Source organism: Gastrolobium bilobum, unplaced genomic scaffold, assembly GCF_033153095.1.
Source record: "Gastrolobium bilobum isolate Gb01-03AN ecotype WA unplaced genomic scaffold, APGP_CSIRO_Gbil_v1 utg2810, whole genome shotgun sequence".
In the NCBI taxonomy this organism is placed as follows: domain Eukaryota; kingdom Viridiplantae; phylum Streptophyta; class Magnoliopsida; order Fabales; family Fabaceae; genus Gastrolobium; species Gastrolobium bilobum.
In genome coordinates, this window is record NW_026895666.1 from 1,583,171 (window position 1) to 1,725,981 (window position 142,811).

A 142,811-nucleotide genomic window follows, 5' to 3' on the forward strand; every position below is an offset into this window, starting at 1 on the left:
TATGTAGTCATTTATTAGTAATTATGTAGTCATTTATTTGTATTTATTTAGTCCGTTACTTGTATATTGGGCCAAGCCCATTAGGTCAAAATTAGGTCAAGAAGTCTTTATAAATAGAGACCCCTATGTACAGATTCAAATACAAATCAATAATATTTCATAACCCTTTTTCAAGTAAGGGTGAAAGTAGATTGTGCTAATTCAAACTTTGCTTCAAAAAAAATTCACTTTGGTCTTACTCAAGCCTAGTACAAATTTAACTATTAGCCTAGCTTGACCCGTTTATAAAAAAAATAAATGATCTGGCCTAGCCCGTTACCCTGTTAATTTTTAATTTTCAAGTAGAATCATGAATCAACTTCACAAAATACTCAAATTTTGTTGCTAAACCAAAAATCACAATTTTAACGTCCAAATAGAATCATGAATCACAACAAAACTCACCATAATCTACATTTAAGTCACTTTCAAAAGCAAAATGCTCAAACTAAATAACATATATTCCATGAGTTCTAACAAACAAATCCATACTATGTAAATTAAAATAACTACATGTATCCAACAAACACATCATGATGCTTGTAGTAAATATAATCTTTGCTAAAAACTTTTTAATATATTTTTATATACAATCCAACATGTTAAGATGTTGGTTCCTCCTAAAGAAGAAATAAAGTTAGATTTATATTAAAATATAATTAAATATAATTAAGTTATAAATAATTACAATTGATTAAATTTATATCTTTTATTTTTTCTTGAAGACATACTTATTTTATTTTATTTTATTTAAAATAAATAGTAGAGTTTCATCTTTATCCATAGGCATTGTCAGAAGACTAATCTCACAGATATTGTAAATAATAATTATTAATAAGAGACTATTCTAATAATTATTTATATAATGTCCAAACTTTTCTGTTACCTTGGTCTTATGAATAAAATTTTCATTTATCTGAGATTTAGGCATGGATAACAATCGATTCTATAATTTTTTAATTATTTCTCGCTTGAGAAAATAATCTCATGAATGTGACTCGCTTACTGCTTTACTTTATCTATGAATATGTTAAGATAATTTTTTTTAGATTTATTTCATAATTTTTCTCATAAACTACTCGTTTTGTTTTTTTAAAAATATTTTTTTATGCTTAAAAATATTTTTTTATGCTTTTTTTTCCGAAAACTTATCTCACTCCTAATTGTTATAAAGATTTTAAACAAAAATTTAATTAAAAAACATAAACAAAAGGACCCATTTGTAATTTAAACTAGTCATGAAAATGATTTACTTTAAATTTTAATTAAATAATTACAACACGATAGTTCATTTTTTAACGATAGCCAACCGCTCATTTCCAAAAAATAATTTTAAGGTCATTAATGGTATTATGCTATGATTTGTTTCTAAGCTAAAACGTGTTCCACACAAAATAGAAGTAATAGGATAAAAAAAATTAGTAAACTCTCAAGGGTAGCTCAGTTGATAATTGAGCTTCTAAGATTTGTTTGAGTCATGTGTTCAAATCATGCTTCAAATGAGGGGTTAGTCTACATGGTCATATCTCGAAGACAAGGTAATCGGAGGAGGTTGAATAGAGATATTTTCAAGTTATACGAAAAAAAAATAGTAATAAGATAAAGCCCGTATTCAGAATTAACAAAGCTGAAGCCTATAGAAATATCCGAAGAATTCATTCATCTCAAAAAAGTAATTATAATTGATATAAAAAAAATTAATAATCAAAATAATTAAGAGAGAAATAGAAGAATATATGATAAGGGCCCGTAGTGGCGGCTTTACCGGTTTTTATTAGAGAGAAGCTGTCAATGTGCCTGATGGATCCGTTTAATCGTAATATACTTTTTTTTGTTGTTGAGACCTTACTTTCGATATTTTCTTTGGCCATAAAGGCACATCATAAAGATTAAAAAACAAGGGAGCAATACACAAGCACCCTCCCCCTCCAATTATACGATATTGATATCTTTGTATAATTTTATTTTAATGGGACCATGACATTCTTTGCTTTTTTCTCTTTTGAGAAAATGGCATTCTTTGCTTTCGGTACAAGCGAATTCTGACATCGGATTATATGTATAAAATAAGAGGAAACAATATGTTATGTTATGTAAAACATTAACCGTTTCCTCAACAAACAAATATAGGGAGGAGAGAGAAAAGATTACTGAAAAAAATTTAAAATGTAGGATCCATATATATTTTTGTGAATGCAGGAAACAGTTATTATTTTTCAAAAAGATAAGAATTTGTTTTCTCATAAAATAATGAGGTAGGTTATATTTATAAATTTTTACAAATTATATTATATATTATGGATAATACGTGTTCAAGTAGTATATACTATGAGATAAGTTATTCTATTTATCATTTTTTCTGTCTATCTCTGCCTACCAACGGTGTTAGAGTATGGTAGGCAGAAAAAATAGTAAGTATAATAACTTATTCCATATACTATTCATAATACGTAATATAATTTGTAAGAATTTATAAACAAAAAATTTATAAATATAATTATGTTCTAAAATAATATATACGATATAAAAACTTCAATTTTTCACTTTGGGAACGAGAAGGTCACTTTCAATCATATTTGCTTTTCCCTTAGCTTAGTTTGTGCGCAGAAAAAGGTGGTGAACTATACTCTCTTATTTTAGTACAAGGTGAACTATACTATAAATGGTAATGTACTATATGCTGCAAGGTTTTGCTAAGAAATTTTTACACAAGTCAAAAGTTGAGCTTAAAGCTCTCTTCAATAAGAGAGGTTAGCCAATACGCAATAGAAATATAAAATTATGAGAGAGAGAAATGAACACAGATAAATTTTAATGTGAATTTTTTTTTTTAATATGAGAAAATAAAAAATTCATGGAACTAGTCAAACTTCCATTATGAAAACAATGGATTACAAGAATCAAGCTTCACCAATACTTCACCTATAATGGTGGGATTCACTCAAACTTTCTTAAGAAGGTGTAACACTCAAGCATTTTTCTTAAGGTGCTCTTAAATTCAAGCTTACCTCATTTCACAACTAACTAATGTTTATATTGGGAGGAAGAAGATTTATGGTTATTTGAACCCCAAATTCCTTGACAAACTTAAGCCTCAAGTTTCAACATTGGGCCTTGTGCAGGAGAAAAAGCTCAATACCATAAGATGCTCTATGGTATAGAAACATAAAACGACATGAACATTACAGGCTTCAAGCCTGTGTATCTTTGATCATTGGAAGTTGGTTCCGTCTAGTTGTCTAATATATTCATAAATAATGAATGGGCTTTCCTCTTTGACCTAATAGACTGGACTTATTTAAAATAAAATAATGGGCTTCACATGCTCGGTGTGAACAATGAGTTAAGGCCGAACTTTCAACGCTCTGTACCGTACCAAATAAAAAAAAATCTTAGGGCAATATTCACTTGAAGGCCCTTTTAACTTTTGAAATATTAAGCTATACCTTATACTCTGTCAGTCTAATCTGCGTACTGTATCGTTTGGAGTTGGGCTTTCTTCAATAGTCCTGCTCCTTATATGCTTTCAGGCTTTTGAAATGTGATCCAACACCAAGCAGCATTTGTTTAAGCTTATATAAATCGATTTGAACGGCTATGATTGATGCCTTTTCTAACAAGTATCAAATACCCTTTGCCCTTACAAGCGTATGGTCGAAAATCCTACAAAATTACTTTCCTTTGCATGCCACCTAATCCTTCAGGAAACTTTTGAATTATGTTAAATCTAAAAATAGGGTTTTCGTGAATCACGCGGAGCTGGCAGCGTTGTAGATCACGTGCCCACAAAATCAATATTGTGCACGCGTAGCAATAAACTCAACTTGGGCATCCTCCTTCTTCATCAGTACCTATGTTTACAGCAACATATGCCAATTTAGTTTTAACAAACTCGTGTCATGGTACATTTTCAACTCTCCCGTAACCACATGGTTAAAAAGACGTTGCAAATGGATTTTGTTTAAATTAAGGCAGAGTTCCATTTAAACCCATGTAACTTAATTAAAATTTTTAAAGTACTAGCATATTAGCATACGCATTTCACATAGATTATGTCTTCGGCAGCCGCATTTTCTTGAGACCACCCCACTTGTACTTGCATATGTATTATTTATCCGAATTAGTCACTTTTTGAATTGGAAGCTGGATGACTCCATCATACATTCAGCAGAGGAGTTTGAATACAAGGACATTGATTGGCTTGTTATGGAGGGGACCAGACTGAACTCTTATGCTTAATTCCCAAGAGATCTTAGTCATAACTAGCTTGGTTGTCTTTCATCTCTTCCTCCTCCTTTTTTCCCTTTTTCAAATCAACGTTTTTGCTTTACTTAATTATAACTTTTTTGTTAACTCGTTTCAATGTGTCTGCAAATGTCTATTGCATGTTAGGAGTAGATTTGTGGTCCAATCCTCATTTGAAGTCAACAGGTAAAGAAGGTTTAGCTGATCTGTTTTAATTTTATTTGTTCCCTAGCCATCTATTAGTTCAGCTATTCTATTCAATTTTATTTACATACCAACACCATTTTTATTACATTATTATTACCTATTTCCTTTTTAGATAATAAAATAAGAGATTCACACCCTTTTGTTAACTTACGGAGCTGAGTAAGTAAGGATGAAAGTATTTGTTCGATCATTTCTAGTATTATTTTTGAAAAGAATTTAAAGTCTTAATTCTGTATCGGCTCCGAACAAAATTGACTCCGTATAAGAATAAGAGTGATTTATTCAAAAAAAAAAAAAAAAGAAAGAAAAGGAATGTGCTGTAAAAAAAAATGTTGTGTAAGAAACATTTTTCTCTTCTGTTATAGCATGTATGGATCAATTTTCAGGACCCAAAATAATAAACATGGTTGCACTTGATCTTGTTCGAGAAGCACTTACCCTTTCATATATCAAATATTCTCTGTCAAATTTGATTTTAAAACTTAGCTTTCTCTTCTCTTCCCAGGAAAAAAAAAAAAAAAAGTTGAAGAAGAATTTTCTTCAACTTCTCATCCTCTCTTTGAAGCAATCATGCTTCCCATGTATTGAAACAAAGGTGATTAAGGAGAGGGTGACGCTTATGATACTCACTGTCTGTACTGTGTTACATGTGCTATACTCAATTTATTATCGTGTCACGAGCAGCAAGGTGCGCCACAACTAACTCCAACCAATATTTAATTAATCTTTCATATGCGTGTCTCATTCATCCCAAGCACTACCCTAAAACTTCCAATTTCTTTCAATCAACCATGGAGTGCCAACTCCCAGAAAATTCAACCACCAAGACTAGTCATAATCTGATACCTGCTACCCCAACATGCACCAACTGTTCTTGTTTCTTCTGCATCATGTCTGAAACAGTTCCTTCCCTCAGGGGAGCGAAAATAGCCCACTACTTCAAACAAATGTCTCTCAGAGACGACCAAGAACATATCTTGGTGTTAAGTAGTCTCTGGAAAATCGCTATAACTAAACCAAACGATACAGAATTTCCTTCCCTTGGCATCTTTAGATGTATGGCCAAATTAATTCAGAAAGGCGTCACGCACAAAGATTGGCTTCTTAGATTTCAGAACATATATATCCCTTATTATGCAGCACACATCATTGGTTCCTATACCATGAACAAAGCTAAGATTGCGGAAAAAGCAGTTAAGTCCAACGTGGTTCAGCCACTAATGGAACTGCTTCGAGGTAAGATGAGTTGGATTGAAAAGAGAGTTGCACTTCGGGCACTTGGTCATCTTGCCAGCCATGAAGAAACTTTTGAAGCCGTTGCTGAACACGAAGGTGAAGTCATAGAAGCAGCCATTCATATAGCTTCCATGTGCCTAGACGAGGTATATGAAAAGTTTGTTGGCTTGAATGAATCAGAGAGGTTGGAGTACCATAGGAATTTGTTAACAAGAGGGCATGGAGGCTTGGAACTAGAGAATAGAAAGGCAGAGGAATGGGCTAGTCAGCTTCAGTGTTGGTCTCTCTATCTTCTAGATTGCTTTGCATGTAAAGAAAGATCTCTCAGATTAATCTGCAAGAAGCAATTCTTAAAGGATTTATGTGGAATGTGGGGTGGACTAACAAACCCAACTTCACCTGCTGGAATAGGGCTTCTCAGAACTCTCTGTCACACCCAAATAGGGAGGGAAAGTATAGCACATTTGCATGAAGTGATAGTGAATCTTTGTAATGTCTCAAGATCCTCAGATGATCGGAAACACATGGCTATTGATAGTCTTCTGCAACTACTCAGAGATCCAGTTACAAGATATAAAGTAATAGATACTGCTGCTCCAGTTCTTGTTGATTTGGTTGAGCTCAGAAGCATAGGTGGGAAACAGAAAATAGGACAAACAATCATGCAGGTTCTGTTACAGGATTACCACAAAATCAAGTTTTGTAAGTTGAATTTGAAGAGTGAAAGAACCAAGAGAACATTAGAAGAGTTATGGGATTTGAAGGTAGACAGAGTCAAGAGAGAAAGCTTAATGACTGAACAAGAAATCATAGAAAAAGAAATCTTAGCTGGTGTTTTGAAACAAGAAGGAAATCAGGAATTTCGGTCAGGGAACGTTGAAAAGGCTGTGATGAAGTACACAGAGGCTTTGGAATTTTGCCCATTAAAAATTATGAAAGAGAGAATTGTGCTTCATAGCAACAGAGCTCAGTGTCACTTGCTTCTTAGAAATCCCGAAGCTGCTCTCAGCGATACCACTCGAGCTTTGTGCCTATCGAATGTGGCGTGTCTTCACAGTAAGAGTTTGTGGAGAAGATCACAAGCTTATGACATGAAAGGGCTCGCTAAGGAGAGCTTGATGGATTGTTTAATGTTCATTAGCAACCGCTTTGGGTCTCGGAAGACAAAGGGATTTAAGATCCCATACTACGCGGCACGTATGCTTAACAAGCAGATGAACGCCACGTGGCTCTTTGCTTCAGCCAAGTCAAGTTGTTATAGCATACACGATGAACCGAAAAATTACATGGTCGAAAATAAAATTGATGCCATCAACTTGAGGAAGAAGACGAGGAGAACAATGAAAGGTGAGTTCTATACTGTTTGATGTATGGAAAGTTTTTATTCTTTCCTGTGTTCAGGGGTAGTCATGTTATGTCAAAAGTGAGACGGGAGTGAGTTAATGCTATTGAGCATGTGTTATGGGTAGGATTATACAAGTAATCCACATAAGAGCGAGAAACCACACATTTCTATGGTAAATGGAGAGTGTCTTCACCTTTTTTTTGTTTGTTTCACAGGTACAGCTAACTTTGTGGAAGGACCTTTCAATGCGAGAAGAGTATGGAACAGAAGAAAGTTGGGAAAGGCAAGTCACGGCAGAAAAGTAATAAGTAATACAGTTTATAGAAACCAGGATAGCGTCCAGAAGGGTGAGACTTAAGCAAAGTGATTTATCTGCAGCGCAGTGAGAAGCAGGAACATACAAACTGGGATCTTTTGCATTGGCATGTAAGGCAAGTATAAGAGTTTTGGTTACTAAGTACGGTTTACCTTCATTTGAAGAAGAGTTATACATATTAAAAAATCTTCCTACATATTCAAAGTAAAAAAATATTTGACGAAAAATATAATTATTTTGATTAACTAATTAAAATAATTATTAGGGGAAGTCTATATTATATACATTTATTTTTTGGGCTTATATAGTCTCAATGTTGCATGAGAGAAGAAATATTATGTTATAGTGGTGGAACCCACTACCTAAAAAAGAAAAAAGAAAGAAAAAAAAATATGACACGGTTATCGAAGAATGTGTAAGAAGAAAACTTACTTCACGTAACATAAGAATAGTTTTTTTTTTTTTTTTTTTTTAGTACTTTCTATGAATAAATAGCATTATAAGGTGAAAGTATTCTTCTACGAAATGCTGCTTTGGACATAAATTAATAGGCATAATAGAGGTTAAAGAAATGAACTAAATGAAAATCATTGAGGTTTATTGCATCAGTATTTTCACAATGATATCTGGAATTGACATGTAAGAATTCGGAAGGTGTATGGTACTTTAGAATTTAAGATCTCAACATACTTCGATATCCTATGCACGTTATAGATATTGTTATCGTACCAGAGTATTTAATTCCAGAATATCTCACGCATCAGTGAGAATGACGGTGCAAAGATGCAGCTTAATATATATATATATATTTTTTTGGGTACATAAACAGCTTAATATTCTTGAAACCTCACAGGCATCATCTTCTTGTTTCTTTCAACTGTACTCTCGCTTTCGGCAATCTTTTCTTTTGACAATTCATACAAAGATTGCATTCAAAATGCACTTGCCTCATTTCTCAAATACTAAGTGGCAATGCCACTAGAGGTCAATCTTGTAATATCAAATTTTAATCTCATTGTTTGAGTTCGAAGACACTAGACGATGCGGTAAAAATTATCAATACCACAGGTACATCTGGCCAATAAGAATGCGTTACGTCAGCTTGTGTTGTACCAGAGTGAGGAAAAAGAAGAAGTTATTTTGTAATTTATATTATGTTACCGGTAAGACACAGTGTAAAATACATCATCGCACCCAATTTTTAATACCACCATAATACTAAAAAAGCATTCGACAAGGAGATATCATTTGGCGTGTTTTATGCGTTCATCAACTTTATTAGGTACTGGCAGAGCACCTAATCTGACGTTAGGCAGCTAAATGTTTACATCACATTGAAGTTCAATGCCCCGTGAATAAGATAAACTAGTAATTGATAAATAATACACAAAAAACTTTCAAGGCAGTCAGTGATTTTACCTGGACCGCATTCATGGCTTGAACATCCACATCAACAGCAATAAAGATGCAAAACATTATGCAGTAATATTGAAGAACATAACTTCTCTTAAACAAGCTATGTGATATACAACTATAATTAAAAAATAAGTTGTAAGTTTTTTTTTTTTGAAAATATTCCAATTGGTTCATTGCTTCGCAACTAATCCGATTCGGGACGGGTCCAGAAAAATAAGTTGTAAGTTAATTACATTACTTAATTTCATATAAAATCATATCTAGCCTAGTTAAATTTTAAATTTTTGCTTAAGGTTCACGTCAATCCTTGAGTATTAGTTTATTTTGATCAATGCAGTCTATTTTTAATTGTGATTTACATTATTGTTAAGTGTTTATGTGACTAATGTCCATATAATTTTCTACCAGAAATTTGGGCTAGAACTTTTCAATAAATATACCTTCAATTTTGGTTGGGCTAAACAGATAATTCCAAAGTAAAAAAGCCCAGTTAAAATTGCGCTTATGATTTACAGGCGAGTTATTCTGTAACCCAGAAAAAAAATTAAAAAATGGAGATAAAATAGTGGATGAGGGTACGATTATAGGGTGTAAATGGGCCGGGCTTTGGCCTTCCTGGCCCAAGCCTACGTAAAAAAAATTCAACCTATTTGGCCTACTGGCTTATTAAAGACTTTATTTGAAGTCAAGCCCAGCCTATTTTTACAAATAAGAAAGCCTGACATAGCCTACAGGCCTTGTAGGCCTCCCACTGTAGATACTAAGCAAAGAAAATAATTATATAGAGCAAAGAAAGTTACATTCATGCATGCACTAGTACTTCTCATAAGAAAAAAATGACAAATAAGAAAGAGTCAACATAATACCCCAGCTCTAGAATGTATATCATAGAAGAATAGAGTCGAAGAAATGGAAAAAATAAGAAAAATACAATTATTGGGTACTGAAATAAAGTCTACAAAAGAATGTCATTCATCTAAAAATCTTTAAACCACCATCAAGACAAGGGAAAGAAAAGACGAAGCCGAGAGTGAGAAGCGGTGGTGCACATAAAAATTAGAGTTGGTATTGGTAATTTGCCACATAAAATAAATATTATTTTATTATTTTATTTTAATAAATTAAATAGGCAAGCCTACAAGGCTTTAGGCCAAGTTTAATAAAATTAACCTATAACTTATTTGTTAAAAATGCTTCTTTATAAGCCTAAGCCTACTCTATTTTTTCTAAAAGGCCGAGCTAGACCGGGTTGGGCTAACCTGGCCCATTTACCCCCTTAGGTACAAATGTATGATTGGGCGTATTAAATAAAAGGATGTCAAGAATAATGGAATACCCCATTCTCACTCCAAAGAATTTAACAAAGAAAATACAACAAAACGGTACACGTCTCTGTACTCTTTTTTGAGGTGGGGCAGGGACCAAGTAGTGATTATTGAAATAAAGACAGACAAGATAAACGGTAATTTAATCATCCAATGCCTTAAGTTACATTACTGTACAGTCGCGAACGTACGATTACAATTTAAACAGCTTGCGTACAGATAAAACCTCAATAGGAAGATCAATAAAAAAAGTTGATGTCAATGCTTTTTTAACAGTTCTGTTGCATTTTCCAGCAGGTTATGAAAAGACCAGCAATGTAATTATTAAGCAACCATACAGAGACCTACAAAAATCAGATCAATACATTGACTTTGCTTTAGCAGACACATCTGTTGCGTAATACACGTGACAATGTGTACATTAGGTAATTTACTATATAAACCACTATAATTGCAGCACAAGACCAGAAATTAAACAATAAACAGAAAAGGAAAATCCACCGCAAAAAGGAAAAAAAAAGGAAAATAACTTAATAGCCATTGACTCACCTGGCCATTATTTCAAGGTGTTTAATCATCAGAAGAGCTCAAGGCAGCAACAACCGACCCTGTTGTTGTAAATGTTGATTCGACATCATGATAGTCTTTCCATGAGGTTGTCACCCTCAGAGATGGGTATAGCCAACTTTTGACCGACTCCACAAAGGAGTTTGGATCCAAGTTCAAAATGGCTTCCCAATCTACCTGTAAACCCTGTGAGATGCTTCCTGTGAACTCCATATTAGCAGCAAGTAACAAACCCAGCATAACTACAAATCCAACTGCAGCAGATCCTCTAGACAGAGGCATAAAGTTATACCTGAAAAAAAGTGCAGATAGTATTACAGAAATGACTTCAAATGCTCCAAGAGTCAAAGATAATTTAGACATTTTGATAACGTCGTACCAGTAATATGTCATCCTTAAAATTGCCTCTCTCACGTTTTCAAGCACGTTGAAATCAGTAGACCCATAATTTTCCCCACAGTAAGCATTGCAGAGAGCCTAACAGACAACAATAGGGATACAAGGTAAATGTCACAGTTCACCAAGTAACTTGAATAGTAAATAAATACACACATATTCAACTAAGCAAGTTTTTAAACAATTCCATGGAAGTATCAGTCATTGTTTAATGATAAAAGCAGCATGGGATCATTGGCAAAATAAACATTTTTTTTCAGACACAAGCCACATCCGCCACTGAAAAATATAATAGTTGTTGTTGGGTATAACATACTTCCCAGGCCAATGTCATTTCTGCATCATAATCTTCCCATCTAGTAGGCGTACAGGGTGTCCTAATTGCAAAGTCGAAACCATGTTTCCCCCTGAAAAAATATTCATCAATTCCCACAGTAAAACATGTAAGAAAGCTAAAGTTAAGTAAAAAAGAAGGGGAAATGGGGAACAAAATAACTTAAATTTTCACAAGACGACTTGCATCTAGCTTACTTTTTTAAAAGTGTTATCCGTGTACCTTCAAGCTGTTTCCTGAACAAGCATTAACATCAAGATGTAAGCATTTGAAAACATTACATGTTCCCCAGGCACTATTTGCACTAAGCACGCTTACCCTTCAAATGCAGTACTGTTGCACCAGGTAGCCGACCAGAAATCCTCACCAACAATATTATAAAGATCAGAGCATGATTTTGCATGCATGATCTGCACATGGAATAATGAAGTTTCCATTTTCATAGAAGCATAGACTACTGAAATATTATTATTGAAACTATATTATAAAACACACTAACATTTATTAAGAATTGGTAGCAATCAAAAGCAATAGTGACTCTTGAAGTATTTATTCAAAGAAAAACTATAAAAACTCTTGAGCTTCAACTATATTTAGAAGGGAAGTCCTATTTCCATCAGTTAATTAAGAAAATTAAGACAACTAACCAAAAGTTGCAAATTACATGTTTCACAGTGGTTAGAGATATAAAACCATCTTTCTGTCTTCACCTAACAACTTAAAATTTTAGGATAATTAGTTCTTAATATAGTATCAAAGGCTCCATGACTAAATGGTCAAGAGTTCTACCTTTGCCTCCACCATTATTAGAGTAATACTCTTTGTATTCTATGGTAGAGCTAACTGGAGCATCAACTGTACCATTGTTCGATTGGAACTGAACTGAATGAATCAGTTACTTAGTGTGAGTCGGCACTAACTGTTATAACAGCCGATGCTGTTATAACAGTTATCATTGTTAGTAGAGGCAGTTACTTTCAGTTATTTTCTGTAAAGAAGGTTTAACCCTCTCTATATAGTGACCTTTCAGAATTATCATCCAGAATCCTGTTCAAGAAGTTTTCTCCCAAATCCATGAATTATCTCTCACCGTTCTCTCTTCTTCAACTCAGTTTCTCACAGTTTATCACTTTTCCTCAGACGAGTTTTACTTTCTATTAGCCATTCTTCTAAATAAAAAGATGGATTTCAGTACATGGTAAAAATGATCTAATGCATTGTTATTTGTGTCCATCACCTAACAGCCAAAGTTTCTAGGAGAGTTGATCATTGACAATAGTTTATATGACTTGAGGCATATGAATTAAGAAATGTTACCAATTATGCGACTTGAAAATTTCAACTTTCTGTCGTAGTTGCACATTAACCCATTTAAGTAAATATTTAAAGCAGAGAAAATTGTATCTCCCAGAAAAATAATAGCACAAAAGGTACATTACTAATGTGAGCAAAGAAAAGTAAAGTTTTTCCAAAGATACAACAGTTGGGTTTACAAGTCATAGTAGAGGCCTGTTGCATCGTATTGTATATAGTAAATCAAGCAATGCGAAAAAAAGGGCACAAAATCTAAGTCAATAATACACCAATCACCTCTTTTAATTTCCCGTCTTTGGAAAGTTGAATGATCTGATCTGTTTTGCTGTAGACGTATGATCTCTCTTTCATGACAGTCTTTGCAATATCTAACGTTCTGTGGCATTTAATAAGAATGAGCTTTCATAATCCAGTCTGTCAATATAGAATTAAAACAGGATCTTTACCTTTCATAGTTAGGAAAGTAACGGACAACTTTAGCTTGTCCCAGAATCATAGGTGTGTGAGAACCAAATCCAGAATTAAACTCTTCACTGCAGTGTGAAGAAACAAATTCAAAATCCAAAACAAAATCTGAATTTGATTAAATTCTTAAAGTAATAATCTGAAGAGAAACTGGGAAAGTTAACCAAATATTGCTAAGAGGCTAGCAAGCAAGAAAAGCAAAAACTTATCTATCATAGACCAATATAATTATGAGCCTATTTTCATAAAACAGTATATATTTTAGCATAAAAGAAATTAAATAGCCCTTCCATAGCAAAACAATCAACAAGGGAGTAAAAGGCCAAAAAGTGGAAAATAATGAGGTTAAAATATACTTTAAGTCACTCTAGTTCCAATGAATATTCATTTTCATTCGTTTTCTTTCTATTATTATACTTGAGTCCTCCAAATTCTCTTGGTAAGTGCAGTTATGCCTCTTTTATATTCCTTAATTTTCTGTAAATTTTTCTGTAGTCCTTAACAACATACATCAACTTAGAGAGCTACATAAAACTGCCATGCTGTATTTTTATCAGCACATTTAAAATCTTACACAAACGAAATATTAAAAGCATCCAGAAAAAAAGGACAGAAATTAAGCCAGCTATACACAAAATAATTGCTCGAGGACTAAACTACAACAATCAGAAGAAAAGGGACAACCCATATATACAATATTAGTTGAATAAATCATAAAAATTACAAATAAAATATCAACATGAGGTTTTATAAACTATGCACTAAAAGTATTTCTATTAAAAATTACATATAACTAATTTTTTTTATCAAAACAAATCTATGTTTTGAAAGAGTTTGGGCGAGGGAGAGAAGACTGAAAGACAAAAGGAAATGTTAATTGATCATCAATTTGTAACAAACAGACCATGGTTAACCTATGCAGAAAATAGGAAAAGCTGCACATTAGTAAAACAATTTAGACTCAAAAGACCTAAATGAGATAGTGCAAGGTAAAGTATCAAGAAATCAGGTATTTTTATTTTTAAAAATAACTGAATTCAAATCAGCACATTAGCATTGGTTGTGAACTAAAAGAGATTGACAAGGAATTATTCCCTTGAAGTGTACATTTACTGTTGTAATATTTTTAGTGCTTTTCTACCATAATTGTCATTATATGAACAGGAGACCTTGTCTACAACAACTTTTCCAACTTACAGATAATACCTCCAATCTATGAAGAGTTGAGTTTCAAGTTCCTAAATGAACTCACAAAAAAATTCATTTTGCCCAACCCAACTGAAAATAAGAGAGGTGAGAATTCGAATATATTTTGAAGTTTTGCAAGCTTAGCTGGTCCATGCCTCTAGGATTATGAGACTTTATAATTTCTATCACAATCAACAATTATATTAATTCGAGAGATCAGAGACCATGCACACAACAACGTAGAGTTGATGATTGAGAATCTATGGATGTTCCAAATATAAAGAAAAACATGTAAAATAATCAAATGCCTGAACAACAAAACATCGGAAGCACCAATATACATAAATATGGTCTGCTAGAATACTTAGCCCAAAGATGAAATACCTTAGCTTGTTCACCCACACAACAGGGTCAGAAGGCTCAGAAATCTGTCTCCATCTAACAGCTAATGAATAAACATCTTGCCATGACATGGAACGGCTGGATGATCTATCATCTACATTGCCATATGAAGATGCTTCCAAGGCACTACTTGTGCTACAACCTGCACCTCCCCTATTCTGACTCTGAATATTAATTCTTTCCCTTCTCCTGGCCCTTTTGCCAAACTTCGAGTTTGAGTTGCTTTTATTAGAATATTTCCATTCCGCTTGCAGCAAACGCCAAGCCTTGGAGACCTTTTGGGCAATTTCAATAGCAGCAAATCCTGCCATACGATGCTGATAAATAAGGAAATATTAACATAGAGAATTAGGGCTATAGACACATTAAGATAAAAATGTGAATAATAATATGAGAATAATAATAACTACAAACATTGGTTGGATGCAAGTTGCTTTAAAGTGCAAACATGAAAATTAATAAAGGGGGAAAAAACATATTATAACTTACAGATATGTAGAATCAAATATGGAGAATAAGACAATAAATAAGATACATGTCTCAAATGGAAATTTAATAAGAATGCAAAAATTTTGCGGTATTACACATTAATATAACTGTATAGAGTACAACCAATCTTAATAAAGAGACTAAACACATTAAATGCTTCAAAAAAAAAAAAAACCATGATATGTGATGTTGTTTTACCCAGTAGCAAATGATTACAGACAACGAGGGCTGCACAAAATTATTCGCAAAATGACTTCATGATTATTAAACAACAGATATGAAAAGGGGCAAAATGGAGAATATTTGTACAGTGTACAGACACAAAATTAGCCCTCCTTAATGCAAAGTCTACCTATTTTTATTGTTCTAAAATTCTTGTCTAGTGTGGTATAACCATGGTTGTCAAACTCGAGTTTCTATGCAAACTCAGAAGGGTGAACCAAAATCGTAAATCGCAGAATCGTAACGATCGTAGACTCGTAACATAAGATACAAATTATATTTATATATATTTATATGCATACTCGTACAATGAAGAAGAGGGCTCAGAATCCAAGGATAAGGTGGTGGAAGCTTAAGGAGGGAAAAGAGAGAGAGTTCAATGATAGAATGTTGCACGAAGGACCTTGGGAGTTTGATAGAGGAGTAAATGCAATATGGAATGAGATGGCTAAGTGTATTCAAAATTTGGGACGGAGGGTGTTGGGAGAAAGCAAAGGAAATGGATTTCATACAAAGGAAACATGGTGGTGGAATGGAGAGGTGCAAGAGGCAATTAAACATAAGAAGGAGTGCTTTAGATCTTTGCATAAAAGTTCCAGTGAAGAGAACCTGCAAAAGTTTAGAATGGCGAGAAAAAATGCAAAGAAAGCAGTGCGAGAAGCGAGAGGCAAGGTTTTCGACGAGTTGTATAAAAATCTTGGGAGCAAGGATGGTGAAAGAGGTATTTATAAACTTGCAAGGATAAGGGATAAGAAAAGTAAAGACCTCACTCAAGTTAGACGCATCAAGGATGAAAATCAAAAACTTCTGGTGAGAGATGAAGATGTAAATGAAAGATGGTTGAATTACTTCAACAAGCTGTTTAATGGGGATGGAGATACAAGCGAGGTGGACTTAGAGGACGCATATGATGATATGAATAGAAGATTTGTACGCAGAATTAATACACATGAAGTTAAGGAGGCTTTAAAGAGGATGAAGACTAATAAAGCCTTGGGGCCTGATGGTGTCCCTATTGAAGTGTGGAGAGGCCTGGGGGATGTGGCAATAAAATGGTTGACCAATCTTTTTAATAAGATTCTCCAGACGAATAAGATGCCTGATGTATGGAGGAAAAGTATGATTGTGCCTATCTACAAAAACAAGGGAGATATACAGAATTGTTCAAACTATAGAGGCATTAAGCTAATGAGTCATACTATGAAGTTGTGGGAGAGGGTTATTGAACATCGCTTGAGGAGAGATACCAAGGTTTCTGTAAATCAATTTGGATTTATGCCAGGAAGATGTACCATGGAAGCCATTTTCTTGATGCGACAACTAATGGAAAGATACCGAGAAAAGAAGAAGGACTTGCATATGGTGTTCATAGACCTTGAGAAAGCATACGATAGGGTTCCAAGGAAAGTTTTATGGTGGGTCCTGGAGAAGAAAAAGGTTCCATTAAAGTATGTAAAGGCAATCAAGGATATGTATGATGGGGCTACTACATGTGTAAAAGCTTGTAACGGATCATCAAGTTATTTTCCTATCACGGTAGGTGTACACCAAGGGTCGGCTCTAAGTCCTTACCTCTTTGCCTTAGTTATGGATGAACTAACAAAAGATATTCAAGAGGAAGTGCCATGGTGTATGCTTTTTGCAGAAGATATTGTGCTTATTGATGAGAGCAAGGAGGGTGTTAATAGAAAACTTGAATTGTGGAGAAGCACATTGGAATCCAGAGGATTCACATTAAGTCGAAGCAAGACTGAGTATCTGAAGTGTGAGTTTTCTCTGGTACAAGATGAGGACCAAGAACCTGTGCATCTAAATGGTCAAGAGGTACCCAAAAAAAATGCTTTTAAATACTTGGGCTCCATTTTACAAAACGGGTGGAGAGATTGATGAGGATGTAAATCACAGAATCAGAGCAGGGTGGATGAAATGGCGTAGTGCATCTGCATTTTTGTGTGACCGCAAAATTCCCCTGAAGTTAAAAGGAAAATTCTATAAAACGGCAGTACGACCGGCAATGCTATATGGAGCGGAATGTTGGCCAGCACATAGGCAACATGAGCATAAGATAGGAGTAGCAGAGATGAGGATGTTAAGGTGGATGTGTGGTTACACAAGGATGGATAAGATAAGAAATGAAGATATTCGACGAAAGGTCGGAGTAGTACCGGTAGCCGAGAAGATGAGAGAACATAGATTGAGGTGGTTTGGGCATGTGATGAGAAGACCCATGGATGTTCCTGTAAGAACAGAAGTTTGTTACCAAAAGCTAAACACAAAAAGAGGCAGAGGTAGGCCGAAGCTTACTTGGGGGAAAGTAGTAAAACAAGATTTAATGGAGTGGGATATAGATTGGCGGACAGTATGTCTTAGAAAGGAATGGAGAAAAGCTATAAGTATGGTGGAGGGTTAGACCCGCTGTTATTCCTATGTTCCAGATGGTCCCTTTTTAGTCCTTTTCCCCTTCATTTCCCCCACTTCTTCTTGTCCCTTTCTTTTTTACTTTTATTTATTTATATATACATATATTTTTATTTTATTTTATTTTATTATTTTATTTGTGTATTTTTATTTATTTATTTATTTATTTTTTATTTTTTATTTTTTTATTTATTTTTTTTACTTTTTTTCAACCGTTTTGTATCTTTCATGTGGGTTCATCTACCACTGACCCCAATTAATTTGGGATAAAGGTGTTGTTGATGTTGATGTTGATATTTATATGCATATAAAGTAATATAATAAACAAATTTAATTCAACCAACTAGCAAAATAATGTCATACAATAGTCATAATCACATAATGTCTCAAACACATAAAGTCATAGTCATAATCACATAATGTCTCAAAAAAAGAACAAAAAAAAGTCATTTGATTTATCAAATAAATTTTTATTTGGATTAATTTAATTTTTTTCTGATGAATATAAAATCAAACAGAGGCAACATGAGGGGAAAAAAGTAATTTAATTTATCAAATAAATCTGATTTAGTTTATCATTCGATGAAGTATTAATTTGGTTTAGCAAACAGAGACAAAAAGTATTAATTTGATTTATAAATGATTTTTTAATTTTCTTTGTAAAATCAAATAGAGGCAAAATTATTAATTTGCTTTATTAATTTGGTTTCATTTATAAAATGATTTTTTTATCCCAAATTTATAAATAAAACGGAACAGAGGCCAAAAGAAAAACCAAACGAAACAGCAAGCGGCCAAGAAAAAAAAAAACGAAACAGAGGCAACAAAAAAAAAAGATGAAACGAAACGGAGAAGAGATTGAGACAGAGCAGAGCGACGGCGAAGCACGACGGAGATGGTACATGGAGAAGCTACGAACGGAAGAGGGCAAGACGACCAAGCAGTAGAGAAGACGATGGCTTGAGGCGTCTTCGCGAGTCACCTAGTCGTCTCCCATGATATGTAATGGTGGTGGCTGAAACTAACCAGGTGATTTAGGGTTTTTTTGCTAAAAAAAACCCATTTATGTAATGGTTTTTCGGGTCAAGATTCGGGTCAACGGATTTTTTTTCTGGTTTAATTGTTAAACTCGTACGATTGTACGAGTTTGCCAAAAAACTCGTCGCTTCTACCATCTGAGGGCCAAAAGCGAGTTATAGCAGAAACGGGATCGTTGAGGGGTTCCTGAAGTGTAAACTTGCGAGTTTGACAACCATGGGTATAATAACTCTAGCAAACTTCCACCAGGATATAATATAGTTCATGGTTTTGGGACAATTTGACACTAACAGCCAACACAGAATATAATTCTATGCATATGACAAGCTTTTTATTTGGGAAATGCAGAATGAAATAAAATTTTGCTTTGATAGAAATTTATTCGGGGAGGAAAGTGTTTTTGATCTGTTTTGAAATTAGTTCTTTTCTTTTAACCAGAAAAGTCGCACCCTTTAACCGTACTAATTTCTATAAGGGACTAGGTGAACTTTAGATAAGTGATGACTGCAGGAAAAAAATCAAGAGAATGGTTTTCATGTGTCCATGATTTTTTATCTAGATGCTTGAATTTTATGAAAATTTGAACCATTGATTTTTCCTATGTTTCAGACACCCTTTTCAGTCCTTGCTCCCAATATTTATTTATTTAATTATTTATTTATCTTTCTCTCTAATTTACTTTTTTCTTCTAAGTTATTTTTCTCTTATTTTTCATTTTTATTTTATTTTATTTTTTTCATTTTATTTTTTCATTTTCCTCAATCTTATATTGCTTTCTATTTGGGTTTATCAACCGCCAACCACAAATGGTTTCAGATAAAGTTGTTGATGTTAATGTTGAGTTATATTTGTCCAAATCTTAAATTTAATAATGTTATTCAACCATATGATATATTATTTGTATTGTTTTGTCACTCAATTTCCTTAACCTGCCTTTATTTGGGGGCAATAATGAAGGAAAATACAACCGAAAAAATAGGTCACACGCAGCAGCACATTATCTAACTTGAAGTAAATGAAAAATAATATGTACCAATGCATTTTACATATTTTGTTCTTATGTAATTTGCACTTGAACACTTTAGAATACTTGTAATTGCCTGAGAGAATTCCTCTCAGCCCCTATGAATTTATATTTAAATCTGATTACAATTCAAATCCCTAATAAAAAATAACTCCTAAATTGTAGGGACAAGAGATAACGATATTATCTATAATAACTATCAATTTCACAGCATGATATACTCTAGAATCATTGGATTTGTTAGATGCAACATCCAGCGGCAATTATTAAATCAAGGACAAGGTACCTACTAAAAGCCAAAAGCCTTTTGCTAAGTCTAGTAGGACAAAGAAAAAAGGTAGAAAACAATTTTTCACCACGAAGACTCTGCAAAAATAAAAGCATCCCTCAAGAGAAAAAAGGATTTCATGGAAACATTTGAATATAAAATAATATGTTGTATATTGATCTAATTCAGAGAGTTACAATATATAGAGACTCTAATGGGCTTAGGTGAAAAGCCCAGACCTAATACAATCAGCATAATTACAGACTAATCAGCATAATTACAGACTAATCATATCTAATCATATCTAATCATATTTAATATATTCTAACACTCCCCCTCAAGTTGGTGCGTATATATTGTGAGCACCAAGCTTGTTACAAATGTATTGAACCCGAGGACCTCTAAGAGCTTTAGTGAAGACATCTGTTTCTTGATCAGAGGAGTTGACGAAAGCAGTCTTGATTTCTCCTGACTAAATCTTTTCTCGAATGAAGTGACAATCAATCTCTATATGTTTGGTCCTCTCATGAAAGACAGGATTAGAGGATATATGTAACGCAGCTTGATTATCACAAATGAGTGTCATGGGTTTTTTTGTTCACAAAGATGAAGCTCCTGAATCAACTGCTTTAACCAGATTAACTCACAGGTAGTATTTGCCATTGCACGATACTCAGCTTATGCACTAGATCGAGCAATTACAGGTTGTTTCTTGCTCTTCCACGAAATTAAGTTTCCTCCAAAGAAGACACAATAGCCGGAAGTAGAGCGCCTATCCGAGGGTGATCCTGCCCAATCAGCATCTGAATAACCACAAATTTCTGTATTTCCCTGATCTGTATGCAACAAACCTTTTCCTGGTGCTCCTTTGATGTATCGGAGGATCCTCACAGCAGCATCTCAATGTGAATCACAAGGGGAATCAAGGAACTGACTAGCCGTACTAACAGCGAAAGAAATATCTGGCCTAGTCACAGTAAGATAATTGAGCTTCCCAATTAGTCTCCGATAACGTCCAGGATCAGATAACGGCTCCCCCTGTCCGGGCAATAACTTGACATTAGGATCCATGGGTGTGTCAACTGGTTTACTCCCCAACATACCAGTTTCTTCTAGGATATCCAAGGCATACTTCCTTTGACAAATAGAAATGCCCTGTCTAGATTGCGCCACCTCAATTCCCAAGAAGTAACGCAGCTTCCCAAGGTCCTTTGTTTGAAATGTACTGAATAAATGCTGTTTTAACTGACGAATTCCGTCTTGATCACTTCCGGTGAGAATGATGTCATCAACATAGACTAACAAATAGATGCACTTGTCAGGAGATGTAATCCTATAAAATACAGAATGATCAACTTTACTGCGGATTAAGCCAAACGCCTGAACAGCAGAACTGAAGCGACTGAACCATGCTCGAGGAGACTGCTTGAGACCATATAAGGATTTTCGAAGATGACACACTTTTCCAAACTCCCCCTGAGCAACAAAACCAGGTGGTTGCTCCATGTAAACTTCTTCTTGTAAATCACCATGAAGAAAAGCATTTTTGATGTCAAGTTGAAGGAGTGGCCAGTGACGAACAGCAGCAAGAGCAAGAAATAGGCGGACTGATGCCATTTTAGCAACCGGAGAGAATGTATCGCCATAATCAAGGCCAAAGATTTGAGTAAAACCCTTGGCAACTAGGCGTGCCTTGAGTCGATCAACATGACCATCAGGTCCAACTTTTACAGTAAACACCCAGCGACAACCAACTATAGACTTCTCTGGAGGAGCAGAAACAAGGTCCCAAGTGTCATTGGAATGAAGTGCAGTCATTTCATCAAGCATCGCTTGGCGCCACCCTGGATGGGAAAGTGCTTCACCTGTGATCTTAGGAATAGAAATAGAAGAAAGACTAGAAACAAAGGTGAAATGAGGTGAAGAAAGACGGTCATAGCTCAAAAAGGTATAAAGAGGATAAGGGTTACGAGTAGTACGTGTACCTTTTCTTTGAGCAATAGGAAGAGCCTCTGGTGAAGGATCCGGAAGGGAAGAATCAACTGCGGGGGGCAATGAGTCAGCAAGGGTCGAGTCGACAGGAGGCACAGTTTTACGACGCTGATAAGTGAGAAGTGGACGGTCCGCAGGTATTGAAGCAATAGGTTGCTTATCTGGAATAGAAGTACCTGCAGCTGGTAAAGACAAGTCAAGAAAAAGGACAGGAAGAACATGATCAACCTGTGACAACTGAGATGAGATAGAATTAAAGGGTTGTTGATCAAGAAAAGTGACATCAGCGGAAACTAAGTAACGCTTAAGATCGGGAGAATAACAACGATAACCTTTTTGAAGACGAGAATAACCAAGAAAGATACACTGAAAGGCTTTGGATGTTAACTTATCCTTACCAGGAGTGAGATCATGAACAAAACAAGTACAACCAAAGATGTAACATCCCGGGCGCTGACGAGGGCGGGGAGTGATCGCCGGTGCGCAAAGGCACGGACAAGGAGCGGCTCCTGGCAGGCTTCTAGGGACGGGGGTACATGAATGAATCGAATCAACACCCGAAAGAGAGGGATTCCAGAGACTGTGCTGGTATGGGACGGTACAGCTGGGAATGGCTTATAAGAATTAATTGGTACTACCTATACTAACAAGATGCATCTACTTTTCGGTAGCCCTGATCGGAAGAACTCCACAGTTAAGCGTGCTTGACTTGGAGCAATTCAGGGATGGGTGACCTCCTGGGAAGTTTTCCCGGGAAGTGTGCGAGTGAGGACAAAGCACGCTGAAAAGTCTCGTGTTAGTGTGTGGAGATAGTCGTTGATTCTTGCAGGTTGCCAGGCGTTACAAAAGACATGTGGAGTTAGAGGATAAAGAGGAACATCTGGAAGCAACAGATTATGAGGAATGTCATTGTTGAGCACAGAAGAAGGCATGCGATTGATGAGAAAACAAGAGATGAGTACAGCATCTGCCCAGAAGTGAAGGGGAACCTGCATATGAATAAGAAGGGTACGGGCAGTTTCAATGAGATGTCTGTTTTTACGTTCAGCCACCCCATTTTGTTGTGGAGTGTGAGGACAAGTAGTTTGATGTAAAGTACCTTGTGTGGCCAAGAAATTAGGAAAATCAATAGAAACATATTCCTTAGCATTATCACTACGTAGAATACGAATAGAAACACCAAATTGAGTATGAATCTCAGTAGAAAACTTCTTATAAATGGAAAATAACTCGGAACGATTTTTCATTAAATAGATCCAAGTGCAACGGGAAAAATCATCAATAAAGGTAACGAAATACCGAAAACCTAAAACAGACAAGGTACGACTTGGACCCCAGATATCTGAATGAACAAGAGAGAAAAGGGCATCAACTCGTTTATTGACTCGACTGGCAAAAGAGGAGCGTGTATGCTTCCCTTGTTGACATGACACACAATCTAAAGACTGAAGACCGGATAAAAGAGGAACCATTTTCTGCAACTTTCAAAGACTTGGATGGCCAAGGCGACTGTGAATAAGTTGTGGAGATTCTGTGAGAGAGCAGGCCACTGAAGGACGAGGCACATCCAGATAGTAAAGCCCCCGTGACTCACGACCCACCCCAATAATTTTCCCTGTATCCGGATCCTGCACAGAAACAGAATGGTTAGAGAAAGTAATGGTGCAAGTGAGGGAGTGAATCAACTTACTAATAGAAATTAAGTTATAAGGAATGCCAGGAATGTAATAAACAGATGTCAAGGCCAAGGTAGAGGTCGGACGAGCTTGTCCAATGCCACGAACTGGGGCTTTGGTTCCATCCGCAAGGGTAAAAGAAGGTAAATGATCAGAAAAAGTAAGAGATGTAAAGAGTTCCTTATTACCACAAAGATGATCGGTAGCACCTGAGTCAAATATCCAAGTGCCAAGTGATGTAGAATGAGAAACACAAGCAACGGGATTACCAGTATATGGCTGAGACTGAGGAGAAGCCTTCCTGAGAAGAGTTTGGAGTGCAGCATAGTCCGCAGGTAAGAGAGACCCTGAATCAAATGATGCATTGTCTGACTGAGCTATATTAGCAACAAGAGAAGTGTCCCAAGGAGAACCAATAGATACTGCTGAATCCTCTGAGGGATCAAAAGAAGCTGCTGCCATTTAAAGAAAATATAAAAGCCGTAAACGAAGGCAAACGATATCCAATCAAGGAGAACCACTCGCCTAAAGTGAGACCCACAACAAATCAAGCACAGATCTGGAAAGAGAAGGAGAAGGCAAGCTTCTCTGTCCAAGACCGGTCGGAAAAAGCCGCCGGAAAAGGGCTCACGCGCCGGCAGAAGGTGGCGCGTGAAGCCCACGCGCAGAGGACAGGAACGGCGCGTGAAGGCGCGTTGCAACTCCGATGGTGGCCGGACTTCCACAGAGGTGGTCGCTGGGAAGAGAGGATGCTGATCGCATTCTGACCTAGTTGAAAACTCACTGGAAAAGTGCTCTGGCGGCCTGAACAGTGGCTGACGGTGGTTCCGGTGACCGTCGGAGGTGCTGATGCGTTCGGAAATTGCTCGGAAGGGACTTACAGTCCTTGATGTCTTGCCGGAAGGACGCACGGCAAAGAAAAGATGACTCCTAAGCAGTGGGCTTAGGTTTTAAAGCGAAAACAAGATATCTAAGCGGAAGCGAGGGTCCCCAGAGCGAAAGAGCTATGATACCAACTTGAATATAAAATAATATGTTGTATATTGATCTAATTCAGAGAGTTACAATATATAGAGACTCTAATGGGAAAGGCCCAGACCTAATACAATCAGCATAATTACAGACTAATCAGCATAATTATAGACTAATCATATCTAATCATATTTAATATATTCTAACAGAAACCAAAGGAAAACAAAATGATTAATAAGCCACAAATATAGAGATATTAATGTTGGAAAGTATGTAAACAGTGTCTACATCATTGTGTAGGCTAACCATAATCATGATACCTATGATCTTTGGATTTATTACTTTTAATCTTAATCTATATAATTGACTCTGCTGTAATTTGACCCGTGCATTTCAGCATATGCCTCTCTGTCAAGCAACGAACTCTCCCAAAAAGCTTAAGCTTTTAGGTGAAGGCAAATAAAGGGTTTTATATTTTATATTACATATGTTAAATATCATAGATACAAGAGGAAATGATAGTAATCCTTGTTGTATTAAACTACACAACATTGGTGCTATTATATAGCAAACCAATTGAAGAATACAAAGAGACACACTCAATGTGGGACTTCTACACTATTAACACTAACACTCTTAACACTCCCCCTCGAGCTGTAGCATATAGATCATATGCTACAAGTTTGATACATAAATAATACTCCCATTAGGAACCAAAAACAACAATGCTACATCAACGAAATGAAATGACCAAGTACAACAAATCAACTGGAATGACCATCAGTCTGAAGAGCTGATAAAGAGACAGTGCTGGAATGGACATCAGAGCATGGATGGTGCCAGAATCATCATCGGCAAGACAACTGAGCTGACTAGGACATCAGCATCAAGATCCCTCTCAGACATTTCATTTAACAGTTGGTGAGCAGCCGTGGTTTCCCCTTGACTATGCTACAAGCTTATTACAAGAAAGACCAAGTAACATAACATCAAAATAAATCTCCTAAATGAGAAACCAAAAATCAACAACGTGCTAAAAATGGCGTCGAAATGAACATCAACATGAAAGATGCCGGAATGATCATCGGCAAAGACAATTGTGCTGGAATGACCATCAGCAACATGGACGGTGCTCCCCATCAAGAGGAACTTCTAAACAGTGCCGGAATTATCATCGGCAAAGCCAATTGTGCTGGAATGACCATCAGCAACATGGACAGTGCTCCCCCTCAAGAGGAACTTCTAAACTGTGCCGGAATTATCATCGGCAAAGACAATTGTTCTGGAATGACCATCAGCAACATGGACAGTGCTCCCCCTCAAGAGGAACTTTTAAACAGTGCCGGAATTATCATCGGCAAAGACAATTGTGCTGGAATGACCATCAGCAACATGGACAGTGCTCCCTCTCAAGAGGAACTTCGGTGTCAGAATTAACATCAGCGGAGACAACATCAGCAACTTGGACAGTGCTCCCCCTCAAGATGGATGATGAATAGTATAAATACTCCATCTTGGGAAGAAAGAAGATTAAAGAAAAACAAAGCTTCGCAGAATCGGAAAAGTCGCCGGAGACGGCGGTGGGTCGTCGGAAAAGTCATCGGAGACGGTGGTGGATCGCCGAAAAAGTCGCCGGAAAGTCATCGGAAAAGTCGCCGGAGACGGCTGTCAACGGTGGACGACGCGGTCAACGGTGGTCGGTCAACGACAACGGTGGTCAACCCAACAACTTCCCAAGGATCATTCTTTTCTGATGTGACAGATCAGTCTAAGCTGCAGTCATAGAGCATACTAAGAAAAACCCGAAAAAGAAATATCAACGGGAATCCCTCAAGGAGGGTGATATCTCTCTATAACCATATTGAAATTATGGAAAATAGAACTAAGTTAAACGGATTAAGATTCCTCTTGTTAGGCTCTAGATACCATGTTAAATATCATAGATACAAGAGGAAATGATAGTAATCCTTGTTGTATTAAACTACACAACATTGGTGCTATTATATAGCAAACCAATTGAAGAATACAAAGAGACACACTCAATGTGGGACTTCTACACTATTAACACTAACACTCTTAACAACATATATAACACTTTTCTCTCTCTCTCTCTCTTAACAATTAACATATAAAATAACTTTACCTGACGTCTATTAGGTAGGAAACCAGGACAATCATACTGGATTTTCTTGCCAATGGAGTCTGCAGCCTGTATAAGAGAAGCCTTCTGCTTTGTAAGAGCTAACTCTTGCTTTCTAAGCTTTCCCTTCCTTAAAGACTCACGCAAAGGAGGTTGCCTGTAAACCTTCTCACATACATTCTTTGGATGCAATCTCTTGCACCAGTACTCCTGAATATAATTAGGACACATAAAAACATCACAGAGATGCGAATCCAGGCATTACAAAACACAGCTCCAACATAGAAGTTTCAAAAACAAAAGTTTCTTAAGCTTCTGGAACCCCCAAAGCAACTTAGTTACAATGCAAACAAGCAAGAGCTATGAATTTCTGAAATTCAGACAGCATGGCAATGCTACCATGATTTCTAATTGTTCAGTTCACATTAGATACCAAAGAAGGGTGGAATAACTTATACCTTAAAAAGTGGATCAATATCCCCGTCAATATCAAACCAGCAAAACTCACTGTTAAACTTTGAGGCTGTGTAAAGAGCAATCTCTTTCTGCAAAAGAAGAAAAGAGTTTGAAGCACATCATAGAAATAATTTCCTAATGCATAAAACTAAAAAGGACCATGTTAACTGTCATTACACCAATACATACAAGTCCATCAGTATATTTTCATATTGCCTAAAAGGTTGTACATAAGTAGTCAATATAGTATAATCAGAGGAAGGCAAATCCTGCAAGTGTTTCTCAGTCAAGAGATACATGATTATTAAACTAAGCAATATGAAGAACAAGAGCAGAAGAGAACAAAACCATATTGTAAAATGCCAACAGAATTTTGCATGTTCACATCAGCAAGCTCTCAATTTTATATTGGAAGGCTATAATCTCTCTTGCTCTAATCTAATGCTGCCCTTGAAAATTTACTACCCCATGCTCTCCACTTCGTCAGTAGATTATTTCACGGTAAAGGAAATGTACTCATGTTGTTCTTGATAAATAGAATACTATCAAGGAAAAAAAAAATCAGGTGTGGTATAAATATACTATTTCACAGTATAACAAACCTGATAAAAGGCAAGGCACTGGAGCACAAACTTATCCATAGAGTCCAATTCCAAATCCAGTGCAGCATCGTAATCCTTGACCTGTGACCATTAAATAAAGTTTTAGACGGACAAATGTGAACCAGCATTTCCCCCAAAAACTAAAATCAAAACCATACCGCCTCTCTGTATTGTCCAACAGCATGGTAGCATGAAGCTCGTAAATATAAACACTCAATGTTGGCACCATCAATGCTCAACCCCATTGTCAAATCCCTGATAGCCTTCCTGTTACAGTCAAACCCGATTTAAGTCAGAAATAAAATCTAGTAGTAGAACATAAAGTTCCAAACCAAAACATTTCAACACTGATCCTCGGTATGAAATATGTTAAAGCAATTTACTTGAATGTGTTGTTGCTATTATAAATTCAAAGCTATCAACAAACCATTTGATACGATGGCCACAACTAATGATGACTATGACAGTACAAGAGCAGCAGAAACAGAGGAGAGGAACATTGAAGATACAAATATGTGTAGGGAACCAAGCATAGCTGAAAGAAGAGCTATTAGAGAAAGGAGAAAGCCACTGAGATTTAGAGATGCATTGTAGATAAAGGAAAGTGTAATAGATGTAATATGACACATAGTTTTGAGACATAGTCAAGTGTGACGTGTAATAGAATAAGTGAGACATGTGGTATTAAAAGGACCCTTTGTGTACAGATGTCGATTATCAAAATAATAACAGAACTGTTCAGTTTTCTTTCTCTCATCTCTGATTCCTCTTCTTTCTCACCTTCTTCTACTTTCTTCTCTTCGATAGCGGGTAAACCCTATCAATTGGTGCTTTCATCACCGAACTATGGCACCGGAAAACACACTCGTTCCATGGATGATCGTTTGGAGAACACACAAGCCGAAGTGGATGTTTTGAAGGAGCAGATGAACAAGCGTTTTCAAGAACTCACGTGCAAATTGGATGTGATTTTTGATAGTTACAGGGAGCATCAAACCACGCACGGTACTGCCAGTTCTCATTCTGCTTGTTCACGAGATCATGCCGCGGCCAAGAACCTACGACTCAAGGTGTCACGTTACGATGGATTACGTGACCCACAAGGTTGGATCTACAAAATCAATCAATTTTTCGATTTCTATGATATGGCTGAAGATCAAAGATTGAAGATCGCAACATTTTATTTTGAGGGAAAGGCATTAGCCTGGTTTCAGTGGGTGAACAAGAACACGGTAGTTGTTTCTTGGACTGGGTTTTGTAAAGCTTTACAAACCAGATTTGGGCCTTCGGAGATGGAGGATTATCAGGGCAAACTGACGAAATTGGTGCAAACCGGCACAGTGATGGAATATCAGGAGCAATTTGAGACACTTTCCAATAAGGTAGATGGATTATCTGAATCTTTTCTCATCAGTTGCTTCATTTCGGGACTGAAATCTGACATAATCCATGATGTTTCGTCTTTTCGACCAACGTCCTTAACCCGTGCCATGTCCATAGCAAAAATTCAAGAATCCAAGTTACTCTTGAAAACTAACCCACCAAAATTACACTCTTCTTACCCTCCTTTGTTACCCACACCCCCGTACCCTTCCAAAACACCACAGCACATAAACACCACCAAGTCTAATTACCCAGTTGCTAATACCAATACACCCCAACCCAATACTAAGCGGCTAACACAAAGCCAAATCCGTGAACGCAGAGAAAAAAACTTATGTTTCCATTGTGGAGACAAGTATTTTTTTGGTCATAAATGCAAGGCCTTTGTCCATATACTGATTGTGCCAGATGAAGAGGAAATAGAGGAAATTAATTCCGTAGCTGATTCTTCCAATTCCTTACCAGGAAGTGATATGAATGAGCATGCTACACACCCTCCTCAAATCAGTTTCCATGCGTTAGCAAGTGTGATTGTTCCTCAAACTTTGAGATTCACAAGCCATAATGGTAAATCTGAATTCTCATTGTTGGTGGATGGAGGAAGCACACATAATTTCATCCAACCCAAACTGGTTTCGACACTGTCTTTATCTGTTACTCATGAAAAGCAATTCGAAGTAATGGTGGGAAATGGTCAAACATTCCAGTGTCAAGGCTTCTGTTCAGCAGTACCTGTACAAATACAACAACACATTTTTTTGGTGGATTTCTACATCTTACCAATCCAGGGAGCTGATATGGTCCTTGGTGTTCAATGGCTGCAAGTCCTTGGACCAGTCACATTGGATTATACTAAGCTTACTATGGAGTTCAAGTGGAACAAAGAAATTATCAAGCTTAAAGGAGAGTCTCATACAGGCCCCATTTCTCTCAATCAGTTTCGAAAAATACACCAGACAGGGCAAGTGGCTTCCTTGTTTCAATTGGAGATGCTGGACACTGTTTCTGATTCTCCCATAGAGGCTCCCATACCACAGGTACAAACACTTTTAGTAGCATTTGATGCACTATTCCATGAACATACAGACTTACCCCCACACAGACATATAGACCATGAAATTCATCTTGAACCCAACACCCTACCTGTAAATGTTAGGCCATATAGATACCCACACTTTCAAAAAAGTGAAATTGAAAAACAAATTGCCCAAATGCTTGATTCGGGATTTATTAAACATAGTAGTAGTCCCTTTTCATCTCCTGTGCTTTTAGTTAAAAAAAAAGATGGCACATGGAGATTTTGTATTGACTATAGGACACTTAATAGCATTACTATCAAAGACAGATTTCCCATTCCAACTGTTGATGAGTTAATGGATGAGTTGGGAGGCTCCCAAATTTTTTCTAAATTAGATTTGAGAGCTGGCTATCACCAAATCCTCCTTAAACCAGATGACACCCATAAAACAGCCTTTAGGACTCACCAAGGCCATTATGAGTTCTTGGTTATGCCTTTTGGGCTAACCAATGCCCCTTCTACATTTCAAGCCACCATGAACCACATCCTTCAGCCTTATTTGCGCAAGTTTGTTGCTGTTTTTTTTTATGACATACTTGTGTATAGTGCATGGCCTGTCCCAAGCCAGGATAAAGGAGGAGGGTTGGCGTCAGGTGTTGCGAACCGGCCGTAAAAAACAGCTATATTTTTATGTGATGAACCTATATGATTTTTCGTTGGGGCGTACCCTTCATAGCGACGCGTTGCATCGGGCCCCGGGTGTAGCGAAAAATGGGCTAGGGTCCTTGCCACAAGGCAAGGCTCTGCATCGGGCCCGGGGTGTAGTGAAAAGTGGGCTAGGGTCCTTTCCCCAAGGCAAGGCGCCAGGTCTTCACCCAGATTTGGTGAGAAGTATGCCAGGGTCCCAACACGCAGATGGGCGAGCGTGGTTGGCAAGCACAGCCCAGGGGTTAAGGATGAGATTGGGAAGCTGGAACATAGGAACCTTAACGGGTAAATTGAGGGAGTTGGCAGATGTTTTTGCTAGAAGGAAAGTGAATATTGTTTGTTTGCAAGAAACTAAGTGGGCTGGAGAAAAGGCCAAGGAAGTGGATGGAACTGGTTTCAAGTTATGGTACACAGGTACGAACAAGAGTCGAAATGGTGTTGGAATTATGATTGATAAAAGTTTCAGAGATAAAGTTGTGGAAGTCAAAAGGAAAGGCGACAGGATTATTCTGGTTAAGCTTGTTGTGGGTGACTTAATCCTGAACATCCTCAGGGTGTATGCACCCCAAATTGGATTGCAACCAACTGATAAAAGTCAATTTTGGGAAGACTTGGAGGAGGTTTTGAGGGGAATACCTCGAGAGGAGAAGATTTTCGTAGGAGGAGATCTAAATGGTCATGTTGGTAAAAGCAATGGAGGTTTTGATAGAATCCATGGAGGTTTTGGCTATGGGACGAGAAACGAGACTGGAGAAGATATCTTGAATGTTGCACTAGCCTACGATTTGATGTTAGTGAACACCTTTTTTCAAAAAAAGGAGTCACACCTAATCACTTATCATAGTGGCCATAATCGTAGTCAGATTGATTTCTTTCTGGCTAGAAGAGAAGATAGAACTTCTTGTGTCGAATGTAAGGTCTACCCTGGAGAGTGTGTCGCTACGCAACATAAGCTGGTAGTCTTGGATGTTCGGTTCAACAAAGTTCGTACAATGAAGAAGAGGGCTCAGAATCCAAGGATAAGGTGGTGGAAGCTTAAGGAGGGAAAAGAGAGAGAGTTCAATGATAGAATGTTGCACGAAGGACCTTGGGAGTTTGATGGAGGAGTAAATGCAATATGGAATGAGATGGCTAAGTGTATTCAAAATTTGGGAAGGAGGGTGTTGGGAGAAAGCAAAGGAAATAGATTTCATACAAAGGAAACATGGTGGTGGAATGGAGAGGTGCAAGAGGCAATTAAAGATAAGAAGGAGTGCTTTAGATCTTTGCATAAAAGTCCCAATGAAGAGAACCTGCAAAAGTTTAGATTGGCGAGAAAAAATACAAAGAAAGCAATGCGAGAAGCTAGAGGCAAGGTTTTCGACGAGTTGTATAAAAATCTTGGGAGCAAGGATGGTGAAAGAGGTATTTATAAACTTGCAAAGATAAGGAATAAGAAAAGTAAAGACCTCACCCAAGTTAGATGCATCAAGGATGAAAATCAAAAACTTCTGGTGAGAGATGAAGATGTAAATGAAAGATGGTTGAAATACTTCAACAAGCTGTTTAATGGGGATGGAGATACAAGCGAGGTGGACTTAGAGGACGCGTATGATGATATGAATAGAAGATTTGTACGCAGAATTAATACACATGAAGTTAAGGAGGCTTTAAAGAGGATGAAGACTAATAAAGCCTTGGGGCCTGATGGTGTCCCTATTGAAGTGTGGAGAGGCCTGGGGGATGTGGCAATAAAATGGTTGACCAATCTTTTTAATAAGATTCTCCAGACGAATAAGATGCCTGATGTATGGAGGAAAAGTATGATTGTGCCTATCTACAAAAACAAGGGAGATATACAGAATTGTTCAAACTATAGAGGCATTAAGCTAATGAGCCATTCTATGAAGTTGTGGGAGAGGGTTATTGAACATCGCTTGAGGAGAGATACCAAGGTTTCTGTAAATCAATTTGGATTTATGCCAGGAAGATGTACCATGGAAGCCATTTTCTTGATGCGATAACTAATGGAAAGATACCGAGAAAAGAAGAAGGACTTGCATATGGTGTTCATAGACCTTGAGAAAGCATACGATAGGGTTCCAAGGAAAGTTTTATGGTGGGTCCTGGAGAAGAAAAAGGTTCCATTAAAGTATGTAAAGGCAATCAAGGATATGTATGATGGGGCTACTACATGTGTAAAAGCTTGTAACGGATCATCAAGTTATTTTCCTATCACGGTAGGTGTACACCAAGGGTCGGCTCTATGTCCTTACCTCTTTGCCTTAGTTATGGATGAACTAACAAAAGATATTCAAGAGGAAGTGCCATGGTGTATGCTTTTTGCAGACGATATTGTGCTTATTGATGAGAGCAAGGAGGGTGTTAATAGAAAACTTGAATTGTGGAGAAGCACATTGGAATCCAGAGGATTCACATTAAGTCGAAGCAAGACTGAGTATATGAAGTGTGAGTTTTCTCTAGTACGAGATGAGGATCAAGAACCTGTGCATTTAAATGGTCAAGAGGTACCCAAAAAAGATGCTTTTAAATATTTGGGCTCCATTTTACAAAACGGTGGAGAGATTGATGAGGATGTAAATCACAGAATCAGAGCAGGGTGGATGAAATGGCGCAGTGCATCTGCATTTTTGTGTGACCGCAAAATCCCCCTGAAGTTAAAAGGAAAATTCTATAAAACGGCAGTAAGACCGGCAATGCTATATGGAGCGGAATGCTGGCCAGCACACAGGCAACATGAGCATAAGATGGGAGTAGCAGAGATGAGGATGTTAAGGTGGATGTGTGGTTACACAAGGATGGATAAGATAAGAAATGAAGATATTCGACGAAAGGTCGGAGTAGTACCGGTAGCCGAGAAGATGAGAGAACATAGATTGAGGTGGTTTGGGCACGTGATGAGAAGACCCATGGATGCTCCTGTAAGAACAGAAGTTTGTTACCAAGAGCTAAACACAAAAAGAGGCAGAGGTAGGCCGAAGCTTACTTGGGGGAAAGTAGTAAAACAAGATTTAATGGAGTGCGATATAGATTGGCGGACAGTATGTCTTAGAACGGAATGGAGAAAAGCTATAAGTATGGTGGAAGGTTAGACCTGCTGTTATTCCTATGTTCCAGATGATCCCTTTTTAGTCCTTTTCCCCTTCATTTCCCCCACTTCTTCTTGTCCCTTTCTTTTTTACTTTTATTTATTTATATATACATATATTTTTATTTTATTTTATTTTATTTTTTATTTTTTATTTTATTTGTTTATTTTTATTTATTTATTTATTTTTTGCTTTTTTACTTTTTTTCAACCGTTTTGTATCTTTCATGTGGGTTCATCTACCACCGACCCCAATTAATTTGGGATAAAGATGTTGTTGATGTTGATGTTGATGTTGATACTTGTGTATAGTGCCTCTATGGATCTGCATATACAGCATTTACAACAGGTCTTAGTTACTTTGCAAACTCACCAATTCTTTATCAAAAAGAGCAAATGTTCTTTTGCTCAAAGGGAGGTTGAATATTTGGGTCATATTGTATCTGACAAGGGTATGAGCATGGATCAGAATAGTAAAGCCATCCTAGAATGGCCAGTACCCAGAAATGTCAAACAACTCCGAGGAATACTTGGCCTCACAGGCTATTACAGGAAATTTGTTCAAGGATATGCAAACATTGCAGCCCCTTTAACAGATTTGCTTAAACATGATGCATTTCTCTGGTCCACAACTGCTCAAACAGCATTTGAAGCTCTCAAGGCAGCCATGGTTTCTGCTCCAGTGTTGGCCTTGCCAAATTTCAATCAAGACTTCATTATTGAGACTGATGCATCTGACCTGGGTGTGGGTGCTGTCCTTCTTCAAAATGACCATCCACTTGCTTATTTTAGCAAGAAGTTGTCTTTGAAAATGCAGAGGGCAGCAGCATATGTCAGGGAACTATATGCCATCACAGAGGCAGTGAAGAAATGGCGCCAGTATTTGTTGGGAAGGAGGTTTCTTATTAGGACAGATCAGAAAAGTTTAAAAGCTCTATTGGACCAAGTAATTCAGACTCCAGAGCAGCAGTATTATCTCACTAAGCTCTTGGGATTCCAATACTCCATAGTGTACAAACCAGGCAAGGAAAATAGAGCAGCTGATGCCCTCTCCAGACAGCCTGAAATCATGAGCTTTATGGCACTCTCCATACACCAATTTGTCCTTTTAGATGAGTTAAGAGAAGAGAATTTACATTCTGAATTTTTCAAGCAACAGCAGCAATTGTTATCCAATTCTCAAACTGTAGACCATGGTTTAGAGATCAGAGATGGGTTATTATTAAAAAAAGGAAAGTTACTTCTTGATCCTCATTCACCCTTGATTCATAAAATTCTGCAGGAATGTCACTCCACACTAACTGGAGGTCATTTAGGCATTCAGAAGACAGTGGCTCGGGTCTCTACCAGCTTTTTCTGGAATGGCATGCAAAAGGATGTTAAGAAATTTATTCACTCTTGCCTTGTGTGTCAACAAGCCAAGATTCCCACACAAAAGCCTGCAGGTCTCCTCCAACCCATTCTGATACCCGAAAGAGTATGGGAAGACCTCTCTATGGATTTCATCATTGGACTTTCTAACTCCCATGGACATACAGCAATCTTGGTAGTTGTGGATAGGCTCTCCAAGATGGCACACTTTGGATCCTTACCAAAAAAATTCAATGCTGTCAAGGTGGCCAATCTTTTTACAGATATGGTTTGTAAACTCCATGGCATTTCAAAGTCTCTCTTTTTAGATAGAGACCCTATATTCCTCAGCAAATTCTGGACAGAATTGTTTGAGTTGAGTGGAACTAGTTTGAGAAGATCTACTGCATATCATCCACAATCGGATGGTCAATCGGAAGTAGTCAATCGAGTACTGGAACAATTTTAAAAATGCTTTGTATCGGATTCTCCTAAAACCTGGTCCAAGCTGCTGCCATGGGCAGAACTATGCTACAATAATGCCTCTCATTCATCAACCAACATGTCACCATTCAAAGTTGTCTACGGCCGTGAACCTCCTGGAGTTTTGGATTATATCCCTACTACTGCTACAACACCAGCAGTGGACTCCTTACTGACTGATAGACAGACATTACTGCAGCAGTTGAAAAGCAATTTACAAAGGGCTCAGCAAATGATGAAACAACAAGCAGACAGCCATAGGAGAGATGTTCATTACCAGCCAGGTACCTTAGTTTGAGTACGTCTCCATCCATATAGAGAACAATCACTTGCTGGCCGTCTTTCGAACAAGCTGAACTACAGATACTTTGGACCATTTCCCATTGAAAAAAAAGTTGGGAAGGTTGCTTACAAACTTACATTACCTATCCATCATACCTTCCATGTGTCACTCCTCAAACCCTTTCAAGGAGACCAAAATACCCGTCCATTTCCTTTACCCGAAATATTTACGGGTGGTTTACCAGTCATGCAACCCAACCAAATTCTGGATACCTGACAGAAAAATGATGGCACTGCTGAAATTTTAATCCAGTGGGAGGGAATGCCTAGTGAGCAAGCTACCTGGGAGAGTGTGGAAGAGTTCCAACAACAGTTTCCTACCTTCAACCTTGAGGACAAGGTTGTTTTCAATGGTGGAAGTATTGATACGATGGCCACAACTAATGATGACTATGACAGTACAAGAGCAGCAGAAACAGAGGAGAGGAACATTGAAGATACAAATATGTGTAGGGAACCAAGCATAGCTGAAAGAAGAGCTATTAGAGAAAGGAGAAAGCCACTGAGATTTAGAGATGCATTGTAGATAAAGGAAAGTGTAATAGATGTAATATGACACATAGTTTTGAGACATAGTCAAGTGTGACGTGTAATAGAATAAGTGAGACGTGTGGTATTAAAAGGACCCTTTGTGTACAGATGTCGATTATCAAAATAATAACAGAACTGTTCAGTTTTCTTTCTCTCATCTCTGATTCCTCTTCTTTCTCACCTTCTTCTACTTTCTTCTCTTCGATAGCGGGTAAACCCTATCACCATTATAATTCAATGCCACTATATCTCAATGTTTTCGTTACTTGTATTCATGGACCCAATCATCAAGACTATTGAAAGCATGCAACAAGAAACAGTAACGTCAAATAAATATCCAATTAGTCAGCAGTTATGATTGAATTAATACCTATGCTCTCCCATTGCATGGAATAAAAGGCCACGCAAATGATAAGCTCTTGCAAACCTAACATCAAAACTCAAAAGCAATCAGCCTCAGATAAAGAGCTAACGGGCACAAAGTACATCAAGTGTGATGAATCAGCTAAAAAAATGATAGTGTAATACTGTTTCATTCACGACAATTACCTCCCATCAATTTGCAGCACCTGATTTAGACATTCCTGAGCTTTTGTTGGATTAGATAAGTCTTGATAGAACTGGCAAAAACCTCACATTCAGAATAAAACTAGCAACCAAAATCATCTAACATAGTAGCTCTAGCCTCTAAGCGTATAACTGAAAATAAAAAGGAAAAAAAGGTGTTCCATAGCATACTTAATATCTATAAGCCAAAGACTGATAGATCTTGATGAGCTGCCAACACCACTCATTTAGAACAAGGATAGTAACAAAAATCATCATAAAGAAGAGTTTTAAGCCAATAACTGATAATAAAAACTATAAATAATGTTTTTATTTTTTATATATTTTTATTCATTCAAAAACACTTTTTGAGACAAATAAAGATGCACATATGAATTTCTATTATTTAGCCTTTTGTTCTTGATTTTTATCTTGCAAGACATATAATATGGTCCATTTATTCTAATTTAAAATTTTACCTAACTCAACTTCTTATGACTTTGTGTTAGTTTATCACTTAATGTACTATATAATATAAATAAAATATTTAATTGTCATTAGTTCAACCATGATTCAACCAAGGTCAGACGAGTAAAGCATGAACCAGTGTGTTCACCGATTCAATGACTGGTCTGGTTTTTAAAACAATAGAATTAAGCAATGTTATTAAACTCAACCCCGTTATTAACCCGGTCGAGGTATTGGGTCACTCGTTCAACTGCATGACCCGGTAAGTAAAAAAATGATACCAATTCCAAATATTTTAATATTAAAACAATAAATTACACATCATTGTCCAACAAAAGATCAATCAAACATATAATACTTGTGATACTTGTGCTTCAAGTTCAGTAGACGACATCTCTAATTATAAATCAAATCAAAATTCGTTGCATATTACATAATCAAGATAATAATTAGTGTTGCAGGTACATAACCTATGTAACTCAATAAGCAACATATCACTCAAATATTTCAAAAGAAAACAAACCATTTGTGTGTGAGAGTGAAAAAAAGAAAAGAATCAATTGATGAGAATAAACTCTCTTTTTTATGAACCGGGCCGGGTCATCGGTTTTTACAAAAACCGGCCGAGTCGCACCGATTCCATTACATGGTCAGTCCATTATGAAAATCAGACCGCTTTATATGACCGGTTCACCAATTTCCAGGTCGACCTGGCCAGGTCAACCCGGTTTTTGTAACATTGGAATTAAGCCTCTAAGAGCATGTTTGGCACATATTTTTTTAAGCTAAATGCTACTTTTAAACTAAAGTTAAGAAAAAAAGCTTAAACAATAAAGCTAAAAGTTGTTTAGTGATTATATAAAGTTGTTCCGAGGGTTTTGAAGAAGGGAAGATCAAATAATTTGTTATTAGGATGGATTATTAGGGTAAAGAGTAAAATTGGTAAATACAAATTTAGAATAAGGGTGAAACTGAAAAATAAATATGAGAACTTTAAAAAGCTAGTATATATCTTAAAAAAAGCTCCTTTTGGGAGCTAAAGAGGAGCTTTTAGCTTTTGCTTTTTTTTAGTCATTATAACAAAAAACTCTTTTCATAATAAGAGTTTTTGTAAAAACATGTTTGGCTAAAATTCTGCTTATAAAGAAAAGAAAAGTTAAAAATAAGTCTTACCAGACAGGCACTAAGTAACTAAAACAAAAATGTAGATGAGAACTAAGCTACTAAGCTGGCATGAAAGGGAAACTTCAACTCAAATTTAATTCGTGAATTATAATACAGGCAGAAATGGCACTGATGAATGTAGTGAAGAAAGATATGATTAGAGACCACAGAGCATACAAGCATACAACTGATCACATTTCAATTTCAAATCAAAAAATAATACCCATACAGATAATCCAGGATTTTCAGAATCAAGCTTCTTGCTAAGTTAACAACATCTAAATGTTACATTCATTTCTGCAACGCGCCAACACTCTATCAGTACAAGTAAGGTCGATAGATACCTGAGTCAGGTGCGCCCATGCTTCAAGGAAATTTCTATCAAGTTGAAGTGATTTTAAATGTACTTCCTCAGCTTTCTTATATTCACCGATTGAGGATAATGCTAAACCCTGTTAAAGATGATGTTTGCTCAGCGAAACAATGAAAACACATTTTCATCTAAAAGAACAGAAAACCAACATCAAGGGTTCATAACAAATAAGGACTCAAATGTTAAGACTTAGGACCCACCAAATATGTGTAAGCCGACTTATTATCACTGTCTAGCTGCACACAAGCTGAAAGGTCTTCAACTGCAGCATCAAACTCTTTAAACTTGAAATTGACAATTCCTGCATTGAATTTTATGAAAACATACATTGAACATATATAAGTAGCTACTATCTACAAAGAAATCATTAGCTCAACGTTATCACCACAAGAATCAAATTCCCTAAACTTGAAATTAACAATGAGATCTCAAACAAAATACAGGATAATATTAATAATAAAGACTATAAATTCAGTACACATAAAACTAATCAAATCCCTCTGTCTAGACTTCTAGGAGCTACCACAAGATACATGCATCAGCCCATCATAGTAAATAAAAAAAGAGAAAGGAGGCATAATTAATTAGTCCAGCATAATAAGTAATCCAAATTACAAAACGAAGACTCGGTGTCAGACAAGATACCTCTCTCGTGTAAAATATCTGCCGAGTTGGATTCAAACTCTAATGCCTTAGTCAAGTCTTCAATAGCCTGATATAGAAAACAGTTGTCATAGTCACATTTATGGGTTGTTATTTGTCCAAGAAAATCATATACAATCAGAAGTGACTCAAGTGAGTAATCACAAGAAGCAACAAGCATTTCAATCTTTTCATATTTCAATCTTCTTTTGAATTGGAACATATGATAAGATCACAAAGGCCAGAGTTACATATTGGAATAAGATGAATCTATCACATCAAAAGACCACATAACTCTTAACAACCGCATTAGTTTAGTTTAGCACCAAAAACATAAACTGTTCACTTTTTAGGAATTCAACTAAAAAGCATTACGTGGTAAAGCCTAACCCATACCAAACTTCACTTAAAAGAAGTAAATTCACACATAAATAAAAACCAAATTTCCCTGTGATTTTCATTTTCTGTAATAGAATTGGTGTATTTTGTGTATCAATGGACCTCACTTAAGATAAAGCCTTGTTTAACAAATAGCCAATTATTAAGACAAAACAAAAAAAAATCAATCAGAAATGATATTAACATAAAACTTCAAACAAAATGTTAGATAGATCCTAAGATAGAGTAAGCCACCCTCACCTCAACAAACTCCCCCAAGGCTGCCCGGGCCTGACCTCTCCTCTTCCATGCCTCACCAGCCGATGGATTAAATTGGATAGCCTAAGATAAATAACATAATAGCTACTTACAAATAGAGGAAATATCTATATCTTTCTGTCCCTTTCAGATAGTGTTTGTTCAAATACCTTTGTAAAATCAGCTATAGCAGCATCAAGTTCTCTCTTGAACGCATATGATGTCCCTCTTCCTATCAAAGCCTCAGGATATGCAGGGTCCTCTTTCAGTATCTGCATATACGATGGAGACAAGGCCACAGTTTGACATTTATTAAAAGAGAAAAGGAGGATAAGATAATAAGTAAATTAAAGGAAGACACCGTAAGTATAACTAGGGAGGACAACATTGCACCTGGTCGAAAATGGATATGGCATGAGCATATTTACCTTCATTAACCTGCGAAACAACTACAATATCATATGTCCTATTAAACACGTAAATACAGCAATACAGGAGTTTTGAAAACAAACCTCTGCTATTCCCCGTGAGAGCCGAAAATCTACACTTATAGACTTTGTCTTTGAAATCCGAGCAGCACTGAACTTCTTATTTTTCCTTGATTCACCATTTTTTTCATGGGAAAAAATAAACTTACTACTTGGCTTTCTAATAATCTCAGCGACCTCTATTGATTCACTAGACTCGCTACTATTGGTAAATACTTTATCACACGATTCTGAAGTGTCACTTGAGTCATTACATGATTCAGAATTATAACTCAATTTATCAATAACATCAGGGCCTCCGTTCACTTGGCCATCGCATTTACTAGACTCTCCATCTTCACCATTTAATTCATTTATTGAGTCAAATTTATCAGTAGACTTCAGCAAGACCTCAGATTTAACACTTGTATTGCCACATAATTCAGCTTGAGCACTCAACCTATCTTGATTCTCACAAGATTCAGTCGAGTTCCTATTACTCTGAGAATCTGATTCAGATTGTGGCATAGGCAATCCATTGGTTTCATGCAATACATTGTTGCCTTGTTTTGCTGTGATCAAAAGCTCTTCAAGTTCTAACAACTGCTTCAAATCTGCAGACTGATGCTGAGCATTTTCATACCCTTGCTCCCATACTAATAGTGCATCTTCTTTCCTTCCCAAAGCAGAAAGCGCATGACCTAGATGACAGAATAAATCGCTTTTATGAGTTTCATACATGACCTAGCTCATCAACCACCTCTGTTATTCTTATGAGAGCTTAAATTGCTTTTCCTCTGATACTGCATAGATTATTATACAAAAGCAGTTAAAAAGAACCAGAAACTGTCGAACGAATTTGATAGGCAAAGAGACCTTTGAGAATGTAAGCTTGAAGAAGCATGGGGTCAAGCTGAAGCGCTCTGTCGCAATCCTTAATTACGTGCTTGTGCAACTCCAATTGGCTGTAACAGAAGGCTCTGTTGCTGAAAGAAAGCACCAGAATAAAATTGCACATCAAATTAGCATTCCCGAGAGAAAATTAATCATAATAATAACCAAAAAAAATAAAAAAAATTGGAATTGTGGAGGAATAGAGGTACAGAGAAGTGTGTATGCTCACCACATGTCTTGAATTGCGCCAGACTGAGACACAAGCGAGTCGAGGATTCGAATGGCCTTGGACCAGTCCTTGGAGATGCAGAGCCTGGCTAGCTCGGCTCGCTGGGAGGTAGCAGCAGCCATGGGTGAAGAAGAGAAGCGAGGTGGGCAGATCGGTGAGGATGTGTATGTGTGTTGTTACTCTTTGGCCTGCTTTCTACGGGGTGGGATCAAAAAGAAATTTGGGGCTGAAGGGCGCAAGGGTAAAGTAGAGAAAGCATTGGTTAAGAGCTCGAATCTTTAGTAGGAAGCAAGGGTGCCTGAACTGGAATTGGAATGACCGATGAGGCGCGTAATGCGTGGCATGCACGCACACCGAAGGTGCAATCAGCTTAAAGCTAGGAGAAGAGTGACAAAATGGATTGTGATTTCCAAATTCCTCAAATTGATTTAGGTGGTATATTCGAGTAAGATTCTAAAAAAAATTGATTTTGGATAAATAAATTATTGATATTCAATTAAAATTTTAAAAGATATAAAAAAATCATATGGTATTCCATTAAAATAATTAAAAAAAATTAGAGTTTGTCCAAATTTAATGATATTTAATCAAGATTTTAAATAAAGAATACATAATCTTTTATTATTCAAGAAAATGAATATTTTCAATGAATTGTTTATTAGTATAGATATAAATATTATTTGCATAAACTATTTAATCAATTATAGAGTATATAATTATTTTTTTATTTTCATAAAATACTTTTTTCTTTTAACGATTAATCAACGAAAGATGCCGATAAAAAATTTAATTTTTTTCCTCCGTGCATCGTACGGATACTGCACTAGTCCATATAAATATTATTCCTTCCTCGTAACCTTACGTTCATCCTTCGAATTTTTGGGGATTTTTTTCTTGATACATTTTCTCAAATTCAATGCATCTTCTTTATGTTATTCTTGTATCTCTACATGCAAACTCTTCATAATAAACTCGTACCTTGATTTATGTCTTTGTTGCTTTATGAATTTATATCACCATACTCCTCTTAGTTCTTTTAGCGAGCATATTGCTAGTTTCTTCATACAACCTTAAGAGAACAAAGTATAAATAGAAATTATTATTCATATTCTAGAGGGGTTAAACAAAATCAAATTTCATGAAAGAGTGACAAGATTTTTCGGTTGGGGATGAAAAAAAAAAGTAAGACCTATAAACATTATTTACTCGTTTCTTCCACTCTCACTCAAATTTCTCATAAAACCAAGAATATCAACACCCAAAAAATAAAATAAAAAATCGAGTGCAAAACAAATTCACAAAAGAGACATCCAAAGAAAAAATGAGAATGTAAGAGAAAATGGATAGAATTTTAGAATAGATTCTTCGTTGGGTTGATTGAGTTAAATTATAATCCTGGATTTTTTTTTATATACATATAATCCTGGACTTAAAAGTTAATAAAATATGATCTGTTAATTTATATTAATTTTCAACGTTGTATACACCCATATAAACCTTAGTTTTCTCTATGGTTCTAGTTCAAAAAATCTTGCTAAATTGCTTTTTGTTTTCTTAAAATTATTCTGTGATAGAGGAAGCACTTGATATATGCTTCATGAGAATGAATCAAATTAAATACGCTATAATCGTAGCGTGACAGCATGTAACGTTATAGAATAATAAATTATGAACAGTTTTTGAATTTTTAGTAAGATTTGAATTTAATAGTTAGTCGGATAGAAAGATAATAACCATAGTTTAGCGCATCAAAAAAAAAAAAATCATAGTTAATGACAGTTGCCATATATAGAAGTAAAATTGATCAAAATAATAATAAACCTAAATTAATCAAACAACAAAGGTACCAATTTCGATTCCTTTCTTGGCCTAGTTAGAATCCCCGGCAAAGCTAACAATAAGAAAGGAATAAATTATCGTGGGAGCGAAGAATAAGAGAAGAAATAAACAGTTGAAGGCAACCAATTCCACCCATTGCCCTTGTTCTTTTACATAACAAATAAAAAGAGAGGGCGATTCTGTGTTTTTTTAAGCCAACAATAATGGAATCACGTCACTGATTACGTTCTCGCCTCAATATCAAGACGAATGTGTTTGAGCAGCACCGGAATAACAATATCCGGCGAGCTTAATTGCGGTAAATGACCATCTGTTGCAATGACATCCACGATGGACTTACCCCCGAGATGCTGGTGGAGGTACTCTGAGACCACCACCGGAACCGCCATATCTTTCTTAGCTTGTAAGATATGACACGGGACAGTGACGAGGCTCAAAATCTGCCTCATATCGCTTTGAAAAATGGTCCGTGACACGAGTAGCGCTATGTCTGGCCTCATATTGAACAAGGTTCGACTAAATTCCTGCACAGCCACCGACTCCATGTCCCCGCCCACAGCCAACGGAGCAAACCCTAAGCACCATGCTTTGTAATTGGCTGCCATAGCATTGAATAATTGGTTCAGATCTTCCTGCTCAAATCCTCCATAGTAATTCACGTCGTTCAAATACCTTTTTTCCCAAAGAGATGTTGCAAGTCAATTGTTTGCTTTTCAGAATAATAATTGAGCCAATATTTATTTATTATTAATAAAAGTCAAAGTCATTATAGTAATTGAGAAACTGCAATTTATATTAATTAATTACCTGGGGGAAGCAGAAACCATGATGAGCTTGGCGAAGAGATCGGGGCGAGTAATAGAAGCAACAGCACCGATCATTGCTGAAACAGAGTGACCAACAAAGATGCAGGAATCAATGCGTAGCTCTTCCAAAATGGCAAGCAAATCATACGCATAGCCTTCTAAGCTCGAGTAGCGCTCAAAATCGAAATAATCAGGGTTAGTGGTACCCGCACCCATGTTATCGAAGATAATGACACGAAAATCGTCGATGAGATGAGGTACAAAGTGTTTCCACACAGACTGATCCGTGCCAAATCCGTGAGCCAAAACTATATACTTATCACCCGATCCCAATACTCTCACGTTGTGAGCTTCCTCCACTATCCCCATCTTGTCGTTTAATTTCCTCCTTCTCCCTCTTAATTATTTTTTGTGTGCCCTGTGAAATACTACCTCTCTAATACTGCTTAATAACCGACAATGTGAAAACGTGACTTTCAGGCTAGCTCTGCTGTTATATTTGGACTTCTTAGGCCACAGGGATCAAGTTAGCAGCAATTTCATTGGTCACAAAAAAAGAGGATATTATTCCGAGGCTTTATAAAGTAAGTGGGGAGGTATATCCGTATATGTGGATGGAATGCATCCACGGTTGTTCTTTGTTGTTCGCTGGATATATAGGTAATCAAGCGGAGAAAATATGACTCAAAATGTTCAAAACTCATGGCTACACGTTCGACATCTCATATTCTCATTAATGGTAACTTGGCATTATCCTTGCAAATTGCAATGAACATCATCGGCATTAAACTCTAGCTGCCTGAAGGGCAGCTGGGCCAACTGCTTATTTGATAAAATAACCATCCACGATGGCCGATGGGACCGTGCGCATACGTACGTACCGGGGACCGTTACACCCGATTACGAGAGCTAGATGAAAGCACGAAAAATGTTGGTTGTGTCCCCATCAGAATATAGATATTTTGGTCCCAACGCCTAAGGTGCCCTGTTCCTTAGGTTACAATAAAATTATGTTTTCATCTGACAATTTTTAACTTTTAGATAATTGATTCTCGAGATAGGAACTGGATTTCTGTAAACATTTTCTTAAGACACATTCATTTTTATGATCTTTGGCTAGAGTTGGATCAAAGTGGGTGTGAGTGAATTTTGGATTCTTAGGATCAAAGAACCCATATCAAATGTGACAAGTCATATACGGGGGTTTTTTGCATGTTCATTTTCTTAAAAATTTGAAATACCTTATATTGAGTTCACCTCTTGTTATCTCTACTTAATTCTAAAAAGTACCTAAATGAGGAGAAGCATGTTTAATATGAAATTTTTTGTGTATTTAGATACTTTTATCAGTTTATGTAAGGAATAAAAATATACCGGATAACACTGAAGTTCAACATTTAAAATATATTTTGAAGCTGGTAATATATGACATAATTTCTTTTCAGTATTTGAACTTTTTATTTTTATTTAATTACTTCTCACTCAACAAAAACTGCATAATTGCATAAACACGGATGGATCTAAAAGGCCGACTAACACAAAAAATTCATTCATATTAATTATATGTAATAGATTTTAGAGAAAAGTTCACCAATATCCATGTGATTTACTTCAGAATTATTTATGTCCCTGTGATTTTTTTTGTATCACATATGTCCCTGTGCTTTGTAAAATATAAAAAACCACAGGAACATATGTGATAAAAAACATACCCTTTTGCAAACCATAGGGACATATGTGATAAAAAAAATCACAGGACATAAATGATTCTTGAGGAAACTACAGAGGCATTGGTGAACTTTTCCCTAGATTTTAATAATCAATGTCTAGGTTCTTGCACTAATTCGTAATTGGGTTGGACGAGGAGTTCAAGTTTGGGAAGTGGTCGTTGGCGTGTGGAAAATGAAGGAGAATTTTTTTCTTCCTATTGGGGTCGGTTGTTCCTCTAAATCCTATAAACAAGAACATTAGGTATAAAGGAGTGGTCAACTTAGGTTAATGGATAAAGCTAAAGCAGGTCTCGACTATTGCTCAGATCCTATTTTCATGAATTTTTCTTGTTTTTCCTTACATTTCTTTTAACCTCTGCACACTTATCATGCCCGTGTTTCTCTGTTCTGAGCTTACCAAGGCAAACCCAAAAGTGACAAGGATCCACGAAACTTTGGCCAGGTCGACTTGGGAACCGATAAACCGGTCATATAACCGGTCCGATTGAAGCAACAGACCGGTCATGCATTAGAACCGGTGCGACCCGGTGCGACCCGGCCGGTTTTCATAAAAAATTGGTGACTCGGTCGGGTTAACCGGTGACCCGGCCCGGTTCAAAAAAAAAATTTCAATTTTTTGTTTTTTTCAAAAAAAATCATAATAGCCATGTTTGAATATTTTTTTACTTATTGACTTACATAAGTTATGTACCTACAACACTAATATTATCTCAATTATGTACTATGCATAAAATTTTGAATTAATTTATAATTAGAGATGTCATTTTTTGAACCTAAAGTCCCGTATCACGATCATTATATTTTTGTTTGATTTTTTATTTGATAATAATATGTGATTTATCATTTTTTGTATTAAAATATTTGAAGTTTTTATCATTTTTTTAGATATTTGAGTATGTTTATAATTTTTCAATATAAATTATAAAATTACATATAATTACCGGGTCATGCGGTTGAACCAGTGACCTACTGGTTGAACCAGCGACCCAGTGACCCGATACCTCGACCGGGTCAATAACCGGGCCGGTTTTAATAACATTGCACGAAACTATTGGGATAATAATTTTCAATTTCATTTTTAATAAAATATTTTATTATTATCTTTTGTTTTTTGATTTCTTGGAATCTTTGAAGTATTGGGCATCAAGGATGGATTTGGTCCAAATTATAAACAATCAATTCATCTGCATTAGGGGTGAAATTATATTAATGATTTTATATTTTTCTAATACATTCTTTCTTATAAAAGAGCAGAATTTATTTTTTATTTATCTTGTGCTTATTTAATTCTCTCACAAAACGGGGGTGATGAGGATCGAACTCACCTTGTACTTACTTAATTCTACCACAAAGTGGGGAAGGTAAAGATGGAACTCGAGACTACTTGGTCACTCCAACTCTGACATGTAAAGAATCAATTTAACCCAAAACTTCAAGAGGTCAGACTACATTAATGATTTTTTATCTCTCTAACACAAATCAAGCTTCACGAGTTAGGGTGAAAGTGAGCTAGGTTGAGGCGAGCTTTATCTCGAAAAGCTCTAACATGTGCCAAAAAATTTCAATTTAACCTAGCCCGATAGCAAAGTACGAGTCTAATTGTTAGCCTGACCTGACCCATTTATAAAACAAAAAGTCTGATCTGGCCCGTTAGCCTGTTAATTTTTAACATCCAAGCAGAACATGAATTAACTTCACAAAATACTCAAATTCTGTTGTTAAAACAAAAATCACAATTTCAACGTTCAAACAAAACCATGAATCACAACAACAACTTATCATAATCTGCATTTAAATCAAAATGTTCAAACTAAATAACATATATTTCATCAGATCCAACAAATCAATCCATATTATGTAAATTAAAATAATTGCATGAATCCAACAAATGCATCATGATTCTTGTTGTAGCCAAAAACTTCTCATTATCTTTTTTCCCGTGCAAATATAATTCAAAAGTTACATAAGTTGGCAAAACAAAAAACAATATTAAAAATAAAATAAAAAATTATACCTTTTGTTTTGTCTTAAATCATACTTATTACGTAGCCAATCTCTACAACATATTAAGGGTTTCATTTTTTATAATGTTACTTTAAATAACTTTGTCTAATTTCATCGAAACGATATCGTTTTAGGGCAGAAATCATGGTGTATTTGTAATTTTTATTTATTTCAGGGTTATAATAGTCTTTATCATTCTAATTTTTTAATTTTTCAACCCCAAAACAGCATCGTTTTGGTGACATTAGATGAAATTATCTAAAGTAATATTAGATACTTTTTCCCATATATTAAAGCTTGAAAGGTATCTTTAGCCAAGCTAGAACGATAAGCATTCATAACTCTTCCTCCAGCGCTAAATATTGATTCTGATACTAATGTAGAGATTGGTACATATCTTATCTATACTCAAAGGTAGTATTGGTGGGGAATCGGACCTAGGCCTTTCCACTATCTACTCAACTCACGTATACCAAGTAGACTATCACCATTTGGTACTACTATAAATAATATTATTTAATTTAATTTAAAATAAATAAAATGATAAAGGCCGCCTGTAGGTTTAAAGGCCCGGTATATATAAAAAAAAAACTTATAACCTACTTTCTAAATAAACTTTTTTAAAAGTTCGAGTCTATTCTATTTGACTATATATAATAAGTCGAGTCTGGTATGATATTGATAAGGTCGTAAATCTCTATAAGCGGGCCCACCCCACTCGCATTCCTATTCATGAGCAATGATTACCTTTTCTTTTATGTTTGAATTTTCTCTTCTTTTTTGTGTTCACGTACCGCATATTTATTATATATCAAGATGATAAATAATAACCGATGTCATGAGTTAATATACCTAGCTACAATTTACATAAGTCTATTTTCTTTCCATTTATACGGTAAATACTAAATAGTTTGCTGAAATTTATTTCTTTATTTATAAAACAAAATCCAACCACAACCGCCGTTGTAAGTCCATTGTAAGTCCGTAACAGTTTACCAAAAAAAAAAGTCCGTAGCAAACGTCAACAAATGAAAGATGCCCAACTCTTCTGCATCACCACATTGTAAGCAAACGTCAATCTGCAATTGCCAGTTTACATCACATTTACAACGTCTACCGTTAATTATTGAAATTTCTAACCCGTACCTATCATTTTATGTGCGATCAATTTCTAGGTAAAAGGCAGTCGCGACGCAAGTGCTAGTAGCTTATTCAGTTAACAGGTCAGCTTCATGTGCATTCAGAGAGAAGATATCAACAGGAGTACTGATACAATCATAGACTCCTCGATGTCTTGAGCTACCATCTAGAGAACCTCGTGAATGATCGAGGTACAGAACGATCACTGTAATATCATCATGGAAATGGCGCCTTTGACCTTTCTCAATTCTCTTTAAGTCCTCATATCTCATTTCTCTTTTCTTTGCAGCCTCTTCCACTGCAGCTCTCACCAATCGTTTTGCTATCCCCTACAATGGAATTTCAAATCTTTTAAACAGATTTTCATACAGTACAAGTCGAGAAATTTGAAGGAAAAAAGTCTCTATTTCTCAGCCAGCAGCTAGTGACACGTCAAATTTATCAGCTACATGGAAGTCAGGTATAGCTAGGCAGGATACATGTTCAACTAATGGGAGGCTTAAATAACAAATACAAGGGTACTAAAACTGGAGTCAAAATTCACATACTATTTTTTTTTTTTTTTTATACATACCACCTAGCACAATTACCGACGCCCCTCACCACTTGGCTCAAAATTCACATACTATAGCCATTCAGAACAGACAGGAGGAAACCCAAAAAACATAAAAAATAAAAATAATAATAATAAATAGGGGGGGTTGTTTGGTGGATGCTTACTGTTCTTGGACTTCTTAATATGATTTGAACAGCCTCTTCATCAGTTAAATGTTCCCAAAGTCCGTCTGATGCAAATATCAAAAACAAATCTTCTGCCTTCAATTTCCGCGTCAATATGGATGGTTCTGCTGTCATTACAGATCTCTTTAAAGGTACTGGACAAACTAATTGTTGGAACAGAGGATTATCGTCAAACTCGGGTTTCTTTAGATAAACATCTCCAATTGATCTTGACACCTATATGGTGAAACGCAGTTAATTTCTTATTTTGAAAAATTTACAAAATTCACAAGGAGATGAAGTAGCAATTAATATTGATGATATGCAACTATTTCAAGTTTAGAGTCTAAACAGAAGTTCCAGAATGACCGGGGAGAAGAATATCACTTATTAAGTTATACAGCTATACAGACTTTTTTTTTATGAGGTAGCTGTGCACTGTGCTAACAGAGGTTACTTTGATTTAGTCGACTTAAAATAGTTAAATACCGATTCACAAGAATACAAAAAATGATATTGTCGTTTCTATCTGCACCCCTGACATCACCGTACTATGCTTCCAAGGACTTCACAAGCAACCGTGATTAAATATTGGGGAACCTTAACGATTTCAAAATTTTAGATTCCTGAAGCAGAGTTTAAGCAGGAAAACATGTGAAAGTTGATGACCATCTATCTTAAGAAAGCATATATCAAATTTACATCACAAGTTTGACCACCAAAGAATCACAGATAATGATCCTTGCTACATTTCCTCACATGCACTTTGGGGGAAGAAAGGCTTTAAAAATATATTTTTTTCTTAGGGTAATTCTTCAAAAATATAAGGTGATCACTCGTTACGGAATCAGACCATGAAGGTCCATGAAGAAAACGATAACGCGCTCCACTCATAATTGTCATAAAATGCAGACAACTTTACTTTCAAGATAAATCATAAACAATAATCCAGCATAAAATCACATAATTGAACCCCGCCAAACGTCATGCCACAAATAACAGGTGATAAAGCATGTCTCATTACATGGAAGCGGAACAAAATATTGAGCATAAATATTCACTTTTTAGAAGATCTGCTTGCTTAGGTGGAATCATTAATTTGGAGGAAAGCTAGAACAACGTATTCCTTTTTCTTTTTTTTTGGATAGCAACAATGTATTCCTTATCAATCAAAATCTACTAATCACACTATATGAAGACCAAAAGGTTAAACTAAGATAGGATATACATAGTAAAACTCAATTCCCTGATGCTCGTGCCGAATAGCATGACAATAAGGACATAACTTAAAAGATGGGATGATGAATGAATTCATAAGTCAGTGATATTTTCATAATTTTTAGAGAGATATTCCTTTAATCTTCGTATGTTTTATCATCTTCACTTTACTTACTTTATTTCTCCTCCTTTATTTTATAACAATATGTAATTTTTTAAACCAAAATCACTTAAATAGTGCCAATGAAGCCGAAGTTCGCTGATTTTATCAATTCACGTCACTCATTAATCTCAAACCGAAGCAGGACACAGATACTGACAATTATTGAAAGTAAATAAATACATATACAAATCGTAAGCAATTGAACAAAACACCCGAGGAAGGAGAATAAAATTCCAGGAATAAGACAATAGATAAAGCTCAATGTAGACGTACCTGAATAATGCCCTTGATTCGCCAAAATCCACGAGTGTAAACGACAATGTCTGCATCATCAGGGTGAAGAGCCTCAACCTCCTTTCTGACCTCCTCCACTCCAACATTATAATCAGTAGACAAACGCTCTGCCACAACAGGAGCACAATTTACCTCTCCTCCCAGTGCTTTCCGACCCAGAACTGCCCTCGAATCACCGAGATTAGCAATATAAAGAACGCTGTTTGAAATTGCTCCCAGAATACAACACGAACCCACTGAAGCAATCTGTGGCCGTGCAGTCCACGATTGCTTCACTAAATGCAAAAATTCCATTTCAGTTGCATCAAAGGCCTTCTTTATCACTTGCTCCGACAAACCACCTTCCTCTGAAGCGAACTCTGTTACAGAGAAGAATCACTTACATCATATGTCAAAAGTCAATAATCAAATGTTGATTTAGTCTTAGTCTTAGTCTTCATCCGATGAAACGAATTAAGCAGCATATACATGGATAGAAAAAAATATATATAATGTTCTCTTACCATGAAGGAAGGAGAAGAGATGGTTGGTGATGAAATAAGAAGCTTCAGGTCCACCATGACCATCGTATACGCCAACAAAAGTTGCTGAGGGAGAGGTAAACACTTGTCCTTGGTCTTCCAAGGTTGAATTAGCTTGTACCACTGCAATTGAATAGTCCCCTGAAGCATGGGGCTTCAAGTCCATGTCCCAGAGGAGCCTATCATCGTTCCCTCCTTGTCCACAACCAAAGCACATCTGGAGTGGCTTGCGCCACAGCTCCAACATCCTTAATTCTCTGTGTCTCTGTGTCGTTTTTAGGTGTGGTCCACGGTACTTGAAAAAAGAGAGGAAGTGAGCTTTTGGCTGGTGAAGGAATCGTGATTTCTTGATTTGACGGAGAACATAAAAGAGAGGAACGTGTGAATTACGCGTTAAAACGTAGAAAATTAAGTAAACGACACTGTAGAGTAATTTAGAGAGAGAATTTCTTTCCAGGAAAATCTTCGCGAGTAAGAAACCGAGGTTACGGGAGCGAGATCGAGACTTGGTGAGTGGGCCAGTATGAAAATTAAGTAATTAACTGACAGTAGTAGGTGATAAGTGATAAGCGCGAACCATTACCACATTGTAATGTTGGCGTGATAAGTCATACGACGAAAAGTCAAAACGCAGATAAAAGATAACAGTATTTGAGTTAATATCGGCAGTGCATTTTTATATTTTTATATTTGTTTAGTGTTATTCTTATCGCAACTTACGTATAATTAAATTATTTATTTTTCTATTAATTATTAATATATTTCTTATACCAACATGCTTGCAATAAAAAATCCGATTACAATTTTTATACATGGAAGACTTTTTCAAAGGAAACGGTCTGAAATGGAGATGATGTGACGATAATTTGGTTAGAAATAATAAGCTGATAAGATTATTTAATAATAAAAAAATAGATATTTGAAGCTAGCTGTGTTTTTCTTTTTAACAATTTTGAAGTCATTTAAGTGTGATCATTAATCTTCAACAACAACAAAAGTGTGGTCATTGATTACATTATTTGATTTTATTTTTTTATTGCTAGTTTTGCTTTTTGGGCCATTGCTTGTCTTATTTATATGCATTTCTTAGAACAAAAAATAGTTGGTTGAAAATCCTTGAATCGCCATGGCCAAATGATTGGTTAGCCTGTGAAAATAAAAGGAAATACCATAATTGTTGAATTCGGAACGGAGGAAGTGCGCCGAAAGTTTCACATCTTTTTCCGGGGTTTAGCGAAAAAAACATATGCCTAAGCATAGTTAGGCTAATTTTTAAATATACTATATATTGGGAAGACTTTTTAATTACTTTCACAATAATAGTTTTAGAGGTGTTTGTTACAAAATAAATGTAATGTATTTGACAAATACGTAAAAAAATTTAAAAAATAGTTTTTCTAAAAAAAATTCATTTAAATAATGAAAAAACTATTTATCATTTTAAATATCATAAAATTATATCATTTTTAATAAAATTACATTATTTGGGTGTATTTTTACATTTTCTCTCTTCCGTTTTTTCTTTCCTAATTTTATATAAAAGAGAAAATGACAAAACACACCAAAATTTTGTTAAAAATAATATAACTTTGTGTCATTTAAAATGGTAAATATTTTTTTCATAAATAATTTGATGTGAAACTGTATAATAAAAAGTGTAATTTAAAGTTTATTTTTTTACGTACTCTCCCTTTCTTTTATTTTGTTATAGAATCTGATGAAAATTTATAAAATGCATTTAAAACTAGTTTGTCCTTCATTTTTTTTATAAATTGTTTCAAAAGCGTTTAATTGTGAATATTTGTATTTTATAATAACTTTTATTTTATTTTGTTACGGGGACGGACTAAGCTCTTACGAAACGACAAATTTTCGGATAAACAATAAATAGTGATATTTAATACCCAAGTTCTCAAGGATATGCTTTTAGTTTTCTTATGAATTATGAGCGTTTGGCAAAATTTTACTATTTTTCAGCGGTGACAATTATCAACATAATAAGAAAAATTTGTATTTGAGTTAACTCATTTTTTAATGTGTCGTATTTTTGTTGATAAAAATTAACATGAAAGAATTTATATTGTGTCATATGTCAATCCGTAAACATAAAATTAACCTCTGTTACTCTTTTTACAGATTATTTGTATCATATTCTATCATGTTAATATGGCATTGGTAACATATATATATATATATATATATATATATATATATATATATATATATATAGAGGTTATTTACTGTTATCATGTTGTATTAATTCACATAATAAGTGAAATAATTTAATATTGATGATGTTATGTCAACTTATATAATAAGCTACACGCTTTGAAATTAGGAGATCATTCATATCATATCAAATTTGCATTAAATGTATTCATATTTGTAATGTATCTTGTTGTGTTGAGTTAATCATAATTATCATCCTAAAAAGTATTTGTACTTTTAAATAAAATAATTATTTTTATGGTGAAAGAGACTTATCACGCAATGAAAGATTATTGTGAGAATAAGAGATCATTAATGAATTTTTTAATATAAATATTAAATAAAATACTATCATTTTACTTAAGATGATATAATATTTTATTTTTTAAAAAGATAAATACTTTTTTTATTTATATATTTCTCATGTTATTCAAAATAATTTTATCTTCTCTATACTCCTAAAAATATATGGGTTCATTTGAAGAGAAGTGAGAGAAAAAAAAATATATGAGTCTCACACACTTTTATATATATACAAGAGATAAAATTTATCTCTTATAATATGATAAATATTATTCTCTTATTATATATCAGATTTATAGATTTTCTAAAAGTTTATAGAGAAAAATATTTTCTCATGTTATATAAGAATTATTTTTTCTTACCAGTGATCCTTTAATTTTTTGAGTAATTTTTTTTTAATAGATGCAGGTCTCACATAAAATATGTTTATAACATCAAAAAAAATTCCTACTGTATGAAAGGTTTTCTATAAAATGCGAAAATAATTTTATAAATTAAAACATCTTTTTTTATGTTCTACAGCACCGAAAGCAGGCACTAAGGGCCCGTTTGGATGAGCTTTTTTTTTTAAGAAAAAAAAATCCTTCTCGAAAAAAGTTTGTTCGAATGTCTGCTTTTAAAGAAAAAGCAGAAGTCATAAAAAAAGCTAAAAATTTACTTTTTTTCGGAAGCTAAAAATATTAACTGTTAAAAAAAGCAGAAGTTAAAAGCCAAATATTTTTTTCAAAAATCAAATATTTTTTTAAAATTTTAAATAACTGTAACTTTTATAGAAAGTACTTTTAAAATAAGGAAGTGATAAAAAGGATTTTATACAAAAGTCAATCCAAACGCAACCTAAAGGCTCGGTGCCAATTATTCGATTTGATGAACTTAATAAAAGTATCTTTGCCTCGAAATCTTCGTTCTTTACCTTAGCTCTTTCTTTCTTTTTTCTTTCTTTTTTGTCTCCCTCAAATGTACCAAAAACATTATATTTAACCCTTCATAGTAGGGCCAAACTAAGTACGGGCTTCACTGAATCATAGTTGAGCTGGGCTCTCATTTCAACGATTCTGGCTTAGATCACCTGCTACACAGTGACAGAAGGCTGAAGGAAATAAAACATGATCAAATAAATAAAATACAACTGATTGTACATCATAAAAATTGTGATTATGAATGTTATGGTAGTCATTATTGCCAATCCTAATTATTACTAGCGTCTTAGTATAAAATTATGTGTCAATTTGCATATATTTTATTTTCATTTGAAAATAAATATTTATACATCAAATTCTTTTCAGTATTTTCTACATTTTATCTTGGGTTTTATAATTCTCATGTTGAAGGAGAATTGAAATATCATGTTGTAGAGATAAAAAGCATGTGGGATCCATGTGTTAGAAAAAATTATATATAAGACCGATGTCAGCACGGAAATCGAATGTTGTGTAGGAAAATTATAATTCCCATGTTAAATGAGAATTATAAAACCCTTTTATCATTTTGTAAAAAATAAAATAAAAAGCTTATTGAAATAATTTTATTTTATTTTATTATAAAATAATTTTTTTTTACAAATTTTTTCAAATTACATTATATACCACGGGAGAATATAGTGTAACCTAGTGTTCTCTCGAAATTGTAAGAGTTTGTAAATAAAAAATTTATAAATATAACTCTCTTTTGTTAACAAATATTTTTTTTTTTTTTTTTGTAAATTGTTAACAAATATTTACATATGCAAATATCATTGCTTTTTTCACACTCCAGCCAATCAATCCAATCATAAAACATTGAAGTTCGCATTTTAATCATGACAAGCGTAAGCACCATATGTTACCACTTAAGCTGGGCCTTAGCCCTTATCATTTTACAATATGCATCCAATCAGCCCCAATCAAAAATAGAAGCTGAAAAAAGAAAAATTATTATTCTCGCGACTCGCGAGAGCAATAAATTTTTATTACAGAGCGTCCACTAAGATATTATAATTTAATCCAAGTAAAGGAAACAAAGATATTAATAGAGATATAAATAGACTAGATCTATAGGGCTCTCCGATCTTATTTATATTAGGCTAATCTTAGTCTATTATAAATAATCAAATAAAAAAAGCCTAAGTTTTTTAAAAAAAAATTTAGAAAATAGGTCATAAATTTTTTTATATATGTCGAGTTTATAAATTTATAGGTCAGCCTATATCAAATTATTTATTTTAAATAAAATAAATAAAAGTATTATTTTAATAATTTTTAATAATAAAATCATATTATTTTAGTTATTTTTTTAAAATTAAATATTTAATATGTTTAAACAGACTATGCCTAAATTAAAACTTTTATTTTTTAAATATAAGTCAGACTTATAATTTAGACTTACATAAAACTTACAAGTAAGATCATGTCTAAGTATTTTTTACACATACCTAAGTCAAAACCTAACCTCACATATCATATTTCCACCCCCTAGCTATAAAAGCAATCTAATCTAGAACAAATTATAAGCATGCAGCCAATTACACCATTCAAGAGTTAGTCCTCGTGGGGATAGCTTGCATTTTGAAAACTCTTTTATCCATTTAAACATTCGACGACATGAGATGTACCTTTTCCCCTGTAATTCTGCCTCTTCAACTCTAGCACTTTTTCTTTCATGGCGTGCGTTGTGCTTTTTGTATTGTTGGTGCTTTTGGAGCATTCCTAATTATGATGATGTTTGATTGCACTGTTTCAATAGTACACTTACAACCACTCCATGAACTGCCGCCTTTGCCCATAAACTGTTTCACTATATGATTTCTCTTAACATTGTGATTAATGTTGTCACTCATTTTGACACTTTCGGTGGTGCTATTAGCTTTGATGTTACTACTGCTGGTGCTACTGCTATTTAGACTAACATTATTTTTATTAGCATTATTTGTACTACGAACCTTAAGGTCTTGCAATCCGATCTCAGGTGCAGGCACCACACCCAGACGGAAAAATTCCCGTATTGATGATTTTCTACCCTGATTACCAAAACAAGCTTGACTTGGAACGGTTACTCTTAACTGAGGTTTGGGACTTGGATGCGTTTGAAATTGATTTTGAGCTCTGGGTTTGAAAATTCTTGAGGTTGTAGTGGTAGTGGAGCAGCTGCTACTCCTAGATGAGTTCTTACTTCTAATTCTAAGGCTACTGCTTCTACTGCTATTGCTCCCAAACTCACTCTGAGAACCATTGTCGAAGGACATGAACCTTGATTCAAACCCGTTAAATTGCTGGCTGTCATGCTGGAAACCGGTGGTTTTTAATGAGAGTTGCAAGGGGAGAATTTGACCTTGAAAGAAAACATCATCTGCAGCACTTCTTGGGTTTCAATGATCTTAGGATCCAGTTTTGTTGATTGGTCCTCGTCCTTGATCAGATTGACAGGAAGAACGCAAAGTGACAATGCTTCTTCCAGCTGTTCTAATTTTTCCTGGGCACTGTTTGACTCCATCTCACGGAAGGGTACAGATTCGGTTCAAAAACTATTAGATGGCAGGGTAAAATGTGGGAAGGGATAAATTATAAGATTAGGGTTTATAGTGAGACTGTTAGACGAATATATTTGAACAGGGAAGGGTGGTGTCTCACGGACTAGAATCAAAGAGGGAGGCTTTAGAGTATAAACAAAAAGAATAAAAAAAAAGAGTTAGTTAAACGCGGTGCATTGGAGGAAACGTAAAATAATGTCTTTCCTTGATTTCAGGGTGAAGAAAGGGACTTTGACATTTTGGGTCTCGCCGTTACCAGAACCATTGCGTCTCTATAGTCGCTTTTCATGCCATTATTCTAGTTTCTAGATGAATCAGAGTGGACTTAATGCTATTACGCATGCCTCAACAAGTAGGAGTGTTTGCTGTCTGGATTGGATCGGTTTTAGAAGTAAAAATCATCTGATCCAATCCTTTCGGTTTGATCATATAAATCCATTCGGTTTTGATTTTTTTCAAATCCGATCCGATCCAATCCAATTTTTTTCGGTATGGATTGGATCGGTTTTCGATTTTTTGAAAATCCTAAAATTTATTTCATGATTATTGTGCAAATAATATCTTTTATATATATTGGCTTCGTAAATGTATTTTTTTGAAATACAAAACATTAATAAACTATAATATAATTTTTTATTTGCAATGAGATATGAAGCTCTATAAAGATAAAATTTTGTTGATGAGATGTGACTAGATTTTTTCTTGGGTTTAGTTGATAGGTTAATGGGTCTTGAGTTTAGAAATTTTTAGGCTATGATTAGGGAAAGACCCAAGTAGGTAGAGGAAAATCAATATATTAGATCAGTTTGGATTGGATCGGTTTTCATCAACCCATCCAAAAACCGATCCAATCCAATTAAAATTTGCGGTTTTTTATCGGTTTTCAGTTTTTCGATTTTCGGTTTATTTGGTTATCGGTTTTTCGGTTCGGTCACCGCGGTTTGAATTGGTTTGGATCGGTTGATGAACACCCCTATCAACAAGGGTGCGGTGGGGACAATTGTGGTATTCGAAATTGAATAACAAAGTTTGATTCCAATCTTATGCCGGCATCGTCTCTAGAAAGGGACACAATACCTTTCTTGACAAAAAAGAAAAATTTATTTACATTCATAGCTTCAAAAAGAAAATTCGTTTTACCCACACACAAAAATTGCTCAAATCGGAGAGTACGTCAACAAGAAACATGTTCTGGTTAATGAATGAAGAATGGTTAAGATTTTTTTTTTATATACATAAGCAATGGTTAAGATTAATCTGTTTGTATAACTATTTAACAAAGGAAAATATTTACATTTGAATTTTCTTACAAAAGTACGTGACTGAAATTCATTATGAAATTGGAGTATGGTGGCCGTAATATACTCAAAAATAAATAAATAAATTACGATAGATTTTTTTACCAAAAAAAATTTATTTTATTAAATTGGATTATTTTGAAGTAAAATATCCTACCAACATTTTTAGAAAACTTTTATTTTTTTTAATTTGTTACAAAAAATTTATTACACCAAGCCACTAGGATTGATTTAGTGGTGAGGGGTTTGGATATGTTGTATTAGGTTATGTGTTCAATTTTTACTTATATCAAAAAAAAAATATTACACCTATAATTTTTTGGATAATTACTATTGATTTTTTTTTCCTTTCTTTTGATTAATGTTCGGATTAATGAAAATGTATGGAATTGGAGGAACATAAAATAGAATTTTGTGGCCCATGGTCATATGCGACCCAAAAGGCCAACCGAGTTACCGGAGTATTTAAAAGACTAAGAATTGGTTAAGGCCCAATGACACATCAGGCTTGATGTTAATAGCATCATATAGATAAGGATGTTTACTTTTTATCTTAATATTTAGTTATCCCATCTAGCATTTTATTCTTTGTTATCTTATCCTGGACTTATTTTATGGGCCCAATCTAACAGTAAGTAGTTAGTTAAAGAAGATAAAGATAAACATCTTATTCTATCACTAAGGTGTTGTTTGATACACAGATTTTATTTTCAAATTCTGAAAAAATGGGCTGGAAGTTTGATAAGAAAAGTAAAAATATTTCCAAATTTTTTTTTCAACATTTCGCTTTATACTACAGAATCTCATTTGCAAATACCATCCAAGATGTGGTATTTTTTTTTCCCATCCCATCCGATGGGAAAGTAGTCAACATTTCTTAGACCAAATTCCCTCATCATCAAGCATTGACAAGCTGACACAGACACCAAAATGCAGTTCCTCCACTCCAACCTCAAGCAACAACGATTTCCTCATCTACATAAAACCATACGAAAAAAGGATCCTTGCTACTTGGTTCCATGTATTCCTTGTTTCCTAGGCTGATCTGTAGAGGTTTCAAAGGTCCAACTTTTATTCGTAGGTTCTCAAAAATGAAAGCCAGTATTCTCTTTTTCCATTACCTTCGAATGTTAATTGTCCAATCGGTCCAAGATATACCCTATTTTTTATCCTTTTTGCTGAACCTCCTCCGCGAGCATGGTATTTTAGGTTGTTCTGGGCACTGGTGTTTTTTGTTTGTGTTTCAAAAGTTACATATTACGAGGGTAGTTTCGTAAATCCTTCCCATATTCCTAGCAATATTTTATCATCAACAAAATATAGACTCGGAAAACTTAGCCTATATTTTCTGTAATATTTTGGCGTACCAAACAACTTTTTGATAACATTCTCAGGAAAAAAATTTCCCACTATATTCCCAGTAATGGGATTCTCAGGTAAAAAAAATTCTTACCAAACGCCCCCTAAAAGATAAAGGATAAGCCACGTATTTCACCTCTCCGAATTGTGTTACCTTGATCAAGACTCTATATTTAAAGGTAACCCACATATAAAAAATTCCCTTCCATTATTTATCAGCAACGAGTTTTATTGCTGAAGAGAGGAATATATATATTTATCATCAGGATCTCAGTCACCTCTCTCTCTTGAAACACAGTATCCTCTCCAAGTCACTGGGCATTATTTATCATACACTTATATCGCCAACGAGTTTTATTGCTGAAAAAGGGAACATATATATTTATCATCAGAATCTCAGTCACCTTTCTCTTTTGGAACATATTATCTTCTTCAGAAGCTTTCATCTACAACTTTATTTTCTCACGAAGCTTGGATCTGCAATTCTGTCGACTTTATTTTATCAGATGATCAAGACATTTTTATTCCGGTTGTCAACACAAGTTCAACACAACACAATTGCAAACCATGATAGAAGAGTCTCTTGAAACACTCGAGCATCGCCGACCAGACAATCCATACTTGATGACAACAAACAAACAACTCATGAAGGTTGACGTAATACTGATCGATGTATCCTGCTTGGAACACTATACACTACAAGTAACCGGCCTAAACTGCCATACATCTTGGCACCCTGACTCCGCAAGCTACCAAGTTGGGGAGCTTCTGTTCCGGATACTCACCTTAGGCCCACTAGTCCACCTCTAGAACCTTCTAGAGGGCACCCATGGCAAGCTATAGAAGCTCACCACTTGGACATCTCATTTTCGCTGCACTGCTATACACTGACATTGGACAACATGTCTTGTCTCAGGACAATACATGGCTTGATGAGACAACTCATGAGACTGACCAGTTCACTCCCCCATGCTAAAAAGGACTCTCCTCTCTAAATACCCCCCTCACACATGGAGGGATGATCTTCTTCTCCACCTTCTATATTTGTTGTTACTCTGCCCATTGGTAGAGCCATCTTGGCCACACACACACCCCTTTATGCACACCATGGGAAGTCTTTACAGTGTTTTGGTTTCTACCATTGTCACTATGAGCACCTCTATATTAACATACTTCACTCTCCATGGGACACATCTTATGTACCCCTGCGGTACACATTGTTTCATAATCTTAGTGACAAACATATGCTATAGCTGTAAGTGAGAATGAATTCTCTCACATTGGAATTTTACATGATCAAAGTCACGTAAAATTTTTGTATTTGTGTCAACAAAGATGGACACAGTTGGTTAAGGATTTGGTCCATATCTCATAAGTATGTGTTCAAATCCCACTAACCGATGAGAAGACTTTGTTAGCATGTGATATATAATTCTTCTCGAAAATTCTCAAATAGGTTGTGGGGTCTTTCTGACCCTAGTAGAATATTAGTGTTTTATCCCACTTAAACTTTTTACTATCCAACAAAAAATATATTCCTTTTTCAGTTATATTAAACAGGTGGATTAATTAAAATCAATAAAGAAAATATAGAAACATGAAAAAATCGAATCACATTACAGATCGAGTTGATTGTTGCTAGGCTTTATTTTGGTCATCGAAATATATGGTAGGTACTATTAATGAGGGAAAATATTTTCAATACTAAGTACCTGGTATATTTGAAAAAATAATATAATTATACTATCCCTATTTTATAATTGTTTTCTTTTATATCATCTTTTTTTTCATTCTAATAAAGGAGTACTAAAAAAATAAAAATAAAGGAGTACTAATTCCCGTCGCATAAAAATTGTGCTCTTAATGAGGTGGTATAGCTTCAAACTTTGATTTTATAAATTTATAATGTCTTTATCTCCAGTCTCTTTCGTTGGCTGACATCGCCACTTTTAGCACAAATTAAATGGAGTTTAAGTTAGAATTTCACTCTTTTTGAGCTTTATATGAAATAACAACGGGCTCTTTCAGTTTTTTTTTTCTTCATTCTTTCTTGTTCACTTTTCTCCTCATTATGCACCTATGACTGTTTATGAAATTATTTATTTAAAACATTGTAACCTTCTTCTGTCTTCAATCTTGGTGAAGCGACGTGTCTTTTTGGTGGCTTCTCTTCATTTTCGTTAGGCACAAAATTTATCTTCTATTCATCATGAATTTCCCCCAAGAGATTTAGAAGAAAATCTAATTATTGTGATTCGAATATTTTGATATATACTACGATGTTTTATTTTTTTTACCGTGAGTTACATTATTTAGTACATAAGAAAATACATTATCATAACATAATATATTAAGTATATGTAATTGTATTATTCAAAAAATATGAACTGTGCAAGGATTCATTATAGTGAACTATAAAGTTTTATTTTACATAAGAATTAATAATTTATTATTATGATGTATACTTAGTAATAGATATCAATTCAAAATATAATTTCTTGAAGAAGAAAAAACGGAATAGTAATAACAGTTATTATGGACATTTTATATATAATGTATTACATAACTATAATCATAGCCAACCAAGATGCTCCTTCTGGAGTTAGTGAAGAGGCTATGATCAACTTTATTGGATTTTACAAAATCATTCTCCCCAGCTGAAGCTGATAGGGCTTCCAACAACGTTCTTTCCATCGGACCATTCTAAACGTCCAAAACTAAAAGGACTCTTCGGTTTTGAACCTGATGCGGCAAATGTAACCGTATATGATTTTTTCTCCTTTTCGTTGAAACTCAACTCTTCCGGCTCAACTGAGACATTGACGAACGCAGTATCCGACGTAACCGATACCTTGTACTTTCCTGGGGGACCCACGTTGGTCAGTGTGCGAGTGTGTTTAATTTTTGCTCCACCATTACCACCTGCTGATTCAAACACCACCGCAAATGAAGGATAATTAAGGTCGTTTACACTGTATTGTTTTTTCGGATCGCACTTGTACTTTCTCCTCGCCACGGCCTCGATTCGATCAGCAGTGTAGTTCAACGCGCAAAGGAAGTTCAGATAATCATCAACCGTCAAATCATATACAAGTCCTGGATTAAGTGCAGCAACGGGGTTCACATGTCCAGCGCCAAAATCCAACGGTGTCGCTGGTTTTTGGGTAGCACTGTCCAGCAGTTTCTGACCATTTTTGTAAGCCGTATAAGCCGTAGTCATCAGCGCAGAGCGAATAGCGGCTGGACTCCAGTCAGGGTGAGCCGACTTGATCAAAGCCGCTAAGCCGCTCACGTGAGGGCATGACATGGACGTGCCTGATATGATGTTGAAGTCCACACGCCTCGCATCCGAATCAATATTAGTGGGACCCGCAGCCTCCGTCCATGCTGCTAATATGTCGACACCTGGCGCAATAAAATCAGGCTTTAATATCTGCGGTGTAATAGGATTGGGGCCACGGGAGCTGAACGCCGCAACAACCGGTGACGGCTGAATATCCACCTTAGTTCCCTCGAACACAATCGTAGCCGTCGGTTTTGGATTAGAAAACAAGTACTTCTTGATGGCTTCACCTTCTTTCGAACCCACCGCAGTTGCCGGCAAAAGATGGGGGTCCGCCACCAGTTCCTCTCCGTCACTGGCCTGGTTGGCCAACACCATGCCTAAACCGCCGGCGGATTTCACCACCGATCCTTTTTCTGCCCTACCAAGATCGCCGCGATCACACAACACGATCTTTCCCGCAACTTTTTCCGGCGCCAAGGATCCCGCCGCACATAACTCACCACCTTCTCCTACTCCTATGCTCGCATTCCCTGCGTATACGAACGATACGGGAGTATGTGGCAAAGGATTGCCATTATAAAGGGACACTCCAGAAAAGTTTTGTCCATTTCCGAGGCTAACGTACGCTGGGAAATCTCGATCAAGTGTGCCAGCTCCCACGGTTGTAATCCAAGGTGCCAAATTGGTGAGAGAAGATGCATTGGGACCCGAGTTTCCTGCGGAGCTTGAGATTAGAATACCTTTCTCCATTGCCGAAAAGGCTCCAATTGCGAGGGTATCTTCGTCATAATCGATGGCTCCACCTCCAATCGAAACTGAAAGGACGTGGACCCCATCCGAGATGGCCTTGTCAATTGCGGCGAGTATATCAGAAACCGCACAAGCTTCTTCCCAGCAAACCTTGTAGACAGCGACTCTAGCGCCCTTGGCCATCCCACGTGCTGTACCATTAGCGTAGCCGAATAGGCTCGCGCCTTCCACTGCAGATCCTGCAGCTGTGCTCGCAGTGTGGGTGCCGTGACCGTCACTGTCACGTGGCGATCTAAATTGCTTGGTTTCATCAACTGGACCATTCGAGGCCTCGTGACCCTTTGGAAAGAACCTGGCTCCAATCAATTTCTTATTACAGTTCGAGGTTGTGAAATTGGTACCTGTTTCACATTCGCCTTTCCAGCTGCTAGGGATGGGTCCCAGTCCAGTATCGTCGAAGCTCTTGCTTTCTGGCCAAACGCCTGTGTCGAGGAGTCCGATGACGACGTCAGTGCCTGTGTTTGACTCGGGAAACATCCCAGGGATTTTATCGATCCCGAGGAACTGAGGGGTTCGAGTGGTGTGTAGTTTGTACATTTTATCTGGCAACAACTTTAGAATCCCGGTTTGACTCTTCAGTAACCGGGATTCTTCAGGTGTTAATCTTGTTGAGAATCCATGGATTGCGTTGTCATAGATGTAGAGCATTTCTGCTGAGACAGATATCGATTTCAGAATCGATTTATACCAGACCGAATGGTGCTCAAAGCTTGCTGGTATTTCGGATTTGGACACATGTACTATGTAAGTACTCTTCTGATTCTCGGTCATCTTCTCCGTTGTTGCCAGAGACACATCGAAGAAGACCAGAATCAAAACAAAAACAAAGTGACTTATAACGAGAGGTTTCTTAAAGGACTCCATGCTGTTGTAGTGAGAGGGGTAGTAATGCAATGGAGAACTCAGGTTTATATAAAGGCCTGAAAGGGCTCATATTTAATGCCAACCTTTTTTACTCTTGCCTACTAAGAAGTGTGGAAAAATAAAATAAAATAAATAACGTGGCGGTTGTGTGGTCAATTGAATCGTTGCATTGAGACAAAAACGTAAAAAAAAAGTGAGTGGGATGGTGTAACTGTAATAGATGCAGGTCAGTGCATGTTATTTCACCCTTCTCTAGCCTGCAAGACGACATATATGCTTCCCTCACGCGAGCGTTACACCCTTGAGCCCAGTGCCGGACCCACTCGCGGGCATTTGATCATAAAATTTTTTATTTCAGTTATTTTTTTTTGGAAAATAATACTATTATGCTACAGAGTAAATCATTTTCCTACACGAATTTATTTTCTTTGTTAATTACTTTTTCTTTTTTCTTTTTTAATATAAAATTTGGGACCCACATTTAACTCCTCTCTACTTTTTTTCTCTTCTACAATCCTACAAGAAAACTTAAACCCTTTTTTTTTTGTTGCAGGTTCTCTTGCTTTAATATAAATTAGGAGTAAATATCTTTTTAAGTTCCTAATAAAAAATATAGTCCTCATTTTAGTTTCTTACAAAAAAAATTAGTCTCGAGGTCCCTACAAAATTTAAAGTGGATCAATTTAATTAAAATTGTGATCCCTCACAAATTCAAAAAAGACCTACATTAGTCTCTCAAAAACAACAAAATGGATCCACTTTGAATTTCATAGGGACCAGGTGACTAATTTTTTTTTTATAATGGACTAAAGTGGGAACCAAATTTTTTGTTATGGACCAAAAATGATATTTATTCTTATATTAGTTAACAACGTAACAGCGTACGGAAATGATTAAAACAACGTAGCAACGCAACTTGATTAGAGAAAAAACTTATTCTTCCTCCCCTGTCATGTACCCATTCTCATGCTCTCTTTATCCTTTGTTTCCTTTTTTATTTTTATAAAAAGAGATGATTGATTGCGATTCTGACATTTGCAAATAAGTTAATATCTAGAGACGAGGTATGGATATATTGCAGTATATTCTCATATTTGTTTTGGAGGATTGGTAAGATTTAGGGGAGAAATAATTGATCAAATTATTGTCTGCAACTTGTTATGGAAGCAACTAGATTATGAGCAGGTTCAAGCGTTGATTTAAACTTTCTTTAAAAAAAGAATATTCGGGGGCAACGACTACTAAATATGCGAACATAAAGAAATTTTCCTAAGCCGCGCCACTGCTTTAGCCTGTCACTTTTGGGTTGGGACTTCGTGTTCGCTGTTTCTGTCAGGATTATTTATTATCAGGTGTCTTTAAATAAAAAATAATATATTTTTATAAAAGCATTTCATATTTACATTTATTACATTTAGAGTATACATATTTGAATATCTTAAAAAAAAAAAAAAGAGTATGACATATTTTATTTTCTAAATATTCTACCTTCTTTAAAAAAAATGGAAGAGGATCTTAATTCATAATTGACATTAATGAGTGCCTTTAAATAAAAGGACATTTGATATTTTTTTAAATACAGATAAATTTTATAAAATAGAAAATATGTTTAGACTGATTTCGGTTAAAAATATTAAGATTTCAATTAAGAAAACTTGTGCAATTTCTCTTGGAGGAATTTATTATCAAGCGTCTTAAAATAGAAAAAAAAAATTATACATTTTTCAAAGCATTGTATTAATTTGGATTTGGATTTGGATTTGGCTTTATGGAAAGTCAAGAGTAACGAGTAATCAAAATATTCTGGAGTTTTTAAAACACTTTAAGAAAATTTATGACCCAATGCTTTATTTTAGTAAATTAATTATAGAATAATAAGCTGGAGTTTTTAAAGGTTTTTGCTAACGATCTAGATCTCGATTCTCGAGTTATTTTGCCTTGAAATCGAGTCAGAAACGTTTCAATCGGTCAAAACACAATTCACTAACTAAACTCAGTATATCATTTATTAAAATCAAGAAAAATAATATAATTGACTTTATGTATTCTATCCACTCAAATTTTATTTTTTTCTATTTTTGAAAAAGTACCTATTCCTATTATATCAAACATATGATCCTCAGTCTCTAAGTTACGCATCAAAATCTTCCATTACTTAATCATGAGGATCATATCTTTGATATAATAGGAATAGGTACTTGTACAATTTGACTTTTTAATACAAGTCAAGCAAAGCATTTAATACTTTTAAAAATATTTTTAGACCTTTTAAACTATTTAAATTTGAATTAAATAAATTTAGAAAACTTGTACAATTTAAATTACTATAATTGATTTAGTGCTGAGCAGTTTGTATAAAAAACAGTACAATTTCTCTTGAAATATTTTATTATCAACTGTAATAAAATAGAAAAATAAAAGAATTTGATATTTTTTCGAAAGCATTTATTGTTTAAAAAATATTAAAGTTATTAATTTAGATTTGAATTATGGAAACTCACGAGTAAAGTGTAATCAAAATTATCTGGAGTTTTTAAAACACTTCAAGAAAAAATATGACCCAATGTTTTATGTTATTAAATTATGGGATAAATAACAATCATTTTAGGAAAAAGTTTACCTAGTACGAAACCAAACCAAAGCCCCTCAAATTATTATAGAATAATACGCTTATTGTGGTCGAAATCACCCAGTCTCCTTACCTAAATGATGGAGGATTTTGATCCATGATTTATAGTAATGTTATTAAAATTGGTTCGGTCCTTGATCCGGTCGAAATATTAGGTCATTGAGTTACTAGTTCAATCAGTGGGTCACTGGTTCAATCGCATGACCCGATAATTATATACAATTTTATATTTTAATTAAAAAATTATAAACATGCTCAAGTATCTAAACAAAAATGATAAAAATTTCAAATATTTTAATATAAAAATAATAAATCACATATTATTATCAGATAAAGGATTAAACAAAAATATAATGATCGTGATATAGAGCTTTAGGTTTAGAAAACGACATCGCTAATTATAAGCTAATTATAAATCAAATCAAAAGTTTATGCATAGTGCATAATTCAGATAATATTAGTGTTGTAGGTGCATAACTTATGTAAGTTAATAAGCAAAAATATATTCAAATATATCTATTATGATTTATTTTTTTTGTAAAAAAAAATTTGGAATTTTTTTTTAGGACCGAGCCGGGTCACCGGTTTTCATGAAAACCAGCCGGGTCAGATCGGATCGCACCGGTTCTGATGCATAGTCGGTCCGTTGCTTCAACGGGACCGATTATATGACCGGTTTACCGGTTCTGGTCGGTCCGGTTTTATTAACACTGATTTATACTAACAAGTGTCTTCAAATAAAAATTCATTTAATGCTTTTAAAAAAGTTGTTAAGTTGTTAAGCTTCTTTTAAAAAAAAATTATTATTAGATTTATTTTTGTAACCACTGTTTAAATTTGAATTGAGTAAATTTGATAAATTTCCCTAAGCGGAATCTATTATCAAGTGTCTAAGTAAAAAATTAAAGTATTTAATATTTTTATAAAAGGTAAAGGATTTCTCCGGTCAATAGAGATAAGTTATCTCTGGTGAGCCCAACGATATCGTTTTGGAAAGGAAATCAAGATATTTTTATAATTCTAATATATTACAGGTTATATTAGTCATTCTAATTATAATTTTTTAATCTTCTAACCCATAACGACGTCGTTCATTTTTAGCTTACTGGAGGCAACTTTATCTCCAGTGAACTCAAAACTACGTCATTTTGGGTTGTAAAATTAAAAAATAATAACAATAAAGACTAATATAACCCTGCAATATATTAAAATTACAAAAATACCTTAAATTTTGCCCCAAAACGATATCGTTTTGGGCTCATCAGAGATAACTTATCTCCATTGACTGAAAAAAACTTTTACCCCAAAAAAAAATATATATGTAGATATATAGAAACAAATGTTTATCCTTTCAAATGACATAACTTGTGTCATTTCACTTTCACAAAGAGGTGGGACTCACCTTTATTTTTTTTGTCAACTCTCACTACTCATTTATCTATCTCTTTCTCTCTTTTAAAATGACACACATTTTTCTCGTATATATATATATATATATATATATATATATATATATAATTCACAAAGAAGTAAAAGTTTAAAAAATAAAAAATTATACTTGACTTTTTCAAAAATAATATTTATATTCAAATTAATTCCTGATAATAGAAAGTTTGATAGGCAAATATGTCACGTAAGTCAGGGCTTTTATTATTTAAAAGTGGATTTAATGTTTTTACCATAAATGTAGATAAGTTATCTATATTTGCTCTTAAAACGACATCATTTTTTGTTGAAAAATTAAAATAAAAAAGACTATTATGACCCTCAAATAAATTATAATTACAAAAAATATCTTGATTTTCACCTTAAAACTATGTCGTTTTGGATTCAATGTAGATTAGTTATCTACATTGACCGTAGAAAAAGCGAACCCTTTAAAAATAAGCAAAACAATACCTATAATATTTTTAATAGCATTCAAACCCAAAATATTTTATACAGATATGATCTAATTAAATCGAAGCCTAATTTAACCTAATTAAAGACGACCCATATTTACACCTCTAATTATTATTAGATATTTTAATCAATAATTTAATACTAAAAAATATCTTTACATTAAATAAATATTTAATATTTTATACAAAGATGAATTTTAAAAAATAAAAAACATATGCAGACTAACTTGGTAAAAAATATATATATTTAGATTTGAAATGAGTAAACTTCTGCCATTTTCCTCGGTATAATTTATGTTGTATAAATGAGCTATGAATAAAAAGTTAAAAGGGTCGCATCTTTTCAGCTTCAATAGTCGTACCTTTTCGCTTGCGAATAGTCGCGCATCTTCGTTTCCGAATAGTCGCGCCTCTTCGTTTACGAATAGTCGCGCCTCTTCATTTACGAATAGTCATGACTCTTCGACTTATGATCGTTCATCTCCTATATATACCTATGTCCAGTGAATCCAAACAACAAAGTTTTTTGACTACTTTCCAAAACATTGCCAAAATTAATCCCTACATTAGATTTTGTGCAATTTTTATACATGCATGTTGCATTCTGATTTTGTATGATTGCATACAATTTTGCGTTTTTCACAGATATCACTCAAACCAATAACACAAATTTTTTACACTACCAACCATACCAATCTTTAGGAAATTTTGCCCACTCAACGGTTCCTAAGGTTCGTGGACAAATACCTCACAGGATAGAACGATTTACCTATGTTTCGACATTGGCACAACCAGAAGAAACTGATGTAGTGCGAACAGTCGCGCCTCTTCTCTTGCGAACAGTCGCGCCTCTTCTTTTTCGAATAGTCATAACTCTTCGGCTTGTGACTGTTCTTCTCTTATATATACCTATGTCCAGTGAATCCAAACAATCAAGTTTTTTTTTTACTCTTTTCCAAAACTCTGCCATGTCTAGGAATGAGTAAGAGTTTTTGAAAAAACTCCACAGTGCTTCACTGCCAATAGGCACCATTCATCGCGACCAATCATAGTTTGTAAATAAGGAAGAGAATCAGAATAAAGAGCGACCTTTTCTGATTTCTCTCCCATACTGAAACTGTAAAAAAAAAGTGTTTGAAATTTTTAGCATTCATTTTATGCGATTGATCAACGTTCGTTGTGTCCGCCGGTATTATTTCTTTTTGTTGTGCCACTGTCGAAACAAAGGTAACTTGTTCTATCCTGAAAGACATTTGTCCACGAACCTTAGGCACCATTAAGGGGGCAAAATTGCCTTAAGAATTTTGTTGGTGGTAGTGTGAAAAGTTATGTCTGTTCGACAGTGAAAATACACACCTCTTCACATCCAACTTCTTATTCATAACATTTGAATTCTATAAGAATTCCAACAATTTATTATCAAGTGCTCTTAAATAAAAAAGTAAGAACATTTAATATTTTTATAGTATTTAATATTTAAAAAATCTAAACGTCAATATAGGACTGACTCGTGTGAAGTTTATACATTATTGCATTCTTAAACTGAGACAAAATTTCGAGTAATTTTCAAGATTAGCAACATCGGCTTAGTTCATTGAGCCAGCTCTAATGGCCAGTTAAAGGGATACACCCTTGCATTCTTAAACCGAGACACGATCCCCCATAATTCTCAGTTTCTACTTGAGACATGATCTAAGTGACTCTTATGTTGAACATAGGTCTACTATACCTTTGTCTTAGTAGAGCACTGCTATATTAACATATTATACCTATGCCTCACTAGACATTATACCTGAGCTCAGGCAATCTCTAGACTTTGTTAGGCTAGGCACTCTCCATAAAAGACCCAATTCACTTGGAAGATCGCCAAAACTCCAAGTCCTAACTCGGTTAGGTATTCTCCAAGACATGGTCGTGCTAAGCACTCCATGAAATACCAAATTTGGTTAGATGGTCGTCAAAGTTCTCAAAGTTTTACAATTAAGCATTTTTCAAGACTTGACAAGGCTAGATACTTTCCATGAAAGATCCAACTCGATTGGGCGGTTGCCAAAGTTCTCCAAGTTCAAGACCTGACCGAGCCAAAAACTCTCTTCTAAAAGACCCAAATTGGTTGGGAAATCTTTAAGACCTAGCTCAGCTAGGAAAGCATCGAGTAAAAAAATAAAACTTGTAAAAAAAACATTTTCTTATATCCTAAAAATCCTAACCAGAAAGGATAGCCTTTGCGAGTTAAACTATTTTCTAAACCAACTGCCCTTTTATTTGATTGAAAAAGGAACAAGTATAAGGTAGAAAAAGTAAAGTAGAGTAACCTGATAGTCAAGAAAAAAAAAGAATAAAGTGACTACAATATGAATGTCGAGTAATAAACATAATAGAACAAAAAAACCAAAAAATACAAGTCTAAGCGTGAGAAAACGACATTCCAATGAAGATAATTTTGTTTACCAAGTGATAACCAACCAGTATTCATAAAGGAAAAGAAAAATATTATCAAAATAGCCAAGATACTGGCCCTAATATATCAACATTACAAGTTTAATTGACATTTTGGCCTTTCAGTCTTCACTTCGTCTTATGATGTGAGGCTAAGACTACATGACAGAGCTTAAAGCATGATGCTCACTTAAAAGAGTGTAAATAGTGGTGGTCCCTGATTAACTCATAAGGGAGTGAATTGAGTTTTATAAAATTAATTTTCAATTAAAAATTAACTAAAAGCAATAAATCAATATAAGGCTAAAGAGATATTGACACAATAGTTTTTACGTGAAAAAAAATCACGGACCCTAATATCGAATACTAAAATTCAAACTTGTGCACAAAAAGTTCTTTAGTATCCTAGTTTTCTAGTCTATCCCTTACACAAATTCCTACCTGGTATCCTAGTTTTTCAGTATGAAATTCTAACACTTTAGGATTCTGAAACCCTATTACACAGGTTCTTAAGTTACTCTCAATTTCTAAGGAAAAGAGATATGCTAGTATCCAGTCTTCCAGCACAATAAATGGTATCCAAGTTTTCCATTACAGACCTTCGAAAAAGTCAAGAAGAAATTTATAATTAAAATGATTGATTTATCTCAGTGCTTTTTTTTTTCAAGCAGATAGGTAATCTAAATTTTTGTGCAGAAATATTTACTTTGCCAAAAGATAAATGTATGAATAAATCTTCTTGAGAAAACTTTTCAATTGATGCACAAGAAAGAATCATAATCTTGAAAATATAATTATTTCTCTTCTCTCTTGTATTTTCTTCACTCATAAATAATATGCAATGAACACAATTTATAATAATAGCACTTTCTCTCTCCTGCTGGCGTTGGGAATGCCAACTCTGGTGTTTGGAACGCGAACTTTTTCCATAAATTTTTTCAAATATTTTTCAAAAATTAACCAAAAATCTTTTACCCTTATACGAAATTTTAAATGCAATTTTCAAAAATAATATTTCTAATTTTTTCAAATAAAAATATGTAAAGCATGAAATATCTTATCTTATTATACAATGCAATCCTAATCAAAATCTTTGGCAAATAATATTTTATTTCTCTTGCACGAAATCTAAAAAGATAAAATATATCATAAACTTTACTTGATTACATATTTTTCTCTCTATTCATGATATCTTTCATATCTTCTCCAATCTTCTATCTCTTTATGATATCTTCTATATCTTCTCTAATCTTCATGCAATCTTGAATTATCTTGAATACTATTTTATTTCAGAATAAATATTATTCTGAAATTTCAAGTAATCAGCTCATTAGTAATTTAAAGACAATTAATTATTATCAATTAAATTAACATTAAATTGCCAATTAAACAATTGAGGTATAACAAATATTCAACAATTTTCTCATTTTTGACGATGACAAATAATTCATGCCTGTACCAAGAAAAACTAACTCATCACAGATATAACATGAATGCTCAATGAATGATTGCATGAACACTATTTTCCCTGACTATGTTAAGCTACAACTATAGTTTATAAATCACAAAATATAGCATCCAAACATGAAGAGTAAACACTAAAGATAAAGAAGAAGAAATGTCAATTAAGCATGAATGGGGACTAATATATCAATAGTGAAAAAATAGTGAAGAATGAGAATATGGAAAATGATGACAAACAACAAGGAAAAACATTACAAGCATATATAATAACAATGCAGTGATTTGCCTTTGCACTCAACTTTAAAATCACTCTTATTTCTTATTCTTTAAGCTTTTCACAAGCTTGTACCTCATGACTGCTCTTCACTCTTAGTGTTAGAATGTTTCATAAGCCACCAAATCTATAGGACTTTATAGCTTGTAATGTAACAGGTGGATATGAATAAAAACAAAATAATACCAAGGTAGATAGAAAATAAAGAAGCTATAGTACAATTATGCATAGTCCCTAAACCTCAAATATCAGATAGACCGCGTACCTAGTGCATATTAAACACATAATAAGATATCAGTTTATCATACCCATAATATTTTATACTCTTATTTAATTTTGTACATCAAAAGGGTCATAAGGTCTCCCTCATCCTATTAATTAAGCTTAGGAAGGCAAAGAAAATAAAGACACTTTGAAGGCTTTTTGACCATGTAACAATAATTTTTTTTTAAAAAAAATCAAAATAATTCAAAACCTAAAAGATTAACCAAAATAATGCGTTTGGACAACAATTGAGAGAGTGCACGTTTAAGTTACGCATGTGATAGGGGTGCATTTAGGCATTGAATAAAAAAGGGTTTACCTAGTGGCCCAAACTAAATTAGCTACAATTATTTTACTACAGATGAAATGTGGCTAAATTTTATTGAATCATGCATGACTAATTGCGCATCCACCTTAAGCACGACTAGCCAACATGTGTAATGCCTTATTATTGAACAAAAATTAGTCACGGTTAAACCTTAACAAAGTAATTATAGTTAATTTAGGGTGTGCATGACAATCATTATGTTCCCTGACACTGTTTCTGAAAAGAAACAATTCTTTTCTATTTCTGTGCCTTGGAACAATTTCTTAGAAAAAAAATGTGTTTGATAACATGTTCTATTTTTATTCAGAGAATGAGAATTGCGTTTGATAACACAACAAACAATAGAATAAAAATTTATTCTTATTAAGCATGATTTTTTCTTGGATCATCACTTTTCTTTCATATAGTGAAGTGGTGGTGGTGACGGTGGCGACAATGGTTGCAGCCAGTGGCGGACCTATGTGAGTGTAAGTGTGTGCAAGTGCACACACAATTTTTTTGAAGAAAAAAGAATATAAAATATAAAATATATTTTGGGTCATCAACAAAAATTACATGACCCAAATTAATCTCTTAAAAAAAAGTCGACTTGTGATACTTTTAAATTCCAAAATAGACCAATGTTAATCCTTTTGAGGGATTAATGTGGGTCTTTTTGAATTTTAGAAAGCGTGATTTTGATTATCTGAGTCTATTTTTAAATTATGAGGGATCACGAGTAGAATTTTTTTTCCTAAGAGATTAAATTGAGGTCTATAATTTTTGTTGAGGACCCAAAATGTTCTATTATAACCGTTTAATTGACTATTGATTATTTTTTTTATATTAAGTTAAAGTTTTCTTTTCTTTTTTTGTTTATATTCTTTTGTATTTTAATATATTTAAAATTTTCTTTATTTTTTTTCTTTATTCTTTTATTCTAAGTATGCAGACATTAAAAAAATTTCTAGGTCCGCTATTGGTTGCAACAACGGTGGTGGTAATGGTGGTGATGATGGTGGTGGCGTGGTGGTGGTGGTGATGGCGGTGTCGGTGGCTGCGATGGTGGTGGTGGCGTGGAGGTGGTGGTGACGAACACGGTAGTGGTATGACGATGGTGGTGATGGTAGTGATGAAGAGTGATTAAGAGAGACAAGTGTTTCTCATTTTGTGCCCGAGAACAAAAAAATAGAAATTCTTTTATTCTTTTTTTTTTGTTCCCCAGCACAGAAATTGAACCAGTTCATTATCGGAAACAAAAAAAAAACTGATTTTGTCAAACACTATTTTTATCCATTTATGTTCTCGGGAACAAAAATTGAAAAAAATCTGATTCTCAAAAAGTTATCATGCACACCCTTAACTTGCGCCATTTGACAAATACCGATTGTCCAATGCCCAAATGCGTCCTTACCTCTTGCGCGACTTGAACACACATCTATTCCATGCTTGTCTAAATATATTATTTTAGTAATTTTTTTTGGTTTTGAAATATTTTTATTTTTTATTTGAAAAATTGCTTTTATATGGTGAAACACCCACTTCGAAGATTTGCACATTTGCAAATACGAGGCAGACCATTTAAAGTTTAAAGATTTTTAGAGCTCGTTTGATGCACCTGATAAAAATGATAGGATATAATAGACTGTCTTACCATGTCTTTATCTATTATTTGGTGAACCAATAAAATATGATACACTTATCTTATTTGCATCTCTTATCTTACTCAGAGGTTGATTTCTAATGCTAAGGGGGGCTTGGGTTAAGAGGGGGATATGATATGATAGGATAGGATAATAAAAATTATTTTTTATTTTTCCCATTGCAGCCCTCCCTGGACATGAACCCAACACCCTGATATCTACTCCGGGGGTGTACCTGCCTTATGGTCCGCTGGAAACGACACCATGGATATGGATCTGGCGGAGGTTCTCATGTTTCTTCTGCATCCTTGTTAAACGCTCCATTTCTTGCACGTCTCTATTGCGTTGTGGTTTTTGTCATTAGAATCTGCAACCACACCCAAATTGAGTGGGGTTGTTTACAGGTTTTAGATTGGACAAGGTGGGTAATATCATTTCAATCTTTTATTACGCAACGAAGAATATCATTCTTGAATTGAAGCCTTGGTCCTTCTCCTGTTTGGATCCTCTTATTTTTAAGCTAGAAGCTACTTATAAACTAAAGTTAAAAAAAAGAACTTAAAAAAATAAGCTAAAAGCTGTTTGGAAATTACATAAAAGTTTTAGCTTAAAAATTACTTAAAAACACATATTTCAAAAAAATTATCTTTCTATCTTTATCACTCTTCATTTTAAAAAAGCACACAATCCAAAAAAACAGATAAGAGCTTAAAAAAACTCCTCCTAGGAGCTTTTAGTTTTCAGCTTTTTTCTTCATTATAAAAAAAAGAGCTTTTCTTTATAAGTGCTTTTCCCAAAATCTGTTTAGCCTAGCTTATGCTTATAAGTAGCTTGTAGCTTAAAAAAGAGAGTATCCAAACAGACACTAAGATTCATTTTTTGATCATCAAAACGAGAATTGAGGTAAGATATTTGACGGGGTTACATTTTTCACTACTTTTTTTTAAAAAAAAAAAGTTTTAAAAGTTTTGAATAATTAAAAAAATAGGAAGTAATGTATAAATAAGTTAAAAGAAAAAAAAGTATATAAAATTATGTTATGAAGGATATTTTCATCTATTTATATCATATATTGTGGCTATCTGGTTGACTTCAAACACATGATAGGATAATATAATCCCATCAAACTATCTATCTAGTGTACATCAAACACGAAACATAATATGAGCATATTATGCTCATCTTATCCTATTCGTCCTTATCTTATCCTGTCCACCAAACGAGCCCTTAAATCATGACTAAAGTAACAAAATTAGGGCCTGCAAAGACAAAAAAATCCTACGAAAATAAAAAATAATTAAAATATTGTTTTTTATTAACTCAAATCTTATAATAATTAATTATTTTATTTTAAATCATATGATTTTTTAAAAAATATAAACCAACTTATAAAATTTATAGATCATGTCTTTTAAAATTAATCAAATAACTAATTTTTAAATAATTTTACTTTTAGACATAAACCTAACTTTATTTCATTAACCAAGCCGAATTGAGTCGGGCCTGGGCACGTAGAGACAACTTCCCTAATAACTTGTTACCGTCACAAAGAAATTACTCCAAGGGATATTCGGTAAAAGAATTTTTTTTTGGATTCTCATAAAATTGATATTAGTATTTTTATTTAGAGTTTGTTATTTGTTATTTTAAATGACATGAGTTGTGTCATTTTAAGAGAGACAGTGATTTTTTTTTTTTATTTAAAATTTTAAATTTTTGTGTCTGTATCTCTTTTCTTAAAAATGATACAAGTTTTTGTCATTTGACAAATACTTCTCCCTTTTATTTACTCCCCTTTGATATAGTGATTCTGAAATTTTTTCTCTAAAAATCAGATTCCCCAAAAAATTATTTGTGCTATCTAAGAATAGCACAGGTTGGATTCCTATAAGATGGAAAAATGGGAAAATTTTCTGGACAAAAGTACCTTCCAGAAATTGTTTCTTTCGTTCTTATTCTTTATGCAAAACCCAAAAATCATGCACAATTGTTTGGTGGAGATGGAAGAAGGAAGGTGCAGGGATAAAAGGGATTGGTGGTAATGGGTGACATAATGTGGAGCAAATATGGCAGTTCACCGGCGGAGATGTGGTGCGGTGGCGGTGTTAGGCATGAAGATAGGTTTGACGGTGGAAGGATGGTGGTTGTTTCCAAAGGTGCTAGGGGCTTGGACGGTGGTGGTGTGCGGTGAAGGATATGGTGGCTGTTGTGGCGGCTCTTGGTCGACGGATGTTGGCGACGAAGGACAATGGGGGTGCGTGGTGGTTATGGAGTTCTCGATTTTAAAACAGTGGTGGGTTGGGTTTTGTGGTTGCTTGGTTGGACGATGAAATAGTGTTTGAAGTGGGTGGGGAGATGGATGGGCCACCAGCGACGGGTTGCGTGGTGGTTCTCGAGTTCTCGGTTTTGGAACTGGTGTTTGGAGTGAGAGATTTTGTGAAAAGCAGAGAGACAAAGAACAACAATGTAAAACACTTTTCTAAAATCAATTCACATTTTCAGCAATTGTTCACAATCAATTAAAGGTTTCTTGTTTGTGATTTTAAATGATATGAATTATGTCATTTTAAGAGAGAAATAGACACAAAAAAAACGAAAATCATGAAAGAGAGAAAGTGAGTGATTTTTTTAAATTTAAAATTTAAATTTTCTGTGTCTGCATCTCTCTTAAAATGACATTACTTCTTGTTATTTAAAATGACAAACACTTTTCCCATCAATTAAATATAAGTAAAGTTTTTTCTGAGTTTCCAAAAAAAAATAGGATTTTCATTTTTGTCCTTTATAAAAAAATACTTATATTAATTATTTTTTGGGATTATATTGAGTCTTTTTTTGAGGGATCACATTTTTTAAAAATTTGAATTTCGAGAGATCAAAAATTAATTTTTTTTTGTAAGGAAAAAAAACATATATCATATCTTTTATTATGGACTTTACTCATTAAAAATAGTATAAAAAACTTAAGCAACATTTCTCTAAATCTTTTAACCTATCAAATAATTTTTTTTTTGGTCATATTACCATTTCCTAGCAAATTGCTGTGATTCGCGGTAAATTTTTGTTGTCGTATAACAAATGCTCCCTCAGCGTTAACAAAGAAATTATCGCAAAAAATAAAACCTATGAAACACTTACACTTTAAAATTTCTAACTTGTCGTGTCGTGTTCGACACTTTTCGACATTCACTGACACTCCAACACTTTTCCACACTTCAATTCTTGTTGTAAAGACTCAAAAAAGGTTTAAATGTTATGTTGCGTTGCATTTTGAGTTTTAACTATTAGATTTGTCGGATTATGATTACTATTTTATTGAGTTTCATATAAACATTTGCGATATCTTATGTTTCTTTGTAAAATTGATAGGGATTATAAGTTTAGTTTTATCTTTTTGTTAAATTATTAAATATTAAATATATAAACACTACATATATTAAAAATATTATATAATATAAAACGTGTTCTAACGTGTCAAAACGTGTTAAATTATCTTTTTAGAATTAACGTGTTGTGTCGTATTCCGTGTTGGTGATTCTAAACCACGTGTCTTCGTTTGACAAATGCAATAGCCTAGAGCGCATACTCTGTGCTATACGCGGGGAGCTTATCGCGACCTTTTTCAGATACCTTCACACTCACGGTTGTGCATCTACTTCCCTGAGTGCTGTTCTTGTACGGAGGGTCTGCCATTACATATTCTTTTTCCAACTACACTAAAACAAAAGAAAAGACAGGGAAAACTATGGTTTATCTCGCCGAGTACGGCACAGTCGTTGGAATCAATCACCGGAGGCCAATTTCTACGATATCAATTATACCAAACGGCACCGTTTCAACGGGCTACGTCGTCGTATTTCTGTGTCGGAGTTGCAGAGAACATGGCTTCAGTAGCGCCTCTGAATCAGCTTGGACAGATTTTCCCGTAGAGAACGCGTACGAACTGTTAGGAGTGTCGGATACCAGCTCATTTGCTGAGATAAAAGCGTCGTTTCGCAAATTGGCCAAAGAAACTCACCCGGACCTCGCTGATTCAAGGAGCGATTCCACTGCATCTCGACGATTTGTGCAAATCCTAGCCGCCTACGAGGTGCGTGCAAATCATGCTTAGGTTTATAGCCTCAGAGTCAGAGGTTTAGGGGAAGTTTTATTCCTGAGCAAAACTTTTGAGATAGCTTAAATTAGAGCTTGAATGAAAACGAATCAACGAAGTTTGGCTCATAGAAGAATGCTCTAAAATTATGTTTAGGGGATATTTTATTTTCTTTACGATTTTGTGTAAGGGTCTGAATAGTTTGTTTTACTTGAATATTCTGACTATATCGAATTTATATCCAGGTTGATAATTAAATGGCTCTATTAGCTGAGAAATAACTTGCTCACAATAACCTTCGCTAGCCTATTTTGTTAATCCATTTTCAAGGACTTTCAACACCCAATAGTTCAATCTGACGAAAAAACGGATAGTAAGTTCGCTTAATGGCTGTCTGTTTGATCTTTGATAATTTGTCTCATGAATTTGTGTCTGCCGTTCTGTTGTTCATCGTACTACATTGGTTTTGTTGTTGCTTGTATTGGTTGCTCGATAAGAAATTGTGTCAAGTTAGTAATGGAACAAACCACTATATGTTGGAGTTTTACAATTTTGGATAATATGTGCACGGTCTTGGACATATTTCTTGGCTTTATGTTTTCTGCTGATTTTTTTTTTTTTTTTTATTGGTTATATTCGTTCCATATTAGCAAGATAACCACCTACTTCATGAATTTAACCGCTGGAAATCTCTCAGATCATGATATGGAGTCTGGTGGGTAACTAGAATGAGGTTTTTTCTTTGGCTTACTTTACAGGGAATATTGAATTAACAGAATAATCCATGATGCGTTGCAGATTCTTTCTGATTCTCAAAAGAGAGCCCATTATGACATGTACCTGTTGTCTCAGAAAAAGCTTATGCAAAAGCATTCTCGGCAGGGTTCAAAATTGCACATATACAAATCACAGGCTACTACGTTGAAGGAGATGGAAGTTGTTGAATGGTTGAAGTGGTACAGATTAGCTATAAATGATATTTTGTCAGAGAAGAAGGAGATGGTGGGAACAGGCTATTTTGATTTACTTGAGAGAGATTTTTATTCAGCTATTCATGCAGCATACTACGGCCCTGAAATTGATTCTATGCCCATGGAGCTTCTTCCTGACTGCTTTGAGGCTGAGGAGAGGTCCTCTTACGAAACTCATGAGGTTTTGCACTTGGTTTCAGGCCGTGATCTTTTTGGGATGGTATGCCTAGTGAACAAGATTCCTGAGATATCATCTAGCAATATTGAAACTTTAACTTCTTTTAGATCCTTCCATTCAGGCTTGTGTCCATCCACAACAAATGTGAACATCCACAGGAATACTGAAAGCCCAGATGATTTTGGAACTCATCAAGGTCATAGCTCTAAAATTTCATGTAATGTATCAGATGCATATAGAGATCTAGAATTGCATGTCTCTGGGAGAGTGGTTGCTACAGCATCTAGGGTCCTACCTAGATGCTATTCTGGTGCGTTGCAGAAAGAAGATGATGTAGATCACATTCATGTGTTCCTTAATTCAGACGAAGATCCCAAACATACCAGTAGTGTCTTTTCCAAAAATTGCTCTGCAAATGGTGCAGTTGGAAGCAGAATTCATTTGGGAACCATATCTGGACTTGGAAGCAGTCCAGACGAAGGTTGTTGTTATGTCTACAATAACAGTGGTGCAAAGACCCATGTTATTATGAAACATAGAACGTTGATGGTATGTAAAGTTTCTTTCCCGAGGCCTTGTTGGTTTAACACTTAGAACCTAAAGGGGGTTTTTACTTGTGCATAAGTACTAAACTTTGTTTGTTTCCATTTTTTGTATTTTTAAATGTGAGAAGAAACATGGTTTGGGCTTCAGGATCTTGCTAGAAATTTAGTATTTTAACTTGGTATAGCTAGATGCTTGTAAATATGTAATGTTATGTATGATAAAATTTTCAGGTGAAGCATATGCACTGGTATGAAGTGGGTGAGAAAGTTTCAGTTTGTGAGTGTAGATGCACTAGAGCTCGTTTGCCGCCAAGCAAGTAAAGCTCTAGCATCTCTCTATAATCTTATTGATGTTTGAGTTAGCACAAAAATCTCTTTGCTGTTCATTAACTGATGCTATATGCTCTTTTATCTTTTATAGAAAATGGGTGTGAATGTCATAATCTTTCCTAGTAAATAAGTAAATATATCGTGTGTTGATTTCTTTTTTTTTTTTTTTGTATACAGTTGATTTCTTTCTTTGGTAGAACATGTTGTGGTCATATTATGCATGGCAATCTTCTCATTTCATGTTTGCTGGTTTGTTTTTTAAGTGTTGATGTTATTGACTAATAAATGGTTCTATCAAAGCTTAAAGCAATTTGGTCATTGGATTAATTTACTTATGTCGTTTTCAACTTTCAGTTATCTGGAAAATGATGTTGCTATACCTTCTCAGGAAAGAACCATGAATTGATGGAGTAATATTGTAGATTTATTGCTCAGGACTCTTCTCTCTACACAGTGTTGTGCTTCTAGCTGCAAAAATAAACTTACTGCTGTGTTCCCAAGCTTATGTTCATTTTTTTATGATACTACAACTTGTTATTCATGAAGATCATATGTTGCTCTCTCATTACTGCTTGCAATACTTTTTAATAATTTTAACCCCTTAATTATACAGATTTTGGCTATTTGAGCCTCGTTGTGGCTTCCATGACATAGGGGGTTGGTATGTTGAAACATATGGCAAAGATAAGAATGGTCATACTATGCCATCACAAAGGTTCTGGGATGGCTTGGATTATAGTGAGGAAGCTGACAGGTAAGTAAATGGACATTTCTTGTCTTCTCTTAACTTTGTGAAGAACTACTTCATGGAACCAAGAGAAGTTTTAGAAATTATGTCCCAACAACCCAACTCAAATATTTGCCTATGGTGTATCCTGACCTGTCTCAGTTCTGCAAACTGCAGAAGACTTCATCCAGCAATGTATCTGTTTGGTCTTGCTTATCGGACACTTGATCTTGAATATGCCAAAGCTAGCAAGAAAACATTTAAGAATGGTTTTGGAGCTCAAATGTTCCGAATTCTTCACTGGTGCAGGAAACTTGTGCAATAGGTACATGAATATCCATTGGGTGGATGACACGGTCAACGAATTTACTGAGTCATTGCTAGACCAATTATGACAGATCAACAGATTCTTTAATGATCTCCATTTAGTGATTTTGGAATATTTCTTTGTTCATTTACAATAATACAATGATTCTCGGGAGGGATGCTCTGAAAATACTGAAAGGAAAACTCATTAGAAGCCTCTATTAGTTTTATTTACTTGGCTAGAGTAAATTCAACTTTTGATCTGCCTGGTGCTGGATATGTTAGCCAAATACTGAGTTCACTTGGTCAAGGATTGGCTGCTGGTGCTGTTTTAATATTTAAGGAATCGATATCATGACTGAGCTGATTAGCACCGACATTGATTTTGTCAAGAATGTTCTCTGGTGCTACTTGTCTCGAATCGCTGTGCAATCATAATCTTTATGGATATACATATATGGATTTCTATATGTGGAAAATACCTCTGCTGTTGCCTCTCTGTCATTGAAACAAATTTCTTTGTTTTGTTCAGTGTTATGGAAGCTAGTTGTTTCACTGTGCTAGGAATTTCATCACCTCACCGGAATGGTCGTATTGCTGAATCCACTATCCTGCAATTTACTTGGCTACCATAACTCATGGTATATTCCAATACAATCTTTTGCTGCTTGAATAGACTTGTCCCAATACACAAGTGGAACTTGCATGTCTCTACTTGTATATCTGTCTATACATTTAAGCCTATTTATCTTGTTCATGTTGCTGTTCCCTCTGAATTTATATGCAAATAGTACTATAACATGTAGTTTTATTATGATCACGTTATTGCTCAGTGTGATGTTTAGTTATGTTTCTTCACTTTCTATTTCAGGCTTGCTTTGTTTTTGCTTTGAATGCCTTAAATTGCTTACTTTACTAATAGAATAAAGCTTTGGGCCATAGTGTCACCACAAATCATAAACTTTACTAAATGAAATTGATTACATCTGCCTCTTTTTGGTCCTTTACTTGACCAGATCTTCCCATTTGCAGTACTGACCTCCTGCTAATGCTCGATAAAACCTATCCCTACAGTAGACAGGTCTTCCATCAGCAGCCTCAGCAGCAGCAGCTGCTAGATCGTCATCAGCTATCACCTCTACAGGCAATTTAAGCAACTCCTCCTTACTACAACATGAATTGAAAAATTGGAATGACATGGTGGAAATAATCTGGAAGATTGTGCAGGATCTTTGTATGTCTTTCCTTACCTTAGGTTGAACTTTGTGTTAACCTTGGGAGCTCGGGCGGTTGATTTATTTTCTGCTGTGTTGAAGGTGGTTTGAAGAAAATTCTCCACTGGTGTAGCAAAGATAAATAGCATAACTCCGGTAACAAGTAATGCTCCAGTCCCAACTAGAGTTTGCTTCAGCAATTTAACAACTGGTTTAACCTGGAGACATGGAATATATGTGAATCATGCTGCAATAAATCAAGTTTAACATATTGCTCTTCTAGACTGCTCCCAAAATTTTTCTGCATAATGAATTCATGCAATGCTGTCATACTTTGCGATGTCCAGTACCTTGTAAGAGCCCAACAATCTATCACGAGCTAGGATCTGCAAAGAAAGCTGAGTTTTCAGTTTATAGTGACTGAAAAGAGAGAGAAGAAAAATGTCACTGGTTCCTTTACTATATTTGTTAGCACATTTCAATTACACTTTATTCCATATCCTTCATATTCATTAATTTTGAACAGACTGCTTGTTGCTTAATCAAGATCCGTCTATTATCTGTTCGCCTTTAGGCTGTCTCATCTGATCCGTCTCAATTTAGCATTTACCAATGGCCTTGTCTTTTGCTAAAAATATCAGTAGTAGATTTTGTTCAAGTACCTAGTGCCAAAGTGCAATCAACATCTAAAATTGGCAGCTTTTCTATTCATTTATGCATATTTTAATAGTAAAAAATCCTGCTATTGATGGAGCTGTAAATTTGTCAGTTTGGAATGTATGTATCTTATGGCCCATTGAGTCTACAGCCTTGAATATAGTTTTAGGCAAGGGAAGTCCTAAGAGGTACGTATGTTCTGTTCTCTCTAGGTAAAGGAAGAATGTCTAAAAGAGGCTAACCTCTGGCGGCTTGACCCACATTTGTCCGTCATACCATCCACTTTCTTCATAAGGAATGACTGCTGATAGAAGTCTATCGCCAACGTAACTCCACCCCTGCATTGTAATTCAATTATCTTAACTGCAACGGTTATTTAAGTAGGAAGGTGCAGCCGGACACTTAAACATCGTGTATAGTTATTGTGAACCATGAACAGATTACATTCAGTTGATACTGCACTTCGCCAACAATGTAAAGAACATGCATGCCTAGAAAAGGGAGTTCCAAGTGCGTTAAACTTCCAATCCTTGCTCTACAAATGCAAATACAGATTTGAATACTTTATTAGGCTGTTGGGGAGCACAAAAGCAGGGAAAACCTTTCTCTATAAGTTAGGCGGCGAACTATAATAGAAGAAGGATTAACATGATACTTCAAAATAATGAGTATATACCTAAAATTTTAATGGGTTGGTGTATGGGGGAAATTTATCATTCATATTACATTTTCCCATATTTCCTGGCTAATACTCCCAGTCCCCAGTAATGAAATGATTGTGACATGAGGTACGAAAAGAGGATTAGAACGCACCAGATAAATCCTCAAGACAATCAAAGACACAATGAAGAGTGTTCCTGTTCCAGCAGCTAGTATAAATCTTAGAGGCTCCTGCAAGGTTGTGAACATTAACGCAGGCAGAAGGAAATTTTATGAGCCACTTTGTAAATGTTACGTTTATGTTTGTGTGCAGCTCGCATGTATTCTTGTGTATGCATCAAAATTTCTGGTCTGTTACTTGATTAGATGTCCAAAAATTATGCACTTATAGATTTTGCATCTTCCTTACTCTAGAAGGATTAAAGCTTGCAGCTGCAATCGGCACTCCAAGAACTATGAATGCTACCAACCAGAGACCTCCAAGGCGAAGGAAGAGCGACTCCGGACCCAGTTCACCCCATGAATACAGAATTCCATTCTTCAGAGATGAGTACTCATTTACCTATTACACCGTGAGAGTGTCGGGGTCAGCATAAATTTAAAAATGAAACAAGTTTTAGTGGAACTATCCCAGTGACTAATAATCCATTTAAATCCCTTCTAACGAACCGTTCCTGTTTAAATGTGTGTGCAGGGATATGTAACTCACCAGCTGGCATTGTGTTTTTAGATGGCTAGGTTCAGCCATGAATTTATACACTAATACTACACCATGCAATATCATGTTGATATCGAGGATCATTCTAAGAAAAAAATTATAGCCACAAATGGATAGTTGTTTATACATACCGGCCTCTGCTCAAAAGGGACCTCAATTTCCAACCCAGGATCCCAGCTACGTCCTGAAGATCCACTTTTTTCCCCATCCATCTCATCTTTTACGGCCTTAACCCTGATTGAAATCCGAGGAGAAAAATTTGAAGCTCTGCGATTATTGATAATCAATGAACCATAGCTGCTGCTTGGTCTGGCTTGTCTTGCACTTGGAATTAGAGAGCAGTAGACATTAAGTCTGATCATTTACTTGTTGAATTTAAGCTCTCACCTACGCAGCAGTGTTGTGTTCTAGTTTTAAATCCCAGTTCAATTTCGGAGTAGAGGAAGAGGAGTGAGATAAATTATGCTCACTGATTAATAGTAATGGTTTTTTTTTTTTTTTTTTATCTCTTTATGCCAGGGACCACATGTTATTTACGTGGAGGAGGACGAGAAGTAAACAACGTTTGTGCATTTTCCAGATTTTCATAGACTGGAGATCCCGCGGTTCTGCTCTGCCTCTTCGTTATGTGGACAAGCTTCTATCTAGTCCACGTGGGCTTCTTATGTACCGTCCATCTGATGTGCTTCGCATCCTTAGGAGTTAGGACTCACATTATCCGAACCAAATGTATTTCGTACTTTTTTTATTTTTGTGGTCTGAGAAATGCGAATGGAACTGTTGCTTGAGCAACGTGGCGGCTGTTACCTTGCACGCAAATTGGAACTCTGTTCCTGTTGCCTGCACGTACCGGGAACGAGCATAATCAATTAGCAAAGCAACAGCGAATCCACTTTCATCCCAGCTTGGTTAGAGTAAAGTTTTCTGGGTGTCCATTCAAATTTTTTTATTTATTATTATACATATTATAATGTGTAAAAATTTCTAAAAAAAAAAATTGTAAATATAAACCTATTCTGTCGTTATTACTATCATTATTATTGCATCAATTCACAAATGGATTTGATTTGGCTGTTTTTAAGTGGAAGATACATCATACAGCCCTAGTAAATAGGCTAGTATACGCTGTTTGCCTTAAACCTCCGAGAGAGATTGTTTAACAGTAATAATAGCAGTAAATTATATGACTTTTTTAAGGAGAAATAATATTTACATTTACCAACTATGTTTCAGTTTAATTAATTGTGGTCGCCCGTATCAGCGTAAGTGTTATACTCAACTTTAGTCGATGTCACGTATATCCAACAATTTTAATTTATTAATTATGTGAGTTATTGTATAGAAAAAAGATTGACAATTAAAATGATTTTTTAGCCATTCAATTTTACATGAATAATTAACATTAGATTTAAGTAAAATTGATCTTTATTATTGAATGATCAATATTAAGTCTCTTCAGACTTCAGCTCTCACATTTGTTTTGAGGTTAGCAACCTCCACATTTTTTTTTTTGGAAAAAAAGTATAAAAGTTTCCTCATCAAATAACTTAGTTTTAAGTATTATTTTATCAACTTATAATTATTAAAATGAATGAAGAAAGAAAATAATGGAGATTAGGAGAGAAAACTTGAATTCAATTTTAAATAAATAGAGAGAATCTCACTTTGTTATTAAATATATTAATTATTTTTAAACTGGTAATTTATATATTAAGAAGGCTAATTATACTTAGATTTTCGTCTCTTATTATCATTTTTATTGCCGCTAGATTGATATACAAGATAAGTGAGAGATTAAAGGCATTGACTTTGAATTTAGTATAAAGATAATAGAGATGATTCGTGACAAGACACGTATTTTTTTTTTTGGGTGGTGGTGGTGGTTTGTGTGTTAAGCGCATGACTAGACGCTTCTATTTTATAATTTGTTTAACAAAATTATTCAATCCATCTTCAATAGTGTCCCGGAGATCAGATTTCATTTATAAGTTAATTAGTCTAACTGACAATGCTACTGGTGAAAAAGCGTCTCGTTGGGAGTCCAACGAGTAACCCACCTCAGCTATAAAGTAATTAAAAGCTCTTCACGTCATGCTAGACCTTTTTTTTTTTTTTTAATTTTAAAAATTATTGTATATTTTGGCATAATTTTACTGTTCTAATAAACAAGGGTATGCATGTTCATAATTAATTTTAACAAAAATAAAACCAAACCAATTTTAAATGGTTTGGTTTTCAAACCGAACCGATTTTCTTCTTTTAATACTGGTTTTTAATTTTTAAACCGGTTTGAAATCGGTTCCAAAATCGATTTATGGTTTATAACCGATTTTCATTTAAAACCGATTTTCAATCGATTTAAATTCAAAACCGATTTTAAATCAAAAGCGGTTGAAGTTCAAAATCGATTTTTAACAAATTCAAATTTGATTTTTGATGGATTGTGCTATTTTTATAAGTAGTCGTTTGTTTCTCCCTGTTATAGGTAGTTGACCAACTATTTCTTGCAAGAATTTTTATTGTTTTGGAACTCTTCGGACAAGATGATTCTTATAGAAATTATTTCACGTTGTTTTGAGAGTGATTGGTAGAAGAACAGTTGAATTATTTTAAAATTATTAAAAAAACTGCTCTTCGTTCTCTCAAAATCTATGTTACTAAGAGTTTCATTTAAACTGATGGAGGAAGATATGGATAGGGGTGTTCAAAATTTCCAAAAGAATTAAATCAATCCATAATCAAACTGCTCCATATTTTAAAAATCGGTTATTTTTTAAAATCGATTTCATATGAAACTGTATTTTATTTTTATACAAACCAAAAAATAATTAATTATCCATAACCAAACTGCTCTATAATTAAAGAACAAATAAGTAAATCTATTGTGAATTGTCTTTTTAACGGTGCTCTCAGAGACGTTAAGTCAATTGATTAATTTCGTTGCTCTTTTCGTTATGATTTTTTAACTTCATATTTGTCATCTTAAAGCCTTCGCCTTGTCAAGTTATGAGTTTTCCCAGAGGCCTATATATGGTTATTTATTTTTTTGGGAAAAAAAGTTGTTACGTTACATAAGAAGTGTTTTCTTAAAATGCAACTTTTCGATTTATGTGTATTTGTTTTTTTTTAATAAATATTTTCTACTTGAGCTGCTTAACTTCTTTTACCAGTTTATTGTTTGGAAGTTTGAGTCAATTGACTAATATAATAGGCATGATAAAAGATAATACTTATTTGTGCTTTAATTGTAGAGCAGTTTGGTTATGGATAACCAATTATTTTTATGGTTTGGTAAATAACCAGTTTATAAAATAAAATGCACTTTCATATGAAACTGATTTTTAAAAATAATCGATTTTTAAAATGTGGAGCAGTTTGGTTATGGATCAGTTTGATTCTTTTAGACATTTTGAACACCCTTACATATATATAACATGTGATAATGAATGAGATTAGTGTTTTTCATGTCTATAATATATATAAAAATATTTGGGTTCATATTTTTTTCTCTCTTATTTTTATATAAGTTCCATATATACATATAGGGAATATCATCTGTCATTTTAAAGGATATAAGCTTATATCATTTTAGATCCTAACCGTTGATTTCCATCTATCAACGGTTATAATTTATTGGATCAAAATTATTAATTAATTAATAATAAATTTGGCCCATTAAGTTTGACCCAATAAATTATAACGGTTGATGGACGGAAATCAACGGTTATGATCTAAAATGATATAAGCTTATATCCTTTAAAATGATAGATATTTTTCTTATATATATATATATATATATATATATATATATATATATATATATATATATATAGGGCTTAACATTTCTGCAGCAGCCGTAGATAGTGTTATCTACAGCTGACACAAAAAAGTGGGCCCCACGGCTTTTAAAAAAAAAAAAAAACTCAGGATCCGTTGTCGTATCCTAGGATTCGGACGTGTATCCTTGCTTGCTGTAGGTACAACAGCTGCAGAAATCATTTTGCCATATATATATATATATATATGAGATTTGCATTTATCATTTAACATGACATAATAAAGTTTCCTACACTCACATCATTTTGTGGGGCCCACACATTTTGAAGCCAAAAAAATAAAAATATTACGACACGCAAAACGAATCTCTATAACATTATACAGTCACTTTTTTCTACAACATAACTTATATAAAAGATAAAATTATTCACAACTTTGATCGCATGACGAATAAGTATTTCTTAATGAATGTTCTGCTTAAGGAAAAGTGGCCATTTTTTTCTTTTTGCTATATATTAATTATGGAATCCAATAAGTAACTCTCTCTTGAATTTTCAATTTCAAATAAGCGGGCGCACACAGACAGCGTGAACCACCCCTGTAAATCCATTAGAAATAGACCAGTCCACTGAGAGAAGCGCATAGTCTACTTCTTAAGTTTCAGAATTGCGTGGGAGTCATTAAGCATTTAATTTGAAGAAGGAAAAACCGAAAAAACTCTGCACACATTCCAAATGAGAGCCAAAACAGTTAGAGGAAATTGGAGCTGGAGAACGAACAAGTTCGGCTTGCCTTCTGTTTTCCTTATATGCATCTTCTTCTTTCTCGCTGGATTGTTTGGTTCCAGTCTCTTCTTTCACTCTCAGGTTTTCCTTCTCAATCATAATTACATTCTTCAATATTTTAAGCTTGTTTTTCTTAGATTTTGTTTTGTTTTGCTGGAAAATATTCGAAGTAAGAGATCGATGAGAATTTGCAGGAAGATGAATATGATCTGAGCTTGAGGTTGAGGATGAAGGCGAGTTTGCTTGAAAAATCGATGAAGGAGGAGACGGAGTACCGTTTGTTGCATCCTGGAGAGTCCGGTGACGATTATATTACATCGATTCCTTTCCAGGTGTGCAATTTTGTTTCTTCAGGCATTCACAATCTTTTGCTGAAATATTTTTTCCGCTAGGTTAGATTAAGTCAGCATTTCATCAGTTAAGAACTTGAGATGATCGCGGCAGTTTATGATTTCTTTTCCGGTTTGACATAATGCAATGTTTATGAAATTAGTTGGTTGGATAATTGATTTCGGTGAATTTACTATGTTAATATTTTGATTTCATAGACGTTTATGAAAAGGATCACAATGCTCAAATTTATTATTTCATTGTTTTTTAGATAGGATCAGTGTTAAGCATACGATTCTAATGAAGGATTGACTTCAGCTTTGACTCTCCAATAAATGTATCTTTGATTTGTGTTCCTTAGGTTTTGAGCTGGTACCCTCGCGCTCTATATTTTCCTAATTTTGCAAGTGCAGAACTATGTGAAAGCATAATTTATATGGCAAGGAGAGGACTCAAACCATCAATGGTGGCGTTACGCAAAGGAGATACGAAGGAGAGTACAGAGGGGATCAGAACAAGGTAGTGTGTATGCTACTATGTCTCTGTAGAAGAATTAACTTTTTGGCTTCATTACAAACAGCATAAATTAGAATGGTTAATTGTATAATTTATTGTGTCCAAATTTTTTTGTATGATTTTATCCAAAAGGTCAATAAGACTCGTGTACTTAAATCGAACGTCCCAAGAAAGCATTTATTATTCGAACGACTAAGATAACAAACTTATAATTACATGGTATATTCTGATTGGGATTATGGTGAGTCTGACAATGATTTTCAGCGTCTGAGAAATTAAGACGCAACCCATTTGATTCCTCTATATTTGCTCTTCTATTTCTTGCCTCTAACCTGGACAACGAACTTTTTGAGCAAGATGTTAACATCTTGTTTTGACTTCCTGAATCCTGACCTCTTATCTGCAAGAGTTGACCTTCCATTAGCTGCTTGTAGACAGAACGGGAGGCCTCATGCAGTTCTTGGATCATAGGCTTCGTAAATTTATTATGTTTTAAACTGAATTTCGTCAAAATAATATCCTCTATTAATCCGTGGGAGTTTCAATTCATGAGGCATTTGGTAATATGCTGATATTTTATACGCGTGTGTATGGTGCTAACGGAAACCTAAGATAAATGATTTGGCCCATCGGAGAATTGGTGATTATAGTTATGAGGACCTTTTCCTTAAATCCAAAGATGCTCATGATGTCACAAAGTTCCATAAATATATATCACGAGCTTATGTTTACATTTTTTTTAACAGCTCTGGTGTGTTTATTAGCGCTTCTGAGGATAAAATGGGGATATTAGATGTCATTGAGGAGAAAATTGCCAGAGCAACTAAAATTCCCAGGACTCATTATGAGGTAACGTCTCTACTAGCTGTCTCTCTCTCTCTCTCTGTCTCTCTCTCTCTCTCTGTCTCTCTCTCTGTGCAGAAAAGGAATTTTAAAAAAGCTTGTCAAAACCTGTTGTTTGTTTTATCTTTCCCCCTACCGGCTTAAGTTAAAAACATACTACAGGAGGTTTATAACCACATTGTTTCTTTAATAGAGGCAGACTTGTTCCTTCACATAACCTTATTTGATCTGACTCAGTTTTTGATGTTTGAAGCATAACAAATCTATTAACAATAAACATAATGTTAATAATGACAATCACATTAAGGGCAAACTCCAGTGCACAATGCTCCCGGACAAAACTACAATCACATTTGCCGTATGATAATATTAATTTCTAACCTGCAAGGGTGACACACTTGGTTAGTGGAGTGTGTCCCAAGGATCAGCCGATCAGGTCTGATATTCGATCCTTGAAAAGATTCTAAATCTTGGTGGGGAATTAGTCTCACCGGTTTAACATACCCTCTATTCCAATGAGGTGCTAGCTCTAGGGCTGTAGGACAAAGTTGAATGGGGATATGGATTTACCATATTAGAGATACTAATATCTATTTTTTCAATATTAAGAGATCATTTAATTAACAAACATAGGTTCGCAGTACATGAAAGACCTTTCTGTACGGAAATGGTGGATTAAAATTGACTCATTGGTGAGTATGGGCTAACGGAAATTCAGAGAATCATTTTGTAAATTTACACAATTTCGAACAGTGGATTTGTTCCTCTTGGTTGGCGGGAAATTTTATTGTCTAAATTTAATGCCCATGAGGTTTGAGTTTTACCCATTTGTACAAAACGAATCTTGCATGGTTCAACCACCCAACATTTGTGTTGTCATTGTTGGATATATTAATTGTAACGCCTGGCAACTTGCAAGGATTAACGACTGTCCCCACACACTAACACGAGACTTTTCAGCGTGCTTTGTCCTCACTCGCACACTTTCCGGGAAAACTTCCTAGGAGGTCACCCATCCCTGAATTGCTCCAAGTCAAGCACACTTAACTGTGGAGTTCTTCCGAACCGGGCTACCGAAAAGTAGATGCATCTTGTTAGTATAGGTAGTACCAATTAATTCTTATAAGCCATTCCCAACTGTACCGTCCCATACCAGCACAGTCTTTGGAATCCCTCTCTTTTGGGTGTTGATTCGATTCATTCATGTACCCCCGTCTCTAGAAGCCTGCCAGGAGCCGCTCCTTGTCCGTGCCCTTGCGCACCGGCGATCACTCCCCGCCCTCGTCACCGCCCGGGATGTTACATTAATAGGGTTCGCTTTTTGTCATGTCACATGACAAGACCATTTTCCTGCACACACAAATCAAGTGTGGGTCCCACGCTTAAAAAAAAAAGTCAAACCAAAATCAGGATACGGCGCCGTATCCTAAAGATACGTTGCCGGATCCTTGTTGCAGGAATGAATAGTGTCATTCCTGCAACATGATTCTTATATTTCCCATATTAATAATATAATCAACAATAGTATGTTCACATATAAGCCCAATAGGTAAAAGCATGGTTATTTAGATCCATATGGACTGGAGCCCAATAGCTTGCATTATCTCTAGGGTTGCCTAAGCTGTAGGTAACACTATATTGAGCATTCCAGAATTTGATGTATCTTGGTGTAATACTTCAAGCACCTCTAAACCCTTTTCTCTCCAAACTCATTACCTCCAACAGTCATGACATGAGATGGTGACTTCTTTATTCTTTCCTGCCCTAACAGAGTAATAGTCCTCATGTTGCTATGTTTTCAGTGCCTGAACTACCAGTTGACATTGCTATTGAAGAAAAAGAATAGGGTCACTGATGCTGAAATATTAATGGCACTATGATTTCTGAAATTTTTTATCTTCAATTTTTCTTTTGATAAGTGCAATAAAAACTTCTATCTAGGATAAAAGTATTGTTTGGAGAAGTTGACTTCACCTTTAGTTAAAATCATTTTTGAATTGAAAGAAAGTGGAAAGGAACTGTAAACACCTTTAGGACGAATGCTCTTGTACGCTTAGACCATTGAATATTAGCTTCCCTTCCTGAGCTTTATATTATCTGCAACTCAGGTGCTTTTTGATTTTGTTGAATTTGTAAACCTCTTATTTTCAGGGTGATATATAAATTATCTGAAGAATCACTATGTTTCAGGCATTTAATATCCTCCGCTATGAGGTCGGACAGAAATATAATTCTCATTATGATGCATTCCATCCTGCTGAATATGGCCCACAAAAGAGCCAAAGGGTACGTCTGAAGTAAAACTCGTACATTCTCGTTTGCAAGTTGTTTTAGTGATGGAATTTGTGGTTAGCTGTAATTAGGGGTGTTAGCGGTCTGGATTGGATCGGTTTTAGAAGCAAAAATCATCCGATCCAATCCCTTCGGTTTGATCATATAATCATCTATTCGGTTTTGATTTTTTTTCAAATCCGATCTAATCCAATCCAATTTTTTCCGGTTTGGATTGGATCGGTTTTCGGTTTTTTGAAAATCCTAAAATTTATTTCATGATTATTCTGCAAATAACATCTTTTTTATATATTGGCTTTGTAATTTATTTATTTTTGAAATACAAAAACATTAGTAAACTATAATATAGTTTTTTTTTTTTGGGCAATGAGATATGAAACTTTACAAAGATAAAAGTTTGTCGGTGAGATGTGACTATATTTTTTTTTTGGTTTAGTTGATGGATTAATAGGTCTTGGGTTTAGAAATTTTTAGGCTATGATTAGAAAAAAAACCCAAGTAGGTAGAGAGAAATTAATATATTGGATCGGTTTTCATCTTCCAACCAAAAACCGATCCAATTCAATTAAAACTTGCGGTTTTTTTTTGGTTTTCAATTTTTCGGTTTTCGGTTTATTCGGTTCGGTTATCGCAGTTTGAATCGGTTTGGATCGGTTGATGAACACCCCTAGCTGTAATGCAGATAGTATTCATGTTTTAGCACCCGACACCAACAGGACTTGTCATTTTCTATGAAGTTTGATATTCATCTAAGGCTACTTCATGGTGTTTGAATCTATAAGAAATGATACATACGATAAATTACACTCCTCACCTCTAAGAGAGAAGTTACACTATCTTCTCTTCTATTTTGAAAAATTACACTTTCTTAAGAGATGAAAATGTGCTACATGAGTCTAGTACATTCTAATATAAACGAACCGGAACATGTCATTGAATTTATTAGGTCATGTGAGACAATTTCATTCATTCATAGATAAATAAACTCTGATCCTTTCCTCACTCTCTATTCCAACACTTTTACTCATTCATCTCTCGTCACCGTTGATTTGTCAATAAAATTAAACGGATAAAATCATCTCACATGAGATCATGTGACATGAAAAGATTCATTCTTGGTTAAACGAACCTTTTAGTAGAGATGAAAAGAAAGAGTTTCTCGGGTTTGAATAGAAGTAGTTATTTTTGAACATTCCTCCTATATTAGCTTTAGAAGATGAAATAGGTTTTTAACACCCCAAATATCAGCTTCGGGTTTTCACCCAAAATCTTCATTTTATCTTTGTAAGTCACAAAGTCGATAATAGGATGGCAGGAGCTTAAAATTAACAGCATGTGACTGAGAGAGAGAAAAAATTGTCCTTAAGAGAATTATTCGCATTAAATTGGATAAAAATGTAGCACATATTAATCTTTTAAAGGAGGGGAGTATAATATTTTAAAATAGAAGAAAAGAGACAGTGAAGTTGGCCTACCTGGTTGTGTCTTGCTCTTTTGATATTACCCCTGCGATAAACCTTATAATTTTTTTCAAGAGAAACCTTTTACATACTTGTTTGTACACACAAGGAATGCGTAGTAGTGGTGTTGTAATGTAGGTCAAATTAAAGTTTATACAGGTCTAGTTTTACTCTGATGCTTTTCGTCTGTGCGTCAGTGTAAAAGTGGTGTGTGTAATTGCATGTTTGTAGATTAGAGAAATATAATATAAAATTATTAATGTAACTTTCATATAAAGGCTTAAACTTTTATTGAGATGGTTATTTTATTTGTATGATTCACTCTTCAAACTCAATTGACTCTTACGTGAAAGGATATCTTTATCTAACCACTTAAACTTTTTGAGTTGGAACTATTCTTTACCGTGCAATTTGATTATACTGATATACATTATTAAGCTCTGCCTCGATTTTTATTTTCCATTATTAAGTAGAAGTTTTAAATCCATATGATGCTTAGATAAAATATCCACAATATAACTACCAATTTTTTTCCCATATTACTGCATCCCTAATTCAAATCTAATTGCTTATACTTATCTCCATCATATATTCTAATATCCCTAATCGCTCGCTTTCTCTACATTTTTTTTTTTTTTTTTGAGTTTGCGTAGTTTGTTTAAGTAACGGTTCTTAGTGAGTTCAATTCTTAACGTTTGTTTTGGTTAACGATGCAGATGGCTTCATTTTTACTATATTTAACTGATGTTCCAGAAGGTGGGGAAACCATGTTTCGATTTGAGGTAAAACCAAGTTTGTGACTACAGCTTGATTCATATACTTCCTATTTTCTTGTCGGGTACTTCGTAATTATTGCATTATTATTCTGCAGAATGGATTGAACATGGACGGTAGCTATGGTTACGAGGACTGTATTGGTCTAAGAGTAAGGCCACGCAAGGGAGATGGACTTCTATTTTACTCATTGTTCCCTAATGGTACAATAGACCCGGTGAGTAGTTTTGTCCTATAATCTTTGTTGTAATCGTTTTTAACTGATGCTATGGGCAAGTCTGACATGAAGACTGTTTTACAAGTGATCACAAGATTAAAACGGATCTCTTCCTTCAACTAAGATAATTTAAAGGATAAAAACTCATTTTAGTTCTTCAAATATGCAATCAAAGAAAGTTAATATCAATCTAGTCTTACGATTATAGAGAATGACATCAATTAAAACTTTTGAAGAAATTGACATCCATTCAACTTATCAATAGTAACAAGTGATATCAATTCAGTTCTTAAGCTAGAGCTTCATTAATGGCATATTCACAATCCAAATTAAAGAACATTTTTTTATGTTAATTTCTATGATTGAGGAACAAAATTTATGTAACTTTCTTTCAAAGACCAAAATGATAAATGACATCTTCTCTATCTTAGGGTGATTGAAATGGATGTTTTCAAAAAATTTAACAGTATGCATATCATTTGTGAATGGGAAAATCTTTAATAGACACAAATATCTTTATTTACAAAATCTTTCTATAAAAAGTAAAGTTGTACAATAAATATCATATTAAATATAGGGAAATATAGCTTTGTTGTTACTGAAAAAAAATAAATTCTGCAGCAATACATAAAAAAGCCAGGATATACCGACGGATCTTGTTTTTGTTTTTTTTAAATGAGTGGGTCCCATTTTTTCTATGTCTGTTGCCAAAAAAAAAAAAAATTAACCACAGAAAAAAAGTACCCTAAAAAATATTACAAGCCTTTGATACTAATTTTTCTTTCTGGAGACTATATCTATTAGAAAATAGATCTTCTCATGTTATAGTATGGTCATATAAAATTTTTGTGTCTATCTTTTTTTTTTATTAATGATAATTGGACTTCACTTATTTAATGTATGTGAAAAAGAGATAGGCATAAAATATTTCACATGACCCAATTATGCGAATTTTTAACATGAGAGAATTCAGTATCGTATTTTGTGAGTTATTTTATACCCTTTGAGGTAACTCTTCTTTTTCGAGATTTTTGCACTTGCTGTGTTAACATGTGTTGCTTTCAAGAAAAGTATATTTCTTTTCTTAAATCGTTAAAACTGCACTTGCATTAAATCCAAAGTCTTTTTTTTTTTCTTCAATGTCATCAAAACAAAAAAGCTTTAGAAAACGAGGCTTTGTAAACATGCTTGTGCTTTTTTCGTCATTGAATTCTACATTTAAAATCATCTGTTAACTGAGCAAGATACCAATCTTAAGGTACTGTAGAATTTTATTTATTTATTTTTTAAATAGCTTCTGAAAAAAGCACAAAAAGCACGTAGAAATATGTTTTCAATTTATAGCCTTTTATAAAATACTCTGTTCAGTATTTTTTTGAAGACTAGTTCCTTCTTTAATTAAAAAACAAATAGCAAATCACTCATTTCTTCATATTTTAAATAGGGTTTATGTTTCTCGGGCCAAAAAATAATTTTATCTCCTGCACATACATGTAAGGAAATAGTGCCCTATGAGAACAAGAGAGAGAAAAATCTACTGAGTGTGTAAGAAATAACATTATTTTCACTTTACAAAAGAAACAATAAACCCATTTTAAATTTATTATAAAGATCTCTTCTCATAATAAAAATATATATGAAATTGCTTACCAAAAAAAAAAAGTAAAAAAAAAAAAGATTTGTCAACAAAGGTGCTTAGTTGTGGATGTTTTATAATCAAGTTTTTGATTGGCAATATATGTCGAGTTGATGTGATTCATTAATGTTTCTTATATTGTAACACATAAAAATATGTAGATTCACTTTTATGCATGTAAAGAGAGAAAAAAAAATATGAGCACCATGTGTATAGAAAATAAAAATATCTTCTACAACATGAGAAACACTAATCCGTTCAAAACAAACCTTCAATTTGACAACCGTACTAAAATTTTTCCTCAACGTACATGGTTGAATAACATTTTAAAAAATGTAAATTTTTTGAAGTGTAAAGTTTTGTATAAATTTTTTGAATATAAATAAGACCTCAGGCCCAAAATATAACCGAGTGAATTTAATTTATCTAATTAATTAATCAAGCAATATTTTGATCATTATGTATCCTAAAATTTATATATATTTCAGAACTAGATACGCTCATTGTTTGACTATCTATAATTTTCTTTTGCAGGCATCACTCCATGGGAGCTGCCCTGTGATAAAAGGGGAGAAGTGGGTGGCTACAAAGTGGATAAGGGATCAAGCCTGGGGAAATTTTTAATATGCTTCAGGTCCAATCGCGTATTTTATTTGTTAGAACCATGTATAATATATAATAACAAAGTGGGCTTCGAGTCAAAACTATACACTTATTCACAGATTAATTTAGATGTTTAATTTCTTAGTTAATTGGTTTAGTTAGATATTATGATTTTAATATACAATAATAATGCCAACCGATTTCTTCCACATAACAGATAAATTTTCAGTAACTAGTCAATGTGTGAAATGCAATCAATTTTCACAAAAGCAATTGCTATCCAAACTTGGACTAAATGTTTTAAAGAGGAGATGTTTACAACCTTGTACTTGGTATATCTTGGATCTTTAGTCTCTGCTTGCTATCTTTGCATATCAAAAGAGAAAAAGATAAAATGATTTTTCTTGGAAGTATCAATTTATAACAGAATAAGAATAACAAGTCTTACACTTATACACGTGTTAGTGCGACATCCATCTTAGCTGTTGATCCCACGTGTATCTAACTATTTTAATTTATTATTACTTTTTTTTTAATAAATGAAAGTTCAGACTAGGGGAAGACACACCCCCATGCAAGGCCAACGAAGACTAACAACCTGGGTTTATGGTAGGATTACATATCACCTATCAAAGAAGAAAACCTGAAAATCAAACCCAAGCTAGGACTAGCGTAGCCATTGACCCCATTTGCATATTACGACTCTAACAATAACAAACAGCTCTAAATGGCATGAGAATAAGTGAAGCCTACTAGCTGAAATGTGTCCTAAATCAAATTAATAAAAATGACATCACCACAGCTTCGAATGTTTTCATGGTAGCTTCCTATGAACCTTTTTTGGTCATAACTTAAAGCATGTCAGGGTTAGTCATGTGTTATGGATTATACTAATAAACTAGGTTAAGTATAAACTAACAACCCCAGCCCATTACACCTGACTAACCTTAGTATGCTAACAAAACCAAAACCATAAGATTCACTTTTCACCTTGTGATCTTTAGGCGCACTTCTACAGAAACTGGCATATGTCACCAAATACAGATTCTGATAGCAGCTTCGGAAGCTTGTGCGCTTGATCATATCCTCCATAAGCAAACCCAAGCAGCAAAATATGCAAACTACAATTTATAAGCAGAATTAGAAACCCGTTAGTCCTGCATAACTTAAAATGGCTAACATACACAAATTAGAAGAACTTGGTCTCACAGACTAAGAATTTAAAAAACGAATTAAATGTGAAATTTCCTCGTTCAGACTCTGTCCTTACAGAAGGGACCCCAATGTCGGTCCAGTTCAGCACTCACTAGTAGTTGAGGTATTTTTTTGAAATTTATTTCCCGTTGCTTGCATTGGCATCATCTAGGTTCTTCATCTCTATACACCTGATTGCATACAACGAAAGAGACAAACATCTGCCACTACCATAGATCGCCAAAGGAATATATATTCACTGTTTATGCCAGTTGTTATATGGTTGCTTCCCCCATTGCTTCAGGGCATGCATGCTACCAGCTGCTAGCAATAAACCAAACACGCCAAACGTCATTAATGCTGCATTTCCAACATTCCAATAATAGCCACCCTGCAACAATAACGAGAAAGTTAATATGTATGTGACAACAAATACAAACATGAACCAGTAGAAACACAAGAAACATACAATTTTTTTTTTCACAAATCTTTTTTAGACAGGACATTGAGAATATGAATATTGCAAACAAACATTCAAAAGTAGTGTATTACTCCGGTACCCCATCTTTTTTATAAGGGTACCAATATCCAAGGAGAATTGTAAATCATTTATTGCTTGTTGATTATATTAAATGAATTTTCAAACATTTATGACAAAACTAACAACCAATAAATATTAGACCATACACCTTGGGTACATGGGTACCATACCCTTAAAGATATATTACATCTAAAATATCATATTCCATGAATTTAACTGTTCTCTGTGAGTCATATGAGCATGCAATGTTACACTATATAGCTATTCAACTACAGGGACAAGTTGCCGCAATCAACAAGTTCAACCCAAACACAAAAAGATATGTCTATTTTCAAAGCAGTGGCAGCTAGCTTGGTTAATCATTTCATAGACAAGAGTAATTTTTTAGATGTGTTGGCAGATGCAATAAGAATTTAAACCAGGACTTGTATCTGTTACTATAAGGGACAACCCTGGAGGAATTTAAAGAACTAACAAGAACATGGCTCTCTAACTTCAAAAACTCAAAAAGAAGTTATCTTTCATGACATGGTTGATGACAACACGTTAATAATGCTTAATTGGTTAATTACATGCTTCCTACAATTTCAGATAATGTTATGCACAAATACACACTTGCACCACAGAAAGCAGAATTGCTGCATTTGCAATGGCAAGAGAAAGGCCCATCATCCCTCCACGCAATTCATTAGGCACATACCTGCAAACAAAGTAACTGAAACTATCAAATCCATGATTGAGCTAATGAATAAGTACAACTCTTGTTAATGAGATTACATGGTCCTCAATCTGGCAAGTGAAGGTAAAATGAAGCCAACACAAGCATGAAACAAGCAAAATAGTGTCACCAGAACTCCAATTTCCTGCACATGATAAATTATGAGAGCAGACTCTAGATTTCCAGCTTGAAAATCTGTCTAAAGTATATTTGAGACTTTTTAAAGATAACAATAACTGCACCTGATAGTCAAAGGCCACAATAGACAGGAGAATAGCCAGTATGACGTATGCAAATACTAGGCAGTCCTCAGTTCTAAGCGATGATGGCCCACTAGTGAGACATGGAAATGCAGTGCTTCCAAGCATCCTTGAGCCCAGAAAGCATGGATATATCAATCCTAATTGCACTTCTCGCCCATCAGCCTAAAACCACAAGCATTAAGAATATAAATATATAAGCATTCTAAGACTTGGACTGAAAATGTAACAGGTTCAATAACTTGAAGCCTCTTTTTCAAAATGACTCAATCATTGAGAGAAACATGTTCCCACAATAATGGGCTGAGAAACAAAATCCCTTTTAAATTTGTTCAATTAAGTCCCATTCAAGATTCACCAATTCAAAGAAGCCTGAAGAAGAAAAGGAAGCCAGTAAAACATCCATTCAATGCAATATGGTCATAGTTTTCTAAATATTCTCAAATACATTGATCTCTCAGTGTATCATAAGCTGTGCTCTAAAATTTTAATATCATACCACCACTGTAGGTGCCCAAAGGATCCAAAAAATTCCAATGGAGAAGTGAAGGCAAGTTTGTGCCCATGCCAACAGCCATATCCTTTTATCTGTGGATTATAAAATTATAATCAGTATATACTCAGTATGTTACTAAAACTTTTCATTACACTGATGGAAAATCGAATAATGCATTACTCTAGTACCAACTCCTTTTCACAACTAACTTAAAAAAATATTATACTATCTTAGTCTGAATATAAAAATGGACTTTATCATGCATAGATGATAGAAACTAGATCAGAGATAAAATAAAAGAGACAACAGACAAGAGCTTTTGGCCCAGAAGAACTAGATTTTTGTATGTTAATGGGAATTGAAAGTACAAACTGACCCTATGGAATACATGTAACTTGCAGAAAAGAAGATTACAAACTAAAACAATTAACTATAGTAAATTGCAAAAGAAGATCTAAATGCAAGGAAGGAATAAACTCTAGAAGAAGAAAATGTACTCAGCACTTTCGAGAGGTGCTGCTCTCTCCCAATCCAAGATTCCCAAATTCTAGCCTAACCTCTCACATGCCACTTTCACTATTTAACCAACTCAGCAGAGTATTCTAGAATATTCTATCCACATGCTGAGTCATCCTCAAGAGCTAATCCTCTATAGCGCTTTCTATAGTACCTCTTCAGAGAGTCTTATCAATAGCTCAGGCCTAATACAGCTTGTGTGAAACTAAAGTAAAACAAGAACAAACTGTTGACAAGGAAAATTATCTATAAAAAGAATACAAGGAGATCAAGTGGTTAATCATTAGTGTTGTAAATATTAGTTATTTATTATTATTTGTTGTATTGGGCCAAGCCCATTAGGTTAAGAATTAGGTCTTTTATTCTCTATAAATAAAAACCTCTTTGTATCAGATTATTTACACAATTAATAATATTTTTTTGATTACCCTTTTTCAAGTTGGTATCAGAGCTCTCGATCCTGAGGGCTCTGCTTCAGCGCCTACGAAACCTTTTATTCTTTTTTATTTTTCGTCTCTCGCTGCCATTAGCCGCCACCGGAAAATTTTTCTGGGGACCTCTTGGACCGAGAAGACCACTGTTCCACTATTCCTCTTCCTTTTTTTGTATCTCGCACAGCAAGAACAAACGTGAACACAGTAGCAGAACAACGAGAACACTGCAACCACCGTACACAGAACCTGTTCATCGCGTTTTGGACCCTTTTCCGGTGGATTTTTTACTCCGACCAGCCACAGACACAGCCGCGTTCGCCGGACGACCTCGCCCTGAAAAGCCCAGCCCCAACGAACGTCACACGCGCCACCCTTCTCTCTGCTCGTGAAGCCCACGCGCCGACAGCCTCACCGGCGCGTGACAGTGGTTCTCGGCTGCGGACCACTTTTGTTCTGCTCGTCTCTTCCTGTTCTTTCTGGATCTGTCCTCGTTTGTTTAATCGGACACCATTTAGTGTCCTGATCTGAAACGGAGAGCTCTTTTTACGGTTCCGATCATCTTGATTCTATTCGTAGTGATATGTCAGACGTTGAAGACACATCAACCAATCAGCCTTCAGCTGGTCAACCACCTATTACAAGCCCGATGGCTATTCTTTCTCCATCTGATCTTCTTGTTCTTCATCAGAATTATCGTCTGAATGGAAAGAATTATGTACAATGGTCCCAGGTTGTTCGTACCATTCTCAAAGGACGCCGTAAAATTGCTCATATTGAAGGACATGTTCCTGCCAAAACAGCTCCAACATTTGCTGATTGGGATGATGAAGACTCACTTATTATGACATGGCTATGGAACTCTATGACTCCTGAGGTTAGTCAACACTGCATGTTTTTACCTACTACTCTTGAGATCTGGAACATTCTTAAGCAGACCTATTCAATGAAGCAAGATGTTGCCACTTGTTATGATCTGAGGAATCAGATTTTTTCTACCAAGCAAGGCTCTCTCTCTCTAACAAAATACTATGGTATTATGAATCAGCTATGGACTGAGCTTGATCAGTACGAGAATTTGAAGATGGAATGTAGCAAGGATGCAGCCACTCTGACCACCTCCATCGAATGCCATAGGATCTATGATTTTCTTTGTGGTCTCAACTCAGAATATGACCCTATTCGAGTTCAAATTCTTGGTAAGGAAAAATTACCGTCTCTTTATGAAGTTTTTCACATTGTCAGGGGTGAAGAAAGTCGCAGGGCAGTCATGATGGATGCCAAAGTGTCTGAAGGGTCCATTATGCTCTCATCTAAAGTTACTACTCCAACTCTTTCTGATTCTAATCCCACTGATGGGTCTGCTATGATTTCAACAAAAAGGGATGGTTCTTCTCAAAGGAATTCCTTTACAAGATTTTTTGATGGTGCATCTTCTAGACCTAAGAAAGATGATCGTTGGTGTTTTTATTGTAAAAGAACGGGTCATATCAAGGATCTATGCTTTCGCCTCCATGGAAAGCAAACAGTCCCTTTCCTGATGCCTGCGTATAAGTTCAGTTGCTATTTATTAAGGAGCGAAGTCTACCATTAGTTATAAAAAAAATGAATCTCATCTGTCCATGAAAAAGGAATTTCTCGTGATTTTTTGCCTGTTCTTCTTAGAAAAGATGGCAAGGATGCGTGGTCAAACGCATTTTACTTCCTCTGAAATAGCTCCTGCACCTAATCCAACCTGCATTCCGTCAAGATGAGTTGGAACGGCTCCGAACCATCCTTGACTCTTTGAGTAAGCCATCTGATACTAATGCTTTGGCTATGACTGGTATGAGCTCCAAAACTTATTCTTTTCTTTCTTCATGTACTAATTTTAAACATTCTTGGGTTGTTGATTCTGGTGCTACTGATCACATGGCTTGTTGTGCTGACCCCTTTACTTCTTATCATCCTACCATTGGAACTCATACAATAGCCGTAGCTGATGGCTCACATACATCAGTTGCAGGTTCTGGTAACATAAACTTAGAGCAGTCCTTACATCTTAAAAATGCTCTTCATGTTCCTAAACTCTCACGAATTTTCTTTCTATTCATAAAATTACAAAAGATTTGAATTGTACTGTAACCTTCTTCCCTACTCACTGTGTTTTTCAGGATCTCGTCACGGGGAAGACGATTGGTAGTGCTAAAGAGCAAGGTGGGCTGTACTATCTGGTGTCACAATCTCCCGCCAATAAAGTAACGGATCACATCTTGCTGTCTCATGGTCAATCAACTGTTGATTCCTTGATTTGGCTTCATCATAAGCGCTTGGGACATCCTCCATTTAGTTTACTCAAGTCTTTATTTCCCTTATTGTTTTTATCTAAGTCTGTTGAGTCTTTTCATTGTGATGTTTGTGAGTTTGCTAAGCATCATCGTGTGTCTTTTCCTTCTAGTATTACTAAAAGTGTTGAACCTTTTGATCTTATTCATTCTGATGTTTGGGGTCCTTCTAAGATCCCTCATTCTTCTGGAAATAAATGGTTTGTTTCTTTTATTGATGATCGTGTAACTTGGGTTTACTTAATGCGTGAAAAGTCTGAGGTACCACAAATATTTTTTCAATTTTATAAAATGGTTGAGACCCAATTTGGTAAAAAAATCAAGCGACTAAGGACTGATAATGGTACTGAATATGTTAATCACTGTTTTTCCCAATTTATACGGAATAACGGTATGCTTCATGAACTTACTTGTGTTGACACCCCTCAACAGAATGGGGTTGCTGAAAGAAAGAATCGTCACCTTCTTGAAGTGGCTCGTGCATTTGATGTTTCAGACACATGTACCCAAATACTATTGGGGAGATGCTATTCTTACTGCAGCATTCTTGTTCAACCATTTACCCACTCGGGTACTTGACCATGTAAGTCCTATTCACTCGATAACTTCTTTTTTCCCTTCTATTCCAACTATGAGTCTTCCTCCACGAGTGTTTGAGTGTGTTGCTTTTGTTCATGTTCATAAACATCATCGCAGTAAGTTGGACCCTAGGGCTCTTAAATGTGTCTTCCTTGGTTATGTTCCTGATAAGAAGGGCTACAAGTGCTATCACCCTGGTAGTCGAAATTTTTTTGTTTCTATGAATGTTACATTTCAGGAATCTGAGTCCTTTTTCCAAGGTCCTCATCTTCAGGGGGGGGGGGAATAATTCACCAGAAAACTCATCACCTTCCTTCTTTGAGTTTGAATCTCCAGTGTCTACTCCTTTGCCTGTGTCAGTGTCTCCTCCTCTTGTTCCTGTTCCTTCTATGACTGATCCTCCTGTGACTGATACATCAAGTACACCAGAGATACGGAAGATTGTGACACCTGAGTTGGTATATCAAGAAGGAAACAACCCACATTGCCTCACCAGCAACCTCAATCGTCTGAACCACTCGTAAGTCTTGAAACTCATATTTCTGATCATGATGTTAATACTTCTGAAGACTTACCCATTACTACTGATTCTGATAATTTACCCATTGCTCTAAGAAAAGGAAAAAGATCTTGTTCCAAGAAATCTTGTTCTTCCTGTCCCTCTTGTACTCAATACCCTATCTCCCATTTTGTTTCCTCTGCTAATCTTTCTGTGCTGCACAAAAGCTTTGTTTCAGCACTAGATTCTATTTCAATCCCAAAATCAGTACATGAAGCCTTGAAAGATGGGAATTGGGCTCAAGCCATGCAAAAAGAGATGAATGCGTTGGAGAAAAATAAAACATGCAGGTTATTGATAGACCTAACGCAAAGAAAGCAGTAGGGTGCAGATGAGTTTATGCCCTGAAATATAATTATGATGGAACTCTTGAGAGATACAAGGCTCGATTAGTCGCCAAAGGTTACACTCAAACCTATGGCATTGATTATGAAGAAACCTTTGCTCTTGTTGCAAAAATGAATACGGTGAGAGTCTTGTTATCCCTTGCTGCCCATTACAATTGGGATATAAATCAATTTGATGTGAAAAATGTTTTCCTTAATGGAGAGTTAGAAGAAGAAGTCTACATGGAAATTCCGCCTGGTTTTGATTCTGTGAAGGGAGAAAATAAAGTTTGTAGATTAAAAAAGGCCTTGTATGGATTGAAGCAGTCACCTCGTGCCTGGTTTGGAAGGTTTACTAAGGTTATGATGACCTTAGGATACAGACAGAGTCAAGGAGATCACACTCTTTTCTTCAAGCACTCCCAAAATGGGAAGCTTACTGCGCTCCTTGTATATGTTGATGGTATTATTATCACAGGTGATGATTTTGTGGAGAGACAGATTCTGCAAACACGGCTTGTCTCTGAGTTTGAAGTCAAAGACCTTGGGAAACTGAGATATTTCCTAGGGATAGAAGTAGCTCATTCAAGCAAAGGAATTTTTATCAGCCAGAGGAAATATGTTCTTGATCTTCTCAAAGAAGCAGGAAAGCTCGGGTGTAAACCCTTTAGTACTCCTATTGAGCAGAATCACAAGATAGGCTATGAAGAGGAAAATTTCTCCAGTTGATAAAGGACAATATCAACGGCTATTTTGGAAATTGATATATCTGGCTCATACTAGACCAGACCTAGCTTATGCTGTTAGTGTTGTCAGTCAGTTTATGCACGATCCAAAGGAGAAACACATGCAGGTAGTAGAGAGAATTCTTCAGTATCTTAAAGCTACTCCTGGTAAAGGATTGTTATTCCGACGTGATGGCAATCTCTCTTTAGAAGTTTACACTGATGCTGATTATGCTGGATCCGTGACTGACCGACGATCTACCACTGGTTATTGCATGTTTCTTTGCGGTAACTTGGTGACATGGAGAAGTAAGAAACAAGACGTGGTTGCCAAATCAAGTGCAGAAGCTGAATTTCGAGTTATGGCTCAAGGCATTTGTGAGTTACTGTGGCTGAAAATTGTACTTGATGATCTCAAAATAAAATGTGAGGGATCTATGAAACTGCTATGTGACAATAAGTCCACTATTTGTATAGTTCATAATCCGGTTCAACATGATCGGACTAACATATTGAGGTCGACCGTCATTTCATCAAAGAGAAACTTGATAGCGAGTTGATTACCACTCCATACATTCCCACTAGGCGTCAATTAGCTGATCTATTGACAAAGGGGCTTCCTTCAGACAGATTTCAAGAACTTACTAGCAAGCTGGGAATGATAAATATCTATTCCTCAGCTTGAGGGGGAGTGTTGTAAATATTAGTTATTTATTATTATTTGTTGTATTGGGCCAAGCCCATTAGGTTAAGAATTAGGTCTTTTATTCTCTATAAATAGATACCTCTTTGTATCAGATTATTTACACAATTAATAATATTTTTCTGATTACCCTTTTTCAAGTATTAGAAAGTCAGAGATATTGAAAACAATAATCAATTGCAGCTTGGTATAAGCAATCATGAATTCCAAAATATATATTCATGATGGCAGAGAAGTCAAATCTCAAAGACATGAGACCCCAATTTAATATAGCTGAACCTCTACATGTGCATTTCCCACTCTTATTGTATTTCCAGTAGATTCTTATTGCAGCTTCTCTTGCAACATGAAAGGAATCAATAGTGAATCTTTATTCATGGAACAAGTATAAATACAACGCAAAGCAAAAACTGCCACAGAAAAGGAATTAGATACCTAGGGTCAGTCAAAGCAGGGGAAAGGGGCAACTAGAAAAGTAAAAAGGAAACTGAAAAAAAAAGGAAGTATATAGGTAGAAAATAAAAGGAGAGAAAGAAACTCTAATAAGTAGTTCATCCTAAATACTAAGTCATGGTAGAAGACCATACATATTCTGAAGACAAGATAACAACTATAATCTAACAGCAACATAAATAAAAGGGACTACCTGTCTTCGTAATTCTAGAATGTTCACGCTCATTACTAAGTTATCTAATTGCCAAACAAATGTTAAGTACTGCATTCTTAATAGTGTTGAATTGTTTTTTTATCAAAAATAAAATAACGAGTTGTTGATTAAAAGAATAAAGAGTAAACACGAACAAGAAAAGCACGTGAACTTACCACCAAAAATATATGCATAGAAGGACATACTATATTCCTTAAAAGATGTTGTTCCTGGAGTTTCTGTCCATCCTCTGGTGAGAAAAGTGAAGCATATGGTTGCTAAGAAGATAATTGCAGAGGAAGGAGCAGTGTTTTTCTCCATATTATTCCCAATCAGCCAATTTGCAAACATTTGGCTGACAATAAAACATGCAGACTCAAAGAAAGTCATTAACCAATATGTGTCATTAAGGGAATCTAGCCTGTGCCCTTGCTGCAAACAAATACATAAAAATTCAGATTGACATTAAATTCTAGATATTTTAAGTATACCTATGTTCTATTTCTAACCTAGGCAGCCACATACTTTCCATATAAAGGTGAAAATAAAAAAATCTGGACCAAGTTATTCAATCAGGAAGAAATAAGCTCCTACTGGACCATGTCCTGTGGCAAACTTGCGGATGCTCAGACTGAAATCGGTGTCTAAGTGGAAATCAAGATCAAAGCACAAAATTTACTGATTACCTTTTCATGTTGAGTGACCATCCAAGTCTCAAAATTGAATGAAAATATTGTATTGGCCAGAGAGAGACATATGCTAGTCACAAAAATGCTTGGTTGCTCTGAAATCTTCTTCCATACGCCAACAAAGAAGTGTAGGATGCAAAAGATTAAACTAACTTTCTTGTGACCTCTGTAAAAATAGTAAGTAGTAAGTTAGTTTTGTTAGAATATCTAAAAAATATCATATATGTGTACTAAAAAAATATCATATACCTTGATTATATCTTAAATAGTTTAGTGTATCCTAGATGATTTCTGAGAAATAGTTTCCATATTTCCTTATTTTTCATGGTTTGTTTCCTTATTTTAGGAGTCTCTTATTTAATATAAATACGGTTTATTACTTTGTCCACAAGTTTAATCATGTAACAAATCATCTAAAACATTTGTTTAAAAAATGTACATATGTCTTGAATATGCATAGTTCAGCAGTAGTACTTCTCGAATAACCAAGATGCTTCAGATCTAGCATAGCAAACCCCACTTCACAGTTGAAATCACACATAGAAGGACGCCATGGCCAAATGGATATAAATATTGGAAAGTAATACAATCCACTGGAAAATGAGACTGACATTTCAAAATATATAGGTTTAAAGATTGATTATATGAACTTTCTTAACATTTGGAAATTACATTTCTTGGAAGGATGCATGTTTTTTTTTAAAAAAAATGTTCACACCTATATCATCTCAAATGTCCACTAAAATCAATAGAAAATACTTCAGTGAATTGCGCAACATCATCCGTGATTCAGAGTGTTAGTAATTCTTCCACATGGAAGGAATTCCATGCTATACACATTCAACATCAACAACACCTTTATCCCAAATTAATTGGGGTCGGTGGTAGATGAACCCAAATGAAAAATACAAAAAGGCCATGCTATACACATTATTATAACATAAATAATTAAACAAACAAATCATATCTACTGCAACAAATAGCATCGTGTGGTATCACTTCAACATCAAAATTGCGTAGATTGGTTCTTCTAATACTAAATGTTGAATTACTAAAACTTAAATAGTTTTAAGTGATCTAGTAACGGCAGCTAGTAAAACTAGAAGCTCACGTCAAATCTGAAAGCACGCCAAGGAAAGGAGCAGCAAAGAGAGCCGTTGTATATCCATAACAGAGAGACATGACCATATTTTCCCTGCCGATTCCATAGGAAGCTAACTCAAACTCCCCGAACACTGACCACAGACCTTCCATCACTGCGAAGACCAACAATAAGACAAACGAAATCATCATTCGCAATTTCACATCACCGATCTACAGCTCAATTGAGTAACTAATAATTTCAAACAAAAAACGAAATCGAAATTCGGTTTCCAAGAAAGAACATATTAAAAGAAAAGAAAATATAAATAAAATTTCATACCAAAAACTAAGAAAGCAATGTTCCCCCAAAGTTACGCAGAGGCATTTTTTTTTTCTTTCAATTATGCGTCCATAAACAAAAGAAATTTTAAGTTTCAAAAGCTGATCTAACAAATTTTCTTGGAAACCAAACATTCTTATAATTAATAAGAAAATAAACTGAAAGCCAACCTGAAGCGAGAGAATACAGGAGGAGGAAGTTACGCTGGAAACGAAGAAAAGAGGAAGAGATTCCATGGTCGAAGATCGTGGAGGTTCTGTTGAGGTTAGAGGCATGAGGGAAAAGACAGATCGAAAAGCAGCAACAGATGAAGAGGAAGACGTATATGGATGGATTTGGTTCCCAAACGGAGCTCTCAATGACTACTCCCATTGGCTTTTTATAATTCCGGTTTGAAGTCACACGGAGAGAGACCGCAAGAGAGTTTACGTTCCGTTCGGATCTAGGGTAAACCCTAGATCGTGATGATATATGAGAGCACACGAAGACACAGAAAGACTGAGACTGTGGGAGGGGATAGATTGATCGACGAGGGACGTTTCAGTTATATACTCATGGAGTCCAGTGGCTTTCTATGTGCGTATGGAGCTTCAAAAACGAAGAATACAGCAACGTCCTTGCTTTTGTTGAAAATCTGTTCGTATATGTAGGGGAGGACATTCTCGTCGTTACAAATTATAAAAATTGCAATTATAATCAAGCAACATCATTACGAAGAAATTTTTTAATATACTCGGCGGTATCAAATTTTTTTGTGCTCCTTTTTTTTTTTTTTTGGTAAATAAAATTATTTTTATAACCCTCTCTTTTCTTATATTTTTCTTTCTATCTTTTTTTATTTTTTATTTTTTATTTTTGGCGTGTAGCATCATGCTCTCGGAGCAGGAAAGAGACGCTCCATTACGAATACTAGAATTGGCTCTCCATTAAGGTAGTGTTTGGTTCGGGAGAAAAAATTTTTTACTAGGGAAATGTAATTGATAGGGAAATGGTTGGAAAGTGAGTTTGGTAGGAAAATGTAAAAAAAGTTGTTTGGTTGACCCAAATATTACCGGGGAAATTTACTTAAATATGCAAAATTTATGTTCGGGAGAAACTTTGCACCTATTTTTTCACTTCTCCAGTTATCTCAAAATACCACATCTCAAGTGGTATTCTGTAACAGTGAATTTCATCCAAAAATCAACACAAAAGTCATTTTTCCATCTATCCTATTTGCCTGGTATTTTTTGAAAAAACCTGAACCAAACGTGGTATTTTTCAATATCCACTTTCATTTCCCCATCAATCCCAAAATAAACCTTCAACCAAACACTACCTAAAGAAAGTTATTTTGTTTAATATTAGGATTACATGCAATTTTTTTGTTTTAGAATTAAGCAATATTATTAAATCCAACTCAACTAGGCTGAGTTGAAAACCAACGAATCAATGACTTGATCGGTTTGAGTTAGTTAATGGATTAGCCATGCATATCAGATTAAGTGAAAACCGATTTGACTCGGCTAATTTGATCAAAATTAATGATCCAATCGAATTTTGTTAACTATGACATGTATATATATTTAAAAAAAGAAGAAGCAAAATACATCATTTTTTAAGCAGTAACCAAATATAAAATATGTAAGTTGCAATGCATACATATCCTTCGTTTCTGTTTGAAAAATTTAATCTTCAGCGGAGCTCAGGATTCAAGTGAAAGAGAAAATAAAATACTATTATTAGTTTTGTGTCGAAAAATGGACAATAACTCTCTTCTGAGTGTGAGTTCACTTTGTGAGAAATTTCAGAGAGAACAGTCTTGTTAGCATTTTGCATATATAATTGGCCAATTTCATCATCGTTTTGACCCGGTTAATTTGATCAAGACCAGTGACTGGGTCAAGCTTTGTCCCGAAAAGCTTAAGTCTACGTCAACAAATTTCAATTTGATCTGACTTAAGTCTAGTACGAGTCTAACTATTAGCCTGACTTGACCCGTTTATAAAAAATCAAATGATCTGCCTAGTCTGTTAGCCTGTTAATTTTTAACTTTCAAGTATGAAACAACTTTACAAAATACTCAAACTTTGTTGTTAAACCAAAAATCATAATTTCAACGTCCAAACAGAATCATGAATCACAATAAAACTCATACAATCTTTATTTAAGTCACTCTCAAAAGCAAAATGCTCAAACTAAATAACATATATTTCATAAGATCCAACAAACAATCCATACTATGTAAATTAAAATATCTACATGAATCCAACAAACACATCATGATGCTTGTAGTAAGTATAATTTTGCCCAAAAACTTTTTAATATATTCATATTGGTTCCTCCTACGTAAGAAATAAAGTCAGATTTCTATTAAAATATAATCAAATATAATTAAGTTATAAATAATTGCAATTGATTAAATTTATATTTTTTATTTTTCTTCAAGACATACTTATTATATTTTATTTTATTTAAAATAAATAGTACAAAATAGGTTGTAAGCTTATAAGCCAGGCCTTATGAAAGTGAGCATATGACCTTTTTATTAAACAAGATTTTTCAAAGTCCAAGTCCAACCTATTTTACGAAATATGCTAGGTCAGGTCCGACCTGACGTAGGCCGAGCCGTAGGCCGGCCCAACCCAATTTCACCCCATGTATATATATATTTTTAAAAAAAAGCAAAATACATCATTTTTTAAGGAGTAACCAAATATAAAATATGTAAGTTGCAATGCATACATATCCTTTCGTTTTTGTTTGAAAAATTTAATCTTCAGCGGAGCTCAGTATTCAAGTGAAAGAGAAAATAAAATACTATTACTAGTTTTGTGTCGAAAAATGGACAATAACTCTCTTCTGAGTGTGAGTTCACTTTGTGGAAAATTTCAGAGAGAACAGTCTTGTTAGCATTTTGCATATATAATTGGCCAAAACAAATTTATCTTCGTTCGAAAAATCCTTGAAGTTAATTTCACCTTGACTCATCGGAATGCTCTGCTTTTGGTTTCATATATGTTCATGTAAACGAAATTGTGGAAAAAGATCGATGAATATGACCTATAATCTTAATCCAACTTACACGCAATCGATTTCTTGTCAAGACTCGAACAATTTCTAGTGCATCCGAATTATGTGTTTCTTTGTTTGGCCCTTACATCATCGTTATGTAAAAGATTTTTGCAAACAAATTCCTTTTATAAACCATATTTCCTACTCAGTTTCACGCGTGCACAAGACACAAATATTCCCTACGGCAATGGAAGTTCATTAGGAGCAGACATTACATTCTGTCATCATATACAGAGCAGTTCCTTAACCTGGGGAAGATGCAGAATTATTTGACAATGTGGCCAAGAACTACAATTCAATAATCACAATTCTACAAGTGAAATTTGCATCCCCACTTCATCGGTAGTGACCTCAACGAAGGTACCATTGTGCAGGTGATGAAAGAATACTGCGGCAAAATATGGGAAACATAATTCCATTACCATATATTCAGTTTAGTATGCAATGGCTTGGCTTCCATGATAACCAATAAATTCTGCAAATTTGGAAATCTTTTTAATAGCCAATTGAAAATGGAATAATCGAATTATACCTTATCATGTTATGCTCCTTTTTGTTATTGTAGCTATGCCTTCAAATCATAAGGTTAGCTATGCAAATGCATGGATGTCAGCAGAAGCCAGTTTAGCATTATCCTGTAATAAAAAGACAAAAACTTCAATCATGCCTCCAGGCCTTAACTGAAAGATCTAATAAATAAATCATTCCTCCATCATAATTTGGCGTTAAAAGGAACTAGGGAAGGTATCAGGCTTTCTTCCTGCCTACATAGTACAATTGACTCGGAAGGATAAAACTTCCTCTTGTTCATATGGTGACAAGTCTACCTGGCCTAGGAGGGACCAAATAAAATATAAATTGTACGTAATATCTTACCTTTATTTAGAAAAGGGTTAAGTAAGTAAAATCATATACTTACATAAGGATAATCTGTCATCCAATCAGGAATGCTTTTTGAAAGAAGGCTGATATACTGCTCCATAGCCTGCTCTGGACTCATAATCCCAAGTTGTTGCCATGCATTCCTTGCACAAAAATAACCCAGTTAACAACATAAAAGAATCTAATGAAGCAACTCTAACAAAAACCTACAGCTAGATGGAAAGGTTCTAAATGTTTAAAATATCACTGTAACTTAGCAGGGGCACGCGAAATCAACTACCACTTTGCTCGAGCAGAGAACTTCAGTGCCGTTGGCTGGGGTTCCTGGCAAGGACCCTGGGTGGCAATTCTGTGATAACCATAAAGCTTCGTCTTGACATCATTACCAAGATTCGTAACTAGATCAGCATTACTCTTAGACCCAACAAATACAACTGCTGCACCAAAACGCCTGTCCAACTCAGTTCTTTCTATTCCCTCCCAATCATCCTCATCCAGCAAACCCCAGTTTTTCCCAACTTCCCCGTTCCTACTAGATTCATCAATCTCATTACAAATTATTTCGCACTTCGAGATCTGAAGCTCTTCAACATCGTGTGCTCTAGATTCCAATTCCACCAGTTCTACCTCTACTTGGTTGATGTTAACCCCTTGATTACTCTCATCCACTGCACACCCGCATATGAAACCGCAATCGTCCTGAACGGGATCCTCCGCCAAATCCACGAGTTCAATTTCATTGTAAACTCGATTCTCATAAATCTTCACTGAATTGCGTATTTTTGGCGATCCACAACTCACATCAACTATTTCTGGGACTATTAGCTTTCCCAGTATTGGTTTATCTCTAAAGTCATCAAATTTTCCCACAATCCGAACAACTTCCTCTGTTTCCCAATTCTGAGAATCAGATTTGACTCCAAGATCATGATCATGATCATGATCACGCCCAATAACAGCCACTTTCTCGTTTGCCTCAAAGGTTGAGGTCACGGGCTGGAGCTTGATGAAAATCAATGGAAGTAGAAGAGAAAGAGCTATGGTGAAGGCAAGCTCCCAAAAGAGCTCCATGGCTTTCTAGAAGAGAGAGTTTATGAGTTTGTATGGGTGTGATCTCTGATGATAACAAAAGCAACAGGAAAAAAAGTGGGTTTTGCTTAGAAGAGCAAGGTATATTCTCTTTGTTAGGTCAGGTGTAACAACATACACATGTTTTACTCAAGCGCTATACAAGTCGGTGTTGGAAAATGACTCCTCCACCGTCACGCCTTTGGAGGAAGGAAGGAGCGTGGAATTTTGAAAGGAAAATATAGTCACATAATTTGAAAACGGTTTAGAAATTATCAAACTAGTTGATATCAAGGTACGAGAGCGAAGGGATTGTATTTAACAGTTTCCTGTTTTTGAGTTGAATCAATAATGTCAGCTATATTTCTATTTACCGGATCGAAATCTATGTAGACAATTGGTCTAAATTGATAATATCAATTGATTCAAGACTTGCTAGCAAACGGTTGTTGGGCCGAGTGTTTTGTTTTTAAATATTTTGAAATGGGAACTTCTAACAGCCTCGCAGACTAATGATGCGTCACATGTTTTTAAATTTACGATAGCAAACTCTCGTATGCGTCACAGGGTTGGCCTGTCTTTTGAAAATGGGTTGGAAGTATGAATTTAAATCTTCTCGTCGCAAATCATAACCATACAAAATAGATCAATGGTAATAAAGGAAGAAAAAAAAAATATTAAAATAGCTAATTACAAAATCATAACCGTTGATTTGCTTTTATATGACTATGATCTTTTCACATTACCATATGTCTATGTCACGTGTTTTTTCAAATGAGAGGATCTATTTTCTTGGAAATACAAACTTATTCTGTTTTATGGTGGGTTCTATTGGAGAATATTCTTGGATAAGATCAGATCAATGTAGTTTGTTATAGTTTGTTATGATGTACATCTTGTTACCTAGTTTAATGTGTTTTGTTATGATAGGATATAGTTGTTTACGTAGGTTGCGGTCTATTATTTTTAGTCTTATCTTTTTGTACTGATATGCCTTATATTAAAGGCACCATTGAACCCAGTAAAACACAAGCTTTACGATACCAAATTTATTATGGTATCAGAGCAGATTCGAACACTTCCGCAAAACTCTGATCAAAGTTGATAGCTGGTGTGCAGCCTGGTCTCATTTAGTCGCAGAAACAACAATGGCACTGGATGAGGATCAGCAACCTGCAACAACATATTCAGCAATGACTCCTGAGATTATTAATCGCCTATTGAGTTTGGTTGAGCAGCCTCGCTCAACAGACAAGCTTTCTGCTAATGCAGAAAATTATGCAGTATGGATCATCGATAGTGGGGCATCCCAACATATGACAGGGTTGCTTTCGGTGCTCTGTGATGTCAAGAATATTGAAGCCTTGCCTGTGAGGTTGCCGAACGGGACAACTACTTATGCAATGAAGCAAGGAACAACAATATTGAATAATAATTTGAAACTGACTAATGTGTTATATGTACCAAATCTGAGATGCAATTTAATATCAGTTGGCCAGCTTGTGCGTTCAGATAACAAGAATATTCTCCAATAGGTTCACATATTGATCCGTTTCAAAAATTAAAAAATTTTATAAATAATATTTTATAAATGTTATAATATTATTTAAATTTATTTCACATTTTCCTTGATTATTTTCGATCCCAAACCTAAATGTATATTACTATTCGGTTGGATAGTCTTTAGTAATTAATTTTTGCCATCATATATCCATAATCTTTATCATAAATAAAGTGTTTTATTTTTTATTTTATTTTAGGAAAATGCTAAATTACAAGTTTTGGATATCATAAAAGGTTAAAATAACAAATAAAATATTACTTGAAAGTAAAAAAAAAAAAAATTGGCCCAGTAGGTTGAAATGGGGGTGACAGGTTGAAAATCTTAACACAACCCACCATTTGTGGCGGGTTAAATGGACCAACTCGATAGATTGGGCCCGTTTTGCCACCCCGACAAACCCCTCACCAGTAAGCTAATTCTAATGGCTTTGTAGATCGAGGAATTCATTGCCAGAATTCACAATCAATGAGTTAAGTTACATTAATAGTTATAAATGGATGCAAAACTATGTCTCAACCCAAAGTTGTGGGCTCCCTAACCGCTTGACTGTGATATCAAGAGCCTTTGTTCTTGGACTTATTCTATGTTATTATTTAGACTCGTCACACTTAAATAATCTAATAACCCCTCCTCACATGTGAAACACCACATTAATATATTCCCCTTAATGAAAACTACTTTAAGTACGTCAAAAGTACTCAACCCGCCTAACTCAAGCTCAACCAACTTTTATACCATTATCAAGCGAGTCAGGGAGCCCATGGTAGAGAACCACAACCAATGAACTAATATAGACCAACCATCCGACATCATGTCTTAGCCCAATTGTAGCAAGTGGATCCGACATAATGTCTCAACCAAAAATCTTAAGATGGTGGTCCCCTACTATAGACTTCCTATAAACTGCCTAACACAAGCCAAATAATGTGTTTAGCAAATGATATATGAAGGTTTTCTTCAAGAGTTTGTGTTCAACATAAGCACAATTCAAATTATTATCATAAAGTAGATAATTTTTTTTTTTTTTACAATTACCAACCGATGTCCGAAGTATTAATGGACTCCACAATACATAACATACTTTTATATATTTAATTTGGACTCGTACTAAGTGAAATACAGGGTCAAACCCATTTTACAGCCTAAGAGGCCTAATAATAAAGATTTAAGGAATAAGGAATTGCATTTATCTCGTGTACACATCATCCCCCAGACACACAATTAGAGTAACAGGGCATAGAGCTCCTTAGCCTTCTCAATAGCCAATGACTAAAGGACCAGCACAAGGTTCTAATTAGATCTGCATAACATATATGGGATAAGATACATCTTTGAAGGGATTTAAAGCCTTAATCCTGGAGGATATCTATGGTTTATCAAAATAATAATAAAAAAATACTAACTTGAGTGTTGAAATGCTTTGTAGGTATCTTCCTCCATCCTTCTTAGCCAAGTAAAGATCTCTAGCATCAACAAAATCATCCGGAGTACCATCCCGCAAAACCTCTTGTCACAGCCCGCAACAAACTCATCTCATATTTCAACTCGATCAGGTTCAGCCATATCTGGTTAAACTCAATATCTCTTGAAATAATCAATATTAAATTAGAATTTATCTTTAAAAAGTTAAAGTAAATCTATTAGATTTTTGTTTTATAGGACAATACGTGTTATTCTTACCTTCTCTTCTTTTAAATTTTAAATTTAAATTATTTTAAATTAATTATACATGATTTTCTATCTTTTTAATTTATACATTTTATATTTATTCAATCACCCCATTCTTTCCGTACTACATTTTCAACTGCAAATGTTAGATATATCGTTAGTATTTTCTTATAATTCAATACGAATTCGTGGAAACTCTTATAATAGAAAATAGAAGCTCTGTTTTCACAATTTATTATTAAACTGTGAGAATTAATTTAGCGACACGAATGTATCTAATTACAAATGTACAATATTTGGTTATTTACATTGAAAAACATGTTCCCCAAAAAAAAAAGTGTCTTTGGATTTGTTTTTTTCTTTTACGAAAAACATTTTTTCAAATCCCTCTTAATTAAATTTTAAATATAAACTATTTGGAAAAAATATGTATCATTTTAAAAGATATAAAATTGTGTTATTTTAAGTGAAAAAAATATATAGATGAAAAAAAAAAAGTAGACAAAAAAAAATTAAAGGTGTGAATAAATTTAAAAGGGAAAACACTTTTTCCACACTATTTTCAATATAATTTTCTATAAAAAAAAAAAAAAGGAAGAAAGAAAGAAAAAGCCCCCAAAAAAGAAAAGACAATTGTGGGAATGCCCGGTGCGTGTAAATTTATTCGCGTTGAACTTCGCCTCCTGCTTCCTTGACTTGAGAAAAAAAGTTAGGGTCTTTTGGGTTTCATCGTGCGGTATCAGACATGGGAGGAGGCAATGGGCAAAAGGCAAAGATGGCTCGTGAGAAGAACCTCGAAAAGCAGAAGGGCGGAAAGGGTAATTTTTCTCTTCGGCCCTCTCTCCAACCTTGATAATTTATCATTCATCGCCTGTTTAATTGACGAGGATTGTTGGGCATTAAAATCCAGACTTTTATGCCTTCAACTTTTTGAGATGAAAAAGAAAAAAAAGTTTTTGAAACAAATTGAAAATCGAGACCATATAGTAGATCTGTCTTGACTCTTGATTTTTATAATTGGTTTGATATGCGCAGGAAGCCAGCTGGATTCAAACAAGAAAGCAATGTCGATCCAGGTAATTTGATGTTTGTAATCTCACACCGGCCTATGATTCTCGTTACTTTTCGTTTTTCTACTCCTTTTATTTTTATCCTCGTAAGTTGAAATTCACACATGGTTTCTTGTACTCTGTGGAATAATGAAGTTCGATGATTTAATATTGCTCTGTATTATTTCGGTGGACAAATGTTACTGTATAGATTTGCAGTTTAGGTTGGCTACTGTTAGTAGCATTTGTTTCGTGCTTGGCATTCATCCTTGGGGCTGGGGCTGATTCATTTTTATTTTGTTTTTTATTTTTCAATTTTTCTTCATTTCTGCAATATCTTCTGCATCTGCATTCCCTGTTCCTTTCAAAAAAAATAAAAAAATCCACCCATTTATAACAAATTTGAATTCTTAGTCACGTCTCATTCTCATTTCATGACACATCTTCCGAGCTACCATATCAAATTAAATTTGTTTTTTCCTCTTTAATTAGTTATTCATTGAAAGGAGATTTTACTTTCCTTAATTTCTTTAATCAATGCTGAAATTTCTACAATTAACGTTAGGCATAATGGGATATTTGCAAATTAGTAGCAAAACAACCTTCTATCAGTTGAACCAATTTTCGAGATATTCCAAAACTGAAAGTTTCAAATGCTTGTATTTAATTTTGTTACTAATAAAATAATATTCTATCAATTAAACCAATTTTCTTTTATTTATTTTTTTAAATTTTTCTGTATGTCACCTGTATTTAACAATAGCCCTTTGCTAGTTTATAACTTAGGGCCAGAAAACGCGAAAATGTGATTCAGGCTTCATACCAGCTCAGGTCATTGCCAATTCTTAAATACTAGTGAAATTATTAAATATCACCTCAGTTTTATAAATATTTTATAAATATTGCAAGTAAAAGGAAAACATAACCAAGAAAAACCAGAACGGGAAATATTGGTTCAAATTCTTTTATGAAGAGATATACTTTATCCGCAGCAAAACCATGGGAATTCATTATTATTTTGGGTTGGGGCAGATGTAATGACCTTGTTTTACCTTGTACCGCATGATCCAAGCAGTCTGGTGCTGACTATTTTTTTTAATTTGCTATGCCGTATAAACTCTTTCATAGAGGCATGCAATGTATCCGCTTGTATTATTTAGTAAGATTATTGAAATATGCTTGTTGCTAATGATGTTACATCACAAATTCATAATAATTTAAAATCAATGCGCATGTTGTAGGTTTGATATAGATGCCTGGTATCAAAATTTAATAATAGATTTGAATCTCCATAAAGCACTGCATGAATTACTGTTTCATTTCTTTCTCTAACAGCATTGCTGTAGAGACTGCAGAAGAATTTTAGCCCCTTACTGATCAACAATGTTGTGATTGACGATTGCAGTGCAAGGTGTGTATGCAAACATTCATGTGCACCACGTCGGAAGTGAAATGCAGGGAGCATGTTGAAGCCAAACACCCAAAATCTGATATTCATACTTGTTTTCCTCATCTTAAAAACTGAACATATTGGGGATCGCAGGTGGAGACAACTTGATATAATCATGGCCTCTTCCTTGAATCTATTGACGGTGATCTTCCCCAATTTCTATTATATCAAATGTGTCTTTGCGTTTATTACGATTTCCCTTGATATATTAGGGAATGAAACACTGTGACTCTCGTTTTGTCTGTGTAACTGTTCAATGATCGCTAGTGTTAATATTTAAGTGTTTTACAGAATATCCTAAACTTATAACAGGAAGTATTCATCAATAATTATAGGTTACACTAATCTGAGACCTAAAAAGGAACTTTTGATGTCGCAGCCACAAATCAAGGACACTTTAGAACCTAGGTGCTTTCGTTCTGCCACTGTGGATTGCATCTGTCCCAAATGACTGGTCAAATCGTGCCAAAAATATGAACAACTGCAAGCCAAGAGCGGAGGCATTTTTCATCTTATGAATGGCCTTTTTAATAAGATGCCAGTTTTGAAGGCTTAAAAGTTAGATATAGGCTTAAAAGCGTCGGGCTTTCATCTTATGAAATAGAGTTCTGCTCCATTTCTATTGATCTTCCATACTAGTAGTATTTGTACCCGGTCTGTTGAGTGGCATGAGGACAATATGGTAGCAAAATTTTTGTACAACTGCCATTTTTCGTGCTCATATTCTTTGTACACTTTAGGATCTTAAATCATTTGTTTGCATGTAAGAATCCATCCATTAATATAAGAGATATAAAACCAAAGAGGCTACATGCAGATGTTCGTTTGCAAGCGAACCGCTTCAACCCTCATCAGAAGCTTATTTCTCGCCACCTTGAACCGAATGGTTCCCAAAATGGTTTATCAAAGTTGCAGTGGCGCATCAAAAGAAAACATAATTGGAAAGATCTTTACCGCTTTAGATCATCAGAATTTAAGAATTCTATAGTAGAATTACGTGGGTGAGGGCAGAATTTCAATTTTCAACAATTGGCAATAATATTATTCGTCAACTGAATGTAATATTGTTACACTCCACAAGAAAACTAAACTATAATAAACATAAGGTAACCATAAGGCAGAATTTCAGCAGCTAGGGTATTATAAAACATTCCCAAATATATAAACTCAAGTTTATGGATCCATACGTAATCAAGTTTATGTTCTCATTCTGTTACTTTCTGCTGCCCTTACCTGAGAGAAATATGGATGTGCCTGCAAGTATTATACACCAAGATAGGAGCAAAAAGTTAGCGAACGCAACTTAAAAATTAAAAACTAATTAACCAAAATTAAAAATAAATAAATATTAAATCAAAAGATTATGAAGTATATGCAACATAAGAACCATGCTAAGGCAAATGGAAAAAAACTAAAAATTAATGAGCTCTTATCATCACCATTGCTTCTTTTGCTGTTAGCCTGTCCTGGTGATCATATCGAAGGAGTTTATCAAGAAAATCAATTGCCTGCATGTAAGACATAGAGAAAGAATTAAAATCTATATACACAAAATTGTTAAAATGCAGCATAAGCGCGGGGTCAATGCCAGATTGGAAAATTGCTTAAGTGACCTCGGGTGACACGAGATGCTGATTATCTGCATTGATAAATTTAGACCAGGGCTTGCGACTGTGCCTGCAGAAGAAAATAACAATACATAATAAATGATGCGATAAGGCAGTAATACTTCTTCGTTTATCTACCAAGGCAAAATAAAGTCAAAATAAAAGCAACACACTTCTAATGAGAGCTTGGAGAGGGATTAGGGAATATTAAATTTCCAAGGAAATATTTATGATAAAAAGTTTGGATCTACTAAATCAAACTTCCTCTTGAGATGTGCAGAAAATGAAATGGAGAATGATACCTTCCAACAAGTGCATCAAGTTGAGGATCAAGCTCTAGATGATACTTATTAAGATATGCATTCAGTTCATCAGTTCCAAGCACCTGCAGTTCACATAATAATAAATAATAACTATTAGAGGAAATACAATATAAAATTATTAATGTAACATCACCTAATAGCTTAAATTTTTGGGTTGAATTGATTTTTTACATAATATTAAAGCCTCTGTGATCAAGTGGTCACAAATTCAATCCTTACTACCCCATTCTATTAATAAATAATTAAATATTGTGGAGTTTCTTAGCATAGATAAGCGGCGCCTGTGCATTGTTCACCCTTCAAGTCCAATGAGATCTTGTGTGAGGAGACGTGTTAAAGGAAATATAATATAAAACCATTAATATAACATCACCTAACAGCTCAAGCTATTGGATTGAATTAGTTTTTTACAATAACTAATAATAACAACTTAGATATGTAAAGAGAAGTATCTCTAGAAAGGATCATTGGGAGGAGGCAACTTACTTAAATATGCTAAACAATGGTCCATGATTGAAGTATACTTAAAAACCCACATTAAAAACAGGAGAATACATCATAGTTTGGAACGAAAACATGAAATTATTTGTACATCATTAGCAAGATAATCAAACATTTAGAAATGATTGCAGACCACCATGGATGTTACCTTAGCTATTTTGACAAGCTGATCATGGTTGTCATGACCATAAAAGAAAGGTTCCTTGCGAAATATCTACACACAAAGTACAATGAACAAAGCATAACTCAGAATTACACAATTTTACTCATGTACGCACAAATTTAAACTATCTACATAATAATGCCAAGAGTATTTCATTATAACCAGTAGCTTATAGCTATAATTCTCACCATTCCAGCAAACATGCAGCCAAGGCTCCACATGTCTAATGAGTAGTCATAGTCTTGCAAATCAACTAGAAGTTCAGGTCCTTTAAAGTATCTGAGTCGAAGGCATAGCACACGACCATTGTTTTGGTCAATGACATTTAAAACTTGAGAAACCACAACTTATCCTCCAATTACAATAATACAAAATAAAGGTCTAGGAAAATTTAGCAATCATTTTTCCTTTGTCAAGTTTTAATACCTATGATTATAGGAACAAATATAAGCAAACGAAAACAAAATCAAATAAAGGGACCTGTGACAGAGCAAATGCTTGCCAAGAAATAAGCTAAGCATTGTCTTTTTACCATAAACCACATGCAAGACTACAAACTTGCAAGATGCTACTTGTAAGTGTTGACAGAAGTTTAGAGTGGGAATTGGGTTTAGGTGACCAGACAAAAGGGCAGCAGTTTGTTTTGCCTGGAAAAGACAAAAAAGAGGTGGGGACAGCTTGATGGAGTAAGCTAGAATAGTGCTAAACTCACGTCAAACCCTCAGTTCATTTAAATTCAACTCAGCAAACATTGTAGGAGAGCCTGTTACACCAAGTAAAGAAACCAGGGGGAAAATGCCTTGGGAATTGAAGACCATAAAACAATTAGTAGGGATTGGTTTATTCAAACGCCAGGATAATTAATATTGTAATTTGTATGTAACATTTATCTTGCATAAATTTGGGATAGTAGTTTACTGCAACCTTTTTGGGAGTCTTAAATGTCAGTACCTTCAGTCGCAAGAAAGGTCACACCTCAGTTAACCAAAAGTACCTTTCAGACCCATATTTTAATTAGAAAAATTGTGGTGGTGCTAAATTTTATGTAAGTAATGCACTCTTGGTTCATGACTTCATGTTTCCACAACTTCAGAATTACTTTATGGATGCACCAAAAGATTTAGACAATTTTCCAGCAATTTTTCCAATTTGAAAAATCCAAATTGGTGCATGCCTTACCAGTATTAATTTATGTGACTGACATATTAATCCACTCATTCAGGCTTTTCCATTTCTCATATGTCATATTTGCATTTAGAACCTATGAAACACCGACACTTCAAAAATCCTGACGTGTCGTGTCCGACACTTCTCGACACTCTCCGACACTCCAACACGCGTTGTAAAAACTCAAAAAATGGTTCAAAGGTTGCGTTGCGTTACGTTTTTAGTTCAAACTATTAGATTCGTTAAAATACGATTACTATTTTATTGAGTTTAATAGAAATATTTAGGATATCTTATGTTTATTTGCAAAATTGATGGGTATTATAAGTTTAACTTCATTTTTTCTTAAATTATTGAATATTAAATATAATATACACTACATTAATTAAAAATGTTATTTAATATCAAAACGTGTCCTAACGTGTCAAAATCTAACATTTTTTAGAATTAACGTGTCGGAGTGTCGTATCGTGTCATGTCACGTGTCGGTATCGGTGCTACATAGTTTAGAACTAGAGAATAGATCACGGTCTATTGGTCAGAGAAAGTTACCTTGAAGCCACACGAACATTATATTCCTTCCCAGGATGATAAAATTCAGCAAGACCCCAATCTATCAAGCGAAGTTTTCGTAACTCGTGATCTATCATAACATTATGAGGCTTGACATCTCTATGCATTATGCCTTGAGAATGGCAGTAATCCAAGGCCTGCAGTTCAAAACCAAAGCATTCAGGTAACAAGGAAAGGTTCTCAAGAGATGTTTGCTCAAATATTAAGTAATAATTTCAAGATACATAAGCAAAAAGCCTAAAGACCCTATACTCATAAACTAAATGCGGAATTAAGTTTGAAGCCTGATCCAAGACAAAGATACTCCAATATTTAAGGCAAGGACACACATAATGGAAGTCCCACTAATAGTACAGGAGATTGAAGAATCATATTACCTTAAGGAGCTCATATATGTAATAGCGGATGTCATAATCAGTCAAGGTCGGATACAAAACTTTAAAATCTGTACTGTTGACAAACTCAAATATCAAGCTAGGAGTTTTTGAATGTTGATCTCTGACAATATCAAGAAGCTTGACAATATTTGGGCCGCCACAAAGGTTCTGAAGTATCTTTATCTCTCTTTTAATCTGCAAAATGATGTTGAAGAGCTCATAAAGTAAGCAAAACACCTCAGAAGATTTCTGATACAAACCAACCAACCAGCCAAATACAATTTTAACAGCAAATAACAGAGAAATTTTGATCTGAATATTCAGCTTTCCATTTAATCATCAACGACAAATACAAATATGACAACTTAACAGAGACACTTGCAGAAAATTAAAGAAGATTACACTGAAATCAAAAGGAATTAACAATCCAGAAAAATAAAAGATAGGTGTGAGACAATTGGAGAGGTCTCACTCTCTCCCAAGATTCCAGTTCGAACAATATTCAGACTGTCCTCCTCGGGCACACATCCTTCCCTCTTAACCAATTTCCCCCGTAACCAACTTGCTCCCACACACCTGTATTCTGTTAGAGGGCATTCCCGTCAATGTCTCCATTTGGGCCACCATCATACCCACTATTAGCATCTGCACTTGGGTCAACAATATTGTCAATTGGGTCAACAACATTGCTACTTGGGTTAGTCTTTACATTTGAGGCCCAACATCTTCTATTTTTATCTCTACGGGCCCCCCCCCCCCCCCCAACACATTTTAGCACCTTGTCCTCGAGGCGGAAGTTGGGAATTAACTTTGAATTAAGAAAAAACCTCCCAAGTGTTTTGAAAATCAAACAAGTCGCACCATTTAATCAATACCTCTAATTGTCCTGTACTGAAGCACCGCCACTGAACCACAGAGTCTGGTTTCACTTGTAACTCCCAGTTTTCAGACAGAACTGATGGCAAAGGTTGGGCATTTGGAATAGACGTGACAGCGTGTTTGAGTAGGGAAACATGAAAAAACAAGATGCCCCTTACAATTTTCCAGCAACTGCAATTTATAGGCAGCCTCCCCAACTCGTTCCAAAATAGGATAAGGACCATAATATCTCAGACTCAACTTCTCATTAAGCCTCCTAGCAATTGTTAAGTCTATACAGTTGCAATTTGAGATAAACGATATCACCCACATTAAACTGCAGATCTCTGCGTTTCTGATTAGCATGGTGTACCATGTGGGCCTGGGCTTGTAACAGATGTTGCTGCAATTCCTATAATATGGAATCTCTTTCAGCCAAGGATTGGGATACAACATCAATAGCTGACACATAGCTTGTGCCTTTGAGCAGTGTTGGAGGGTCAATACCATAAAGTGCCTTGAATGGAGTCATGCCCGTAGAATCCTTATAGGTAGTGTTACACCAGTATTCAGCCCAATGTACCCATTTTGGCCAATGTTTAGGCTTTGGCCCACAGAAACAGCGGAGGTAAACTTCCAAACACTTGTTCATTACTTCCGTTTGTCCATTTGTTTATGGGTGGTACGTTGTACTATAATGAAGCTTTGTGCCTGAACTTTAAAAATCTCAGCCCAAAAAGAACTCATAAACAGTCTATTTCTGTCAGACACAATGGTCAAAGGGAAACCAAGCAACCTTACCACCTCTTTGATAAATAAATCCACGTCCCTTGCTGTATACGGATGTTTAATGGGTAGGAAATGAGCGTACTTGGACAAACGATCCACTGTCACGAATATGGTGTCCACTCCCCTAGTCTTGGGCAACCCCCCAATGAAGTCCATTGATATATCAGCCCATACCTTTGTTGGAATAGGCAGTAGTTGCAGTAAACCAGCAGGGGTCAGGTTCTGAATTTTACTCTGTTGGCAAATGGAACAAGCTGCTACATAATCCTTTATGCATTTTTTCATTCCTCCCCAATGCACCAAACCAACCAGCCTCTTGTATGTGCGAAAATACCCCGAATGTCCCCCCACACATGAATTATGAAACTCCTCCAAGAGTGGGGAAATGAATTTGGAACCCTTTGGCAGCACTAAATGGTCGTTGAAAAATAGTCTGCCCTCCCTCGGTTTGAACTCTTTGTAGGCAGAAAGGTCCACAATTAAATCTTGCACAATATTCCGCAACTTATCATCTTGTTGCACCTCCTGTTCCAACTGCTCAATACACTGGTAAACTGCATTTGGCACGACAGAGCATCAGCCACCAAGTTTTCCCTACCGGGCTGATATTTAATGTCAAAATCAAACCCAATTAATTTTAAAACCCACCTCTGTTGATCCTCCCCTAGTACCTTTTGCTCCAATAAGTGTTTTAGGCTCTTCTGATCTGTTTTCACAATGAAATGCCTCCCCATTAAATAATGCTTCCATTTTTGAATTGTAAATACTATAGCCATCATCTCCTTTTCGTAAACTGATTTATTTTGGGCTCTAGGAGAAAACCCCTGACTGATGTAGGCCAAAGGTCTATTTTCTTGCATAAGAACAACCCCAATACCCTTGCTTGACGCATCAGTCACCACAGTGGAAGTTTTGTGAAAATTGGGCAACGCAAGGACTGGAACAGTGCTCATGCAGTGTTTTAATTGATTAAAGGACTCCTCAACCTCATGTTCCACTTAAACTCATCCTTCTTTAGCAGGTTGGTTAACGGCTTGGCTATCTTGCCATAATCCTTAACAAACCGCCTATAATAACCCGTCAACCCCATAAATCCCCTCAATCCTTTTGCATCTTTGGGAATAGGCCAGTCCACCATAGCCTTCAACTTACTAGGGTCAACACTTATGCCTTCAGGCGAAATAATGTGCCCAAAATATTCCACATGATCCTTCCCAAAACTGTACTTCTTTCGATTCACCACTAATTGGTGTTGTCTTAACACTTCAAACACTCTCTGAAAGTGATCTTCGTGCTTAATTCTGCTTTGATTATAAATCAAGATATCATCCAAGAAAACCAAAGTAAATTTTCGCAAGAAAAGCCTTAAAATTTCATTCATCAAGGCCTGAAAGGTTGAAGGCGCATTAGTCAAACCGAAAGGCATTACCAAATATTTGTAATGCCCTCCGTGTGTCCTAAACACGATTTTTGATATATATTCTTCCCTCATCCTTATCTGGTGATAACCAGACTTAAGGTCTAATTTAAAGAACACCTTTGACCCTTCCAGTTCATCTAGCAGTTCCTCCACTACTGGAATTGGGAACTTGTCAGGCACGATGAGCTTGTTTAAAGCTCTATAGTCCATACAAACATGCTAGCTGCCATCCTTCTTTTTTACTAATATCACAGTACTAGAGTATGGACTAGTACTGTGCCTAATCCACCCATTACTCAGCAATTCAAAAACTAATTTTTCTATTTCTATTTTTTGATAGTAAGGGTACCTGTAGGGTCGAAGACTAGGCACTTGGTTCCCTGGTTTGAGATTGATCGTGTGGTCACATGTCCTTTGTGAGCGCAATGATTTGGTCTCCTGAAACAGGTCTTGGTACTCCAACAATAAAATCTCTAATCCTTCCTAGTTGGTATCCACCCCTTCCTCAATGCTCTTCTCTGTGCTCAAATAATATCCCTGTCCTTGATCATGCAGGGCCTTGATAATCGATTTGAAAGAAACCTCTGACCTTGACAAGGAAGGATCCCCCCTTATCACCACCTCAGTATCTCCTTGCCCAAAACGAAGGGTCATATCTCTGAAATTGGCTTTGATGTCTCCTAACTGAGTCAACCATTCCAACTCGAGCACCATGTCTGCCCTACCTAGCTCGAACAGGTACAGGTCCTGTTTTACTTATGCATTCTGAAACTTAATCTCCACACCCTTACATACCCCTTGACATTTGACCTTGTGGCCATCCCCTACCTCCACGTGATACACTGAGGTATCTGTCACCGCCATCCCTAATTGCTCCACCACAGCTGTCCTTATGAAGTTGCTAGACGCTCCACAGTTCACTATTACTACGACCTTCTGACCTGAAATTTTTCCCCAAGCCTTTAAGGTTTGGTTTGAAGTGAGCCCTAAGAAGCTATTCATGGAGAGTTACAGCTCTTTCCGCGTCATTCACTGCTGGACTCACGGGTAACTCTTCTCCTTCGTCGTTCCCTTCTTCTTCCTCCCTGTCGTTATCGTCAATCAACAGAAGATGCAGTTGTCGAACTTGACACTTGTGGTTGGGGTTCCAACGCTCATTACACTTAAAAAAAAGCCCTCGATCCTGCCGGTCGTGGAGTTCAGGCTGGGTTAGCTGTCATCCCTAACCAGCGAAACTCTCCGCCGTGTGATTTCCGATAGCGGAAGTAGCCTCCTTCGTCGTTGAACCTTCCTTCTGGTTTTTGTTTGGGACATTTCGAGTAGTGGATAAGTCAACATTCGAATGGCTAGGGCTCAAAGCTGATACACGATTTGGGCCCGGGTTACTCACATTGTTTTGGCCCACATTTGAATTACCCCATCCTTTTCAGTTCGGCTTGAACCTGAACGTAGGCCCATTGTGTTGCAACTGGAACCCTGAGCCCAATTTCTTGCACCAGGTCCCCAGCCTTCGTCTCTCCAAACAAGGTTTCTCTTCTCAATCTTCAAGGAAAACTTCATCATCTCCATCAAGCTAAAGGGACGGAGACATCAGCAACTTCTCTCTGATGCCGTTACGCACACCGTTCAGCCAACCTCCCTTTAGTAATTCTTCCTCTTTGAAACGCAATGCTCCCACCATTTTTTGTCGAACTCCGCTCAGGACTCTGCCACACTTCCACTCTATCTGAGAGTGTAAAGTGCTCTGTACGAGTTATCCAATGTCTCTGGTTGAAAGCGGCTGAATAGCTCCTGTCGGAAAAACACTCATGCAACATCCGGGTTGCTCACCAAATGGAGTGCCTCCCTTTCTAGACACACCAACATTGCAACCAATTTTTCCTCCTCTGCCACCCTATTCACCCCAAAGTATCATTCCATTTTGCTCAACCAACCGAAAGCATCCTCACTGGAGAACACCGGAATCTCCAAGCGTCTGGTTGTCGGGGCGTTAATGGTAAAACGCCTCCCAATTCTTAGATCGTGTGGGCCTGCCTCATCGTCTTCCAGATTGTTTTCTCCATCACCGAAGCGACTCTGTCTCCTCTTAGCCATATCATCCAGCCTCCGGATGATTTTCGCCATTCCCCGTTAGCTTCAAGTCTCTGAAGAACTTCATCCTGTCGAACACTACCTCTGCGCAACTCCTCTTCCAAATTCTTCAAACGATTGTCCATAGTTCGCATAAGAACCATCCCAAGAACTTCTAGATCGGAGCTCTGATACCAATTTGATACAAACCAACCAACCAAATACAATTTTAACAGCAAATAACAGAGAAATTCTGATCTGAATATTCAGCTTTCCATTTAATCATCAACAACAAATACAAACAGTGACAACTTAACAGAGGCACTAGCAGAAAATTAAAGAAGATTACACTGAAATCAAAAGAAAATTAACAATGTAGAAAAATAAAGGTGTGAGACAATTGGAGAGGTCCCACTCTCTCTCAAGATTCCAGTTCCAACAATATTCCAGACTGTCCTCCTCCAACACACATCCTTCCCTCTTAACCAATTTCCCCCGTAACCAACTTGCTTCCACACACACCTATATTCTGTTAGAGGGCATTCCGGTCAATGTCTCCATTTAGGCCACCATACCAATTATCAGCATCTGCACTTGGGTCGGCAATATTGTCAATTGGGTCAATAGCATTGCCCAGTCCTTACATTTGAGGCCCAACATCTTTTATTTTTATTTCTATGGTACATCTGCCTTGGTGGGTTCGTATCAATTTCAAATGGCATAGTGCATCAAACAACATAAAACTAAAAAAAAAAAAAGTATTAAAGCGGGGAGGTATATTAGTATTACTAAGTCCAACAATACGGGGATGCACTTTCTGCTCCAAAAATTGAAACCAAGGTTATCTTGGTTCATGGCCTAAATGATTTAGTTCTGGTTTGTCTAGAAAAATTTGTTTTGAACAATTATGATGATTTACAAAATGTTGCAGAACCAGGTTGCAGAGGACCCACATCACGTCTTGCTTGACCCAAGAATGAATCTTTTCCCCCTTTCACTTTTTTCCTTTTAGAAAAAAGAGTTGAGACAAGCTTCACCCACTCCTCTGGATATTTTAGGGTGACATCGCCCTTTTTCAACAAATTTTATCAAGTATGAAGCTCCTTTCTCACCTGAAACCCTATATGGTTGTCTCCATAACAATGTTATGTTATATAATTGAATTATTATGATATCAATGTTGCGAATCATATCATCATGCCTTTTATTTTTTTATTTTTGATAGAAGCCTCATGTCATACATTCATATTCTGTAAAGAACCAATTCAACCCAAAAGCTTAAGCTATTGGGTGAGGCTATATTAATGGTTTATATATATCTTAACACGCCCCCTCACACAAGAGCTCACTGGGCTTGAAGGGTGGAAGATGCACAGGCCCACCTACCTGTGCGAAGAAAGAAATTCCACTAGAAAGAAAGTGGGGGGCGGTGAGGATCGAACCCGGTACACCGAGGCTCTGATACCATGTAAAGAACCAATTCAACCCGAAAGCTTAAGCTATTGAGTGAGGCTATATTAATGGTTTTATATATCTCAACATATTCTTTGTGTTAAAAGCTGATTATATTATGTTTAATGCCTTCTTATAATGAATTTTAGGTTACGCTTTATTTTGGAAATTATTGCTGTATAACTATGACCAATAGCTCACAAAAATGATTATGAAGTGTGTGACAAATCCGTTTGTGTAAAACTGTAATTGACATTACTCATTGTACGGCAGATTTTAGGAGAATAATTCTGATAAAGAACCCCTGGCTGGCTGAATTCATAGTCTGCAGGTCCCCAGTAAGGGTGGAAAGCAACACAAATGAAAAAAGGATTACCTTTTTTTTCTTGACAGGCTTGAGAATCTTGATTATACAGCGCTCATTGTTATTAACATTTATGCCTTCAAAAACCTCACTATATTTCCCCCTTCCCACTTTTCGCACAACCTCATAATCCTCTTGATCACTGAAAAAAGAAGAAGCATACGGAACATTGAAAAATAATATTATTGGAACAAAAAAAAAAGGATTTGGGTAATTAAGGCATTATCCTTGCATCAAAAGGTCCCAAAACCAACCATTCCATTTAAACAAAAGTGAGCCAAGAATTAATACATATCATGCAAGCAAACCTCGCTCAGCAAAATTGGCAAAAATAGTCATAAGGATAATTCAAAGAACAAATTCGATCAATTAACTTTGCATTACAAGGTGATCCTCGACCAGCTTCTCTCTATCCCAACCACATAAAAGCTAAGCAAAAGCATGAGATCCAATCAAAAGGATATGACTACAACAGAAACGGCATAATTGCCAATTTCCCATCCTCCAGTTAGTTAGACAAAATGCTAGATAAAATTGTTGAAGCTATTGGAATTTAAAATGAACGAGGAAGAATACAACAAAACAACAGTTAAAAAACTATACACACAATCTAAGATTCCTACAATAAAACTTCTTTTCATTGTGTATCGTACTCTTTGAGGTTCAGAAACAATAAGATAGGAACAGAGAAATTAGGGTTGGGAAAATTACCCCCATTGAACGGTGAGAGACTCGTAATCCCAGTATTCTTTGGGACGAAGAACATTGACATCTGTGTAGACACGCGCCTTCGACATGGCTTGGCGCTTCGACTCTGAGATCCCGACTTAGTGGTGATTAATTTTGGTGCGATGGTTGTGGTGGTGTTAGTTTCGCTAGGAGGTTGGGTACAAGGTTTCACTTCACCACCTAGCAAGAAGCGTAGTAGTAGTAGTAGTATTAGCAGTGTGATGGTTCCTAAGCATATCTGTCATGTGCTCATGTCAGCCTCTGCCTATCGACGCTTAATAAAGCCGCGTTTGGTCCCGTGTTCGTTTAAAATATTCTGGACCGGGTATTCTTGTAGGTCCCGTGTTCGTTTAAAATATTCTGGACCGGGTATTCTTGTATCCGAGCATATATATATATATATATATATATATATATATATATATTTATGGGCAGGATATCCGGGTAAAATGATCCTGGCCCATATATATATATATATATATATATATATATATGAGGTAGGATCCTTTGACACCCGTGTCAAATTTTAATTTTGACACCTCAGAATTTGACACTCATCTGAGAGTCGTTAGATCAAAAAAGATCGACGACTCTGATTCGTAAGCATGTGACATCATTGATTTTTTGTGATCTAACGGCTCTCAGTTGAGGTGTCAAATTTGACACTGGTGTCAAAAGATCCTAACTATATATATAGGATCAGGATCATTTTACACCAGTGTAAATTACACTCTCAATCTTATCCGTTGATTTCATTTATATCTAACAGCTCAAATTTTTTAGAAATGTGAGTCATTGGATAGAAGTGAATCAATAGTCAAGATTGAGTGTAAGACTTCTAAGTGTTACACCGGTGTAAGAATATTCTGCCCCATATATATATATATATATATATATATATATAAGGAAAAATGTTTATCCTTTTAAATAACACAACTTATATCATTTCACTTCACAAAGAGGTGGGACCCACATCTTTATATTTTTTTGTCCACTCTCTCTTTCTTTATCTATCTCTTTCTCTCACTTAAAATGACACAACATTACATCCTTTAAAATGATACACATTTTTCCCATATATATTTTCACTGTGATTAAAAATAGAAAAAAATAGGATTTATGCATCAGTGATCATAAATGAGAGGAAAACAATTTCTAATTTTAGGAAGGATGTATTAAATGTTCAATATTCCCATTTTACAGAAGATATTTTCCTTGTATACATGATACTTACCAAATCCATGGGTCTGCGTTAAGAATGTAACAAAGTGGCAATTAATGATTCGTCCTAAAAATATCTTTCTGCAACCCATATAAAAAGATTCTTACCTTTTTACCAAAAGAAATGTCTTGTGAAAACTAACACGGCTGGGTTCATCACACAACAAAGGCAACCTTTTCAATCAACCGAAACGCCTTGTAGAATTTCCTGTCAGCCAAAAAAGAAAATTATGGTAGATTATCACGGTTTCTCGAACTATACTTGATTTGTTTTGTGTAGGTATCAAGTTAAATTCTCAAATAATCATACCAACAACGTTTTGGTCATCATGGTTTTGCTCCATGGTCTAAGCCAAGGAGAATTGAACGAGTCGTCCAAATAGGGGTCACAATTCATGTGAATGTTGTGTTTGTATCTATCTAAATTTACACGCATGAATATATTCATGTTAAGACCTTTAATATATACACGACCCTCTGATTTTACAAATTGCAACGGCATAACACAAATAACTTGCTAACTTCAAAATATAAAGCATATTATGTGAATTGACATAATATGATAAATAACCTGAAAGAAAATTAACCTGAATAAAGTGTCATAAAGCATATTATGCGAATTGACATAATATGATAAATAACCTGAAAGAAAATTAACTTGAATAAAGTGTCGTGTTTGTATTAACACGCAGTACGATACAAATTTTTTCATATGATTTTTTACCAATATAAACCCGACACAAATATGAATATAGATCATTCGAATATGAAAATCTCATATTGTGTAGTAAATTGCCACCCTTAGTCGCAAGATTAGTAAAATACAATGACTTATATATTGAGCAACTTCCAAAGAAGAATCTGCAAATCAACTACAACTAGGCGGATCAAACCATCATATGGAAAGCCTGAATCAAGGGGGTAGAAAAGAAAAAACAAAAGAAAGAGGTTAAAAAAAAAAAGGAAACAGAAGTGCTTTTATATTTATGTCACTATTGTCTCCATATCTAGACTTCTTTAGGCAGGATCTGCTCAAAGTCAAAAACCTCAAACATCAGACGTCTCACATCACGTTTACCATAAACAAGATATGAAAGCCCATGAAGAGCTTGTTGAACAGCTGTGGTGGTTGGGTTTCTTTTTCTCCGGTTGTGCTCATAAGAGTCTTGAACCTTCTCATCATATATAACAGAACGGTGGAGATGTTTGGCCCTCAAATATTTTCCACAATACTTGTTCATAAGAAGGCGACGGTGTTTCTCTTGTAGCCACAACCCCGGAGCATCTAAATGCTTCATCAACAATCTTTCAGCCATCACCAAATCCTTCAGAAAATAATAAAATAATAAAACAAAAACATTATACAGTATCCAATGAAGAAGAAAAATTTAGATTCTAAATAGAAGTTGAGTAGTAAATATATGATATATCCCATTAACGAAACTAGAGTGTCATTCCAGAAATGCAGTCAAATTGTCCTATAGACAATACAAAGAATAGTACCTGTATCTTTTGGCCAATGTATTCTAATCTCTCATAGCAAAATCGAGGATGCTCAAATTTGTACTTCGATGGATGCATGAAACAAAGCTGCAATTAGATAAGACGTTCAACATCAGAACTTATAACAAGCCAGGGAACTTTCAAACTTCTCACTACCAAATTTATATCTTCCACGGAGGGGTCTCAGAAGGTCCAAGTTGACTTCATAATCAAATATATTGAGTATTATTTCCTACCTAAAGTCCTACACTATTAATGTGCTTAATATTTGGGTTGTTTTAAGGCAGGACTTTGTTGTCATGAAGTAAACAGTGCAGAGATGACCCCAAATACAATAAAAATTAACTATCAATGATTTTGCCACCCCTCAGTACTTTGCTTCTTTTAAATTTACCTTCCTAATTTCCACATAAAAATCTTGAAAGTATAACTTTAGGTTTAATAGCTATGCATCTATGACAAACAAACCATTAAGGCTTTAATGCTCATTATCACTAAACAACTTTGATGCCATTTAGTGTAAAGCCTGAGTAGGGACAAGTAGAAATGTAGAAGCATTAAGATTTGTTTATTCAAAGATAAATCAAAGATATACCCAGCCCAATCCTAGGAAGGGCAGTCAGATCTGTGGTTTTGACAGCCTGATAGGGCAAAGGGAAAAGTAGAATGAGAGGCAATAGTAGAGCTACCTGCAATCCAAGTCCAAGCTCTATGTTCCTGGCTTCAGTAATTTCTGGAATTCTGTCTGTCATTTCTAGTGGATATCCGAGTGTTTTCATAACTTGGGGTCTGCTATCATAATCCCAAATATTTCCTCTGAACCGATGCATACCTGGTGGAACACAAGCTCTGAACAGCCTTGGATGTGCAAACAGAGCATCTGCAGGAGGCTGAATGAATAACAGCAAACATCATTTCCATGTCTCCATCTAATAATAAAGTATTCTGTTGTAGGACAGGAATTTTGCATCGAAATTTGGGAAGAGTGCAGAAAAACACAGTTGAATATGTGCCTAATATATAGATCTTTATGTGCTAACTTATTTTAAACAAATAATATTTTAGCCCAAGTTATATATAGCTTACCTTATAAGTAACCATATCTTGCCAGCTTAACTTGCCTTCAAATTCGGTAGATACATGATCCACATCTTCAAGCTGTCTACGCAATCTAGGCTGGCAATCATCAGCATCAGGATCCATTCCAAAGACTTCAAAAATAACACGATACACTTCTGGCATACCAAAACATAGATAGATTGCCCCAAACAAAGCCCAAAATACTGACCTGCCATAGAATAAAAAATGTGAAAATGCAGAACAATTCACTTCAGAAATAGATTATGGGCTAGCAACTCCATTGATTAAGATGGTTCTGCAATAAATTGATAACCTAATGCAATAAAAATATCATCCAGGAAGGTATGTATTCAACATTTTTGTCTTTTCTTTCCTAGATCATCTTTAGACAGTTGGCTAGCCAAGCATCTTATTATTTTGAATTCATTAATCATCAAACAACTTCAATTTGAAAAGGGGATGGCACCAGATACATAGGTCATTGATCTGATAAACATTTATTTAAACCTGTACTTGATATCACAAACTGGTGGTTCATATTATGGATGATGATTAGAGAGAAACAAAACATCAAAATTTGATGTCAGAGAGTTAACCTAAGTGTTCATGGATATAAGTCCAAATTTCTGTCAGCCATTCTGCTTGAACCCAAAACAACATCGACATAATTTTCAAATCTGAATTCTTTATTCATGAACACCCTCAGCACAATTGCACATTGTATTTTCAAATATCATTCAAAAGGATACCAAGAGAGGGAAACTGAAAACCATATTAAGCAACTCAAAAGCAAATATCAATGCAAAATTAATGCCTGAGAAGAAATGTATATGTTAACCTAATAAATCAATTCAGTTTGGCCAGTCACATGAAATGGTCATAGACCAGTCGTATGACACCTATCTAGCTGACCCATCAATAAAATTTCCCAATGCGAGAAGAAAATAGCTAATTCAAGACATCAGACTTCCCCTAGAATGTGGGCATATTGTTATTTTTTATTTTAGTTTGCAGATTGTGGGCATATTGCAGTTCTTATCAGAAATGACATTGTTCCAGATAGGCAGAGAGTATTTGCTAGTGCAGTTACAAAGCCATAATCTCAAATTATGAAGTAACTTGGAAGAAAAGGCAATGACAAGTGACAACCACGTTATCCATTAAGGCAAAACTGCACAACTATGGGCAAGAAAATCACAAGAAAGAATAATAAGAGAAAGAGAGAGAGGCAGAGAGAATTTGTAGTGGAAGTGAAAGTTAAAGCTTACTTTACAGGTCCCTCCCTGTCCTTTCTCACCATCTTATCGATATCATCATATGGAAATATCAAATTCTGCAAGCTAGCGGCTTTAATCCACTGGGGCAAGCTTCTCTTCCCTATAAACCCAAACACTCTCTCCCTCATTGGACCCGGTGATTCCCTCGGATACCTCTGCAAGAAGAACTCAGCCAACGCCAATTCAAGCACATACTGCCCTAAAAAAACCAACCTCGAATGCCCTGACCTCACGTGCCGTGCTTTCGTTCTCTCACATGAGGGGTGCTGAAAAGCCAAGTACAACAAAGTATCGAATTGTTTTGCGGGGTTATCGTCCCCGAGCATTTCCGATGGTTCAAGTGAGTACCCAAGAGCTTGTTTGGCTTCGAGCAAGTACTCCTCCATCCACGTCTTATCAGCATTGTTGAGTCGCGACGAAGGCAAGCAAGAACTCAACAAGGGGAACGATTTCAGAGACAATTGTGGGCTATTGAGAAACCTGTCTGCTAATTTTTTGTCATCTAATGGGGGCCTTAAGATGTACCTCCTTGGGGGTCCCTTATTCTTCGGGGAAGTGATTTTCTTCCGTTCAGCGAGCTCCTTCAGAAGTCGATGAGGACTGTTCTTAGGGAGTTCCTGCGGCGACGGCTCTAAGGCCACTGCGAAAATACGAAAGCTTTGTGAAGTGGGGTTTCGAGATTTGGAGTTTCTGATGAAAATTTTAATCGGGAACGGAGAGAATGAGGATGCGAAAGAGTAGTTGGAGGGGAAGGAGCATGGTTTTGAGGAGAGTAAAAAGGAGGAAGTAAGTTCCATTTGCGGAAGCTAACTTTGTGAAGGTGAGCTATAAACATTTAAGACGATTGATTCGTGGTAGTGTGTATCGGTTTTGACACCATAGATGACAGGGTTTGGGGCATTGGGTTGCAGGGTTTTGGACTCTCGGAGAGTTAGATAAGGTGAAGCAACGTGCCCTTCGTTTAGCTGGTTACTTACTTGATAGATATTTCATATTTTATTTCGCGTTCATTTCTTTTCTTTAGCCCATAACCAAGCGGTGCGTACTCTTAACAGAGATTAAGAAATATTTATTTTTTGGGTAGATTATATTTACAACCAAAAGAGTTTACAACCACTTAATTATTATTAAATTAATTTAAGAAAAAATATTTATCTTTTTAAAAGATGTAATTTTGTGTCATTTTATATCCTAACCGTTGATTTTCGTCAATCGATAGTTATAATTTATTGTGAATTACTAATTAGTTAATAAATTTGACTCAATAAATTATAATAGTTGATTGAAGAAAATCAATAGTTAGGATCTAAAATGACATAAAGTTATATCCTTTAAAAAGACAAACATTTTTCTCATTAATTTATTAATCAACGTTCATAATCTTCTCATATCAATCTCTAGTTTCACTCTTTGTTCTTTTCTTCCATCTTTCTCTCC

General features: G+C 35.2%; 13 protein-coding genes across 20 annotated transcripts; 4 read left to right on the forward strand and 9 right to left on the reverse strand.

The window, feature by feature from the left end:
* The first annotated feature begins 5,282 nt into the window (after positions 1-5,282).
* Positions 5,283-7,502, forward strand: LOC133287942 (uncharacterized). Its single transcript, XM_061485644.1, has 2 exons — positions 5,283-7,074; positions 7,288-7,502. The coding sequence occupies exons 1-2, from the start codon at positions 5,283-5,285 to the stop codon at positions 7,428-7,430; spliced, it is 1,935 nt and encodes a 644-aa protein (XP_061341628.1). The 3' UTR covers positions 7,431-7,502.
* A 2,643-nt stretch (positions 7,503-10,145) lies between these two features.
* On the reverse strand, positions 10,146-42,731 carry LOC133287287 (suppressor of RPS4-RLD 1). 2 transcript variants are annotated; one of them, XM_061484867.1, is made up of 24 exons: positions 42,415-42,731; positions 42,168-42,277; positions 41,337-41,992; positions 41,218-41,262; positions 40,995-41,096; positions 40,828-40,908; positions 40,192-40,258; positions 39,747-39,847; positions 39,518-39,625; positions 37,545-37,615; positions 37,366-37,422; positions 28,251-28,359; positions 28,093-28,173; positions 27,493-27,579; positions 27,038-27,244; positions 14,778-15,112; positions 13,187-13,273; positions 13,017-13,116; positions 11,745-11,836; positions 11,624-11,662; positions 11,409-11,499; positions 11,076-11,173; positions 10,679-10,988; positions 10,146-10,473 (listed from the first exon to the last, which is right to left on the reverse strand). In XM_061484867.1, the coding sequence occupies exons 1-23, from the start codon at positions 42,534-42,536 to the stop codon at positions 10,700-10,702; spliced, it is 3,135 nt and encodes a 1,044-aa protein (XP_061340851.1). In that variant the 5' UTR covers positions 42,537-42,731; the 3' UTR covers positions 10,146-10,473; positions 10,679-10,699. The 2 variants fall into 2 exon arrangements, with proteins under 2 accessions (XP_061340851.1, XP_061340845.1); XM_061484861.1 differs by having other exon boundaries at positions 10,679-11,173.
* A 1,488-nt stretch (positions 42,732-44,219) lies between these two features.
* LOC133288067 (probable esterase KAI2) lies at positions 44,220-45,524 on the reverse strand. Its single transcript, XM_061485769.1, has 2 exons — positions 45,061-45,524; positions 44,220-44,925 (listed from the first exon to the last, which is right to left on the reverse strand). Exons 1-2 carry the CDS (start codon positions 45,426-45,428, stop codon positions 44,475-44,477), a joined length of 819 nt encoding a protein of 272 aa, XP_061341753.1. The 5' UTR covers positions 45,429-45,524; the 3' UTR covers positions 44,220-44,474.
* A 4,234-nt stretch (positions 45,525-49,758) lies between these two features.
* On the reverse strand, positions 49,759-53,171 carry LOC133287965 (probable protein phosphatase 2C 63). Its single transcript, XM_061485667.1, has 4 exons — positions 52,832-53,171; positions 52,308-52,687; positions 50,654-50,890; positions 49,759-50,262 (listed from the first exon to the last, which is right to left on the reverse strand). Exons 1-4 carry the CDS (start codon positions 53,094-53,096, stop codon positions 50,002-50,004), a joined length of 1,143 nt encoding a protein of 380 aa, XP_061341651.1. The 5' UTR covers positions 53,097-53,171; the 3' UTR covers positions 49,759-50,001.
* A 10,995-nt stretch (positions 53,172-64,166) lies between these two features.
* On the reverse strand, positions 64,167-66,482 carry LOC133287951 (subtilisin-like protease SBT1.7). The gene has a single exon (XM_061485652.1). It carries the CDS (start codon positions 66,480-66,482, stop codon positions 64,167-64,169), a length of 2,316 nt encoding a protein of 771 aa, XP_061341636.1.
* A 14,564-nt stretch (positions 66,483-81,046) lies between these two features.
* Positions 81,047-85,362, forward strand: LOC133287313 (uncharacterized). Of its 4 annotated transcripts, XM_061484896.1 has the most exons (6): positions 81,411-81,493; positions 82,147-82,211; positions 82,295-83,194; positions 83,422-83,507; positions 84,134-84,274; positions 84,410-85,362. In XM_061484896.1, the coding sequence occupies exons 2-6, from the start codon at positions 82,197-82,199 to the stop codon at positions 84,570-84,572; spliced, it is 1,305 nt and encodes a 434-aa protein (XP_061340880.1). In that variant the 5' UTR covers positions 81,411-81,493; positions 82,147-82,196; the 3' UTR covers positions 84,573-85,362. The 4 variants fall into 4 exon arrangements, 3 of the variants coding, with proteins under 3 accessions (XP_061340872.1, XP_061340886.1, XP_061340880.1); XR_009748229.1 differs by lacking the exon at positions 82,147-82,211 and having other exon boundaries at positions 81,047-81,493; positions 83,875-84,274; positions 84,425-84,558; XM_061484888.1 differs by lacking the exon at positions 82,147-82,211 and having other exon boundaries at positions 81,047-81,493.
* Positions 85,363-85,495: 133 nt separating this feature from the next.
* LOC133287334 (protein CONSERVED IN THE GREEN LINEAGE AND DIATOMS 27, chloroplastic) lies at positions 85,496-88,298 on the reverse strand. 2 transcript variants are annotated; one of them, XM_061484922.1, is made up of 7 exons: positions 87,934-88,298; positions 87,494-87,646; positions 87,238-87,315; positions 86,667-86,762; positions 86,118-86,153; positions 85,804-85,985; positions 85,496-85,691 (listed from the first exon to the last, which is right to left on the reverse strand). In XM_061484922.1, exons 1-7 carry the CDS (start codon positions 88,162-88,164, stop codon positions 85,679-85,681), a joined length of 789 nt encoding a protein of 262 aa, XP_061340906.1. In that variant the 5' UTR covers positions 88,165-88,298; the 3' UTR covers positions 85,496-85,678. The 2 variants fall into 2 exon arrangements, with proteins under 2 accessions (XP_061340906.1, XP_061340897.1); XM_061484913.1 differs by having other exon boundaries at positions 85,496-85,720; positions 87,934-88,293.
* A 3,854-nt stretch (positions 88,299-92,152) lies between these two features.
* On the forward strand, positions 92,153-101,118 carry LOC133288204 (probable prolyl 4-hydroxylase 9). The gene is made up of 8 exons (XM_061485919.1): positions 92,153-92,445; positions 92,559-92,696; positions 93,056-93,213; positions 93,957-94,059; positions 96,244-96,339; positions 98,522-98,587; positions 98,677-98,796; positions 100,967-101,118. The coding sequence occupies exons 1-8, from the start codon at positions 92,314-92,316 to the stop codon at positions 101,054-101,056; spliced, it is 903 nt and encodes a 300-aa protein (XP_061341903.1). The 5' UTR covers positions 92,153-92,313; the 3' UTR covers positions 101,057-101,118.
* Positions 101,119-101,362: 244 nt separating this feature from the next.
* LOC133287973 (uncharacterized) lies at positions 101,363-113,810 on the reverse strand. Of its 3 annotated transcripts, none has more exons than XR_009748307.1 (10): positions 113,336-113,810; positions 112,854-112,998; positions 111,740-111,908; positions 111,230-111,485; positions 104,248-104,336; positions 103,731-103,913; positions 103,548-103,633; positions 103,386-103,470; positions 102,343-102,620; positions 101,363-102,156 (listed from the first exon to the last, which is right to left on the reverse strand). XR_009748307.1 is itself a non-coding variant. In XM_061485678.1 (9 exons), the coding sequence occupies exons 1-9, from the start codon at positions 113,535-113,537 to the stop codon at positions 102,486-102,488; spliced, it is 1,350 nt and encodes a 449-aa protein (XP_061341662.1). In that variant the 5' UTR covers positions 113,538-113,810; the 3' UTR covers positions 102,249-102,485. The 3 variants fall into 3 exon arrangements, 1 of the variants encoding a protein (XP_061341662.1); XR_009748314.1 differs by having other exon boundaries at positions 102,306-102,620; XM_061485678.1 differs by lacking the exon at positions 101,363-102,156 and having other exon boundaries at positions 102,249-102,620.
* A 2,616-nt stretch (positions 113,811-116,426) lies between these two features.
* LOC133288315 (acyl-CoA-binding domain-containing protein 3-like) lies at positions 116,427-118,229 on the reverse strand. The gene is made up of 4 exons (XM_061486047.1): positions 117,382-118,229; positions 117,139-117,244; positions 116,752-116,854; positions 116,427-116,607 (listed from the first exon to the last, which is right to left on the reverse strand). The coding sequence occupies exons 1-3, from the start codon at positions 118,170-118,172 to the stop codon at positions 116,810-116,812; spliced, it is 942 nt and encodes a 313-aa protein (XP_061342031.1). The 5' UTR covers positions 118,173-118,229; the 3' UTR covers positions 116,427-116,607; positions 116,752-116,809.
* Positions 118,230-122,026: 3,797 nt separating this feature from the next.
* Positions 122,027-124,597, forward strand: LOC133288112 (uncharacterized protein At2g23090-like). The gene is made up of 3 exons (XM_061485811.1): positions 122,027-122,219; positions 122,437-122,477; positions 123,856-124,597. Exons 1-3 carry the CDS (start codon positions 122,147-122,149, stop codon positions 123,973-123,975), a joined length of 234 nt encoding a protein of 77 aa, XP_061341795.1. The 5' UTR covers positions 122,027-122,146; the 3' UTR covers positions 123,976-124,597.
* A 334-nt stretch (positions 124,598-124,931) lies between these two features.
* LOC133287237 (casein kinase II subunit alpha-2-like) lies at positions 124,932-136,538 on the reverse strand. Its single transcript, XM_061484803.1, has 10 exons — positions 136,276-136,538; positions 135,577-135,706; positions 128,612-128,806; positions 128,214-128,371; positions 126,683-126,773; positions 126,480-126,545; positions 125,810-125,892; positions 125,514-125,577; positions 125,340-125,408; positions 124,932-125,154 (listed from the first exon to the last, which is right to left on the reverse strand). Exons 1-10 carry the CDS (start codon positions 136,359-136,361, stop codon positions 125,098-125,100), a joined length of 999 nt encoding a protein of 332 aa, XP_061340787.1. The 5' UTR covers positions 136,362-136,538; the 3' UTR covers positions 124,932-125,097.
* A 1,670-nt stretch (positions 136,539-138,208) lies between these two features.
* Positions 138,209-142,339, reverse strand: LOC133287596 (ribonuclease III domain-containing protein RNC1, chloroplastic). The gene is made up of 5 exons (XM_061485237.1): positions 141,366-142,339; positions 140,104-140,305; positions 139,707-139,907; positions 139,018-139,104; positions 138,209-138,839 (listed from the first exon to the last, which is right to left on the reverse strand). Exons 1-5 carry the CDS (start codon positions 142,169-142,171, stop codon positions 138,522-138,524), a joined length of 1,614 nt encoding a protein of 537 aa, XP_061341221.1. The 5' UTR covers positions 142,172-142,339; the 3' UTR covers positions 138,209-138,521.
* Between the last annotated feature and the right edge of the window lie 472 nt (positions 142,340-142,811).

Coding starts and splice junctions, on each gene's coding strand:
- LOC133287942 (XM_061485644.1), top strand. CDS start 5,283: ATGGAGTGCCAACTCCCAGAAAATTCAACCACCAAGACTAGTCATAAT. Junction 7,075..7,287: donor GACGAGGAGAACAATGAAAG/GTGAGTTCTATA, acceptor TTTGTTTCACAG/GTACAGCTAACTTTGTGGAA.
- LOC133287287 (XM_061484861.1), bottom strand. CDS start 42,536: ATGGCTGCTGCTACCTCCCAGCGAGCCGAGCTAGCCAGGCTCTGCATC. Junction 28,174..28,250: donor TTGGACAATACAGAGAGGCG/GTATGGTTTTGA, acceptor TAATGGTCACAG/GTCAAGGATTACGATGCTGC. Junction 27,580..28,092: donor AGTGCCTTGCCTTTTATCAG/GTTTGTTATACT, acceptor CTTCTTTTGCAG/AAAGAGATTGCTCTTTACAC.
- LOC133288067 (XM_061485769.1), bottom strand. CDS start 45,428: ATGGGGATAGTGGAGGAAGCTCACAACGTGAGAGTATTGGGATCGGGT. Junction 44,926..45,060: donor ATGGTTTCTGCTTCCCCCAG/GTAATTAATTAA, acceptor TTGGGAAAAAAG/GTATTTGAACGACGTGAATT.
- LOC133287965 (XM_061485667.1), bottom strand. CDS start 53,096: ATGTTGGAGCTGTGGCGCAAGCCACTCCAGATGTGCTTTGGTTGTGGA. Junction 50,891..52,307: donor GAATCAAGGGCATTATTCAG/GTACGTCTACAT, acceptor TTCACCATATAG/GTGTCAAGATCAATTGGAGA. Junction 50,263..50,653: donor TATTAAGAAGTCCAAGAACA/GTAAGCATCCAC, acceptor ATTCCATTGTAG/GGGATAGCAAAACGATTGGT.
- LOC133287951 (XM_061485652.1), bottom strand. CDS start 66,482: ATGGAGTCCTTTAAGAAACCTCTCGTTATAAGTCACTTTGTTTTTGTT.
- LOC133287313 (XM_061484888.1), top strand. CDS start 81,149: ATGGTTTATCTCGCCGAGTACGGCACAGTCGTTGGAATCAATCACCGG. Junction 83,195..83,421: donor TGAAACATAGAACGTTGATG/GTATGTAAAGTT, acceptor TAAAATTTTCAG/GTGAAGCATATGCACTGGTA. Junction 84,275..84,409: donor TATAGTGAGGAAGCTGACAG/GTAAGTAAATGG, acceptor GACCTGTCTCAG/TTCTGCAAACTGCAGAAGAC.
- LOC133287334 (XM_061484913.1), bottom strand. CDS start 88,164: ATGATCAGACTTAATGTCTACTGCTCTCTAATTCCAAGTGCAAGACAA. Junction 85,986..86,117: donor GATTGTTGGGCTCTTACAAG/GTACTGGACATC, acceptor CCATGTCTCCAG/GTTAAACCAGTTGTTAAATT. Junction 85,721..85,803: donor AACACAAAGTTCAACCTAAG/GTAAGGAAAGAC, acceptor TTCATGTTGTAG/TAAGGAGGAGTTGCTTAAAT.
- LOC133288204 (XM_061485919.1), top strand. CDS start 92,314: ATGAGAGCCAAAACAGTTAGAGGAAATTGGAGCTGGAGAACGAACAAG. Junction 94,060..96,243: donor TTCCCAGGACTCATTATGAG/GTAACGTCTCTA, acceptor ACTATGTTTCAG/GCATTTAATATCCTCCGCTA. Junction 96,340..98,521: donor GCCCACAAAAGAGCCAAAGG/GTACGTCTGAAG, acceptor TTAACGATGCAG/ATGGCTTCATTTTTACTATA.
- LOC133287973 (XM_061485678.1), bottom strand. CDS start 113,537: ATGGGAGTAGTCATTGAGAGCTCCGTTTGGGAACCAAATCCATCCATA. Junction 111,909..112,853: donor GGCGTGCTTTCAGATTTGAC/GTGAGCTTCTAG, acceptor CTATTTTTACAG/AGGTCACAAGAAAGTTAGTT. Junction 103,634..103,730: donor TTGTGGCCTTTGACTATCAG/GTGCAGTTATTG, acceptor TATCATGTGCAG/GAAATTGGAGTTCTGGTGAC.
- LOC133288315 (XM_061486047.1), bottom strand. CDS start 118,172: ATGGAGCTCTTTTGGGAGCTTGCCTTCACCATAGCTCTTTCTCTTCTA. Junction 117,245..117,381: donor TTCTCTGCTCGAGCAAAGTG/GTAGTTGATTTC, acceptor TTTTTGTGCAAG/GAATGCATGGCAACAACTTG. Junction 116,855..117,138: donor GGATGACAGATTATCCTTAT/GTAAGTATATGA, acceptor TTTTTATTACAG/GATAATGCTAAACTGGCTTC.
- LOC133288112 (XM_061485811.1), top strand. CDS start 122,147: ATGGGAGGAGGCAATGGGCAAAAGGCAAAGATGGCTCGTGAGAAGAAC. Junction 122,220..122,436: donor AAAGCAGAAGGGCGGAAAGG/GTAATTTTTCTC, acceptor TGATATGCGCAG/GAAGCCAGCTGGATTCAAAC. Junction 122,478..123,855: donor AGAAAGCAATGTCGATCCAG/GTAATTTGATGT, acceptor TGACGATTGCAG/TGCAAGGTGTGTATGCAAAC.
- LOC133287237 (XM_061484803.1), bottom strand. CDS start 136,361: ATGTCGAAGGCGCGTGTCTACACAGATGTCAATGTTCTTCGTCCCAAA. Junction 126,546..126,682: donor GCTGCATGTTTGCTGGAATG/GTGAGAATTATA, acceptor CTTTGTGTGTAG/ATATTTCGCAAGGAACCTTT. Junction 125,893..126,479: donor AGCTTGTCAAAATAGCTAAG/GTAACATCCATG, acceptor TGTGAACTGCAG/GTGCTTGGAACTGATGAACT.
- LOC133287596 (XM_061485237.1), bottom strand. CDS start 142,171: ATGGAACTTACTTCCTCCTTTTTACTCTCCTCAAAACCATGCTCCTTC. Junction 139,908..140,103: donor AAGATATGGTTACTTATAAG/GTAAGCTATATA, acceptor TTATTCATTCAG/CCTCCTGCAGATGCTCTGTT. Junction 138,840..139,017: donor ACATTGGCCAAAAGATACAG/GTACTATTCTTT, acceptor TATTTTCTGAAG/GATTTGGTGATGGCTGAAAG.